The 144,179-nt window shown below is 48.2% G+C and overlaps 1 protein-coding gene across 3 annotated transcripts; it reads right to left on the reverse strand.

Annotated features, from left to right (window-relative positions):
• Positions 1-1,933: 1,933 nt before the first annotated feature.
• Positions 1,934-110,434, reverse strand: LOC146783114 (uncharacterized). Of its 3 annotated transcripts, XM_085637316.1 has the most exons (8): positions 108,253-109,418; positions 107,647-107,868; positions 75,440-75,575; positions 74,571-74,684; positions 73,581-73,694; positions 65,938-66,177; positions 31,311-31,421; positions 1,934-4,142 (listed from the first exon to the last, which is right to left on the reverse strand). In XM_085637316.1, exons 2-8 carry the CDS (start codon positions 107,668-107,670, stop codon positions 3,529-3,531), a joined length of 1,353 nt encoding a protein of 450 aa, XP_085493442.1. In that variant the 5' UTR covers positions 107,671-107,868; positions 108,253-109,418; the 3' UTR covers positions 1,934-3,528. The 3 variants fall into 3 exon arrangements, with proteins under 3 accessions (XP_085493442.1, XP_085493440.1, XP_085493441.1); XM_085637314.1 differs by lacking the exons at positions 107,647-107,868; positions 108,253-109,418 and adding an exon at positions 110,357-110,434; XM_085637315.1 differs by having other exon boundaries at positions 107,647-108,462.
• Between the last annotated feature and the right edge of the window lie 33,745 nt (positions 110,435-144,179).

Consider the following 144,179-nt stretch of genomic DNA (forward strand, 5'->3'; position numbering starts at 1 on the left):
TGTAAAAAAAAAAAAAGTTGAGTAGAAAGGGCCAGCATTGGGATTCACTACTGATGTCCACAATATGTGCATTATTAAATTAATGTTGCGTATTTTGGACATTTCTTATTCCTTACCATGTGCATGTTAGAATAAAGTAATTTTTGCTAATATACGAGACTATGATTAGTTAGGTTTCCTATACTAATGTTTTTTAAAGGGTGCTCCAGAGATCTTATCGTATTCTTATTATTAAATGATCAAACTAATCTTTGGCCTCACTTGGTTTTGGGATGTAAACAGTCCGCTGCTTAGTACATATTAAGTACCAGTAGTGATTTACAAATCACCTTGGAAGGTCTTTACAATTACAAGATTCAAAGTGGCATGCTATTAAAAGGATAGTGGTTTGAAAATTAAACATGTATGTTTTAGAAATAAACCAGCAAATGTACAAAATATTAGCAGAACATGTTAGTGTTTGTAATGGAGTGTCTTCGAAGTGCTCATCTATAAACATTACTTTAGTTACCACGGGCACGTGCCAATCTGCACTTTTTGATGTACCTCATCAAGAAGTAACCAAAGTGTTACGAGAGTGACCGAGGATTGGGGAGAGGAGTAACAGACAGGCTGTGTGTGTGAGAGCAAATGAGGAAAGAAAGAGAACAGCGGGGAGCAACAAACAAGGAACCTCAAAGTATTCACCAAAAAACATCAAAGCGGAAACAGAGAAATGGAAAAGCGGAAATGCCACAGAGACTGTATGCATGAAAACTAGGAAGTACAAATAAGCTACATATGCGTTCACATAAAATAACATAAAAGAAAAAAAACAGGATGTTTGATGCAAAGGTATGGCATGCATCTACTCATAGACTTATACACTAAATCCTTAAGTCCAGTGCAGTCTCTGAAGGCTGATTTTTGTATGTTTAAGATGTGGACGCTTACAAGCTACCTCAGAAACAATGTACATGGGACGTACAGAGCACCGTGGAAACACACGTGCATTCATGACAGATAGCGAGGCAACATAAAGTTTCGGAAAAGCAACAGAGGATCGGAGAGAGGAGGGAGAGTAACAGGCAGGCTAAGTGGCTGATAGCAGTATAAGAAGTTAGTCATATTTTGCCGTATAAATTAAAAAGGAAACTGCCTCTATGTAGCGCGAATGACATTTTTTTAAATAGTTTTGGGGACTTCAAATATGCACGCAGCTAGCAAGAGACTTAAATGAAAAAGGTTGAAATGTGTGCAGAAAAATAAACACAAATGGGAAATGATATGAATGGTTCATGGATGATATATCAAGAAATGTTATTTTTGTGTACGGTCCTCATAGACAGACCAAAAGAGACTTGGTTGAGCTGGAAGGGTTTCATTCTGCAGCACTTAGCACCTAATTCAGGACTGAACTCCAATCAAGAGGGTGTGACACTTACGGAACCTGGAAGGGCACCAGGGACCTAGAAACTAAATCCCAACAAAGGTAAGTCCTCATCTCACTCTTCTACAGCATAATCTCACGTTATTTGAGTTCCACACTTGAGTGGTGGTGTGCTTTGAGAGCAGGTATGGTGTGTGCACATTAAAAACTTCTTACATAAATTAACTACATGTCATGAATGAGCAGGCTTGGTGCGGGAATTTCGTCACTTGATAACAGGAAGCATAATATTGAGTTCTTTCTCTTGAATGCACATGGTATTTTGCATCACATGAGCAAGGGTTATTTTCATGAAGATAAATCTAAGCGTGACTAAATTGTGACAGAGAAGGACCGACACCAACAAGTGAATAAAACAGGTGAAGGCCAGAGAATTGCAAGCATGGTCTGTGGACCCCCTCATCTCTTGGAAACTTTAAAGAGAGAAAAAGAAAATCTTTACAATACAGTTGTCGTCGCCAACTCGCATATCTCTGCATTTCACTAGAAAAAAGGTCACTTGAGGAACATCCATGTTCATTTATTGGGTACTGCAAACGCGATATTATCTGTACAAAGCTGGTGCCATGACTATGTGAAGAGCAGAAACCGCTGGCATACCTTCACAAAGATGAGCTCCATACCTGACAAGCCCAGGGAACAGACACTGGGAAAGAACTGAGGCTTCTATTTTAAAAACAATATTACAAACACTGATCTGCTTAAGCATGCGACTTTATGAAAAGTATGGAAACGAACTCTGATAATGACAATCTGGTTACCAAACCTGGCCAACGTGAAACAAGTTTCGGTTAGCACTGTGGTGCTGTCAGCATACAGCAGGGCACTGCCACCAAATGGACATCAAAGCAAACAGCCAAGCGAAGCCACCTCTGACCTCACGCGGTCAATGAAGCTCATTTTTGTGAATGAAGCTTCTCTCACATTCATTACATTCAAGTCCTGCTCAGGACCAGTGTCTTGCCATTAGGTCCTTTTTGCAAGAAAGCAGTGAAGAGAATGAAACTCCTTTCTGAGACAGGGCCGCTATTGAGAATGTTTTGTAGCGATATTCCCTAAAATTAAAGATAACTGTTCTTAGCATCTGGATTTTGTTGATCTCTTTTTTTTGTTCACACATTGTCACAACTAATATTCACTTTCTTCTGTCACCATTACAAATGGTGCTACAGTCTATGATTGTACTCCACATTTTGTAATTCTTTTTCTCCTCTATCTCCATATAGAGTACTGAGCCCTCAGTAGGAACCGATGCATCTTCTCTAGCTTCAAGATTCACCTCTATGTCGCTACCACGCCTCTTTTTCTCCCTGGTGGGAGATCCCAAGCGATCACAGATTCAGAGTTTTCTGTAGCTGAAGTCGGTTGGTGCCCCCTGGTGCTGGTACCGTGCTTAGAGAGCATCAGCAACATCCCCTTCTAAGTCGCTTTGTGCCCCATTCCTCAGCCCAGAAATTCTCACGCCCAGAACTTAGGTATGAAGCTGACTCTAATCTTCCAAGGCACAGCCTGCCTCTACAATATTTGTAGGTACATGCTATGAACTATTGGGTAAACAGAACCCTGTCAAGGTCGGTTGCTTGTGCTTAGGTATCCGTTCGCCTTCGGATAAACATTCATGTGGAAGATTGGGATTAAAGTGGGGGTGCCATCACCGTCCACACTTGAGTCTTTTATTTTATGTTCGTCCAAATTCATGTTCTGTCATTTCCCTGGTTTGTCAATGATGTTATTTAGCTTTTTTTCTTTGTGGAGAATCCTTGTCTATCCCATTGACTACGAGAAATGAATTTACAAACCTCATGAAGAAGCACTTAATAGTTCGTCTGTAGGGAACACACCAATTGGTATGTTTGGTCTTTTGACGTCGGCAAATATGTCTGTACAACTGACAATTGCACCCCTTTTCTGTAAATTGAGTCCTTGGACTCCACATGTTCTTCTGTTCTTTCGATACAATATTGTGGTGTCCATTGGTTTTTCCATGAGACACGTGGAGCCTGAGGCATTTCTCTTGCTTTGAATCCACCTGGTTAGGGCTTCTTCCTGACCAGCCAGGGTTGCTAAGCTGCGGGTTTTCACCCCATTGGCAAGAAGGTTCATAGCTTGTACTTTGTTGGTGATACCTTCTCTCCTGTGTGTATTCTTTCGTGCCCATTGAGATTGTCCTTTCGATTGAATCTTTTGTGACAGAAGGAGCATGCGTATGGTTTTTCACCACTGTGTGTTCGATGGTGCCTGATAAGATGCGGCATCTGATAGAAGCTCTTCCCACATTCAGTACAGGGATAGGGCCGCACTCCTGAATGTGTTACCATATGCCTGATAAGCTTCCCCTTAAGATCGTAGCTTTTATCGCATTCAGTACATGTGAATATTTTGGGATTCTGCTGCACGTTGGGAAGACCCCTGCTGAGCTGCGCATTGCTCAGACTACTTTCCCATTCATTATTTTTATCTGGTCTACCAGCGCTGGGGCTTCCTTGATGTGAAATGAAAGGGGGTGGATTGTTGAAATCACTTCCACTTTGAGCCGGCTTCTCTCTTGATTTTTGATTGCTTTCTGGCCAGACCTGAACTCTAGACGTCGCTCCTTTGTGCAGACTCTTCAACAGCTTTAATTTGGCCTTTCCTGTCACACCTTCGCTGGCCGCTGTTTTGTCAACGTTATGTATGGAATTTCCAATGTTTTGCATGTTCAGGTTTTCATTACCTATAAAAAGAAAGAACCAGCTTAATATATACTATAAAGTTTTTACTGTGAATACAGTCCTAAACATAGGAGTCACAAGAAATGTTCACCTATAAAGAGCTGTCACCTAAAGATATCAAAGGAAATAACTGTGGGCCAGATGTACGACCATTGATGTTTGCGAGTCGCAAATTGCATTAAATTGCGAGTCGCAATTTGCAAGTCATAAACATCAATGTAGAACAGTGTCAGAGACACTATTAGCGATTCCTAATGGGGTCGCAAATTGCATGCCTCACGCATATTAATGAGGCACTCGCAATTTGCGGCCCCATTAGTAAAGGCTGGCCCTCCCAGGAACGGTGGCCTGCTGGGCTCAGCAGACCTCCATGTCTGGGACTGCTTTAAAGAAAGGAAAACAGGATGCATTTATAAAAAGAAAAATGAAAAATGTTGGTTTCATTTTTTAAGGGCAGGTAGTGGTCCCTGTGACCATCACCTGCCCTTAGAAAATATTTTCCCCTACATTCACAAAGGGGAAGTGTTTGCGAGTGCTTTACCACCCTCTGAGAAGGGTGGTAAACTCCACAATTCCTGTCACAAAACAGTCTTACATAGGGATCAGACTCGCTATTAGGAAGGGGCACCTGTGGAACGCCCCCTCCTAATAGTGAGTCGCTAATCCTATTTAGCGTGTCGCAAATCATTTGCGACTCTCTAAATAGGGTTAGTACATGGCCCATTTGTTTTTTGCATGCGCAAACGGGTTGAAACCCCTTTGCACATGCAAAAACGGGGCCGTACATCTGGCCCTGTGTGTTATCAGTGGAGGCTGGTAACATTTGAAAGTGGTGAGGCGCAAAAGTTGCGGGTAAATGTTGTGCAGCGTGCACGTCTCACTATCATAAGGAGGGTTCGGGGAGGTACTCCCGCTGGGAAAATGTAGAAAAAAGAGTGAGTAAAAGGGAATTTTAAAGCAAGTTTGGGAAAGCCGACAGGTGTAGAGTGCGCAGACATTACCCAAAGGGTTTAACAGCTGCTGGTTGTTATGATCAATAAGAAAGGCACAGAGAGGCGGGAAGAAGTAGGATTCCACCACTGCCTCTTATTAACTTATAAGCAAGATCAATATAAAAAGATGAGTTATAAGTTATACAAATATATATATTCTGTCACTGTGTGCTGCAGCTCAAGCTAGCCTCACTGCACAGCACATATGTGAACTCCCTGCCTGGTCGCAAGAGCACACTAGAGGGCATGATGAAAGGCAAAGCTGCGCTGCGCTGCACAGCACATATGTGAACTCCCTGCCTGGTCGCAAGAGCACACTAGAGGGCATGATGAAAGGCAAAGCTGCGCTGCACAGCACATATGTGAACTCCCTGCCTGGTCGTAGAGCACGCTAGAGGGCATGATGAAAGGCAAAGCTGCGCTGCACAGCACATATGTGAACTCCCTGCCTGGTCGTAGAGCACGCTAGAGGGCATGATGAAAGGCAAAGCTGCGCTGCGCTGCACAGCACATATGTGAACTCCCTGCCTGGTCGTGGAGCACACTAGAGGGCATGATGAAAGGCAAAGCTGCGCTGCACAGCACATATGTGAACTCCCTGCCTGGTCCCAAGAGCACACTAGAGGGCATGATGAAAGGCAAAGCTGCACTGCACAGCACATATGTGAACTCCCTGCCTGGTCGTGGAGCACACTAGAGGGCATGATGAAAGGCAAAGCTGCGCTGCACAGCACATATGTGAACTCCCTGCCTGGTCGCAAGAGCACACTAGGGGGCATGATGAAAGGCAAAGCTGCGCTGCACAGCACATATGTGAACTCCCTGCCTGGTCGTGGAGCACACTAGAGGGCATGATGAAAGGGAAAGCTGCGCTGCACAGCACATATGTGAACTCCCTGCCTGGTCGCAAGAGCACACTAGAGGGCATGATGAAAGGCAAAGCTGCGCTGCACAGCACATATGTGAACTCCCTGCCTGGTCGTAGAGCACACTAGAGGGCATGATGAAAGGCAAAGCTGCGCTGCACAGCACATATGTGAACTCCCTGCCTGGTCGCAAGAGCACACTAGAGGGCATGATGAAAGGAAAAGCTGCGCTGCACAGCACATATGTGCACTCCCTGCCTGGTCGTTGATCACACTAGAGGGCATGATGAAAGGCAAAGCTGCACTGCACAGCACATATGTGAACTCCCTGCCTGGTCGCAAGAGCACACTAGAGGGCATGATGAAAGGCAAAGCTGCGCTGCACAGCACATATGTGAACTCCCTGCCTGGTCGCAAGAGCACACTAGTGGGCATGGTGAAAGGCAAAGCTGCGCTGCACAGCACATATGTGAACTCCCTGCCTGGTCGTAGAGCACACTAGAGGGCATGATGAAAGGCAAAGCTGCGCTGCACAGCACATATGTGAACTCCCTGCCTGGTCGTAGAGCACACTAGAGGGCAGGATAGAAGGCAAAGCTGCGCTGCACAGCACATATGTGAACTCCCTGCCTGGTCGTAGAGCACGCTAGAGGGCAGGATGAAAGGCAAAGCTGCACTGCACAGCACATATGTGAACTCCCTGCCTGGTCGCAAGAGCACACTAGAGGGCATGATGAAAGGCAAAGCTGCGCTGCACAGCACATATGTGAACTCCCTGCCTGGTCACAAGAGCACACTAGAGGGCATGATGAAAGGCAAAGCTGCGCTGCACAGCACATATGTGAACTCCCTGCCTGGTCGTAGAGCACACTAGAGGGCATGATGAAAGGCAAAGCTGCGCTGCACAGCACATATGTGAACCCCTGCCTGGTCGTAGAGCACACTAGAAGGCATGATGAAAGGCAAAGATGCGCTGCACAGCACATATGTGCACACCCTGCCTGGTCGTGGAGCACACTAGAGAGCATGATGAAAGGCAAAGCTGCGCTGCACAGCACATATGTGAACTCCCTGCCTGATCGCAACAGCACACTAGAGGGCATGGTGGAAGGCAAAGCTGCGCTGCACAGCACATATGTGAACTCCCTGCCTGGTCGTAGAGCACACTAGAGGGCAGGATGAAAGGCAAAGATGCGCTGCACAGCACATATGTGAACTCCCTGCCTGGTCGCAAGAGCACACTAGAGGGCATGATGAAAGGCAAAGCTGCGCTGCACAGCACATATGTGAACTCCCTGCCTGGTCGTAGAGCACACTAGAGGGCATGATGAAAGGCAAAGCTGCACTGCACAGCACATATGTGAACTCCCTGCCTGGTCGCAAGAGCACACTAGTGGGCATGATGAAAGGCAAAGCTGCCCTGCACAGCACATATGTGAACTCCCTGGCCTGGTCGTAGAGCACACTAGAGGGCATGATGAAAGGCAAAGCTGCGCTGCACAGCACATATGTGAACTCCCTGCCTGGTCGCAAGAGCACACTAGAGGGCATGATGAAAGGCAAAGCTGCGCTGCACAGCACATATGTGCACTCCCTGCCTGGTCGCAAGAGCACACTAGTGGGCATGATGAAAGGCAAAGGTGCGCTGCACAACACATATGTGAACTCCCTGCCTGGTCGTAGAGCACACTAGAGGGCATGATGAAAGGCAAAGCTGCGCTGCACAGCACATATGTGAACTCCCTGCCTGGTCGTAGAGCACACTAGAGGGCATGATGAAAGGCAAAGCTGCGCTGCACAGCACATATGTGAACTCCCTGCCTGGTCCCAAGAGCACACTAGAGGGCATGATGAAAGGCAAAGCTGCACTGCACAGCACATATGTGAACTCCCTGCCTGGTCGTAGAGCACACTAGAGGGCATGATGAAAGGCAAAGCTGCACTGCACAGCACATATGTGAACTCCCTGCCTGGTCGCAAGAGCACACTAGTGGGCATGATGAAAGGCAAAGCTGTGCTGCACAGCACATATGTGAACTCCCTGGCCTGGTCGTAGAGCACACTAGAGGGCATGATGAAAGGCAAAGCTGCGCTGCACAGCACATATGTGAACTCCCTGCCTGGTCGTAGAGCACACTAGAGGGAATGATGAAAGGCAAAGCTGCGCTGCACAGCACATATGTGAACTCCCTGCACGGTCGCAAGAGCACACTAGAGGGCATGATGAAAGGCAAAGCTGCGCTGCACAGCACATATGTGAACTCCCTGCCTGGTCGCAAGAGCACACTAGTGGGCATGATGAAAGGCAAAGCTGTGCTGCACAGCAAATATGTGAACTCCCTGCCTGGTCGTAGAGCACACTAGTGGGCATGATGAAAGGGAAAGCTGCGCTGCACAGCACATATGTGAACTCCCTGCCTGGTCGCAAGAGCACACTAGAGGGCATGATGAAAGGCAAAGCTGCGCTGCACAGCACATATGTGAACTCCCTGCCTGGTCGTAGAGCACACTAGTGGGCATGATGAAAGGGAAAGCTGCGCTGCACAGCACATATGTGAACTCCCTGCCTGGTCGCAAGAGCACACTAGAGGGCATGATGAAAGGCAAAGCTGCGCTGCACAGCACATATGTGAACTCCCTGCCTGGTCGTAGAGCACACTAGAGGGCATGATGAAAGGCAAAGCTGTGCTGCACAGCACATATGTGAACTCCCTGCCTGGTCGTAGAGCACACTAGTGGGCATGATGAAAGGGAAAGCTGCGCTGCACAGCACATATGTGAACTCCCTGCCTGGTCGCAAGAGCACACTAGAGGGCATGATGAAAGGCAAAGCTGCGCTGCACAGCACATTTGTGAACTTCCTGCCTGGTCGTAGAGCACACTAGTGGGCATGATGAAAGGGAAAGCTGCGCTGCACAGCACATATGTGAACTCCCTGCCTGGTCGCAAGAGCACACTAGAGGGCATGATGAAAGGGAAAGCTGCACTGCACAGCACATATGTGAACTCCCTGCCTGGTCGTAGAGCACACTAGAGGGCATGATGAAAGGCAAAGCTGCGCTGCACAGCACATATGTGAACTCCCTGCCTGGTCGTAGAGCACACTAGAGGGCATGATGAAAGGCAAAGCTGCGCTGCACAGCACATATGTGAACTCCCTGCCTGGTCGCAAGAGCACACTAGAGGGCATGATGAAAGGCAAAGCTGCGCTGCACAGCACATATGTGCACTCCCTGCCTGGTCGCAAGAGCACACTAGAGGGCATGATGAAAGGCAAAGCTGCGCTGCACAGCACATATGTGAACTCCCTGCCTGGTCGTGGAGCACACTAGAGGGCATGATGAAAGGCAAAGCTGCGCTGCACAGCACATATGTGAACTCCCTGCCTGGTCCAAAGAGCACACTAGAGGGCATGATGAAAGGCACAGCTGCGCTGCACAGCACATATGTGAACTCCCTGCCTGGTCGCAAGAGCACACTAGTGGGCATGATGAAAGGCAAAGCTGCGCTGCACAGCACATATGTGAACTCACTGGCCTGGTCGTAGAGCACACTAGTGGGCATGATGAAAGGCAAAGCTGCACTGCACAGCACATATGTGAACTCCCTGCCTGGTCGTAGAGCACACTAGAGGGCATGATGAAAGGCAAAGCTGCGCTGCACAGCACATATGTGAACTCCCTGCCTGGTCACAAGAGCACACTAGAGGGCATGATGAAAGGCAAAGCTGCACTGCACAGCACATATGTGAACTCCCTGCCTGGTCGCAAGAGCACACTAGAGGGCATGATGAAAGGCAAAGCTGCGCTGCACAGCACATATGTGAACTCCCTGCCTGGTCGTGGAGCACACTAGAGGGCATGATGAAAGGCAAAGCTGCGCTGCACAGCACATATGTGAACTCCCTGCCTGGTCGCAAGAGCACACTAGTGGGCATGATGAAAGGCAAAGCTGCGCTGCACAGCACATATGTGCACTCCCTGCCTGGTCGCAAGAGCACACTAGTGGGCATGATGAAAGGCAAAGCTGCGCTGCACAGCACATATGTGCACTCCCTGCCTGGTCGTAGAGCACACTAGAGGGCATGATGAAAGGCAAAGCTGCGCTGCACAGCACATATGTGAACTCCCTGCCTGGTCGTAGAGCACACTAGAGGGCATGATGAAAGGCAAAGCTGCGCTGCACAGCACATACGTGAACTCCCTGCCTGGTCGTAGAGCACGCTAGAGGGCATGATGAAAGGCAAAGCTGCGCTGCACAGCACATATGTGAACTCCCTGCCTGGTCACAAGAGCACACTAGAGGGCAGGATGAAAGGCAAAGCTGCGCTGCACAGCACATATGTGAACTCCCTGCCTGGTCGCAAGAGCACACTAGAGGGCATGATGAAAGGCAAAGCTGCGCTGCACAGCACATATGTGAACTCCCTGCCTGGTCGCAAGAGCACACTAGAGGGCATGATGAAAGGCAAAGCTGCGCTGCACAGCACATATGTGAACTCCCTGCCTGGTCGTAGAGCACACTAGAGGGCATGATGAAAGGGAAAGCTGCGCTGCACAGCACATATGTGAACTCCCTGCCTGGTCGCAAGAGCACACTAGTGGGCATGATGAAAGGGAAAGCTGCGCTGCACAGCACATATGTGAACTCCCTGCCTGGTCACAAGAGCACACTAGAGGGCATGATGAAAGCAAAGCTGCGCTGCACAGCACATATGTGAACTCCCTGCCTGGTCGCAAGAGCACACTAGAGGGCATGATGAAAGGCAAAGCTGCGCTGCACAGCACATATGTGAACTCCCTGCCTGGTCGTGGAGCACGCTAGAGGGCATGATGAAAGGCAAGCTGCGCTGCACAGCACATATGTGAACTCCCTGCCTGGTCGTGGAGCACGCTAGAGGGCATGATGAAAGGCAAGCTGCGCTGCACAGCACATATGTGAACTCCCTGCCTGGTCGTGGAGCACGCTAGAGGGTATGATGAAAGACAAGCTGCGCTGCACAGCACATATGTGAACTCCCTGCCTGGTCGTGGAGCACACTAGAGGGCATGATGGAAGGCAAAGCTGCGCTGCACAGCACATATGTGAACTCCCTGCCTGGTCACAAGAGCACACTAGTGGGCATGATGAAAGGCAAAGCTGCGCTGCACAGCACATATGTGCACTCCCTGCCTGGTCGCAAGAGCACACTAGTGGGCATGATGAAAGGCAAAGCTGCGCTGCACAGCACATATGTGCACTCCTTGCCTGGTCGTAGAGCACACTAGAGGGCATGATGAAAGGCAAAGCTGCGCTGCACAGCACATATGTGAACTCCCTGCCTGGTCGTAGAGCACACTAGAGGGCATGATGAAAGGCAAAGCTGCGCTGCACAGCACATACGTGAACTCCCTGCCTGGTCGTAGAGCACGCTAGAGGGCATGATGAAAGGCAAAGCTGCGCTGCACAGCACATATGTGAACTCCCTGCCTGGTCGCAAGAGCACACTAGTGGGCATGATGAAAGGGAAAGCTGCGCTGCACAGCACATATGTGAACTCCCTGCCTGGTCACAAGAGCACACTAGAGGGCATGATGAAAGCAAAGCTGCGCTGCACAGCACATATGTGAACTCCCTGCCTGGTCGCAAGAGCACACTAGAGGGCATGATGAAAGGCAAAGCTGCGCTGCACAGCACATATGTGAACTCCCTGCCTGGTCATGGAGCACGCTAGAGGGCATGATGAAAGGCAAGCTGCGCTGCACAGCACATATGTGAACTCCCTGCCTGGTCGTGGAGCACGCTAGAGGGCATGATGAAAGGCAAACCTGCGCTGCACAGCACATATGTGAACTCCCTGCCTGGTCGTGGAGCACGCTAGAGGGCATGATGAAAGGCAAGCTGCGCTGCACAGCACATATGTGAACTCCTTGCCTGGTCGTGGAGCACGCTAGAGGGCATGATGAAAGGCAAGCTGCGCTGCACAGCACATATGTGAACTCCCTGCCTGGTCGTGGAGCACACTAGAGGGCATGATGAAAGGCAAAGCTGCGCTGCACAGCACATATGTGAACTCCCTGCCTGGTCGCAAGAGCACACTAGTGGGCATGATGAAAGGCAAAGCTGCGCTGCACAGCACATATGTGCACTCCCTGCCTGGTCGCAAGAGCACACTAGTGGGCATGATGAAAGGCAAAGCTGCGCTGCACAGCACATATGTGCACTCCCTGCCTGGTCGTAGAGTACACTAGAGGGCATGATGAAAGGCAAAGCTGCGCTGCACAGCACATATGTGAACTCCCTGCCTGGTCGTAGAGCACACTAGAGGGCATGATGAAAGGCAAAGCTGCGCTGCACAGCACATACGTGAACTCCCTGCCTGGTCGTAAAGCACGCTAGAGGGCATGATGAAAGGCAAAGCTGCGCTGCACAGCACATATGTGAACTCCCTGCCTGGTCACAAGAGCACACTAGAGGGCAGGATGAAAGGCAAAGCTGCGCTGCACAGCACATATGTGAACTCCCTGCCTGGTCGCAAGAGCACACTAGAGGGCATGATGAAAGGCAAAGCTGCGCTGCACAGCACATATGTGAACTCCCTGCCTGGTCGCAAGAGCACACTAGAGGGCATGATGAAAGGCAAAGCTGCGCTGCACAGCACATATGTGAACTCCCTGCCTGGTCGCAAGAGCACACTAGAGGGCATGATGAAAGGCAAAGCTGCGCTGCACAGCACATATGTGAACTCCCTGCCTGGTCGCAAGAGCACACTAGTGGGCATGATGGAAGGGAAAGCTGCGCTGCACAGCACATATGTGAACTCCCTGCCTGGTCACAAGAGCACACTAGAGGGCATGATGAAAGCAAAGCTGCGCTGCACAGCACATATGTGAACTCCCTGCCTGGTCGCAAGAGCACACTAGAGGGCATGATGAAAGGCAAAGCTGCGCTGTACAGCACATATGTGAACTCCCTGCCTGGTCGTGGAGCACGCTAGAGGGCATGATGAAAGGCAAGCTGCGCTGCACAGCACATATGTGAACTCCCTGCCTGGTCGTGGAGCACGCTAGAGGGCATGATGAAAGGCAAAGCTGCGCTGCACAGCACATATGTGAACTCCCTGCCTGGTCGTGGAGCACACTAGAGGGCATGATGAAAGGCAAGCTGCGCTGCACAGCACATATGTGAACTCCCTGCCTGGTCGTGGAGAACACTAGAGGGCATGATGAAAGGCAAAGCTGCGCTGCACAGCACATATGTGAACTCCCTGCCTGGTCCAAAGAGCACACTAGAGGGCATGATGAAAGGCACAGCTGCGCTGCACAGCACATATGTGAACTCCCTGCCTGGTCGTGGAGCACACTAGAGGGCATGATGAAAGGCAAAGCTGCGCTGCACAGCACATATGTGAACTCCCTGCCTGGTCGCAAGAGCACACTAGTGGGCATGATGAAAGGCAAAGCTGCGCTGCACAGCACATATGTGCACTCCCTGCCTGGTCGTGGAGCACACTAGAGGGCATGATGAAAGGCAAAGCTGCACTGCACAGCACATATGTGAACTCCCTGCCTGGTCCAAAGAGCACACTAGAGGGCATGATGAAAGGCACAGCTGCGCTGCACAGCACATATGTGAACTCCCTGCCTGGTCGTGGAGCACACTAGAGGGCATGATGAAAGGCAAAGCTGCGCTGCACAGCACATATGTGAACTCCCTGCCTGGTCGTGGAGCACACTAGAGGGCATGATGAAAGGCAAAGCTGCGCTGCACAGCACATATGTGAACTCCCTGCCTGGTCGTGGAGCACACTAGAGGGCATGATGAAAGGCAAAGCTGCGCTGCACAGCACATATGTGAACTCCCTGCCTGGTCCAAAGAGCACACTAGAAGGCATGATGAAAGGCACAGCTGCGCTGCACAGCACATATGTGAACTCCCTGCCTGGTCGTGGAGCACACTAGAGGGCATGATGAAAGGCAAAGCTGCGCTGCACAGCACATATGTGAACTCCCTGCCTGGTCGTGGAGCACACTAGAGGGCATGATGAAAGGCAAAGCTGCGCTGCACAGCACATATGTGAACTCCCTGCCTGGTCGTGGAGCACACTAGAGGGCATGATGAAAGGCAAAGCTGCGCTGCACAGCACATATGTGAACTCCCTGCCTGGTCGTAGAGCACGCTAGAGGGCATGATGAAAGGCAAAGCTGCACTGCACAGCACGTATGTGAACTCCCTGCCTGGTCGTAGAGCACACTAGAGGGCATGATGAAAGGGAAAGCTGCGCTGCACAGCACATATGTGAACTCCCTGCCTGGTCGTAGAGCACACTAGAGGGCATGATGAAAGGCAAAGCTGCGCTGCACAGCACATATGTGAACTCCCTGCCTGGTCCAAAGAGCACACTAGAGGGCATGATGAAAGGGAAAGCTGCGCTGCACAGCACATATGTGAACTCCCTGCCTGGTCGCAAGAGCACACTAGAGGGCATGATGAAAGGCAAAGCTGCGCTGCACAGCACATTTGTGAACTTCCTGCCTGGTCGTAGAGCACACTAGTGGGCATGATGAAAGGCAAAGCTGCGCTGCACAGCACATATGTGAACTCCCTGCCTGGTCGTGGAGCACACTAGAGGGCATGATGAAAGGCAAAGCTGCGCTGCACAGCACATATGTGAACTCCCTGCCTGGTCGTAGAGCACGCTAGAGGGCATGATGAAAGGCAAAGCTGCACTGCACAGCACGTATGTGAACTCCCTGCCTGGTCGTAGAGCACACTAGAGGGCATGATGAAAGGCAAAGCTGCACTGCACAGCACGTATGTGAACTCCCTGCCTGGTCCAAAGAGCACACTAGAGGGCATGATGAAAGGCAAAGCTGCGCTGCACAGCACATATGTGCACTCCCTGCCTGGTCACAAGAGCACACTAGTGGGCATGATGAAAGGCAAAGCTGCGCTGCACAGCACATATGTGAACTCCCTGCCTGGTCGTAGAGCACACTAGAGGGCATGATGAAAGGCAAAGCTGCACTGCACAGCACGTATGTGAACTCCCTGCCTGGTCCAAAGAGCACACTAGAGGGCATGATGAAAGGCAAAGCTGCGCTGCACAGCACATATGTGCACTCCCTGCCTGGTCACAAGAGCACACTAGTGGGCATGATGAAAGGCAGCGGGGGCCTCCAGGGCTCTCCTCTCCCACAGATGATTCTGCAGCAGAGCACGCTCCAGAGAAGGCCTCCGAGCTGCCAGCAGGCAGTGCCTGTGCTGTAAATGCCCTGGACAGATGGCTCACATGTTTCCTTGCCTCTGGGAGGGGGTGCAAGAGTCTGCTTTTGGCAAAGCAGTTTTATATTTCAAGCTACGGGCCGTCTGTCAGGCCATAAATACAGGGCTCGCAGGACCGGCTGTGAACTGCTCTGGAAGGACACACCAGGCTCGTGCCTTCGACAGGCGCGCGCGACTTCAGTCCAGTGTGAATTTTACAGATTGTATTTTTCCAGATGTACAAGCAGCAGATCACAACAATCACATAACCTGCACTGTGTTGGCCATACATTTGGTAAAGTTAACAGGTCTTTTCAGCTTTTGGAAATCCCTTAAACGTTATGCATTATTAGCGGGTTAGGGACGAGGGTCCCACATCCGTCCTATGAGGCTGGATCGGAGACTCCACACCAGTCGCTCGTCAGAATTGTAATAACGGCGGCAGAACACTCAGCGCTGGAGATGGTATAACCAGGAATGAATTGAGAAAGCTGTACAGAGGCCCCTCAAAGACCGAAGAGACAAGCGCCTGGTTATTGCTCAGCAAGGGGGCGAGGCGCTGGGTGCCTTCAGAGTAAACTTCCAATCTCGGCAAAGAGTGATCACTGCGGCCGAATGGATGAGTCTTTATTTCAAAGAAGGCGCCGCTCCTTTCCTCTCGGGTCCGGGGCTTCTGCTCTGCAAAGTCCCGACGGTGACTCAACCTGGGCAGGTCTTTTGGAAGGAGGGCTTGGTACCTGGCCCTTGGGTGTGGGCGCCAGCACTGAAGCTGCAGGTCTGGGTGTGGTGCTGGCGTCAGAGCCGGAGGCTTTCAGAGTTAGAGCCTCGACTTTGTCTTGCTTTTTGTCAGAGATGCATGAGGGCCAGGCCCGGTTCTAGCGGGTGGGCTGGGTGGGCCTGGCCCACCCAAACATGAGCCTGGCCCACCCAAACATGAGCCAGGCCCACCCAAACATGAGCCTGGCCCACCCAAACAGGAGCCTGGCCCACCCAAACATGGGCCTGGCCCACCCAAACAGGAGCCTGGCCCACCCAAACATGGGCCTGGCCCACCCAAACAGGAGCCAGTGGGAAGGCAGGCGCGCAGAGCACACGTGGTGTGTGCGCCCGGCCGAGACAGCTTCCCGGGCGCGCACAGACAGTTTTAGAGATTATCGCCGCCGCACCCGAGCACTTCTCAGGTCTTTAAAAGACCATTTACATGTTAATGAGGCTTTGTTTATTCTTTCACCCCCTCATCTCCACATGGCGAAGGCGACAATGTTCTGCTGCGCGGATATTTCTTTTTCTTTGCAGCGCAGGAGAAAAGAAGTTTGTTTATTCCTATTCGCCTTTCCTGACCCCTGCAGCTGCTTATCACGCCAGGCTGTGGCACAAAGTTTGACTCATGGAGTAGGTAAGAGAATGTGTTACTATATGTTTTTCTTTTTAAAATATGCGCAGGCATCAGTAATGCTGACCCCATGGAATACCCTTTAAATCCTAAGGTTGTGTTTCCCCAGACCAAACCCTCTTGAAATATCCGTCCCACCAGTATGGATGACATGTGATTCCTACACCTTGTAATCCTCATTAGCTTATGTGACATTCCCTGTAGACTGATTTACATACTTGTATGATTCATTCTCTTTGTATAATGTGTGTGTGGTGTAAAGTACTGACACACACTACACTGATATGAGTAGCGCTGTACAACAAATGAAATGCATATGAGAGAGGGGCTACGGAGCGATGAGGGGCACTGCTGGAGGGTGACAGTGAGGGTATCCGAGGAGGTGGTCAATAGGGGGGGTCCATGGAGAGATAAGGGGCACTGTTGAAAGGTGGTAGTAAAGGTTATTTACAGACAAAGAGGTTATTGGTGCAGCGCCAAAAAAGACTTTCACATCAGCGCTGAAGCCGGCCCTGTCATGGCCTTTCTGTTTAATTAGCAGTCGGGTCATAAGGGCTACTGTGGAACCTACTTTAAAGTTCCTGCTAATTATAGTTACCGCTATATTCAATGTTTTAACTTTGAAGGTGATTTTACTACTGTTTTTACCGGGAAAAATGAAAGTGGAGCCCGATAATGCCTGATATGGGGCCCAAGGTCAGCTGTGAGATAAGGTGCACTGGAAAGGAGTAGTGGATAATCAAGCCTGTAAGGGAGTACGTTGCAGAGTCCGGGGTCAGGTGGAGGTAGTAATGAAGAGGGATTCTCCCTGAAGGCTCGCACAGAGGGAGCCTGTAAGGGAGTGCGTTGCAGAGTCTGGGGTCAGGTGGAGGTAGTAATGAAGAGGGATTCTCCCTGAAGGCTGGCACAGAGGAAGCCTGCAAGGGAGTGCGTTGTAAGGTCTGGGGTCAGGTGGAGGTAGTAATGAAGAGGCATTCTCCCTGAAGGCTCAAACAGAGGAAGCCTGTAAGGGAGTGCGCTGCAGAGTCCGGGGTCACGTGGAGGTAGTAATGAAGAGGGATTCTCCCTAAAGACTCGCACAGAGGGAGCCTGCAAGGGAGTGCGTTGCAGAGTCCGGGGTCAGGTGGAGGTAGTAATGAAGAGGGATTCTCCCTGAAGGCTCACACATAGGGAGCCTGCAAGGGAGTGCGTTGCAGAGTCCGGGGTCAGATGGAGGTAGTAATGAAGAGGGATTCTCCCTGAAGGCTGGCACAGAGGGAGCCTGCAAGGGAGTGCGTTGCAAAGTCTGTGGTTAGGTGGAGGTAGTAATGAAGAGGGATTCTCCCTGAAGGCTGGCACAGAGGGAGCCTGCAAGGGAGTGCGTTGCAAAGTCTGGGGTCAGGTGGAGGTAGTAATGAAGAGGGATTCTCCCTGAAGGCTCGCACAGAGGAAGCCTGTAAGGGAGTGCGTTGCAGAGTCCGGGGTCAGGTGGAGGTAGTAATGAAGAGGGATTCTCCCTGAAGGCTGGCACAGAGGGAGCCTGCAAGGGAGTGCGTTGCAAAGTCTGGGGTCAGGTGGAGGTAGTAATGAAGAGGGATTCTCCCTGAAGGCTGGCACAGAGGGAGCCTGCAAGGGAGTGCGTTGCAAAGTCTGGGGTCAGGTGGAGGTAGTAATGAAGAGGGATTCTCCCTGAAGGCTCGCACAGAGGAAGCCTGTAAGGGAGTGCGTTGCAGAGTCCGGGGTCAGGTTAAGGTAGTAATGAAGAGGGATTCTCCCTGAAGACTCGCACAGAGGGAGCCTGTGAGGGAGTGCGTTGCAGAGTCCGGGGTCAGGTGGAGGTAGTAATGAAGAGGGATTCTCCCTGAAGGCTCGCACAGAGGGAGCCTGTAAGGGAGTGCATTGCAGAGTCTGGGGTCAGGTGGAGGTAGTAATGAAGAGGGATTCTCCCTGAAGACTCTCACAGAGGGACCCTGTAAGTGAGTGCGTTGCAGAGTCCGGGGTCAGGTGGAGGTAGTAATGAAGAGGGATTCTCCCTGAAGACTCTCACAGAGGGACCCTGTAAGGGAGTGCGTTGCAGAGTCCGGGGTCAGGTGGAGGTAGTAATGAAGAGGGATTCTCCCTGAAGACTCGCACAGAGGGAGCCTGTGAGGGAGTGCGTTGCAGAGTCCGGGGTCAGGTGGAGGTAGTAATGAAGAGGGATTCTCCCTGAAGACTCGCACAGAGGGAGCCTGTGAGGGAGTGCGTTGCAGAGTCCGGGGTCAGGTGGAGGTAGTAATGAAGAGGGATTCTCCCTGAAGGCTCGCACAGAGGGAGCCTGTAAGGGAGTGCGTTGCAGAGTCTGGGGTCAGGTGGAGGTAGTAATGAAGAGGGATTCTCCCTGAAGGCTCACACAGAGAAGGCCTGCAAGGGAGTGCGTTGCAGAGTCTGGGGTCAGGTGGAGGTAGTAATGAAGAGGGATTCTCCCTGAAGGCTGGCACAGGGGAAGCCTGCAAGGGAGTGCGTTGTAAGGTCTGGGGTCAGGTGGAGGTAGTAATGAAGAGGCATTCTCCCTGAAGGCTCAAACAGAGGAAGCCTGTAAGGGAGTGCGCTGCAGAGTCCGGGGTCACGTGGAGGTAGTAATGAAGAGGGATTCTCCCTAAAGACTCGCACAGAGGGAGCTTGCAAGGGAGTGCGTTGCAGAGTCCGGGGTCAGGTGGAGGTAGTAATGAAGAGGGATTCTCCCTGAAGGCTCACACATAGGGAGCCTGCAAGGGAGTGCGTTGCAGAGTCCGGGGTCAGATGGAGGTAGTAATGAAGAGGGATTCTCCCTGAAGACTCGCACAGAGGGAGCCTGTGAGGGAGTGCTTTGCAGAGTCCGGGGTCAGGTGGAGGTAGTAATGAAGAGGGATTCTCCCTGAAGACTCGCACAGAGGGAGCCTGTGAGGGAGTGCGTTGCAGAGTCCGGGGTCAGGTGGAGGTAGTAATGAAGAGGGATTCTCCCTGAAGGCTCGCACAGAGGGAGCCTGTAAGGGAGTGCGTTGCAGAGTCTGGGGTCAGGTGGAGGTAGTAATGAAGAGGGATTCTCCCTGAAGGCTCACACAGAGAAGGCCTGCAAGGGAGTGCGTTGCAGAGTCTGGGGTCAGGTGGAGGTAGTAATGAAGAGGGATTCTCCCTGAAGGCTGGCACAGGGGAAGCCTGCAAGGGAGTGCGTTGTAAGGTCTGGGGTCAGGTGGAGGTAGTAATGAAGAGGCATTCTCCCTGAAGGCTCAAACAGAGGAAGCCTGTAAGGGAGTGCGCTGCAGAGTCCGGGGTCACGTGGAGGTAGTAATGAAGAGGGATTCTCCCTAAAGACTCGCACAGAGGGAGCCTGCAAGGGAGTGCGTTGCAGAGTCCGGGGTCAGGTGGAGGTAGTAATGAAGAGGGATTCTCCCTGAAGGCTCACACATAGGGAGCCTGCAAGGGAGTGCGTTGCAGAGTCCGGGGTCAGATGGAGGTAGTAATGAAGAGGGATTCTCCCTGAAGGCTGGCACAGAGGGAGCCTGCAAGGGAGTGCGTTGCAAAGTCTGGGGTCAGGTCGAGGTAGTAATGAAGAGGGATTCTCCCTGAAGGCTGGAACAGAGGGAGCCTGCAAGGGAGTGCGTTGCAAAGTCTGGGGTCAGGTGGAGGTAGTAATGAAGAGGGATTCTCCCTGAAGGCTCGCACAGAGGAAGCCTGTAAGGGAGTGCGTTGCAGAGTCCGGGGTCAGGTGGAGGTAGTAATGAAGAGGGATTCTCCCTGAAGATTCTCACAGAGGGACCCTGTAAGGGAGTGTGTTGCAGTGTCCCGGGTCAGGTGGAGGTAGTAATGAAGAGGGATTCTCCCTGAAGGCTCGCACAGAGGGAGCCTGAGTAGTGTCACTTGCCTGATACTCCCACCTCAGAAACCTCCTCTTCCCATCAAAGGAACATTACATGGAAAAAAACACTTTTTGAGAGTGATAATATTTAGAAAGAGATTTGGAAAAGAGTGCGTTTTACTGGGATGTGAAAGACTAAGAAGAGATAAAGGAGGGCCCTGAAGCAGACCTGCCCAGACATATATGCGACAAATCGAGCCGGCAGTGGCCCACCCATATACACCCTTGGCCCACCCAAATAAAAATTCCTGGAGCCAGGCCTGATGAGGACACCAGCTCAGGCTTGTGTGTGCCTTGTGCCATGGGAAGACCAGAAGGGTCGGATTCGTCTTGTTAAGCCTCGAAAGAGTCTCGTTCCTCAAAGATATTGAGGGTCTCAGGTGAGGGTTGCAGCTGCATGTGATCTTATGATGCACCCAGAGTGTTTCCGTCTAGTGCCTCAGTGTCTTATAGTGGAAGGTGGCGCAGACGTGGCAGGAGGTGTTGCCATAGGTGTCCGCAGGGAGGGGGGTGGGCGCTTGCACCCCCCTAGATCGTCGGTGCGGGTCGTAGTGCCGTGGTGGAGGTGCCATCCTTTTTGTAATGCTGGCACTATAGCATCCCCGTGACTCACTGGGCTGCTGGAGCGCCAGCTGTGAGAAATGGGATTTCTGGTCGGCTAGGGCTTGCGCCAAAGCCAGGCAGAAACCACCACTCTAGTCAGGGCTGGGGAGTTACACGCCAAAGATAACCCCTGCTCACCCCCTTGGTAGCTTGGCACGAGCAGTCAGGCTTATCCCGGAGGCAATGTGTAAAGCGTTTGCGCGCGCACCCAGCAACAAATACCCTAGGCCCACCACAAAAGCAACTCCACACAAGGTTATATATAAAAATAGCCTTTGTATTATACCAAAACACATTAGATAATATTCACACAATTTACACTGTACGAACTGGCACTGGGCAGAATTTTACAAGGGACTATTTACACGGGACAGGGCCACATGGACCACTGTCAGAATCAGCACAAATCACCAATCATACATGTAGAACATATACTAACTGTAGCACAAATTATCACTGTAGAGCCCAACCAGTAACTACTGGCGCAATAATGATCTCAGCGTCATATCACACTAGCATCAGGTATAAAACCTATCCTGCATCCATCACAGGGGCATAAACACATTATGCAATTTCTCGCAAGTCTAACGCATTAGACCTTACCTCCTAAGTATAACTACACTAGGGGCATACATCACCTAGGGAAGTACAATTTCCCTAACATCAACCTAAACAGGTAAAACAACCTCCTAGGCAGAAATGACCACATTTAGAGGTGTAACACAGGGTGCGCAAAACATACTACACACAGTACATTTCCTAACACCATAAGCATTAATATATGCATCACAATAACACCTCAATCGCATTAGGGTCCAGGTCGCACCAGAACCTAAACATAGCAGCTGCCCACTACTTGCTGGGCAGCTGGGGACAAGAACAGGGCCTAAACGCTGCAGCTGGCACTAAGTGCTGCGCAGCTGGGGGAGGCAAAATAGGACCCGCAAGGCACACATCATGGGGGAATCCCTACGCTGGGGATTCCCTCTCTCTCGCTCTCAGCAGCGCGACGCTGCACAGCCCCAGCTCCTCTCTCTGGGGGAAATTAGAATAAAGCGCTCTCCAGGCGCTATGTTGAGGACCAGCACAAAGTCATTGATAGATCCAGGAACAGAAACAAACGGTCCCACAAAGTCCATCAGGCATCCAGGGGCTGGGCAGGGCCCAGGACAGGCAAGCCTTCCCCTGGGCCCCAGCAGCAGCACGCCCCTGGTTGTTTCAAGTTAAGCACAAGAACATTTTGTAAGGGGTCAAAGCCCCTTTTTATACACATTTTTCTTTTGTGACACAGCACAGGGTGTAGGGCAGAACCAGTTACAACTGGTTCAGGAGCACTTGAGCACTTTGTTTTGCTCAGCCCCTCTCCCTATTCTCAGAACAGGCCAGGGTCATCAGTCGCACCACAGGGGGCGGAGCCAGCATTGTGTGGGGAAAGCCCAGCCCTATTCAGGTCCTAGGTGTACTCCTCCCACTCATCAACCTGCAGAGCTCTCCACCCACCACTGGGGCAGACCCACCCTGACTCCTGGGGCCAGGCACACCAGCCAATCACACGCCAGACAGTCACTGCACATTTATGCCAGTGTCTAGAAGTGGCGCTTCCATACTAGCTACAGTAACGCCGCACACATCATTGCGCAGCATTCACTCTCACGAGTTTGCACATATCAAACTCGACCCTGCACTCCCCACGCATCAGGAACTAGCACGGTCACTCAGATCCCCCATGCATTCCTATGGGAGGGCAGGTCAGTCTCATTCAACCACACAGAGCGCACGCGCTTTCCACTGGGACACAGTGTGAAAGCGCCTAGAGGCCTAAAACCACTAGTACAACACAGGAAAAAGGCTAGGATACTGCAAAAAGTTCTAGGGGTTAACTTGCCAGAAGGGCCAAGTCCAACACCAGCGATGGAACAAGAAAGAATGTCGCCCTTCAGCACCACGGGCCGTAACTAGAGTGTCTAGAACGGGCTCCTGCCGGGCGGTGCAGAGGCGCTGCCAGGTCAATCATGCAGCGCGCTCCGGATCATGGTACAACGTGCACTCAGATAGGAAAGAATGGGTTTTAATGAAACCATTTTTCAGTCCCTCTCTAATCAGTGGAGGACTCGGGATTAAAACAATCAGAGACCCAGTCATATTGAGCTGAGCAGCCAATCAGCAGTCCGTAATCACATACATCGCGCTACGAATCTCTCTAGAACCTGCAATGACATCGGACTGATCCTGGCCGTGGGGTGGGTCTCAACAGCCACCCTGAGCAGCCGTCAATCATTCATAGCTCGAACGCGCTACCCATGAGGCCCTGTTTCTTGTTTCTGGCCTGCCCCCAGAGAGAATGGACCAATCATCTCACGAGGGGCAGGCCTGTCATTGTTGGACAGGCCTCACAGACGGCTCGCTCCCTCCCCGCTCGACAAGGCCCGAACTCCGGCCCACCTGGCATATCCCCGCGACAAGCACCTGTACTCCGTCTCCCGACGGACCCTCTGCCCTCGGACCCCTACTCATCACGGGGTCCAGCCCCACCGGCTTTCCCGGCCGGGTCAAGCCGCCATCTTGGGCCCTGCACCACGCGGCCGCATGGCCTCCCCTCGACCCTAACCCCGGGCCTGGCCGGCCCCGACATCCCGGCACCACTATCCGCCCAGGAGGTGAGCGGACCACTTGGCAGGTCAATGGGAGACCGAAGTGTCAAGGGCTCTCCCCCGCCAGGTGCCGATCGCCCCCAGCTCCCCCAGGCACTGGCTCCACCCCCTGCTGGGTGTCTGGACACCTTCATCCCGGACCCTCCGACCTCCAAGTGCGAGGGTCCGGACATCAAAGGGCACCAGCCCTATAACTGAGGCAGCTCCGGAGCAAGAAGGCAGTTGTATCCTGGAGTCGAGAGACACCGAGTGAACTCAACCCTGACGGTCTACTGGCGCTGCCGTAGCCCGCTCTTGTGAACCATCGTCCTGCCTGCTGGCGCTGCCGCGGCCTTCTGCAACAAGTCATCTTCCTGGGACCTGCTGGCGCTGCCGCGGCCCGTTGTAACGACCATCCTCACCGGGACCTGCTGGCGCTGCCGCGGCCCTTCTGCAACATTCATCTTCCTGGGACCTGCTGGCGCTGCCGCGGCCCGTTGTAACGACCATCCTCACCGGGACCTGCTGGCGCTGCCGCGGCCTTCTGCAAACATTCATCTTCCTGGGACCTGCTGGCGCTGCCGCGGCCCGTTGTATCGACCATCCACACCGGGACCTGCTGGCGCTGCCGCGGCCCATACCACCTAACCACCAAGCTCGAGGAATGTGAGCTCATCATCACCTCAACCGAACTACCTGATTGGTAAATAGACTGTCCCGCTACCCCCTTCCCTACCTTGCGAGACTCTAATCGAGGGGACCCCTGAGTCCAGACCTCCTTGTACCAGTTCACCGTACCTTAAATAAGTGCCTATAAAGATCACTGAACCTTATCCGTGTGTGATATTCGTCTGTGGGGGGGAAGTTACTTGTCTGTATGATCGCTGGAGACGGCTCTCCCCGGAGACCTCTCCTCCTGACCCCGGCCGACCCTCCCGGTCCGTCTACCTTTTCTAACAGTCATCATTTGTTTTTCTTCACTTTTGAATCCCTGCATTTGCCTCTTTTGGCGCTGGCGCACAGTAGACTCCGAGTGCTGTGGTCTGGAGCTCGAGAGGCTGAGTCAGGAACGTCAAGGCAAGGGCTGGTTGTCCGACCCTGCAGCCTGCGTCTGTGTTCTGTTGCGCGTGGGAGTCCTTAGGTGCCAGCAGGTGTACTAAGGTAAGATTGGTGGTCGAAGTGTTCACTTTTCCTGCTCTGCCGCTGTCAGCTGCTCCCATCACTTTCTTCCTCTTATTCCCTCCCTTTCTGTCTCTCTCGCAGCTCTTCATTTGCTGAAAACCGTGCTTCAATAAACGTCTCTTACCCTCTGTTTCCTCTACTTTCCTTCATTCCGTCCCCTGTGAAATGGATCCAAAGATGAAAGAAACACTTTTGCTGGAAATGTCCTCTTTTTATTACATTTTTCTGTTACAAAGTGCAGCCTCGGGAGCAAGAGAAAAATAGGTGCAAAATACGAAAACTAAATAAATCATTACACAGTCACTCTGTAATGATTTATTTAGTTTTTAGGTTTTTTTGTACTTCATGTAAGAAAAACACCCCATAAAAAAGCCCTGTCAGTCAAAGAAATACAGCTCAAGTAATGGTCAAGGAATAGTTTAGACCCGGGCTTTCGGGTTGAACAAAGGGTCAATGAACTTGATGTTTAAGTGCACAAAAGTTGAGAAATAAGTCCTGTGATGTGCAACAGAATAGAACGATTCTACATGAACATCTACACCCACAAACCTACTAATTATAAAACCCTGCTGATGGAAAATATCATACAGAAGAAATAAAAAAGAGAGAGAGGAAAAGGAACACAAGTGCTATAATAAGAATGCACTCATGCACCATCTCCCTTCCTACCACAGCAAAGTCCATGCACTACTACACCGCAAACCACAAACAAACCCAGATACCTAAAGCATGCTAGCTGGCTCTGTAAACAATCAAGAAAATAAATAGGGTGCCAACCACAAGGTGTAGAAGAGAACCATCCAACAACAAAAACAAAAAACAGTAAGAAAGTGTGGAAAACCGCCCTACACGGAACAAACAACATCACAGCTGCCCTTCACCCAAGCCCGAATCATGGGTGTAAAGTGTGGAATAAAAGTCCACACAAACCCAGAAAGGAACAACAAAGTTACACATCCAACTTCGTAGTAAAATGAACAATAATCACTAGAGTACAAGCAACATAAATGCTGCCCTTCACCCAAGCCCAAAGCATGGATGGAAAGTGTGGAATTAAAGTCCACACGAACCCAGAAAAAAAACACCAATCACTTGCACACTGCTATATCCAAACAAGTAGTGATAGAAAACTGCACACACTAGCAAAAACGCACACTCTATGCAAATCTGGCTTTAGCACAGCCCTTCACCCAAACCCGAAGTTGGGGTGGTATGTGTGGAATAATGCTCCACACGAAACATTAAAAAAAAAAAGAATCTTCTAGCAAACATCAGGGGCTACCATAACCCATAACCCTAAAGAAAATAAGTGAGAAACAACACCTCACCAACATCATTTGGCTTCAACCCTGCCCTGAATTACCTCTCTAAAAAGTACAACCTGACACTCATACATCGCAAACATTGAAGTACCACCACACAGTAATATACACCATATGTCACAACAAACACATGCAGGCAACAGCAAATTCCAAAAAAGTGAGGAAATATGTTTACAACACAATACACTTATTTAAGGGTGAATTAATAGTTAAAACTCAAATGAAACAAAGAATGTAGAAACAAAAAGGGATGCGACAGACTTCCGATGGTCCAGAGCTTAAGATTGCAGGTAGATGGCAGCACACAAATTGCCGTCGGGCCGGGTGGCTCCCGGCACGTCCAAGCTGTAGAGCGTCCCGTGGCAGCTCAAGGAGCTACGTAGCAACCAAAACACAGATGAAATTGAGGAGAAAGCTCGTGACGGTAAGAGCGCACGTGCTATGAGTGACACGTGCCCCCTTTTTCAAACCGCACTGCTGCGGTTAAACTGCCATATGGCCAGGAAAGCTGCCAGTGCCAAAACTATATTATAAACAAATATTGTGTCACCCCCAAAAGTCCACGGCAGCAGTAGGAATCTTTGTAGTGGACTGCGTGCAAATTAAGACTCCACAGTGATGCCCCCAACACAAATGTGCTGCTCGTGTTGCAAGCACCAAACAAACCACAGTGAATTACCATAAAGTGATAACACACGCAGAGAAACAGCGCTGACAAAGTCAATACCATGAACATGGAGAGGCAGTGTGCAGTGAGATCTCAAACCAGTGCACACGCATAGAAAGTAGAGAACATGCGGATGAATACCGCCACAGACGACACTGGTAAAATTGCAGCTCTCATATACGGCAAGCCAGATTCTCATTGCAAGCCTCGAGATCGAGATGGCAGGATGTTCACTGTTTAAAGATGTAATATTGAAAACATCTCCAATCAATCAATCAATCAATACATTTGTAGAGCGCGCTACTCACCCGTGAGGGTCTCAAGGCGCTGAAGGGAGGGGGGGTGCCGCTATTGCTCGAATAACCAGGTCTTGAGGTGTTTCCTGAAGGAGAGATGGTCCTGGGTCAGTCGTAGGTGTGCGGGAGTGAGTTCCATGTTTTGGCTGCCAGGTAGGAGAACGATCTTCCTTCGGTTCTGCGAGTCCATGGGACGGTGGCGAGGGCGAGGCTGGCGGAGCGGAGCTGGCGGGTGGGAGTGTAGAACGAGAGGCGGCTGTTGAGGTATTCGGGGCCCATGTCGTGGAGTGCTTTGTGTGCGTGGGTGAGGAGTCTGAACGTGATACTCTTGCTGACTGGGAGCCAGTGAAGGTTTCTCAGGTGGGCGGATATGTGGCTGTGGCGAGGGATGTCGAGGATGCGTCGTGCGGAGGCGTTCTGTATGCGCTGAAGTCGTTTCTGAAGTTTGGCTGTGATTCCTGCGTATAGGGCGTTTCCGTAGTCCAGTCGGCTGGTGACGAGGGCCTGGGTGACGGTCTTTCTGGTTTCGGTGGGGATCCACCGGAAGATTTTTCGGAGCATGCGCAGGGTGTTGAAGCAAGAGGACGAGACGGTGTTGACTTGCTTGGTCATTGTGAGGGAGGAGTCCAGGATGAATCCCAGGTTGCGAGCGTGGTCCGAGGGTGTCGATCGCGGAGCCCAGCGCTGTGGGCCACCAGGAGTCGTTCCAGGAGGATGGGGATTGTCCAAGGATGAGGACCTCCGTCTTGTCTGAGTTCAGCTTCAGGCGACTGAGCTTCATACATTCTGCGACGTCTTTCATTCCTTCCTGGAGGTTGGTTTTGGCGGTGGCTGCGTCTTTGGTGAGGGAGAGTATCAGCTGGGTGTCGTCGGCGTAGGAGATGATGTTGATGTTGTGTTTGCGTGCGATGGCGGCGAGGGGGCTCATGTAGATATTGAAGAGGGTTGGGCTGAGTGAGGAGCCTTGGGGTACGCCGCAGATGATCTCGGTGGCCGCTGAGTGGAAGGGAGGGAGGCGGACTCTCTGGGTTCTGTCGGAGAGGAACGAGGTGATCCAGTCCAGGGCCTTTCCTTGGATCTCAGTGTTGAAGAGGCGGGTTATTAGGGTGCGATGGCATACGGTATCAAAGGCTGCCGAGAGGTCTAGGAGGATGAGAGCGGTTGTTTCTCTGTTGTCCATCAGGGTCCTGATGTCGTCGGTGGCTGCGATGAGGGCGGTCTCGGTGCTGTGGTTGGCTCGAAATCCGGACTGGGACGGGTTGAGCGAGTTGTTTGCCTCGAGGAATGTAGTCAGCTGTTTATTGACGGTCTTCTCGATGACTTTAGCCGGGAAGGGAAGAAGAGAGATGGGGCGGAAGTTCTTGAGGTATTTGGGGTCCGCTGTGGGTTTCTTCAGAAGGGCGTTGATTTCTGCATGCTTCCAGCTCTCAGGGAAGGAGGCTGACGTGAAGGAGTTGTTAATGACGTTCCGGAGGTGGGGTGCGATGATGATGTCGGCTTTGTTGAAGATATGATGGGGGCATGGATCAGAGGGGGAGCCAGAGTGGATGGTGTTCATGACGTGGGTGGTGTCTTCAGTGCTGATGGGGGTCGAGGCGCTGAGGGTGGTGGTGGGGGTCGTTGGTTCGGTGACTGGAGGCGGAGTGTGGGGTCCGAAGCTGTCGTGTATATCTGCAATCTTGCGGTGGAAGAACGTGGCGAGGGAGTTGCAGAGGTCTTGAGACGGTGTGATGTCATTGTTGCTGGCGCTGGGGTTGGAGAGCTCTTTGACGATGCTGAAGAGTTCCTTGCTGTTGTGGGTGTTGTTGCCTAGCCGCTCTTTGAATGATGTCCTTTTGGTGGTGCGGATCAGCTGGTGGCGTTCTTGAGGGCTGTCATGTTTTCTGTAGTCCGTTCGTGGCGCCAGGTTTTTTCGAGGGTTCGAGGGTTGAACCATCCATATGTAGTAAATATCCAAATTGAGATGGAAACACAGCGGGATCTGGCACACCCTGGTTGGGGCCGACCGGTCTCTTGGTCACTGGTGGGGCTCAGGGCTGCCAGAAAGCTGTGAAATACATTATGCTTAAATTCTAAAGGAAGTTCTATATCCTTACACTCTTTCCTCTTCTCTCAGTAGGTTCCTCTGCTTTGTTTCATGTAAATTGAGTTGATTTAAATTTCCTCTTTCCGTTGACTTGCACACATAGATCTTTTCAAAATCGTCGCCAAAATAGGCAGCAGGTATAACAGTATGGATATTTGGTGTTGCACCTACGGCCTAGTTGGGAGGGTGTATGCTCCATATCCTCCCCTGGGAGTTCTCCAGTGACACTGCATGTGTTTCATCAAAGGCCATCGACCAAAGGTCAGTGTGGGAGAATGGGCTGTCGGGTGCTGAAGGTCATTGACCATGAATTGCCCTGGAAAACACAGGAGTTGAAGTGTTAAACAGCCGGGCCCCAAAAGTAGTGCAGATATGCGTTGGTCTTAGAGCTTGTGTTTGAAACGCCGGAATCAGAGGATGGAAGAAAACAATCTGAGGTGAAGCCTGTGTTCACCTTCTATGTGGACTATGGGAGCAGCCACGAATTCGAACAGAAATAAGTTGCAACGTACAAGTCCAAAACCTGATGGAAGGAGTGTGCAGAGCATGTGTATCTACAGCCATACATGATACAGTGTTTTACTCACAAGCGTCAATCAGTCATTGATTTTTTAATTCTTTAGAGGATGGAATTGGGAATGCTTGCTTTTCATTTGCTTTTAAACAATATTCTGTATGTGCTTTTTGTGAATTTCATTTCAGTGTTTTCGTTTTCATACACAAAATTATCTCAATTAACGTTCTTACTACCACTATTCAAAATCACATTTAGCAAAGCAATATGCAACCCTCTGAAAAGGGCCTAACAAGAATGACCACACTGCAGCTCTTCAGCGTCAACCTGTCCGAGGGGTAACCAACACTAAAATCCTTGCCTGCCTTTTACGGTAACCTGTGAGATTCAATGTAACAAAATATCTGCCTGCAACCTTTAACACCATGTGGCGACACTCCACCCTTAAAGGCCTATTAGATTCATCATATGCGTTTCACAATTAATAAGCCAGCCCTACAGCCTCTGTCCTACGTATTCATAGTAAACAAACAAGCCTATAGTCTTGATCGGTGGCTTTTCCCATGACCAGCTCTGTTGAGCTGTTTTGAGTATATATGTTTGCGTTCTGAGAGCTTCCTTTTTCCCGCCTAATAGCCCAGGTAAGAGACATATTACAAGACCCCAGGTGTGCACTTCAATTATTCAATCAATTAATTAATTTTTTGAACAGTTTTATATAGCATGAACTTGACCCATATCGGGTATCAGAGCGCTTTATATAGCACCAATTGCGTTACATGAGGACACATTCATTTTTGTCAGGCTCGGGGAGATTAATAGATTTGCCCAGAATCACAGGATGTTCAGCGTCATTGCCGGGACTCGAACCCAGTACCCCAGATTCGAGGTCGACCGCCCTAGCCGTTAGGCCAACTCCTCTCCTCTCCAATTAATAATTCAAGAAACTTTATTCTGTCTAAAGAATATCAATCAATCAATCAGGGGCTTGTAAAGTGTGACTACTCACCCGTAAGGGTCTAAGGCACTGGGCCAAATAGACCATAAAAGTACAATGAAATACAATACAATGCCGACATATCATAGAGGTTAAAACAAAAAAACACAGTTAAAATTGAAGCAAGTGGCACAGTCAACGCCCAACATCCAGAGTCCACTTCTGGAGCTGTGGAGCCTCAGAAGAAGCTGGTACTGTGCATCAGGTTGAGTGTTTTCATGAGTTTCTGAAGGCAGGGCAGTGTAGCCGTCGGCTGAGCCCATGATAAAATTGACTATGTCAATGCATCTCTGAGGCTGCAGCAGTGAGTTTTGAGTGGTTTGAGTCTGAGATAATGTGGTGTTTGTGTGTAGCACAATGTTGAGGGTGGTGTGCACGGTGAGCCTGACATAGGTTGAGTATGTGTTTTATGTACGTACAGCTCAGTCAGTCAGTGTCTCGGCCACGTAGTGCTTCTGACCACAAGACCTATTCAGTGCACCCCCCCAAACATCAAGTCACAGCAGGTTGGTACAGAATAGCTCACCTCTTGCGCTACTGATGGTTTCCAAAATTTCACAGTCCTGATGGTCCGCTGGGTACGTCTCTGCCTCTTCTTTTATTTGCACTAAGACAACATCTGGAATAACCTCATATCCTGTGAATTAAAATTAAAAACCGAGTTGACTAAATGTAGTATACAACATTCAAACTCAATAGCCCTGATTCACAAACTGGATTTTGTAGCAAGAAAACAGAACTACAGCAGAAGAACCTACTACAGAAAGCAATTCCACACCTGTGGGAGGGACCAGGTGGAGTGGGTGGAAATGGGGAAATATCTACTATTAAATAGAAGGAGCTTAGGGTGGAGAAAGGAGAGGATTACGGAGGGCTAAGGAGGGGGTTTGGAAGACCAGACACCCACCCACAAAAGAGTAAGCCCATTGCCCATTGCCCATTGACAGGGGCAGCCCAGCATAGCGTAGGGGGAGCGGCTCAGATCGAGCGAGGCTCTTCCCAAGGCGGGGGCGGCTAAGCAGTCCTGGTCACGGCTCAAGGAGGGACTATCACAAACTACACTTCTAAAGTCACTACAGCCCAAAAAGAACTCCGTAATGTGAGCGTACTTCAGTTCACAAGCAGCTATGGTCAACCACTGGCACTGCAACACCCTACCTTAAAAAATAATAGAGTCAGGGACTTAAAATAGAACCCCATAGTAAATAATGTTGAAATACAACAATTAATGTCCACTTTTAAAAAATATATATGAATTTAATTTAATGTTAATATACATATGACTATAAAATAAGTATCATGTTATGATAAAATATGCTAATAACTGTTTTATTTAAAAAAGCATAACTGTTAAAAAACAGTTACATACATTTACAATAATTCTATACACAACTTTTTGTGATTTTTGATACATAAATATAAAAAAATTCTTTTATGTGGAATTTTTTGTAATAAAAGGTTAAAACGATAATTGTATTGTAATTTAATATGTTTACATGTATTAGATAATTAATTCAAATTTAAGTTAATAGTGCTATAGCTTTTTTGCATTTTGGTCAACATTTAACATAAATATATAAAATTAATTAACATTAATATGTAACATATGCAAAAATGTTGAATACTATGGTTTTTCCATATAATTTACTCTTGAGAAAACTGTGCCCCGTTGATGGAGTATCCTATATGTGACAAGTTACTAGTAGTATCTTTACACTCGTAAATTGGGCTCAGCTGTCTGTTACAGGAACTGGTCACATTTACGTTTACACTTTGGGGCCGATTCCGATCGAAAGGGCTCCGACCGACGGTTCGGATCATGTCGGCCGGATTCCTTTCCAACCGAGCCATTCCGATGGGCTCGGTCGGAAAGGAATCCGAAACGGATTTACGGATTGGCGACGACAGCTCGGAGAGCCCGTCCGCCATACGGAAATCTCCCAGTACTCCCCCAGCCACCTCTTTGCGACCGAGGGAATACGATGGCAGTTTTTCCCTGCCTTTTCGTGCCGGTTTTTCTGGCACGAAAAGGCAGTCAGAAACTGTCTTTGGGGGCCCCCAGTAGGGCCCCCATGGGTGCGAGGCTGTCAAATGGCAGCCTGGGGGCACCTATGGTGCCCCTCAGTGGATCCCTGCACCCGGTGGCAGGCACCTTGGGGTGCCGCCCACAGGGTGCAGGGATGAACTGCACCCCTGCTTTCAAGGATGCAGGCATGCATTCCGCTCAGAATGCATACCTGCATTGTCTTGTAAACGATTGCGACCGAACCCTGTTCGGTTGCATCGTACTAGCAGTCTGACGGACCTGAGTCTGTCAGACATTGGAATCAGCCCCTAAGTAGCAAATTTGCTTTCAGTAAAGGTGAATAGACAAAAGTAGTAAATTCACTACTAAGGGGCCGATTTCGACCGCATCAAAGCCGTTCCGACCGCATCGAATTGCCCCGTTCAGATTCCTTTCCGACCGACCCATTTTGATGGGGCCGGTTGGAAAGGAATCCGAACCGAATTTTCCAAATGGCCTCCGACGGCCTCGGACAGCCCGTCTGGCATTCGGAAAGCCTCCAGTAATCCCTTGGGAGGCTCTTTGTAACTGAGGAATTACGATGGCAGATTCCAACAGCTTTTATGTGATACCCTTTCGGACACAGAAAGGCTGTGGGAATCTGAATTTGTGGGCCCCCAGCAGGGTCACCATGGGTGCAAGGCCTACTGGTGGTGAACTGCGGGGCACCTATGCCCCCCTGCTGATCTCTGCACCCGGTGGTAGGCACCATGAGGTGCCTGCCACGGGGTGCAGGGATGAACTGCACCTCAGCTCTTTACAATGCATGCACCCATTGTAAAGAATAGGAATGCGACCGAACAGTGTTTGGTCGCATCCTAATTGCTGGGTTGGGACTGAGGACAGGAGGACGTTCGGTCCTGGTTCCCGAAAGATGTCTGACGGACTCAGGTCCGTCTGACATTGTAATCGGGCCCAAAGTGTAAGTGTGAATTTAAATGTGTGGAATAACTCATATGTACATTTACCTTTGTAAATAGGCTCTAAAGTATTTCACCATCACTTTTATAGCAAGACCAGGGCTCTTATTACACATTCTCTTTCTCTCGCAACAAACACTTGAGCACAATTATCACAAATTCGTGAAATGTGTGTTTAGTGCTTGTAAATTAACAGAAAAAGACATGTTCCATCGCAAGACTCTATCAGCCAAACACGCCCCTTTAGTGTCCAACTTCTGTTAGTACCAATCTCCTCCCTTGTCCATGGTGCTGGAGCCAAAGAGACGAGTGTCGTGTCCCTCCTTCTCGTGGGTGTTAGGTTGTGCACTCATGAACGCCCCACTCAGGACACTTTTACACCGGTGGCACCCATGCCAATACTGCAGCAGATGTCGTGTTATGGAAAATGACTCCAGATAAGGGGAAAATAGGGAAAGTGCCTTGCAGTCCCTTCACCCCACACTACCTCAACCAATACCAGAAGAAAACACCAGCAACGCCGATATTTTTCTAGGCACAAAAAGCATGTCAAACTAAGACTTCGCCCTGGTTCACCGCACATGACAGGGAAGAGCACCACATGTCCTCAAAGTATAACTCATGCGAGGACGCAAAATCTGGCATAAACTAGGGATGAGCGTTTGCAAGGTCAAACTTTGAAATGGTGGACAGGCAATGTGACTCCAAAACCTGGCAGGATACGGGACTACCAGTTCCACAGTTGGATACCTGAATCCCAATATATAAGAGAGACAAGGTCCTCGATAGATGGTTTGTTCCATACAGAGGCCCTTAGTCACTCGCACTGGTCCTCAAAATCCACCTGCAAGGAGGATGTTGCGGCTGGCGGTTTTGATGGTCCCGCTGTACCCTCAAACATCTCTTGAAAAGCTCTTAGCAGGTCAAACCAGCAACTCTTAGTCAATGAGGTTACTTCACTGTCAAGGAGCCTTGACATCTTGTCCAGGTGCTAGGAAGTGTCAAAAAATGAGTAAGTCATTTCCCTTGTTACTCCAAGACTATAATGAAATCTTCTCGGAGCAGGACTCTCTCCAGCCATGGCACCAGCAGGTTCCAGTGCAGTCCACTCCCCACTGGGCAGCGGATTCTTCCACTCAGACGGAACCCTTCCTCAGTCTTTCCTGTCCATGAGGGTAGCCAAGCGCCCCAGGAAGAGCATTTCTAGTCCCTAGAGACAAGCTTGGAGCAAGTCCCACCTCAATCCTCACCACAAGCAGGTTCAACCAAGACTTCTTTCGTCTGTGTCTTCACCAGGTCCAGAAATGTTCTGAGGTGCTAGTAGTGGGCAGACAGGTGTATAATGCACACTAGCCAGGGGCTGGCAATACCTCTAACTCAATCGCAAAATAATTCCCACAAGCCAGTCTGCTTCCTTTTTCAGAAGTTCTTATTTGCTTTCCTTCTGCTTATCCCAGAGTGCCCTCCCTTGGGGACTTCTAAGAAGGCAGGACCCTTATTCCAAGGCCCAAAGCTCCTAAACTTCACCAAGAGTCTGCCATAGATAAAGAGGATTAACTCCTTCCAGACTCCTCAGACTGGCTCAGAGAAGAGGTTCCTCCAAGTGTAAACAAGCACACAATAGCTGGCATGGCTCCTGTCATGGTTCCAGCCGGGGGTGTTCCAGGGCAGGAATCCTACTTCCGGTTTTCAGAGCACACACCGCTTTCAGGTCAGTGGTCTAGTGCTCACGAGAACCATGGAAGCACTTCCGGGTGAGGCCGCATTTAACCGCGGCGGCTGCTCCAGTCAGTGCTTCCAGTACTGACGTGTTGCTGCTTGGCTGCCTGCTTCCTCAGATTGCCTCTCCGCCTCCGGACCCCTGGGGAAGAAGAACCACGAACCTCCTATGACCTACAAACATCCTACGCTCCCATCGCAGGTATTTGCCGTGTCACGCAGGAAGCGTGGACACGGGCTAACTTTGCTCCTTCACCGCGCTGGAGCGCCTCTCTTCCGTGACACACGCAGGAAGCGTGGTCACGGGCTTGCTTTGCCCCCTCACCGCGCCGGAGCACTTCCCTTCCGTGACACACGCAGGAAGCGTAGTCACGGGCTTGCTTTGCCCCCCCCTCACCGCGTCGGAGCGCCTCCCTTCCATGACACACGCAGGAAGCGCAGTCACGGGCTTGCTTTGCCCCTCACCGCGCCGGAGCGCTTCCCTTCCGTGACACACGCAGGAAGCGTGGTCACGGGCTTACTTTGCCCCCTCACCGCGCAGGAGCGCATTTGTACATACCTCCGTGACACGCATAGGGAAGCGTGGTCACGTATTTACTCCTTGCCCACTCACTGTGCAGGAGCGCGTTTTTGCTCCATCACATGCTGCCGTATGACGGCCCTTGACCCTCTGCACATAAGACGTCGGGATCAACAAGACAACCCCCTATCTGGAGTAACACAAGGGGACCTACAGCCACCAACTGCCAGGTGACTATAGATTCCTACTACTAGCCCTGTAGTATGGTGTGGTTGTTGCGTCTGTACGTGTGACCCTCGAAAGGAAAGCAGGTGCGCTAATCATTGTTGTTCCTCTGTTTAGCTGGCGATCCCCCAGGGAACATCCCCGGCCTGGTGTGACTCCTCCTCTGATCCTCTTCAACCTCGTCTTTCCCCTGATCCCATTTGGCACCTTTCCCTGGTCTCCTCCGTACCTGGGTCTGATTCTTCACCTTGATCAGGTAGGGAGGGGAACGGTGGAGGTTGCTCACGGCGTCCCTGCGAGATAGCTCCACGAGTACAACAGGTAAGACTTGTGGGGACCTGACAGCTCCCAGTTCAATGTTAGATCTCCGAGCAGTTTTCAGAGTAAACCTCGCCTGGTGTTGTGTGAGACAAAGACAGCCATTCTCTGGTACACCCACTCGGTGCGCGGTGGTCACTTCAGAATGCCAGCTCCTCAGGTGCAGCCAGGTGAGGATGGGTGAGGAATGTCAGCTGGGGGGCTCGGGGGGGGGTCTTCTGCTTTCACAAGTAATGACTAGGAAGGAACATTTCTCTGGAACAGTAACCAGATCTAACCTTGTCGCCTGTCCAGGATAGTCATCCCTCCACTGTTTACTGCCTGATTCCAAACTAGAATGGACTGTTTTCCTACCTGTGATGTCACTTCCTGTATTGAGCATATATACGCTGGCTTTGAAAAGGATGCACCGCAGCACATTAATTCTTTGATTTTTTTTCATCAAGTTCACCACCTATTGCTGCTCTTTTTGTCCCTGATTTTAGCCATTGTTCCTATCAGGCTGTCTTGTGGATTCTGCTATACACCTTTTCACCTCTAGGTGGTTTTGGTTCTTCCCTTCTCAATCTTCGTCCTGCATTCAATTACCATCAAGATTGCGAAGGAAAGTTATTGTCCTTGAGTTTTTATCCACCTTCCTGGGACCCTCTAAAGGACTGTCTTACTCTGTCTTTTCTAGGATGGCTATTGTAAAGCGCAATAAATCATAATATGCAAGACCATACTGTAGTGGCCTTGTCCCATGCGTAGCGGTGACATAGACGTAGCCGAGGAGTGTCTCTTAAAAAAGTTTATTAAGTCCATAAGATGTGTGTTAACAGCCCCACCAGGAGCAGCCTGCTAGCTGCTCCGCCCATCTTCCAACAGTCAGCACTCACACCAGGCACCCAAGCTCCACTCATGTCCACCACAGCAACATTCCACACAGAACACTCACACTGGCTGAGCTGCTCGGAGCAAGGTGAAAGGGGACATTATAACATCACATGAAGATACTACATTATCTTCTCCCTTTTAAATTGAAAAATGAATAAAACCACACCAAAATGAAAACCACTATACACAGCAATGTACAAATGAAGTCAATAGTCCATAACCCTGAGATGAGTGGTAAAAACCACATCACAAGAGGGAACACAGACTAAACCAAGGAGGAAAAAAGAAGGAAAAGATACACACAAACTATCACCATCCTCTTCCCTTAATATTGAACACAAATGAAGTAGAGAATGTACAGCTCACAGACACAAAGTGAGCTCACATCACATGATAAGACATGTGAACACGTGAAAAGAGCAAAAGGAATAATGCACCCCACAACTCTAACACTACGAGTATAATGAACCCCAGAACTCTAACACTATGGGTGGACACCACCCAAGAAAGTACTCCTCATGTAAGGAACCAGACAATACCAACTGTGGGGCAGGGACTGTAACCCAACACACCACCCCTCATGTAAGGGACACATTCGAAAATGGGACTGGGACCCATAATGTAAGCTGTGTAAATGGGACTTAAACCCATTAAGTCATTCCTCTAGGCTGGGTAGAATGACCTAGGGAACCTCCCTCCTGTAAGGGTAAGGCACATTCAAAATACGACAAACAACATGCGTTGTATGGGACTAACGCCCATAACAACAAGTGCAGCACAAGAAGACTACACAACATGACCAAAGTGCACCACAAGGTAAACAAAAAGAGTCCACACGGTGATGCGCGGGGCAACTTACACACAACAACAACACCATAAGCGCAGGGCGACTTACACAAAACCACACATGAGGCGCAGGGCGACTTACACACAAGACACAAACATGTGATGCGCAGGGTGACTTACACACAAGACAGAAATACGTGAGGTGCAGGGCGATTTACACAAAACAACAAGTCAGGCGCGGGTGACTTACACACAACTACAAAACGTGCTGCACATGAAAACTTACACACGTAAAACACATGGCAAAAAACTCAAAGTGAAACATAGCCACAACACAAGGAAGTGGGGAACCACCCAGCAAGACCAGAAACACCCTCATGTAAGGGACGACACACCCATGAAGACAACACACACTAGTGCAGCACAAGGTGACTAAAGCACTAAGACAACGCAAACAGTAGAAATGGGACTAGAACTCACTCTGACTCACACTAACGTCCAAAATGTAAGATGAACCATGTATGTGGGACTAACCCCCACCATAAGAACACCCTCCTGTAAGACCCAACAGATCACACAAAATGAACCACCATAGGCACGTCACGCAGGTAGAATGAGTAATGCACGTCAAAAGCATATTACACTAATAAGACAAGACATGCATTTAAACCCAGTAAAAGAAAGCACTGCCCACAAATACATTAGAACAACGTGAAACGTGACCAGAACGATTCAGGATAACTATGAGGCAAAAACACCAGAAACGTTCAACAAAAGTGTAAATCTCAGAATGTGCTGAATGCAAAGTCACCAGACAACACACATCATAATTGTAGAAACCAGCAGTTAGCATTAGTGACAGAGATGCAAAGCCAAATGCTTCCGGTCAGCGTGTACATCATCCTTACATGTGCAGATGAATTTTCAAAATTTCCAGAACACTTGAGCAGAGTAGACCGGCTTACAGGCAAATCCCAAAAGTCACCAAGGCTCACCTCGACAGGCTGGTTTGAAACAGGCAACAGCATAATTAGGCTGTCCGGAATTCGGTTTAACCCGATTGTCCCCGACAGTACCATACCGGATAAAAATCAGCTGACCCGGTTGAAACCGAGTGTCACTGATTTTTCACATTTGTTGCACTGCTTGGAAACTTGAGGGCGCCAAAGCAGTACAAAACATATTGAGACGGGCTGATACGCTGCGTTTAATGGTGCCAGTCAGAGCTGTAGCAGTGGCACACCTCCCAGTAGGTAGGATTGTGGGGGGCTGAGTCCTCAGAACCCTCCCTCCCCCGAGAACCTGAAGCAGGCACTCTCCTGCTTTGTCGTTTTGACGAGTTCACTGATGTTTCATCAATGCTGGCAGATTCCCCTACATGTTCCTTCCCCATCTCCGTATTTGAGCAGCTGCTTTCATCCAATAACACATTTAAATCAGATTAGTAATCTTTAGAAGAAGTTTTGCCCGGAGGTCACTGTTGTCATTAAGGCTAACACTGTTGCGAACAAACAGAATTTTTAACTTGCCAATTGTCCCCAAATGCTCAAAGAATGTGGCTGATAGAGGCTCTTTCTGTAGCAATAATTGTTTTCTTAAACACGCATTTATATGATGTGACTGAAAAAAGATTTTGCCGTTTTAGTACTTGCTTAACTGCGTAAAGCAGCAAGCAAAGACTGAAAAGTGCACAACCATGTGACTTATGCAAAGAACGCGGCACTGTTGACTCTTTGTTTTTGATCTGATGAAACTGGAAAGAATGACAATGTGTTGAAAACTACAAATTGTAATGCAGCAGATGCTAAATGATGTCATTATGTTTACGGAGCTTTTGTTTAAAACATCAAACACGCACCGGGCCCTATTTCAGAGGTGCACACGAAGGCGGCCCAATCGCTCCCTTGGACAGAAGGAAATATGCCGCCCTTGCTGGTATGCCTTTTTCACAGATCAGTGGCCGCAGAGGGCGAGCGGTAGATAGGAGGGCAAGGTAGGGGTTGAATGGGAGCTAAAAGACATTAAGAACGGTTGAGAGTACTTTAAACGGAATCACTCCAGCCAAGGTAGGGGGCGTTGCTGGGTGTAGGACATTTATGCAAATAGTTCTTTTCACCCCTCTGAAGATTGGCGCCTCGGCACAGCTCGCCCATGCCATGCAAAAAGCCAGTCCTGGGTCCAAGAGTGAAATATTGTTCAGACATGATTTCAGCGCCTATCTTTTCACTTTGTGCGCATTACACGAAGAATGGAAATAGCTTTCACTGATTGGTGTAAATTGTGACAACAGAACAATACTCTGGGAAAGGCGAAAAGACTGTTTTCATACGTTATTCACCTTTGTCACTGAAGAACCACTGGGGTGCCAAAACCAATCTGCTCTGGTGCGCAAACGGTCTTACAACCATTAATAGAGCCAAAAGTTAACTTTATGTGACTGCAGCAGATAATCATACATGCCAACATTTCGGAAGAGCAAAGTGGGAGATTGGAAAAAAAAAAATCGGGAGAATGGGGGCTTGAATCGGGTTACTGTCACGTATGGGCTTTGGAAGCGTGCTGCTGCAGGATCGGACATTTGAAACACAAATGCACCTGCACGTTTTTTTCTTACCTTTCAGAAGCATGGAGCGCAATGGCAGGAAGAGAGGGGGTGATGCAAGTGTTGTGCCCTGGCCTGGCAGGTTGCTGGCAGTGCATACACCCACCCCTGTGTGTGGCAGCCCGGGCTGAGACAGCTCCCCAGACACACACACAGCCGCCCCCCAGTACTTCACAGGTCTTTAACCCCTTCCCTGCTCATGACGGAACCACTCCGTCATGAGCCACGGGTGCCGTGTGCTCATGACGGAGTGGTTCCGTCATGCTGCGGCCGTTGGCGGCCGCTCCGCCCACGCGGCGCTAATTCCCCGCCTGTGCGGGCGATTAGCGCCGTGGGCGGAGTCATGACGGAACCACTCCGTCATGAGCACAGCTCAACCGTGACTCATGACGGAGTGGCTCCGTCATGAGCACGGCGCCACCGTAGTGCCCCCAAACCCCCCCAACGCTGCGGCGGAATTCCTGCCGCAGCCAAGGGGTTAAAAGACCATTCGCTTGTTAATGGGGCTTTGTTGTTTTTTCACCCCTTCTAGAGCCCCTGCATCGCCACTCAGACTATTCCTGGAAGAATTAGCACGTTACACAATACCAAGCCCTGTCTGCTGAAACCCCGAGGAATCGGGTTTTTGCTTGCAGGAATCGGGAGGGTTGGCATGTCTGAATAATACACTTGATAAACGTTGTTTGCAAAAAAGGAAATCCCAGGAATGGATACATGTTTAGTGAATGAGGAACTACGTGAATACTTTCAATGTGAAATATGTTCGTACCAGGGTGATGCAGGATCTGAATGGTAGTGCTACATGTCTATTATTACAGCAAATAAGTAAAAGATGGCATGGGCATTCAGAATACACGCTATTAAAGAGGCCAATAATGGGATGGGCATGCAGGGTGCTTTTTTTATTGTTACCTGGGGGTGATCATTGAAAAGAGAGCAAAGGTTAGATGTGCAAGAAAAAATAATTATTATATAATGCAGTGGAAGTGATTTCTCTGTGGAGAGACCAAGGAATCCATCAGTCTTGCTTCCACACCATTCCTTTCACTTCAAATGTTTTTCCCCATCAGCCATTAAATAATAAAGAACGTGAAGCATAAATCTTTCTAGAATAAGTTACGCATCAATCCCTGCCAGCCCAGCCCTCTATGAAGATGTATTTCTCCTAGAAACTTGAAATGTGGCAGTAGATAAAAGGCCCCTAGTCCCACCTTGGGAGCTAATTTTCAGCCTCTACTTCACAGAGGCCCTGAGATTTAACTTTGCTTTCGTAATACTATTGCCATCACATGTATTAATGCAAATTAGTTTTGAATTAATTCAATTTACTATTTTATAAGACTCCTATAACAAGATAAAACAAGGTCTTTTGTGCTTTAGAAAAGTTCAGAAACTTGGTCTTACACTAGTGGGAAGTTGCCACCACTGAGAAGGCCCAGCCACCTAGCAATTCTATCCTCACCTTTAAGATTTGAAGGATACATTGCGTTTATGACTTGAGAGACCGAGGGTGGTAGTACATGGTTACACACACAAATGTTATGTTGCACGCTGAGGGGAGCGTGCAACATAACATTTAAGGTTTCATGTAGCAAGCATGAGGGTTTGAAAAATACTAGTTGTTTAACAGTGAGCCAGTGTAGTGAAGTTAAGGCAGGAGTTGCATGGTCTGTTCTGGCCGGAACCAAAACCCTTCTGGGCCCAGAGTTTCTGACCAGCTAAAGAGAATGAAGGGAACAATCTGTAAGACTGAGTTACTGAGCACTGCAGGGGCCAAGCCACAAAGAGATAAAAGGGTTCAAGATCTGAACTTTATGATAGGAGAAGGGTAACAAATAAAAACAAGAGCTGATTATTACTTTAATTTGTGTTCTGGCTGTTTTGGCGTTGCCCATCTCAAGTGGCAATGTTGAGAGGGCCCTTTCACATATAAAAGTTTACATGGGCGGAAAGAGCAAACACTCATGACAAAACACTCTCTAAAGACGTATAGTATGGTGTGCTACAATAAGTTTTATTTGTAAAAATGTATTTCGACCACATATACACGGTATGTACACTGTCATTATACCATGCACTATCAGTGCAGAAAGCGAGCAATAATAAAAGCAAAACGTTCCATAAGCACCGGAAAAACACTGTTTCTGATGTTTTTAATGCCGCAAAAATGTGTAACCACTGATAACCACTGTTTTTTAAGGTATTGAAATCACTGGAAAACACTGAAAAAACCCCACCAGAATTTACCAAAAATAGAAACTGAAAACAGGAAAGCCTAAGCATAATCCATAGGCTTGAATGTTGGCTCCTCAACATCCATGAAATTGAAATCAACACAAAGAGTGCCCTTAGTTCGGCCCCCCCACCCCAAAAGGGGAGGGGGGATGTGGCGGGACCGGGGGGCCTTAGTGGAGGCCACCCCCCGGAGCAGAACCGGGGCTGGAAAGGGTAGGGTTAAGGGGAGCGTAGGCAAGGGACTGGCTGGGCAGCAGATTAGGACACTGGGTTCAGCCCAGCCATAAATTTAAGAAAGGAATTTGGCTGGAGGTGGTGGGGTATTTAAGCAGAAGTGCGGGTCGCAACACCCTCTTCCTCCTTGGAATGTTACGGTAGAAGAGAGGTGCTGCTGCTACAGAGTGTGAGGTGAGGGAGGAGGGGGGCGTTCAGGGAACAGTGGCCCTTGGGAGGGATGAGGTGCCGTTGCCCAGGGGAGAGGGTGGGAGAGATGTGTGGGGCAGCTGGCGGGGTATTAATATTACAACTGAAATGGTTAATAAACGGCAAGAACGTTATGGGGCATTAATAAAGTGTTAAAGGAAATCATTACAGGATATTTCTGGGTATTAATGTATTCGTCTAACTCACCTTTCACCAATTATTGGCCGGAGAGCACACAGTGGCTCATCTAGCAAGGTCCCCACCCAAGGGTGTATTTCCTCCTCGAAGCACATTTGTGAAGGATGGGTGTGTTGGTGATAAAGCCACCAAGTGACAAAGGTCTGTAGAGGTCAGCGGGAGCTGCTTAATTGCCGATCTATGGTTGGTGCGGTGTTTAAATGGTGAACAACCTTTACAACGAAACTATTACAACGCACTACACTTACAACGAAATTTTTACAACGCAACATCCACTACAACGCATTCCATTACATAGCATGACACTACAACGCATGTTTAAAAACTACCTTTACAACGCATTCCATTACATCGCATACTACCTTTACAACGCATACCATTACAACGCAATCCAACACTTACCCTACTGTTGCACCCCCTGGAGTTAGAATAGTAATTTTTACCCCTATACTATGCGTTGTAATGGTATGCGTTGTAAAGGTAGTATGCGATGTAATGGAATGCGTTGTAAAGGTAGTTTTTAAACATGCGTTGTAGTGTCATGCTATGTAATGGAATGCGTTGTAGTGGATGTTGCGTTGTAAAAAATGCGTTGTAAGTGCATGCGTTGTAAAAGTGTGCGTTGTAACGACATACATCCGTTTAAATGCACGCAATGACTAGTATTGTCATTGCATAGACCTTCGTAATAAGTACAAAAAATTAAAAGACGGAATGAAATTCAGGTGCGGAGAAGATAGCCGTAGGAGCGGGCAGAATTCGAAAATGAAAGGAAGGCGACGCAAGAGTGACAAGGGTGTTGTTCTGGGGAATAGGCGGTATGGGATAGTTGGGTGAATGGAGCGGGGGCAATCAGTGGAAAGGAAGAGGGGAGGCATTATGGGTTTGGGGAATAGAAAGTCGGAGTACTGCCTGAGAATGTACGAGATGAGGCGTGATGGGGAGGGGGCGCACGATCGGGTCGCTTTGAAGTGTTTGGGATGGGCGTTCTCAAGCAAGTCATGTATGCGCAAATACTGGGAAAGGGCTTAGCGGCAATTTAAGCACCATTCAGAGAGGATGGATGTTTTTACCGGGATGGGCTCGGCCTACTAACATGTAACTAGCTGTAAAGGATGAGAAGCAGTACAGAAGATTTAATGTAGGACGGCCGGAGTGTCGGCACAAATTTGGATAAGTGGGTAATGTGTGAAAGTCACATGGCACGCGAAGGGGTGCAGGAATGTTGGTTGCAGGGGTAACGATTGGGAAGGTAGACTGTCTCGGAGGGCTGGAGGCTCACTGTGGAGGTTGCGAAAGGAGGATCTTAATGTTATTAAGCAGGCAAAAGTAGGCAAGATCGGGATCCCAGGGGGAGGCGACGGGCCTTGTGGGCAAAACTGTCAACTTTGGGCCAATTGGATAAGGTGCGGATTTTGGTGTGGACTGGCATCCGGTGGTCCTGGGCAAGTTGTTCGATATCCGGGGAAACTGACTCTGTCCGGGTGTGACGCAACGGGTAGTCCTGGGGCATTGGGCCTCTGCCACGGAAGTTGCGCGGATCAGAGGTTTTGAGGGCAGGGGCAGCCCAGTTTGATGCTCATGGAGGCCGGGGCGGACCTATGGGAAGGGTCGGCCTCCCGTCATGCTGTGCAGAGCACGAGCACGGTGGCGCCTTGATGGGGGGGGGGCGCAGATGAAGCGCTTTCGGCTTGCAATATAGTGGTTGCAAGTAGGGTGCCGCCGTAATTCAACTGGTGCAAGGAATAATGTTTTTTGCTGCCCAAACTGGTGTTTTGATGCGTCTTTGACACCGGGATACCCATGGCACAGCGCAATAGGGTGCAAGGGGGAGCGAGGATGCAGTGCCATCGGATGGGGGGAGTCGTCGCCTAGTGGCTGGCACAATTTGGGCGACAGGCCGGTGGGACAATGGGGGCAGGGTTGTCGGTGCTCCGCCCTCGGGTTGACGGCCGGGCTAGCTTTGCTTCGCAGGCGGAGTGGATTCGGGGACCCGCTGGTTCCTCAGATGGCGGGTGCAGGACCAGTATTTCTTCCCCGGCCTTGCATCCATCTGATGCTAATTAACTGTGTACAGCTCGTCGCCAGTGGCCACGGGGCCTAGGGTGGCGCTCGGGAGGGCTTGTCTGAGGAGGGATGATAGGTGGGGGGAGGTAGGAGGGGGTTTGCGTGGGTGGCTGGGGAGCGGACGGTCGCTTGGGGGGAGTGGCGGGGGACGAGGCTGTTGCGGCTCCGACCCGAAGGGGAAGAGGATTCAGAGAGCCACTAGTGTCCTTCGATGGAGGTTCGAGGCCCAGTCTGCATACACTCAGCCTTTCATCCTTCTGAGGCCATGTTAGATGGGTTGCACTTCCGGTCAGCTGCGGTGCCTGCGGGCGCTCAGGTGACATGGGTTGGGGGTCGGGCAATGTCTGGGGAGGTGTGTTATGGTGGTGAGAGGTGCAGGAAGGGCCGAGGGTTGTTTGCGCAGGTGGTGCAGAGGGGAAGGTCACCTTCCAAGCGTGGCGAGGGCAGCTGGGATGGTTGGTGGAGAGTATGTACAGTTCCGCTGGTCACATTGCGGACCGTGCATTGGCGCGCAAAGGGGGAATGCATTTCCCCCCTCCCGCTTTCGCCCGGCGGCTTAAGAAATAGGAAATGAATAAATAATTCCAAATGACGCTGCAAAATACACTTAGTGAATTCGCCTACACTTTCGTGATGGGTGCAAGAAATTAAAGGACGTAGTAAAATTCGTGTGGGGGGGTAGCCGTGGGAGCGGACGGAGTTTGAGCGGGAGTTTAATTTATGCGTTTTTATATAGCGCGGACTTTACCCGAAGGTCGGAGTGCTGCGTGGGAGGGTGCGGGATGGGGCGTGATGGGGACACAGGATCGGGGGAAGCAAGAGCAATTCGCCCCCTTTTTCTTTCAGGTGCAGGGGGGTGCCCAGTTGCAAAGGCATAGGTGCCGTTCTAGCACCAGCGTACAGTGACGGTACACTGCAGGTGGAGGGAGCTGAGATGGTTGCAGTGAGTTTGGTAAAAAAAAAATAATAATAATAATAATAATTAAATGGAAATCTAAGCAACAGCCGTTTTCAATTTTATGGATTTAAATATTTGTGCTTCCCAAACTCAAGGCACCAACATGAGACGTCTGGTCGAGTTGCCTGAGCAACGTTAAAGTTTCAGGCCAACGGCAATACAGAGGGGAGTATAAACAAATAAATACGCAAAAGAAAGACATGCGGATGGGCCAAGGTGGCAAGTAAATATAGGTCCTGCATGTCAAAGGATCCACGGGCAGGAGCACGCAATGTAAAGCGGACTGGTACAATACCAAAATAAAATGATTATTGTCGGGATGGGCCACATGTGAATTAAGACCAAGAATTGGGCCTTTTCAGGTTATTGAGCGGGTACCAACAGCCAAAAAGTGGCAAAAGGACCCCCCCCCCCTTTTTGTTTGCTTGGTATAGCTAATTCAGACCGCACAGCATAGCCTTCTCGTTAAGCCATATAAACCAGATCAAATTAGCAGGTGACCCTGAATGGGTGTACATAGCATAGAGGTGGACAGCCATCATTGCCCAGTTAGGCTCCTGGCTGGGTACAAGTAATAACAGGCGGGAGTCCTTGACTAGAATACATCCTCACCCAGAAATATGGGATGCCAGAAGCTCCGGGGGAACTTTGGTGGACATTGGTGCAAAAAGTTATTAAAAAATGTAATGCTTAAGCGGTATATTAAAGTCATTCATAAGAGATTATTAGTAACCATTGCTGTGTTTTTGTTCTACTTCACAGAGTGCAGAGCGGTGTTGGGCGATCAAATACTGTGACCTTTCAAGGGCTACAGACAGAGCTGGCGGCAATTAAGGGGGAATTCAGCATTGTTGCCTTTCAACGGTCATGGGTGCACTGCTTTAAAGATTAAAACGTGCCGCACCTGGTCAACAAATGTTATATTGTGATAATTGACTTCGCAGAGAGGGGTGGGGGAACAGTCAACCAGGTTTGGCAGGCGGGAAGAACAGGGCGTGCCCAGGTAATAAAGAGGGTACACAACGGAACTGAAGAACCACAGGGTTGGGCTGGGAACAAACTGTTAGACCTGTCAGCCCTTTGGGTGGTCCCTCCTCATCATTATTTATTTTGTCCCACTTTTGCCTCAAACCCTGTTTGAATTTTTTCCTTTTTGGGAACCACCAGACTTTTTCGTGTTGCTGCAGATTCAGGGAGCCATTTTAGCTACCCCTGAAACTTCTGTCTGAGGGCCTGGAGCACAAGATGGTGGCCACCTGTGACATCACCAGCATCCACTGGAACCTACCAGCACCTTCCAGAACATTCCAGGAGATTCCAGAGTTCTGTGACAGTTGGAGACCGTTTAGAATGTTGGGAGGATAAGAGAGGCAGTTGGCAGTTGGAGCTGGCAGTTGGCACCTGACTGGTGAAGAGAGAGGAGCACAACAGTGAAGGAGGAAGGAGTGAAGCAGCAGGGGTGGAAACTTGTGCCTGGAGTGGGGTCCATAAACCCACCCTTGATACTTGTCCCTACTGATGGATCCCAGCCTATAGCCCTGTGTGGGAAGAAGACAGAAGAAACTTATCCTAAGGACCTGGACAGCAGGAACAGGCCTTAGAACCAAGAAAACAGCAAGATTCTGACCTGAGAACTGGTTTCCCTGGAGTCCGGCGTCGAGTAGCCTGAAGACCTGGAGCCCGAGGTGGAGAAGCGGCGCTGACTGAAGTAGCAGACGTCGTACCCGGAGCCGCCTGAGGTCGTGAGAGGGCGCCGACGGAGGTCGTGAGGAATACCAGAGGTCGAGGAGGAAGTGAACCGAGGTCGAGCGAGCGGCGTCATCGGAGGAGTGAAGTCCGCCCTCCGGAGTCGTCGGAGACCGAGGTAGAGGTGAACCGGAGGTCGGGAGTGAGGATCGCACTCCGGAGTCGCCCGGAGCCTGTGAGGAGGAGCACCGGAGGTCGGGGGTGAGGATCGCACCCCGGAGTCGCCGGAAGTCGACATCGAGGCCAGGCCGGCCGACGTCATTGGAGCCGAGAGCGCCATCGGACCGGAGCCGCCCGAAGTCGACATCGTGAAGAGACTGCCCGACGCCGTCGAACCGGAGGTCGAGATCGAACCGAGGCCACCGACATCGGACCGGAACCGCCTACCGGCGTCGTCAAAGAACTGACATTGTGCCGAGGCCGCCGAGACCGAACCGGAACCGCCTCACGGCGTCGACACGACTCCAGCGGCGTCGGAACATCAGAAAAAGGGCAGTAAGTGGAGTAGAGGGCGCCTAAGGCCCTGTGGAGACCTGAGAGACTGCTCTAAGGGGCTAGGGAGGTGCTGAAACCAACCTGACTGTGCAAGGGGTGAACTGGGACTAACCTAGAGAGGTTGTGTGGAGAGAGAAAGCCAGGGCACTGGTATTCCCCCCTTTGATCTACCTCAGCTTAGGCCTCAGCCTTGTCCCAGCCAGGGAGTAGCCCCCCCTCAAGCCTTCCACAACCCTACAAGCTGTGCCTGGGCCAAATCTGCCCTTAAGAATTGAAGTGTCATCTGATTACATGAGTGTTGCTGTATACTTTTAATTATTTATTGGGGGTACTGTATTTATTGAATTTTTACCTATTTATTGCTGCACTATATTTATAGGTCCACAGGACTTGATGGTGTACAATATTTATTGGTACAGTATTTATTGCCTCAAAGTATTTAATTGTCTGTATATATTGCACTTGTATTTATGCCCTGTTATTTATGATCACCCCTATTTATTTCATCAAACAGCCAATATTTATTTGACCTGCACTAATTGAAACTTGTATATTGTGATTGACCTATTTATTTTTCCAATCAGCAACTAAGAGAAAAAGATAAAGAAAGAATATTTTCATAATTTTTACGGTGTAGAGTCGTTTTTGGAACGGATGCACGCATGGTTATTGTATGGGTATATTGTATGCTTAGCACTGCGCCTGTTTCCTGACCACTCGAGCCAAGCTACCACAGTGTGTCCGGAAGACCACCACCACCCCTTCTAGTGTGGGAGTGGTTTTCCAACATAAATTGGTGTTCAGTGGTGGGATAGAGCTGTGCCTACGCATACTCAACAATAACTGTGGGTAGTCCATAGGCCTACACCGGGAGTTTTCTCAAGAGCGGCCTTCCTAATTGTGGGTTTTTGTTTTTTCCAAATTTACTCTGGTGGTGGGAGGAGGTATTATTAAAGGTACCCCCCCTGCATTGCTACTGCACAAAACCTGTCCTCTAACCTGAGTGGGCAAGATGGAGTTTGTACTAGAGAATCTAGAAACGTACACTGTGGCCCAACTCAGGGAGTTTTGCCAGCGGGAGGGGGTGTACTGTCCCCCAGGAGCAAAGAAGGGTGCACTCCAAACCAGCTTAAGGGCTTGGGGGGAGGCACGCCGAGAAAGCAAGGCTGAGGAGGAAGACAGGGATGGAGAGCCTGACCCCGAGGGGGCTGAGATGTACCAACCTGAGGTGGGGAACCTGTCAGCAGGGCCCAGGACACTTTCTAGGAAGGGCAGCACTGTCTCTAGCGGGGGCTTATCCAGCGTGGAGTTAGCAGATCGGAGAGAGAAAAGACAGCTCACATGGGATTTAGCAAAGCTGGAGAAGGAGAAGGAGGAACAGAGGTTGGCTCATGAGACGGAGAAAGAGAGGATGGCTCATGAGATAAGACTGAAAGAGATAGAGCTTCAGATCCTAAGAATTGGAGCACCAACTGTTCCTAATGGTGGCAGCCAAATCCAAGAGTCCACCAGGGAACCCAAACCTTACCTGCCAAAGGACATAGTAGCTAGCTATGGGGCGGGTGACGACATCGCCAAGTGGCTAGCAGCCTATGAGGTCTCGTTGAGGGCCCATGGGGTTCCAGTGAAGTACTGGGGAGGGGGATTGTATAAGTACATGCCTCCAGCTGGTAGGGATGCTTTATTGGCCCTCGAAGAGGATGAGCAGACCCACTACCCCACCATGAAACTGGCGCTCATCAGAAAGTTTGGACTAACACCTGAAAAGTACAGACAGAAGTTCAGGGGTAGTCACAAGCTGGGCACACAGAATTGGGTGGACTTCCTGGACTATGCAAAGAAGGCACTGGAAGGTTGGATTCAGGGCAGTGAAGTAAGGAACTACGAGGAGCTGTTTGACCTAGTACTGAAGGAACACCTACTCGAGAAATGTTTCCCTGAACTGCGGCAACACCTGGTGGATAGCAAGCTGACCAGTCCCCGGAAGCTTGCTGAGGAGGCAGACATTTGGGCTAGTACCCGGGTGTCCACAAGGGGGACTGGAGGGGATACTCAAAAGGCCGGACAGGGCGCCCCCCAGAAGAAAGAGGGAGGGGAAAAGAAAAAGGAGTTCTCCAAAGGCCCCCAAAATAACTTCCAAGGGAAGGGAACAGGATTCACCTCTAAGGCTAACCCACCCAGAAACCCTAATCCTGGCCAGAGTCAGCAGCCAAGGGTTGTCCATTGCTACGAGTGCGGTGGCGTTGGACACTATAAAGGAGATCCGAAGTGTCAGAAACGATCACCCCCTCCCACTGGAGGAAAGACCCCCGGAGTAGCTAGTGTAGTGCTCGGGGAGGAGATGCCCTTAACTAAGGGAAGGGAGTGGGCGGGTGTCACTTTAGTGTCCCTGGGAGAACGGGAGATGGTTCCCAAGATCCAGGTGCCCGCAAATACCGCAAAGTATGGGCAGTGGATCACCATCAACGGCCAAAGAGGGGAGGCTCTGAGAGACACAGGAGCCAGTATGACTATGGTGCGTAGCCAACTGGTGTCTCCAGAGCAGGTAATTCCCGATGTACTCCACCCAGCCGCGATGGCTGACGGCAGAACAGGTCACTATCCAGTGGCCGAGGTTCCCTTTGAATGGGGGGGGGTTGCAGGTTCACTTCGAGTTGCCGTAAGCCCTGCCGTGCCAGTCGATTGTCTGCTGGGCAATGACATGGAGCACAACGCTTGGAAGGAGGTGGAATACCGGACTCATACCGAGATGCTGGGTACACCTGACTGGGCCTGTGTTAGCACAAGGTCCGCGACTACCCGAAGAGGGAGTTCATTTCGGCTGGAGCCTGGAACAAAGGCCCAGCCAGCTGCCAGTCAAGGGAAGAACCGAGGACAGGAGGAGCCTGCCTCGGCGTCTCCACCCCGTAGGACGGATAGGCCACCGGAGGTGGTGGACCAGGAGTCTGCGGAGGGGGACGTTACCAACCTGGAGGACCTACCCATCCCGGCCGAGTGGCACGTGGAGGGAGGCCCGTCCAGGGAGGAATTCTGCCAGGGCCAGAGGGAGTGCCCTACCCTTGAGGGGCTGAGGCGACAGGCCGAAGCCCAGGCAGCAGGGAACGTTGAAGGGAACTACAGTGTTTACTGGGAGGATGGCCTCCTCTACAGTGAACCCAAGGCACCCCTACATGGATCGTCACGAGCCTTGGTAGTTCCTCAACGTTATCGAGCCTTCCTTTTAGAGTTGGCTCACGAGATACCATTGGCAGGACACCTGGGGCAAGACAAGACCTTCGCCCGTCTTGTCCCACACTTTTATTGGCCTCAGATGAAAGTGTCGTCCGATACCTACTGCCGGACATGTGTGTCTTGCCAAGCCAGTGGGAAAACAGGGGTGAAGCTGAAAGCTCCCCTGGAACCACTTCCTGTCGTTAGCACCCCCTTTGAAAGGGTGGGCATCGACATTGTGGGTCCATTAGATCCACCGACTACAGCTGGTCACAGGTTTATCCTGGTTCTGGTGGATCATGCCACATGGTACCCAGAGGCGATACCTCTGAGGACCATAACAGCACCTGTTGTGGCTAGGGCCCTGATGGGAATCTTTACCCGAGTGGGTTTTCCCAAGGAAGTTGTGTCCGACAGGGGGACCAACTTCATGTCAGCATATATGCGGGCAATGTGGAAGGAGTGTGGAGTGACATACCGGTTCACCACTCCTTACCACCCCCAGACCAATGGTCTGGTGGAAAGGTTTAACAAAACCTTAAAAGGCATGATCAGAAGTCTGCCTGAAAGCCTGCGGAGGAAATGGGACGTCCTCCTACCCTGCTTACTTTTTTCCTACAGGGAAGTGCCACAGAAGGGAGTGGGCTTCAGCCCCTTCGAGCTTCTGTATGGGCACCCTGTACGTGGACCTCTTAACCTGGTGAGAGACGGATGGGAAAGAACTCCCAGAAAGCTCCCCCAGGATGTGGTGAGCTACATGCTGGCCTTCCGGAGCCAAATGGCTAAGTTGTGGAAGCAAGCTTCTGACAACTTGGAAGCCAGCCAAGCAGTGATGAAGGCGTGGTATGACCACAACGCTCACCCGGTGGAGTTGGAGCCTGGCCAGAAGGTGTGGGTGATCGAACCAGGAGAGCTTAGTGCCCTCCAGGATCGCTGGTCAGGACCCTTTGAGGTGTTGGAGAAGAAGGGTAAGGCTACCTACTTGGTGGACCTGAAGACCCCTCGTCAGCCCCTGCGGGTGCTGCATGCCAACCGCCTCAAACCCCACCACGAGAGGCCCGAAGTCATCTTGATGATGGTGACTGACGGAGGAGAGGACGTGGAAAGCGAGCCTCTCCCTGATCTGTTTGCGTCTCAAGAAAAGGATGGGTCGGTGGAGGGAGTGATACTCTCCCCATCTCTAACTCCTGAACAGCAGGAGGACTGTCGCCAGGTCCTGGGGCAGTACTCTTCGTTGTTCTCCCTTGTCCCGGGTAGGACTCACCTGTGCGTCCATGACGTGGACACAGGAGACAGCCCACCTGTGAAGTCCAAGATCTACCGGATGTCAGACAAGGTGAAGGCCAGCATTCATAGTGAGGTCACTAAGATGCTGGAGCTAGGAGTGATTGAACCTTCTAGCAGCCCCTGGTCCAGTCCGGTGGTGTTAGTACCAAAAGCTGCACCACCGGGTGCCCAACCAGAACTGAGGTTCTGTGTGGACTACCGGGGACTGAATTCAGTGACAAAAACTGATGCTCATCCGATCCCTAGGGCGGATGAATTGATTGACCGGCTGGGAGCTGCCCAATATCTAAGTACCTTTGACCTTACTTCAGGGTACTGGCAGATCTCGTTGACTGATGGAGCAAGGGAAAGGTCAGCCTTCTCCACGCCCAATGGCCACTACCAGTTCTGTGTGATGCCCTTTGGGCTCAAGAACGCACCTGCCACGTTTCAGCGCCTGGTAAACCAGATCCTCACCGGAATGGAGAGTTTCTCTGCTGCTTATCTGGATGACATAGCCGTCTTCAGTAACAGCTGGGAGGATCACTTGCGTCACCTGCAAGCTGTTCTCCAGGCCCTGAGACAAGCTGGATTGACGATCAAGGCCAGCAAGTGCCAGATCGGGCAGGGGTCGGTAGTGTACCTTGGACACTTGGTGGGTAGGGGAACGGTGCAACCCCTCCAGGCGAAGATCGAGGCCATCATGGCCTGGGAACCCCCCAAGACACAGACTGAGGTCCGAGCATTTTTGGGCCTCACGGGATATTACCGCCGCTTCGTGAAGGGGTACGGTACCATCGTAGCCCCCCTCACGGAGCTCACGTCCAAGAAACAACCTCGACGGGTAGTCTGGACGGAGGCTTGTCAGCAAGCCTTTGAGAAATTGAAGAAAGCCATGTGCGAGGCCCCGGTCTTAAGGGCCCCAGACTTTTCCAAGAAGTTCATTGTCCAGACAGATGCATCAGAACATGGCATTGGGGCAGTGTTATCGCAACTCAACGAAGAGGGTCTGGATCAACCCGTGGTCTTCCTATCCAGGAGACTACTTCCCAGGGAACAGAAGTGGAGTGCAATAGAGCGTGAAGCCTTTGCAGTGGTATGGGCTCTGAAGAAGTTGCGGCCATACCTGTTTGGCTCGCACTTCCTAGTTCAGACCGACCACCGACCCCTTCGTTGGCTGATGCAAATGAAGGGGGAGAATCCCAAGTTGTTGAGGTGGTCTATTTCCCTACAGGGGATGGACTTTCAGGTGGAACATCGGCCTGGAGTGGACCACGCCAATGCAGACGGTCTCTCAAGGTATTTCCGCCTTAGTGATGAGAACTCCCAAGGGGTTGGGTAGCTCTCCCCACTTTCAGCTGGGGGGGACGCGTGTTAGACCTGTCAGCCCTTTGGGTGGTCCCTCCTCATCATTATTTATTTTGTCCCACTTTTGCCTCAAACCCTGTTTGAATTTTTTCCTTTTTGGGAACCACCAGACTTTTTCGTGTTGCTGCAGATTCAGGGAGCCATTTTAGCTACCCCTGAAACTTCTGTCTGAGGGCCTGGAGCACAAGATGGTGGCCACCTGTGACATCACCAGCATCCACTGGAACCTACCAGCACCTTCCAGAACATTCCAGGAGATTCCAGAGTTCTGTGACAGTTGGAGACCGTTTAGAATGTTGGGAGGATAAGAGAGGCAGTTGGCAGTTGGAGCTGGCAGTTGGCACCTGACTGGTGAAGAGAGAGGAGCACAACAGTGAAGGAGGAAGGAGTGAAGCAGCAGGGGTGGAAACTTGTGCCTGGAGTGGGGTCCATAAACCCACCCTTGATACTTGTCCCTACTGATGGATCCCAGCCTATAGCCCTGTGTGGGAAGAAGACAGAAGAAACTTATCCTAAGGACCTGGACAGCAGGAACAGGCCTTAGAACCAAGAAAACAGCAAGATTCTGACCTGAGAACTGGTTTCCCTGGAGTCCGGCGTCGAGTAGCCTGAAGACCTGGAGCCCGAGGTAGAGAAGCGGCGCTGACTGAAGTAGCAGACGTCGTACCCGGAGCCGCCTGAGGTCGTGAGAGGGCGCCGACGGAGGTCGTGAGGAATACCAGAGGTCGAGGAGGAAGTGAACCGAGGTCGAGCGAGCGGCGTCATCGGAGGAGTGAAGTCCGCCCTCCGGAGTCGTCGGAGACCGAGGTAGAGGTGAACCGGAGGTCGGGAGTGAGGATCGCACTCCGGAGTCGCCCGGAGCCTGTGAGGAGGAGCACCGGAGGTCGGGGGTGAGGATCGCACCCCGGAGTCGCCGGAAGTCGACATCGAGGCCAGGCCGGCCGACGTCATTGGAGCCGAGAGCGCCATCGGACCGGAGCCGCCCGAAGTCGACATCGTGAAGAGACTGCCCGACGCCGTCGAACCGGAGGTCGAGATCGAACCGAGGCCACCGACATCGGACCGGAACCGCCTACCGGCGTCGTCAAAGAACTGACATTGTGCCGAGGCCGCCGAGACCGAACCGGAACCGCCTCACGGCGTCGACACGACTCCAGCGGCGTCGGAACATCAGAAAAAGGGCAGTAAGTGGAGTAGAGGGCGCCTAAGGCCCTGTGGAGACCTGAGAGACTGCTCTAAGGGGCTAGGGAGGTGCTGAAACCAACCTGACTGTGCAAGGGGTGAACTGGGACTAACCTAGAGAGGTTGTGTGGAGAGAGAAAGCCAGGGCACTGGTATTCCCCCCTTTGATCTACCTCAGCTTAGGCCTCAGCCTTGTCCCAGCCAGGGAGTAGCCCCCCCTCAAGCCTTCCACAACCCTACAAGCTGTGCCTGGGCCAAATCTGCCCTTAAGAATTGAAGTGTCATCTGATTACATGAGTGTTGCTGTATACTTTTAATTATTTATTGGGGGTACTGTATTTATTGAATTTTTACCTATTTATTGCTGCACTATATTTATAGGTCCACAGGACTTGATGGTGTACAATATTTATTGGTACAGTATTTATTGCCTCAAAGTATTTAATTGTCTGTATATATTGCACTTGTATTTATGCCCTGTTATTTATGATCACCCCTATTTATTTCATCAAACAGCTAATATTTATTTGACCTGCACTAATTGAAACTTGTATATTGTGATTGACCTATTTATTTTTCCAATCAGCAACTAAGAGAAAAAGATAAAGAAAGAATATTTTCATAATTTTTACGGTGTAGAGTCGTTTTTGGAACGGATGCACGCATGGTTATTGTATGGGTATATTGTATGCTTAGCACTGCGCCTGTTTCCTGACCACTCGAGCCAAGCTACCACAGTGTGTCCGGAAGACCACCACCACCCCTTCTAGTGTGGGAGTGGTTTTCCAACACAAACGCATACCCGGAAGGAAATGTGTGGACACCGGAAGTGAAAGGTCACCCGGCCGGGTGGGAACCGGCTGGTTATCCGGAAGTGTGTGGGCACCGGAAGGCAAAGGGTCATCCGGTTGGGTTGGAAGCAGACGCTTACCCAAGGAGTGTTTGGGAACCGGTAGTAAAAGGTTACCCGGTCGGGTTGGAAGCAGAAGCTTGCCCGGAGTGAAAGGGAAGGGTTGCGTCCCCAGGTGATAGGTCACCAGGGCAAGGAGAGCTGCACTGAAGGTAAGGCACAGTGCAGCATATATTACACAAAGTGGGTTACTCTGAAATGATTTCCTGGAGGTCCCTGGCAGGGGCTCCATCCCAAGAAGGGAGCTATACAGTGGTTAAAAAAAAAAATAATAATAAAAAAAATAAAAATAAACGTCAGGCCAAATGTTTTTCGGAACATATGGGCAATATTTAATACAAACTGTCGTAGGTGTATTACAAGAATTGGGGCGCAGTTATGGCAGGGAGGGGCCTTCCTGGCAACGAAAGCTCCCAGAAAGGCTTGGCGGTACTTACAAAGCGATCCTACTTAAACTTAGCATCTGCCGAACTAGAACAGGCCACAAACAGGTAACAGTCAGGACCCAGGGGGTACTGGCAAGCTATCGCAATGGCCTTGGGGGTTGAACCGGAAGGAAATAGTCAAGGGCGGAGCCTGTGGCCCGGAAGAAGTTGGGAGGCAGGATGGCACCGGAAGGGTAAGGTCACACGGTCAGGTTGGAAGCAGGCGCTTACCCGGAAGGAAATGCATGGTGGTACCTACCGGAAGTGAAAGGTCACCCGGTCGGGTTGGAAGCAGATGCTTACCCGGAAGCAAATGTGGTTGCACCGGAAGTGAAAAGGTCACCCGGTCCGGTTGGAAGCAGAAGCTTACCCAGAATGGAATGTGTGGGGCACCGGAAGTGAAAGGTCACCCGGTCGGGTTGGAAGCAGACGCTTACCCGGAACGAAACGTGTGGTTGCACCGGAAGTGAAAGGTCACCCGGTGGGGAAGTGAATGATGGCCAGCACTGAATGTAGGGCACAGTGCTTTTGGTTATGGCACAGAGGTCACAGGCTTTCAAATAAATGGAAGTAATGCAGGTGGAAGGATCGCTTGTAAGTTTAAACTGCCAAATAAACTGCGGCCTCAATTCTGCCATAAAGTGAAATTGGTGTGGTCTAAGTTTGTGGGATCCGGGTGGGGCGACCAGGTGAGGGGTGCCTTCGCTATGCTGTGTGCTGTTTGAACGTCGAAGAACACTTCAGCACTGCCACACAGAATCCAGTCACGGAGCTTGCAGGGAGCCAGGAAACAAAAGATGGCGGCACGTAGTGGTGACGCGCGCAGGGTGGCTCCCAGCGCGTTAATGCATCAAAACGTCCAGCAGCAGAGTACCAGACTGCCTAGCAACGAAGACCTCGAGGAAAAGTCTCTGCACGACAGAATAATGCAAGTAAGTGTGTGCACGCTACTTGCGATTCCTGCCTGGATTTAAACTACATCACAGCGGTTTAACGGAAAAGACTTGTGAGAGCCCCGAATGAGAGAGACAAAAAAAATAAAAAACATTTTAAGTAGACTCACCAAATATCCCACTCCAGCAGCAATCACTAGGGTGATGTCTCACAAGCGGGTGAAAGCATGTAAAACATATGCAACAAACATAACAAAGCTGGCACAAGCAAGGTTTCCAAAAATGCAACGATGACGGAGACAATGTCGCAATGTCGGCAGTAAAGCCAGTTGTGTAGACACACATCTCACGAAGCTCGGAGTCTTGCCAAGAGCTCACAACACACTAATAAGGAGTCAATCTGTATTCAGTTGCACAAGATGTAGTACAAAATTGACAATTGCTCTTCCTTCAAATTGCCACACTTTAAATAGTTGAGCATGAAGAAGCGCACAACTCTTGTTTCTTTAAAGTCCAATAGGTGAGATGTTTGTGAGCAGAGCACGCCTTGGCTGGGGTTGTCCGGTGTGAGGGACACTGGTGGGGCTGCGAGGCGTGCTCTTCCAGTTAGTTGGTTCTTGATTTTCTTGTTTCTTTTTTCCAACACTTCCTCCTGGACGTGTACAGGCACTGCCTGTGTGGTCATTCGTGAACCACTGTCTCTCAGAACAGTTCTGTGAGTTGTTTCCACTTGTAGTTTCAGTAGGTACCATCCAACATCTTTGACACTTCATCTTTAACTTCTTAAGAAGAACACATAGAGCGAGAGTTAGTCTCCAAATCCTCGCCAAAATGTATTGGTCTTGTCCCATGCGTAGAGGTGACATAGTAGATGCAGCCGAGGAGTGTTTTTTAAGGAAGTTTATTAAGTCCATAAGATGTGTGTTAACAGCCCCACCAGGAGCAGCCTGCTAGCTGCTCAGCCCATCTTTCAGCTGTCAACACTCACACCAGGCGCCCAAGCTCCACTCATGTCCATCACACCAACATTCCACACAGAACACTCACACTGGCTGAGCTGCTCGGAGCAAGGTGAAAGGGGACATTATAACATAACATCAAGATACTACACATACCCTTGCTACTGTTACCCCCTTTTATCACTTCAAATGTTACTCATGGGAGGTTGTTCAAAGATATTTTTAATTGCAGGATCACAAAAAAACAAGATTAAAGACCAATTAGGAATGCTTTGTGGATGACTTTTTTAAATAGAGTGTGCAATGAGAACAAGAGTACTATAATCACTGCAAACAAAGAGGCTGTCAAGATGGCATCATCTCTATTTGGACTCACAGGGGCTGTCATGATTGGCTACATTGTTCTATACTTTTTCTACAAAGGATCATGGGACTTGTAGTTCATGTAAGTTCTTGTGACTCGCTGCTGTGGACTTTTGGTAAAGGACGAGTAGGATAGTTATCACCTCCGTGTCCTCAATAGAATCGTGAATGTTTTGTCGCAAAAACATTTATCTGCCACTAAGGTTAGGTTTGTATCCACACAGATAAGCTGTCAAAACATGAATATGATTCATTAATGCAACGCCTTTACTAGTAAGCTAAGGCTCTAAAGGAATGCTTTGAGCTGTGAGCATTTGATCTAGTATAAAAACATGTACACATATTTGCAAGGTGTAAGAATCTGAGCCTTTTTATAATGGAAAACAGCCATTACAACGCATGCCATTGCAACGCATGCCATTACAACGCATGCCATTGCAACGCATGCCATTACAACGCATGCCATTGCAACGCAAAAGGTGCGTAGCAGGGGGTAGAAGGTGTTGAATTTAACTCACGCACCTTCCCTACTGTTGCACACACTGGAGTTGGAAGAGTAAATTAAACTATTCCAACTTCCAGGGCACCCCTGACAGCAAGTCGGGGTAAAGATTTGCTTTCAACGGCATGCGGGGTCATGGCATGCGGGGTCATGGCATGCGGGGTCATGGCATGCGTTGTAAGGTAATACAACTATTTATAATGCTCTCAAAATGTTCCCTGATTATACGAAACTACATGCAGAAGTTTGAAGCAGCACGTCTGTTTATGTGCTTTCAAAAGAAAATGTACACAAAAAATGCAATTGAAAAAACGTTGTGATAAACTATTTTGCACCTTAAATGCCACTTTTCTGTAGCATCATTGAGTAAAATGTGTTTGATGCATACTCAATCAATCAGTCAGGTGACTTGTAAAGTGAAACTGCTCAGCCATAAGGGTCTCAAGGCACTGGGGTGGGGGTGCTGATCCCTTGGAAGGCACTGTGGGTCAGTCGACAAGCCAGGTCTTGAGGTCCTTCCTGAACTGAAGCAGTGACGGTGATTGCCTGAGGTGGAGAGGCATGGTGTTCTAGGTCCTTGCTGTGAGGTAGGAGTAGTATTTTTCTACCTGCCGTGGTCTTGTGGATATGTGGGATGGCAGCCAGGGTCAGTTGGGTGGAGCAGAGGTCTCTGGTGGGTGCGTGGAATGCGAAATGGTGGTTGAGCTACACAGGTCCCGGGTTCTGTAGGGCTTTGTAGGCGTGTGTGAGGATCTTGAAGTTGATTCTTTTGTTGACTGGGAGCCAGTGGAGGTCTCTCAGCTGGCCAGTGATGTGGCTGTGGAGGGGGATATAGAGGATGAGTCTAGCGGATGCATTCTGAATGTTTTGCAGTTTCTTGAAGAGTTTCTTTGGTGATGTCAGTGTAGAGTTTGTTGCCATAGTCGAGTCTGCTGCCGATGAGTGCGTGGGTGACCGTCTATTTGGACTCGGTAGGGATCCACTTGAAGGTCTTTTGGAGCAGGTGTAGCGTATGGAAGCAGGATAATGAGACACGTTGATCTGGAAGTTAATGGCGAGCAAGGAGATCAGGGTGATGCCGAGGTTTTGTGCGTGGTCTGTGGGTGCGGGGGGGACCCAAGATCTGCAGGCCACCAGGAGTCATCCCAGGTGTAGGGGGTGGACCCCAGGATGAGGATTTGGATCTTCTCTGAGCTTAGCTTGAGGCAGCTCGCCTTCATCCAGGTGGCGACAGCCTTCATCCCGCTGTGGAAGTTGTTCTTGGCAACTATGGGTTCATTGGTGAGTGAGAGGTTCAGATGGGTGACGTCCGCGTACAAGATGATGTTGAGTCCGTGGTTCCTGATGATGGCTGTGAGCGGGGCCATGTAGATGTTGCAGAGAATGGGGCTCAGGGAGGAGCTCTGTGGTACTGTGCAGCTGATCTCTGTAGATTCAGAGTGGAACAGTGGTAGTCTGACTCTCTGTGTTCGGCCTGTGAGGAAGGAGTGGAGTGGTACCTCAACAACCGCCTGACCTTCTACACTCCCACCCGCCAGCTTCGTTCAACCAGCCACGCCCTCGCCGCCGTTCCACGCATCCGAAGAGCCACCATGGGAGGAAGATCCTTCTCCTACCTGGCAGCCAAGACATGGAACTCCCTCCCCTTCCACCTTCGTCAGACCCAAGAACACCTCTCCTTCAGGAAGCAACTCAAGACCTGGCTGTTCGAGCAGTAGCAGACCCCCCCCCACCACCCCCCCCCCCCCCAAGCGCCTTGAGACCCTCCGGGTGAGTAGCGCGCTATATAAATTTCTTGATTGATTGATTGATTGATTGATCTATTCTAGGGCTTTGTCGTGGTTGCCGGTGACATGGAGTCTTGTGCATAGGGTGCGGTGGGAGATGGTGTCAAAGGCAGCCCGAGAGGTCCAGGAGGATGAGGGCTGCAGTTTTGCCTCGGTCGAGGAGGGTGCGGACATCATCTCTGGCAGCAAGGAGTGCGGTCTCTGTGCTGTGGTTTCTTCTGAAGCCGGATTGGGAGAGGTCCAGGATGTGGTTCGCTTTGATGAACTTGGAAAGTTGGAGGTTGATGGCCTTCTCGATGACCTTGGCTGGAAAAGGGAGCAGAAAGATGGGTCTGAAGTTCTTGAGGTCCTTCGGGTCGGCAGAGGGTTTCTTCAACTAGGGGTTTATCTCTGCGTGTTTCCAGTCGTCCAGGCAGGTGACAGAGATGATGGAGCAGTTAATGGTGCATCACAGTTCGGTGGCGATGGAGGTGCCAGCTTTGCTGAAGATGTGGATGTGCTGCAGGCAGGGGTCTGAGGGTGCTCCGAAGTGGATGCTCTTCTTGATCTTGAGGGTGTTGTCAGCAGTTAGGGGAGACCAGCTGGGCAGGGTCTGCTGTGGTCCGGTGTCATTGGGTGGGTGGTTGCGAGTGGGTGAGAGGGACTTAGGTGTCGAGGCTGTTAAAGCTGTCAAAGACCTCCTTAATCTTGCGGTGGAAGAAGGTGCTGAGGTTGTTGCAGACGTCTTGGGATGGTGGGATGTCTGCTGTCTCTGTGTTGGATTTGGCGAATTCTTTGACCGCGGCAAAAAGTTATTTGCTGTTGAGTGCGTTGGCATTGATGGTTTCCTGTAGGGCAGCTTTCTTTGCTTTTCTACTGAGGTGGTGGTACTCACATTTTAAAAAAGATTAATAATGGGGAATCATTGTGAAACCATTATTGGCAAATTAAAAACAACATGAAAATAAATAAATGAGGACTCTTAAGAAACGACACAAAAGTGCACCTGCATGAATATGTTCTTGCATTCACAAGATTTTACAGAACCAGGCCTGGAAACAGCCATGCACTTAACATAACTGTGTAAATTGTATTTTGGCAAGAGCATATATAGACACACTTTTGCATGTGAAACCCTGTTGAGTGATTACAAATCCACTTTCTATATACCCTCTTTTTTCAGACCCTGGAAAAACTCCTACTCCTGTCTTTGTCAGAATTAAATTTCAAGTCTTTTCCAGTCTGGGAAGAGATGGTAAGAGATGGAGTGTAGCTGGTGAATACACTTAGGGTCTGATTTCGATTTCGTCTGACAGGTTACTCCATTGCAAACGTGGGGGATTTCTCATCCGCCGTATTCCAAGTGCCACTTCTAATACGGCGGACGGGAAACCCGTCACGTTTGTGATGGAGTAACCCGTCCGCCGAACTCTAAATCAGGCTCTTAAACAAGTTAGTTTGTAAGGGTGTGCCTCGCTAAAATCTAAACCCTGATAGTACAAAATCAGAGAAGCTATTATCAGAGCTCTGCTGTACTTTGTCACCTACAGGGATCAGTGGAGTATTTAACAGGACACGTAGATTTCTGAGGCATCACGTCCCTTGTGCAGGTGGATCATTTGTAAAATTCCACGTTTCAGGATGAAGCCTGAAGCCTTAAGAGAAGGCACTTGGCTCATCGGTGCTCCCCTAGAACCTGGGCCCTGAGCTTCTGCTGGAGCAGAGTATTCTGTTGAAAATCTATTGGGTTTTTAAAGCTCTTGTTTGTCTATTTGTCGATTAATAAAATATTAATTTTAACTATTAATTATTTGTTTTGTGTAAATGTTTTAACTAACCAATACGTACTAATGAGAGAAAAACGACACGTGGGAATGCTTTTGCGTTGCTATTTAATAAATGTGCATGTTTTATTAATAACTGTTGCTGAGTGCTGTTTATTTAAAGCACGGGAAAAACGCTTTTTAAATGTTATGTACTAATGCTTTTCTTGTGTTGCAAAGGCTAGATAATTACATACACATAAGGGTATTAGTGGGGTTAACACTGTTTAATCACTATGCTGTGGTAACGTTGTTTTGTCTCTTTTAATTAAGATGGTACATTTTGGCCTGGTGGGAAAATGGCTACCGTTTAAAGCCTGTATTCGAGTGAATTTTGTGATGAGAAGGCCTTGCTGAACATGGTCGAGAGTCATCTGACCACAGTCTTCGCCTGGTTAAAATTTTCCGTGAGGACAGTAGCAGTTCTGGGCAAGCATCCAGATACATCCGAGTAACCTTGGAGGACAAAGGAGCCATAATGAATGAACTCTGAGATCATGATGTTGGTTCCGAGGAAAGATGAACATGAAGAGTTACTTTTTTAATTTCCAGTTCCGTGTTCTGTCTTTTTATTTTTGTGATTTTTCCTGAGCGGAGATTTTCTAAATGTAGCGATGCTACATCCTTTCCTGCTCGCTTTGCTCAGCAGTTCAGCGGATATCGAAAACATTTTATGTTGCCTTCTATTGTTAAACACATTATAAATATTGTTAGCCTAGAGAGGGTTTTTGCCACTTTGCCACTTCTTCCCAAACCTGCGTTGGTGAGGATCTATGCTGTGAGGACGGCGACTTGGGAGACTTTTACTGAGAGACCTGTCCTGACCCATTCTGACATTTAGCTAGAATAGGTAATTATGAGAATAATGATTTACTTTGATTGATTTTCTTTTGACCAATTTTAGATAAAGTACCATAATTTTAAATACAGTGTTGGTGGTTATTTCTTGTCAATTATTGAGTACTCTATTTTGATTATTGTTGTATAGATTGTTTAGATCATGACTCAGGACAGTCACAATTAGGTCTTATCGACCATGTGTGTAGATGCAGGGTGTTTAGAAGGTTTCTTTCCACAGGTTCAGTGCTAATGGAGTAATCTGAGTGTATGTTAGTGAAATGGGCCCAAGCGTATGATGAGTGTATGTGCGTGTATCTGTGAATTTACTCTATCTGTGGAAGTAGGAAGAATTTGTACACCCCAATCTGCACCACTTCCAAGGACAGCCGCAATACCTGTTGCACGGATTCCATAAATGGCTCCGAGTCACACCGGTCCCAGGGCACTGGCCTGACACACGTGTGACATTAAGTATGCTAAGAGGACTGGGGGCGACCAAGTAGGAGACACTGACCCTTACTTCCAAAGCATTGAAAAAGACTTTGTGGAAGCAAATATCACTAAAAACTCTTTTAAAACATGGAAACCGTTAGGTCTATCAAACGCAGATAAGGAACCGAATAGTTTCTGCAAAGTTAAATGTTTATACAAAGGTTTGAAATTCTGCTGTTTAATGTTTACTGAAATGTTGCTTTTTTTATAGTCACCGTGTAACTGAAATGGTGTACGTTTCGCCAGCAGACAGAGGCAGCTGTTTGGGGAGAGCTCATCTCACCACACGACATACACCACACAAAACCACATAAACACACAACTTATACATACATATACAATCCAGAAAGGAGCTTTTGGACCACCCCTTTCAGCCATTGGCTACTCTGGTTTCGCTGTCTTTAGTCATTGGTTGACAGGGTTGCCCATGAGAGTTGGCATCAGCACATCGCGGTTAGCAGCTCACGTCACCTCCAGCGATTTCTTGTACTTTTTTATTTTTTTTTCAGTTTTTCGTACCAACATGGCTACCAGCCATGTTAAAACGATAAAGAACAGAAAGGTAGCATGGTTGTCACTCATCATGAAGTATGTATTAGGATGGCGGTGAGACACACCCAGCAGCCATCTAGAACCCTAGCCAAATGGCTCCCTTGTGCATGTGGGTGTGCATATGCTTCAAGGCGTATGCGCACATACATGTCTCAACGTACTACAGCCGTTTCATTTAGTTTTTTGGTTTGTTACTTTAATGTTCCTGCATGGGTGACAGCCCTGTCGGTACAGAAAACAATACAAAATTAAAAGCAACTGAAAACCAATGCAAACAAGCATTGGTTTGGGAAAGCCATTAGGTCAGCATTCCCCTTCTAAAGGTGAACCTACTGGCTTTGGCAATACTAACAGACAGATATTTTGATTTGTTACTGGCTGCTGCATAACTTGCAGACACACAAGGACCAATCTGAGAAATGTAACAGCTTAAGAACATATTTGCCTACCGTGGTCTGGGCCAGTCCCTCTTTCCGTTTCTCCTGTCGGAATCTGAGCAGTCATGTTCGTAGTGGGCTCGCCTTCACTCCTCAAGCAAAAGTCAGTGTCAAGAAATGAAAATCCTGCTGAGCCAGAAGGAAACTCGACAGGACCAGATGGAAATCCTGCTGAACCAGATGGAAATCCCGCAGGTTCCGCTGAAAAGCCCACTGAGCCGGAAGGAAATCCTGCTGATCCGGGGGGAAATCCTGTTGATTCAGACGGCACAGTGAGGTCCAGACACTGTAAAACGATAAATTCAAGTACACTCTCCCCCCTCAGTCACAGCATTAAAGATCATTGAAACAGAGTGAAAGAGGCCTTTCTCCGAGTCATCTCAACCCACTACCCCATCCACCAGCTGCCACGCGCTCACCAGCATCAACGTAGGACGCAATGCTCCGTCCACTGAGCGTGTCAGGTCCTTTGTGTCGCGCGCTCGCACCTGCAGTCATTCTTTAGGTGCTGATGACCCACAGTGCTAGACTTCAAAGGTTGTGGCTTGAGGAGGTGTCTGAAGCAGTGGAGATTACAGCTCTCATGTGATGAAGGGCTGTGTAGATGCACTCTTCCAGGCCACGGTCAGTGATGTACCCCTCGCCATACTGAACTTAACCAATAGCCTCCTTCCACCCTGTTGCATCTTCCTAAATTCACCTCCCACAAGTCTTTAATCTAGCTCATGATGGGCAGAAGGTCTGGCTACAAACACACCATCATAGTTCACAACACTACCTGACAGCTCCTTGCACAGATCCACTCCTGCTACTGCTGGAGGTGAGCTACCCTTGCATCCTGGAGAATGTATGGGTGGTAAACAAAGAGGAGAATCTGTAATCTCTGCTTCTGCCTATTGAGTTCTCCATCTCGCGGTTTTTATACTCCATGTGGTGCACTCAGAGAGCTATTCTAAAGAAAGCCCCTACAGGAAACTCTTAAATTTACAGCAATTATTAGTTATGCTATGTTATGCACCTTTTAGGACAATGTGGTACGTACACACTCTTTCGCATGTTTACCCCCGACCCAATCTACCGCCGTCAGGTGTTTTATTACTCCTATAATTGTATCTATTTTAAATCGGCATCCCTATTATTCTTTCTATAGTATTTATTAGACAAGAACAAAGTTTTCTAGTGCCAAATAAGGTGTTTTAATTCTTAACGGAACAGTCATTTGTTACAGCACGTGTTATTGCTGCTCACTATGCACTCAATGTAGAAAGGATGTATTTTATGCACATTGCACAATCTCCTGCTGCGGAATACTGAGCAGGCTTGGGGGTGCTAACTTAAGAATGCAGTCACGATTTGTATACTTATAGTGATTTTAGAAGAAAAAGAAAGGGAAACAAAGTATATCATTTTTAAAATGACGTGCTGTATTTCGCTAAAATGTATCGTATTGTTTTATGTGCTTTTATGGCCTGCATGGCCAAAATAAAGATTTTTTTGACTGACTGTAATCTCTGCCCGGAATCCCCCAGCTATTCCTAGTTGTCCACCCTCCTTTTTCTTTACAATTTGGTAGATTAGACCACCAGAGCGGTACCGGTGTTCCACTGAAGGTCAATGCAAATAGCGACCCAACTCTCAGTCTCGAACCCAAAGTGTAAATAAAAAGTCATTACTTGGATCTAACCTGACCTCCTCTCATGCCCTCCACTCACTTGCTCCATTTGTTACCCATATTAATGTAAGACGCGTAAGCACTCATATATTTTCTAGTTCCACGGATACAGGTATTTTTTAAGTGGAGATTCAAAAATTCATTTTGCTGGAAGATATATTTATTTCAGTTAATTAGAAAGATGGGGTTACACCCAACGTGTTTTAACCAACTAGAGATTCTTCAGGACCTTTACATACTTTTCTATCGGATTGTTAATACAATGAAAGGCCACTTTGGTTCATATTGGCACCCTCACCTACAGACCCCGAGGATACCGAGCAACATTCTGCGATGCCATCCTCAACCTCATTGCCACCCTAGCAATCGACTCTCATCACTACGTCCTACTTGGCGACCTCAACTTCCACATTGACAACCCCAATGATGCCAACTCCATTATCCTCTTGCACAACCTGGACAACATCAGCCTCACCTAACTGGTCACTGAACCCATGCACAAAGCAGGACACACATTTGACCCCATTTTTACCTCCAGTGACAGAATCAAATTCAGCCACAACACAGAACTCACCTGGACTGACCACACCATCGTACACTTCACCATCGCTGATGCCCAGTACACCATCAATAAGCATCACCTCACCTCCCACCGAAGGTGGAGCAAGGTCACTGAATCCCAATGGACACAGGCCTTCACCTCCACCCAACCCGAAGCCTCAGCTTCAGTAGACCTTGACCAGGCAGTCCAGAATTCGATGCCTGGACCCCCAACAGTGCCGACAGTCACCCCACTGAAACCTACTAAACACAACAAAACTTTCAAAAATGTCAGCTGGTCCACCCCAGAATTCAGAATCACCATGCGCAACTGCTCCAACTGGAGAAACAATGGCGAGCCACCAAGAACCCGCCAACAGAGCAAATAACAAAACAGCCCTCAACAACTACCACCGACATGTTAAAGAAGCCAAGAAAGCAGCCATCACCATCCGCATCGAATACACGGCCAATGACAAAGAGGAGCTCTTCAAAATAGTTAGAGAATTATCCAACCTGACAGCCCCAGAGAACACATCCACCCATCTCAAGACGTCTGCGACACCCTCCGAGACTACTTCCACAGCAAGATTACATTGCAAACTTACAACCCGCATTTCCTCAATGACCTCAACGAACCAGTGAACACCAGCCAAACCATTGCCACCTGGTCTCCTATCACTGCCCTCACCACCTCAGCCATCATGCCTTCCATCCACTACGGGGCACTCACCAACCCCTACCCCCACCACCTGTACAAACTCGCAATGAACCCTATCAGCACACATCTCACCAGGATCCTCAACACCTCCATCTCCTCAGCCGCCTTCCTGGATAAAATGGAAGCACACAGATGTCAGACACCTCCTAAAAAAGCATCCACTGACCCCAGGGATCTCAAAATGATTGTGTATGTAATCCTATACATCGCCAACACTACCACCACAGGCATCATACTACCTAGAGACCCTCAGGAAGCACAACATACAATGCCACTAGGAGACACAACTGTGACAGGAGGCGCATTGGATGGCAAAGATACAGAGACAACAAAAATATCTATATTATATGCCAATACCGCCCCGACGCCGTTACAGAGAGTAGAACCAACACCTCTCCCCATGATGGGACCCCTTCTACGAGTAGGCCATTCAACGGGAATCTAGAAATAACTGATATGGAAGATATCACCACTCCCATACCCCCCTCTACTACAGCACAAGTGACATCTAGGACTGTACGAAACTTATATCCCCCGAACGTGGTATTAAGATCACAAGACACAGATAGCGCATCTCACATCGCACATAGAGGAGGCGCAGACATCCGAACTAATGACAAAAAGAAAAGGAACTCGGGGGAAAAAAACAGATCTAAAACACTGGGACGCAAACCGCGAATCCCGAAATAAGCGGATGCGTACTCCTAATACTTCACCCCAGACTCAGAGAGAAATCGAAGAGCTACAAACACAAATAAGCAATATGTCACAGGACATTCTAAGCTCACTGCAAGCGATGGAAAAGATACTTGAAATCACTGTAAGCACTCACTCCAAAGTCGAGCACATCCAAAAATTAGTGCATAATTCTCAAAGAAAGAGCAGTGAGACAGCCATGCCATTATCAAATAGGCATAATCGGCCAGACAGGAATCTTAATTACTTATCTGAAGATGAAACCTTATCCTTACTCCGGGCGTTTGAGCCTACAGACCGCAGTAGAGGGGAGGAAATTAGGACAGTCCTGATCGATGCTAATAGAACTTCCAGACATAAGGAAAGGAAACCCAACCTTAACAAATTACAACAAGTCCACCTAACCACCAACTCGCAAGAGCTTAACCCTAGTAGCTCAGGGAAACCACTGATATGCCTACTGCTCAACTGTCGGTCCGCAGTAAAACATGCATCAGACATCGCTGCCCTCATCGTTAGCCAGGAAATTGACCTTACAATCCTAACAGAAACATGGCTATTGGAATCCTCTTCTCCACTCATGGATCTTCTGGTGCCCCCACAGTATAACATTGTGAGATTAGATAGACTAAAAAAGACAGGAGGTGGTGTAGCCTGCATTCATCGATCGGATATAGAGGTCAGTCAAATACAATCCGACCCACTCGAATCCTGTGAATACCTAGGTCTCAATATAAGATCGGCAGACAATCAAAGGTGCAACCTGCATGCGCTTTACCACCCACCAGGAAATAATGCTACTTTCATAGACGAGTTAATGGAGATCATCACAGCTAACTCTAACACTCACTCTAATAACATATTCCTAGGCGATTTTAATTTACACTGGGACGACAATAATGGCAAACAGGTCAACGCACTTAAAGACTTTTTAACTGAGATAAATCTTACCAAGCCTGCATACAACCAACACACTCGAAAGGTGCAACGTTAGACTGGATAATTTCGAGAAACAAGGATACTTCAATCCACTCAATTGTTCCATGCGACTGGTCAGATCATCATGCCATAACCTTCCTGATACCCACCTTGAAAAAGAACAAGACCACGCAGCCTACCAAAACCAAGAAGTGGACTCGGGACACCAAAGACTCTAATATTGAACTACTGAACTACTAGTAGAAAGATGTGAGAAGAACCTAAATCCGCCTAACCACTTGCAGAATGTGAATGATCTAACGGATCACTACACTACGTCAGTAACGAATATAGTCAACTCCACCATGCCACTAAAACTGAAAAGAGTCACAAAGAAGGATAAAAATCCATGGTTTAATGGGACACTGAATGAAGATAGGCGGAAACTAAGACTTGCTGAAAGAAAATGGAGACAGCACCCATCATCCCCCGAGCTGAAATCCCTCAGAAAAATCAGAAACGAGTACAACAAAAAGATCATCAATTCTAAAAAGGAATTTATTAGATCAGAACTGGACAACGTCAAAAACAGACCACGGAAACTATTCGAGATCTTAAAACAACAATCCAATAAGTTGGCCAAATCTGCCCAAGAAACTACTAAAACTCAACTGAGTTGTGAAGAATTCTCAACATTCTTCACCGACAAGGCTAACACGCTTGAAAGAGAGCTCAGGATGGCAGCCGACAACCTTCCCAACCAACCCCCCACACTGAACAATGCCACCACGACAATCGAAAATGAATAGACAAAAAACAAGGCACAATGGGCTACCTTCAAGCTATATGACCAGAATACCATCGCCAAAACGCTCTAGGATATCAAACCTAATAACCACTATAATGACCCACTCCCCTCTAAATGCCTAAAAATCATATTGTCATCCCAATATGGACAAAAATATTAAATGCCTCTCTATCTCAAGGGATCCTTCCAGAATGGCTAAAAACAGGTCAAGTCGTCCCCATCATCAAAAAACCTACAGCGGACCCGGCAGAACCAAATAACTTCCGCCCAGTAACCAATATTCCATTACTTGCCAAATTAATTGAGAAATGTGTGCAAAATCAACTGAGCCATCACATCGCCAATTTCAAGCTGCTGGACGACTGCCAGTCAGGATTCAGAACAGGCCACAGTACGGAAACAGCGATCTTAAATATTGTGGATGATGCGCTACAGGCCCTAGATCACAATAGAACATGTCTACTAATCCCTCTTGACCTGTCGTCAGCTAAATCAGGAAAAATTACTAGCCAGGCTTCATGACATGATGGGATTGTCTGGAAATGTGCTGAAATGGTTTGAATCCCTCCTTCAGAATGGAACGCAAAGATTCCTGGTCATACAGACGATATCCCCAACATGCCCAAATTCAATTGGAGTCCCTCAAGGATCTACACTATCACCATCACTTTTCAACCTGTATGTCGAACTCCTTACAGAAATTCTCAGAGATGCAAGCATATCCTACCACATGTACACAGACGACACGCAGATATACATCAAGATCGCGTCTCTGGAAGACATCAAGTTAATGAATGAGGCTTTAAAAGTATCATTACACTGGTTAACTAGCAATCATCTGAAGCTAAATGCACAAAAACCTGAATTCATTTTAATCTCACCACCAAAGAACCACACAGAAGTGAAGTAATGGACGAAACTGATCACAGCACTAAACTGCACCCCTACTCTAGTGGAGTCCGCGAAAAGGATCATTCCTCAGCCTCACCTTGTTCAACATCTACATGACCGCCCTTGCAGACGTGATTAGGTCCCACAGACTTAACATAATCTCCTACACATATGACACCCAGTTGATCCTGTCGTTCACGGAGGACCCCACGAACACCAAAATCAACTTCTGCAACGCCATGACCAACATAAGCTAATGGATGAGAGACAACTGCCTCCAGCTCAACCCCAACAAAACTGAGGTACTCATCTTAGGGAAGAACACCTCCACATGGGACCACAGCTGGTGGCCTGCAGAACTCGGACCCACACCGACCGACCTTGCACGCAACCTCTGCATCATCCTCGACAGCCAAATGACCATGAAACGACAAAACAACGCAGTCACCTCATCTTGCTTTCACACACTTCACATGCTCCACAGATCGAGCCCTACCAACACCATAAAAACTGTCACTCAGCCCTCATCACCAGACGCCTTGCCGACGGCAATACCCTCTACACCGGCATCTCCACCCAGATCCTCAGAGGACTACAAACCATACAGAATGCTGCAGCCAGACTCATCCTGGAACTCCCCAAATGAACTCGCATCATTCCCTAACTGAGAGACATCCACTGGCTCCCCATCCAGAAGAGATGCCAGTTCAAGATACTCACACACGCCTACAAAGCCCTCCGTGACCTGGGACCTGCCTACCTCAACCTGTGATTGAACTTCTACCAACCATCTAGAAACTTGCACTCCTCCTCACTCGCACACACCCACAGCATCCGTTGCAGCCACAGTGGTGGTCGCTCCTTCTCCTACAATGCTGCCAAGACCTAAAATGACCTCCCCCTTCATCTCCGTACAGCCCCCTCGATGGCAGACTTCAGAAGAGACTCAAGACCTGGATCTTCAACACAGACACAGCACCCCGATACCCTTAGGGGTAACAGGGCTGCGCTTTACAAATCCTGCTTGACTGAATGATTGTTTCTTTCTTCTGGTCCCTTGCTTTCCCTCAGACAGTCGATTACCTGCTTCTTACCTTACTATTCGATGGTGGAACTGAAACTATGCATTGAGTATACCCTCTCCAAGAACATCTCACTGGAATCAAAACTCTGAAACAGGTCCCCACTGAAGTTCAACATAATTCACTCTTAGTGTAAGAACGGATTTAACGCTTCAGACTTGGTTAATGGATTCAGGTATTTCAATCCTTTGTTACAACACCACATTGCCTCCATGCAGTACGACACAGATGGAACAGTACAAAAAGGGGTGCGTGGCAGCCCCTGCGTGTGTCCCTTAGTGTGTATTAACTGTGAAGAGCAGAGAGCGGTCAGACGCTCTTCATCACCTGCGTTGAGACAGTCTTGTATTTCTCTTGCTTCCGCCTCTTGAAGTTTCTTCAGATGCTGCGGATCCTCCCTCTGTATCTTGAGCAACAGATCCGGACTTGTAACCGTATCACCTGTCGCACCAATGCAGAGATCCACGATCAGCCCTCGTTCATTAACCAATCTCATTCTATGACTCTGAACAACATCACTCCCTCCTTCACCTCCCCAACTTATACCAACTCCTGTCCTGTTTAAATATCCCCAAAGAACTGTCAGCAAGAAAAAATAAAACATTCTGTACTGTTTTTACTTCTTTCCAAGATGTATGTGACTGAGGGCATGGGTACTGGAACACATATGTAAAGCAGGAGGCAACGCAGCTGAGGAAGGCAAGAACTTTGGATCATGCAGGACTTAGGGACGCCAGACCAGGACCTACCACAAATCCCCTGAAAATCTAAAGATCCTAAAATGAACATCAGCGAGAAACAGGAGATGTGTCTGTGGTCACAGGGGACGGAGTTGGGTCGGTACGTGTGCCTGTGAGGGTTTTTTGCTCCCATGAGTCCTACTGAAGGTGCTCCTCGATGGATAGACATTGTCAATGCTGCGTCCAGGATTTTGGTCCTGTGCCACCAAGGGATGGGACGAAAGGCTGAACTTTCATGGGGTACACCACCCCAGAGACAGGACAGAACCTTTGTGGACCCTAGGGTTGGATGGAACAGCGTCCTGCAAACTCAAGCTATAAGCGGGTAGACTCCCTGTGCCTACCTGGTCCTGTGCACGGATGGTCTGCGTGGGTATTAGCAAGCAACCAGAAATCCCGGACAGTGAGCAGGAAGGTGGCAAATACTGCTACTACTCTATTAGAGAGCTCTTTCTCCAGCTGCGATGGTAGCCAAGCGGAGTTGTGGGCCACTGTTGCCCATGCATGCATTGCGCAGGGGATGTCCTAGAGGCGTATCTAACTGTCCTCACAGACTCGCATTACACAAAGCACTTACTTGGAGCAGGACCAATGCTGCTGTTCCGTCGCTCGGTATCTGCCAGTTCCGTGATGACCATCTCGTGTTTCCCTTTTGTGCTCAATGAAAAGACAGAGGCAGCGATAAGAGGACCTGTCAATAGGAGTAAAAAATAGGATAATGCATCTCATTCTCAGCCTAGTTGCCAGAGGTTGCCAAGAAGCCAAGCTCACCAAAGTCCAGAACTCCTGTGAGGAAGTAAAGGAAAGGCGCCTCGTCCAGCGCTCTCTCGAACAAAGTGCTTAGCCAAGGAGTCCACACAGGGGAATGAACGCCCACCCACTCCCAGGAACAATGTCACTGCAGGACAAGGGGCACCATTCAGCAGCCATCAGGACCCAGGCTGCAGCGTGGCATTTTCCTGGACAATCCTAGCCACAACTATCTGTTATCACAGACAGACATACACCAATCTCAGCGCAGTGTAACCTGCCCCCCCCCCCCCCCACTAGAAAGATACCATCTGGTCTGTCCTACCTTCACAGACCCACAAAGCCTGCGAGATCCCAGTCTGTACCCTACACAAAAAACATTGAAGCAGGTCACCCCAGCTACATTATATCTGATCCCTCCTTTTACCCTAGGCACAAAACTTTGTGCATCGTCTGGACATGACCCCAACAGAGAAAGACACTACAGAGTCTCCCATGCTAGGACTCCATTCACACTACCAACCACTGCCGCCCTGTAGACATACGATCTTATCTCAACTGCCATGCCTCCCTAGCACCAGGAGCACTGCCACCCCAAGCACTCCAGTGGGTGCCTCCTGACACCAGACTGGTAAATACACCTGACCGGCTCTTTCCCATCACTCCCACAGACACAGGTGGACAGAACGACATTACCGAGCGACACTAGGGTCTGGTGAATCTCCTTCATCACGTTGTTGTACAGCTCCTTCTGCCATTCGTGCAACAGCTTCCACTCCTCGTCAGAGAAATAGGCAGCAACATCACGGAATGTGACCGGTGCCTGGAAGAGCTGAACATAGGAGACATAGAAGACATACTTAGCATTGTCATGGAGTATACCTAGGACCTGGGAGAGCTTGACATAGAAGCCATACTTAGCAATGTCACAGAATAAACCTGGTACCTGTAAGAGCTGAACATAGAAGCCATACTTAGCAATGTCACAGAATATACCTGGTACTTGGAAGAGCTAAACATAGAAGACATAGAAGCCATACTTAGCAATGTCACAGAATATACCTGGTACCTGGAAGAGCTAAACATAGAAGACATAGAAGACATACTTAGCAATGTCACAGAATATACCTGGTACCTGGAAGAGCTAAACATAGAAGACATAGAAGACATACTTAGCAATGTCACATCTAAATCTATAGACTTGAGTCTGCACATTGGGGGGAGCATGCTAGAGAGGAGGAGGCGATGATGGAGACAGTTAGATACCTTTGGGTGTAAACAGGAAGAGCGAGGGGTATGACAATGGGGCTGATAGAGCAGAATTGAGAGTGGGGAGACATCGCAAACACACATAAATAACTCAAGAGAGACAACACCTGAACGGCTGTCAGGGCAGACGCTGGGCTATATTCCAGACAACAGACACACTCCTAGAGGTAAGCATGTGAACACTGACATTGCGCCAGGTTTTTAAAAATCTGAATTGGAATTAGAACCATGAAACCTGCGGGCGCTTTTTAGAGACTACATGGGTTCTTTAGAAATAGCAGGTCTCATTGCACCAATCAATCAATCAATCAGGGAATTGTAAGCGCGCTACTCACCCGTGAGGGTCTCAAGGCGCAGGAGGAGGGGCGAAAGGGGGAAGAGGGCTCAGCAGTTCCGTTCAGCCGAAGAGCCAGGTCTTGAGAGCCTGCACTGCATGCAAAAACACCCTGGCTCAAAGGCCTCACGCCAGGTTTAGCACAGAATAAACACATGTACGCTAATAAATGGGGAATCATGTGTGCACATGGTCATTTCCTGGTTTGTGTGTAATTACGCTTCTGCACACATTTGCACACGCAATTCCCACAAGGTAATAACTGGGGGGTGTCCAATTTGCACTGAATTCATACATTGAGTTTTTACTAAACCAGCAACAAATTAGCGGTGCGCTTGTTTTAGCACTAACTAAATGTACCTATAAGTGACGCAATGTGACACCCTGCTCCTCATTGTACCGTCCTTGGCACCCGGTGTGGTCAGTTTTGGGTGGGATTACGGTGCCTTGATCACCAACAGGGTGCACGACTTTGCTAAAGCTTTGGGGTCCAATCTGCAATGTAACCCAGATAAAACAGAAGTTCTGCTCTTGAGCACGGCCCCTGGTTGGAGGGAAGTCGGCCAAGGGAGGCTCCCCCGCCCCCTCCTCCAGCACCTTTGGCCAGGAGCCTGGGCATGTAATTAGATCAGGGCTCAGGTATCTTGGGTGGTAAAAGAATGTGTATATCTACGTCAGCTGGAGGCTCAGAGGTGTGTCGGTCATGCCTTGGTCACTTCTCGACTGGACTACGCCAATGGGCTTTATCTTGGCCTTGCCGATGATCTCCTCAAGGGCCTGAAGGTGAGCAGAAGATGGTGGCTCACCTACTATTTAAACTCTGGCGGCGTGCCTCTACCTCCCCCTACCTGGCAGAGTTACACTGGATGCCTGTAAGAGAGAATTCTGTTTAAGTCTCTGGTGTTAGCCCATCTGGCTCTTTAGGGTTGGGCCCTCATTCTTTTTAGGAGATGATGTGGCCATATTGTTCGTCAAGAGCTCTTTGCTCTACTGAGGTCCGTTTAATGTTGGTCTCTCGCTTTCAAAGTAGGAGTCTAGTCATATGATATAGGGCTTGAACTTTTTACGCTAGGTCCATCCGTAAGGGGATTAATTTCTATTCGTAGTGACAGGAGGTAGTGGTACGTCAATGATAAAGACGTTACCTCTCTTCTGCTTTGAATGCTCTTAATAGTAGAATTTTAAGATTAAGTGATGCAGTATGTGTGAATTTGCAATGATTTTAAGTAATTATGCAATCAATTATTTAAATTCATTCATTCATTCATTTATTAATTCATTCCGCATGTCCCTATGCTTAAATGGTAGGTGATTCCAGGCCTGCGCCGCCAAAACAGGAAAAGAAGAGACACTTCCCTAGCCCCGCATGAATGAATAAATGAATGAATAAATGAATGAATGAATGAAGTAATGTTGCTGGGGAATGCTGGGTGAGTGAGAGTGTCAGTTGGAGAATGGGCTGAGCAGCAGGAAGGCTGCTCCTGGTGGGGCTCTTCATACGATCTATCTTTAGAAACACCTTTACTAAATCTACCTTGGACTACTGGACTATTTTCAACTACAGCCCTGAACCAGGGCGGCGGGCGGCTGAGCAGGGGCAAGGATGCCTCCTGGACACCCCAGTGAGGTGTCTGGGCACTGGTTCCCCAAACCAGATCTGTGTAGTGTAAATGACTGGCCGCCTTTTCCATAATTGTGATGTGTGCATACACATGCTTGGCAACCATGTGAAGTGTGTGTGCACGTGCTTGGCGATGAGGTGAGGTGCGTGGCTCCTGTTCAGGATCACCCGTGTGTATGTAGCTCCTCACAGGTGCTCTACAGAGCAGGGGTCACTGACCTTTGCTATAGTGAGAGCCTCTTCAGGTGGATGAAAAACACCCTGAGCTATTGCCTGATACGTGTAGTGATTAGATGCTCGTGGGTAAAGGGCACACAGTGTGCACTCTGCCGCTGGAGAGCCCCAGTGCAGCCGCGTTGCCCACGCAGCGTGGATGGCACCAAAGATGCGCAGTGAAAGCTTGTGGTAGGAATAGATGAGGCTTTACTGAAGCTTCCACACACCAGCCTCCAGCAGTGCAACTGCCAGACCACCAACCACACTCTTTGGAACCCCCTAGAACTCAGAACCAAACTTAAGCATAAACTCAACAGCATCCCTAGCATTACAAGATGTAAAAGAACATTCAACACCTCACCTTCTATGTACACTACTACAGACCTTCCATCTTTATATAAAAACAAAACAAAACAAAAAAACATGCAGGTTACAATAGACTCCCATAACTTAATACATTATAACCTTTTCAAATCTCTATTTCTCTTCTGAATATGTCCCCTAGGTAATGACCGGTTGTTAGAAATGGGTTTTCTAGCTGGCAAGAGTATGCAGGCTTCATCCACCACTCTGGTCAGGATAAAGAGATTACGCATCTAAAACAACCCTTTCTCGCCCCCTTGGCAGCTTGGCACAGGCAATGAGGCTTATCTCAGAGGCAGTGTGTAAAGCTTTTGCATATAACAAAAAGTAATACAGTGAAAACACTATAAAAGGACACCACACCAGTTTTAGAAACATTTCCAATATTTATCTGTGTAAAACAAGACCAAAATGATAAAAAGCCAACATACAGTGATCAAAATACGAATAATGCAAAAATACGCTTTAAATACAGTTCCTTGAAGTCGATAGCTCTGTCCGGGGCTATTACGGTGTCATGAACAAACAAATCCAACAGTTCTGGCCGGTCACGGCGTTGTGGGCCAGCTACAGTGTCGGGAAACCCCATAAAACAGTACTTTTGGAGATGCAGGACGTCGGACCTTGAGGTCAGCTCCGGAGGAGCGGTATCGGCAAGCATAAGTTCCAGAAGTCGGTGCACGAGTCGTCAGGCCCTTCAAGTCACACACATTGCAGGTCGAACTCTGTGAGTTTAACATTAGGAGAGCTTGCAGGCGTCTGAGCTGCAGTGTGAAGCAGAGCGGTGCGACGTGCGGTGCCCTCAAGTAGCGGTGCAGGCAGCGGCTCAGTGACTGTTGTCCAGCAGCATCAGAGAGACCAGGGCTGCGATGCGCAGCGGGGCGGTGCTCATTTCGGTGCTGACTGGTCATGTGCAAGCAGCAGCCGCCTCGTCGTTAAAGAAAGCACTGTCATCGATAGACCCAAGGCTGCGGTGCAAAACAGGGCAATGAGAGGCCCACAGGTTGCGGTATAATGGCGTAAATCAGTTTGGTAGTTTTTGAAATATTAAAGAAAATTCAAATTTGTATATTTAGTGATGCGGATGATCCTCGACCCCTCCCGATCTCATGCTGAGATCTGATTGGCTGCCAAAACGTCAAACCAGGAAGTGTTGGCAGCCATCTTGTGACTCAGCTAAAACCGAGTCACAGAACAAAAGTTTTACAAAAAGAAAAGGGAGCTGGGTAGAAACACCCTGACCCCTTAGGGATCTTGAAGGGGTCCAACGGGGACCAAGCAATGCCCACAAAGCATTTATTGAAAATTTTGGCTGAGTCAGTCTAGGTCTGCGGATCTCACCGAAAATTTTTAAAAAACAGAAGTTGGGTCTCCTATGCTTTTGTAATCTTGAGACCCGGGTGGGCCAGTTCATGGGGGCATGTACAATATATTTAGGTGGGGGGCACACAGGGCCCCCCTCCTAGGGCTCATAAAGCCTCGGGGACCGCCACCTCAACGGGGCATTGTTTATAATTTATGTGGGGATTGCCTGCTCGGCAACCACTGTGCCCTGTGTCCTGCCACCTCCCCATAGCAAATATTGAATTGATGTGGCGGCATGCGCCCCCTCCCAGAGCCCCTGGGAATGCTGCCTTCACAGGGCTAAATATGACATTAATGCCATATTTAGCCACGTGGTTCCCCGCAGCCCCAGGGACCGCCACCTCCCCAGGGCTAAAATGAAATTAATGCAGGGGGCCCCTGGGGCAGCCCGACAGCCCCGGGGACCGCCACCTCCCCGAGGCTTTTGTAAAATGGAATGTGAGGGGCCGTGCGCCCTCCCCCCACAGCACCAGGGACCACCATTTCCCTGGGGAAAAATTGAAGAAAGGAGGGGGCCACGCAGCCCCCCCCTACTGTAGCCATTCATGGATCTGGGGACCGCCACCCCCCCAGGGCCAGCTCCTGCTTTGTCCTGGGGTGCACACCACACAGTGGGATTGCTGAGAGGTTTTTGGAGGCCACGTTCCCTTTCTCCACCACTCTGTAAACACGTCTCCTGGTGCACTACTAGTTGGGGAATTAAGTCCCCTTGGCTCTTAAGGGTCCTTGGGGGCCAGCAACCTCTTCTGTTACCTCCAGTAAGTCCCACACAGTGCCAATGCTGGGTGGACTTCGTAGACCACACGCCCTTTCTCTACCACTGTGCAAACAAGCCTCCTCCCGCACTACTGGTTGGAGGATGAAATCCCCTTGGCTCTAGAGTGTCTTTGGGGGTCAACAAGCCATCCTCTTACCTGCAGTAATTCATACAAAGGGGAATTGCTGAAAGGTCTTCGGCAGCCACGCCCCCTTTCTTCATCACTCTACAAACGCACCTCTTGGCACTGGTTGGGGGATGAAGCCCTCTTGAATGCTATTGGTTCTTGGGGGCCCAGAAGCCCTCCTCTTACCTCCAGTAAGTCTGACACAGCAGGATTCCTGAGAGCTGGTTGGAGGCCCCACCCCCTTTCTCCACCACTCAACAAATGTTACTACTAGTTAAAAAAAACATAGAAATTCACTGAAAAAAACAAAGGTTACAGGGATGTTATGGTTAGGCTCAGATTTCACTCGTACAAAACCAGTGAAATTTAGCAGTTATAGTTACCTGAGTTAACTACAACTTACGTCCCAGCAATGCACTGCTTATGACCTCACATATTACATCACTCATGGCATGGTCACTGACAACACTGATGATATCACTGATGACATTATCAACAGAACCACTCACGCACCCACCCATACTCCCATACAACCTATTGTATACCCACTCCCACACAACCACTCACATACCAATTCATAGACCCATACCAGCAATCACACATCCACTCACTCCTCCATAGAGGAACTCACACACCCACTCACTCACTTGCAGTACCACTCACACAACCATTTGCTCACCCATACAACCACTCATACAGCCAGTCACTCACCTGTGCAGCCACTCACATAGCCACAAACTCACCCATACAGCTACTCACACACCCACTTATTTACCTGAACAGTCACTCACACACGCAATCACTCACCCATACAGCCTCTCAACACAGACACTGACTCACCCATGCAAGCACTCTCTCACACACTCACAAACCCACTCACCCACTTACATACACATTCACACATCCATACAAGCACTCACACATCTGCTCACTCACCCATACAGCCATTCACAAAGACACTTACTCTCCATTACAGCCGCTCACGCACCAACTGACTTAACCAAACACCCACTCAAACAGCCACTCACTCACCTATGCAGACACTTAGACACAGTCACTCACTCATACAGCCTTTCTTACACCCACTCACTCACCCATACAGTCACTACACACCCACTTACCCACCCATAGTGCTAATCACACCACCACTCACCCATACGGCCACTGACACAACCATTCACTCACTGATAACACTACTCACACAGCATCTCACTAACCTACACAGCTACTCACAAAACAACTTATACACCCATACAGCCACTCACACACACATACACGCAAGGCTAAATACAGTTACACAGCCACTCACTTAATATATGTTAGAAGTAGTATCACTCAGTAGTAGTGGACCAAGTATACTAATTTAATTTTTGTAGTTGGTTAGTATATATGTTTAACACCCATAAACTCTTAAAAACACTTACTTGATGGTGTCATCAGTGATTTCATTTTAGATGTCATCAATGATGTCATTCAGTGATATCACTGACCATGTCATGAGTGATGTAATATGTGAGGTTATAAGCAGTGCATTGCGGGGGTGTAAGTTGTAGTTAGCTTAGATAACTATAACTGCTGAATTTCTATGGTTTTGTATGAGTGAAATCTGAGCCTAACTATAATGTCCCTGTACCCTTTGTGTTTCTTTAGTAAATTTCTAGGATTTTTTTAACTAGAAGTTGCATTTGCAGAGTGGTAGAGAAAGGGGGCGGACTCTGACCAGCTCTAGGAATTCTGCTGTGTTGGACGAACTGGAGGCAACAGGAGGGCTTCTTGGCCCCCAAGGACCCTCAACATCCAAGAGGACTTCATCCCCCAACCAGTAGTGCGCCAGTCAGCGCATTTGCAGAATGGTGGAGAAAGGGGGCAGGGCCTCCAACCATCTCTCAACAATCGTGCTGTGTGGGACTTATTGGAGGTAACAGGAGGGGTTCTTGGCCCCAAAGACCCTCAGCTGCGCTGCCCCACTCCCCAGGCAAATTTCGGCCCTTGGGACCCCACCCTCGGGGCCTGGAATTGATTTTTTTTAAACCGCGGCCCTCATCCTTGGGCCGAATTCGGGCCAGTGAACCTCATCCCCCGAGGCGTTCTCAAATGGTGGAGGGGGGCCATGCCGCCCCCCTCCACAGGTCGATTTCGGCCCCAGAGACCCCATCCCCCAGGGCCCGGCAATGTCTACTGGAAGGCTTAATACCCCTCGGTCGCTGCAGGCTACCCGCCTCCTGCGGGAGGCAGCATTATTTTAGACATAGGAAGCTGCTGTAAAGGCTGCTCCCTGTCTCTAAAAGCAATTCCGCTCCACTTCCAGCAAGCAAGAGCATTTTTAATGATCTCGCATGCTGGAAGCAGGGAAGGCTCCTGCTATATTCCAGGGTGCCCAACCACAGGACATTGCTGTTTGCTGTGGCTTGGCAGGAGCTTTACCACTGCTGCCAAGCCACAGCAAACAACGTCCTGTGGCTGGGCACCCTGGGACATAGCAGGAGCCGTCTAGGGCCATCTATGGCTCCAGGAAGAGGGCTGTGCGTCCCCCCTCTTTCTTGTGCGTACGGCCTACCCCAGAGAGGTGGCGGTCCCCAGGGCTGAGAACGGCCCAGCAGGATTTTATTTATTTAAAGAATTTTATATAGCGCTGGCTAGACCCGTAGGTATCAGATCGCTTTACATGAGGATCGTTGCGTTACAAGTTACAAATTACATCCGTTACCAGAGCATAGTAAAACACAGGCAAAAAACAATGCTACAGTAATTCATGGGAGGGAGGGGGAGGAAAGAGACACAGCGGGGAAATGGGGAGAACTGTGCCCAATGTCCGGCTGGGTAGGTGACGGCTGAGGGGGTGAACCAGGGACGATCTCCTCTATAGCTGTCTAGAAGCTCCACCGGATATCAGCCATGTTGCTCAGGATGAAACCCCCCCCTGCCAATTATTTAAAAAGAAGATGGCCCTGGGAAAGTGGGGCTCTCTGGGGCCCAGGAACTTCCTAAGACCCCCAATACAAATACATTATGGCCCCTGGGAGGCGGTGGACCCCAGGGCCGGGGGGGTCAAAGAGGTCCCCCGATAATAATACATAAGCCCCCCTTCCGATTTCTTTTTGAAATATGGCCCCATGACGGTGGTGATCCCAAAGGTCTGGAGAGGGTCAGAGAGCCCCCCCGTTTTAAAATGCATAAGCCACAGAGAGGTGGTGGTCCCTGGGACATTAATAAAATCCAGGAGGGTGGGCCCATGCGCCCCCCTGCATTATTAGCAACATGTCCCTGGGACCTGGCCACCTGGGGGCCGTTTACTAACTGGAGTCCGTACTTCATTCTTTTACAAAATAGTGGGTTTTGTTCACCCTGCAGGGTCCCAGTGGGACCCCCTCACCCCCCCCACCCAAGAAGCCTGGGGGTTAGGGAATTACTACCCTGATACCTTTTCACTTTTTTAGAATATAATCAGGACTCGACTCAAGCCAAGTGTAGGAAAGTGCTCTTTTTTGCATGGTTACCTCCCACTTTTTGTCTGACATCTGATGTAGCCTGACTTGATGTGCCCTGGGTCCTTGCCAATCATGTTCCCAAGGCCTGTGTTCTTTCCAAAGACTATACCTTTGTATCCACAATTGCCACACCCCTGGCCATATGTAAGCCCCTTGTAAAAGGTACCATGGGTACAAAGGGCACGGTGACCAGAAAAGGTCTCTAAGGGCTGCAGCAATTATTGAGCCGCCCTTAGAGACCCTGCACCTTAACACCCACACACTGCCATTGCAGGCTGTGTGTTTTGGTGCAGATAAAGTGAAGAGACGACATGGCCGCATCTCTGTGTGCCATGCCTGCAATCTACTGCCTAAGGCCTAGGTAAGTCACACCTCTAGCAGGGTGCCCTAGCCCTTAGGTGAGGGTACAGCGGCATGAGCTCTGTACCCCTACAGTGTCTAAGCCCATTCTTAGACATTGTAAGTGTAGTAAAGCCATAAAAAGTATATGGTTTGGGAGTTGGTCACTACAAACTCCACAGCCCCATAATGGCTTCACTAAAAACTGGGAACTTTGGTAGCAAACCTCTTAGCACATTAAACCCACACTGATGCCAGTGTAGGACTGAATGTAAAATGCACTCAGAGGGCATCTTAGAGATATCCCCTGAAAATCGACCAGCCCTGGTGTGGTTCCTGAATGAATGCCCACCATTTGCCACCACCAGACATGTTTCTGGACCCCTGAATAGAGAGCCTCCGCTCTCTGGGTCCAGAAACAAAGCCCATCCTGGGCAGAGGTGTCATGCTTCCTCCCTTCAGGATGGGCTGGGTCCAGGAAAGGGGAAGCTTCAAAGACCTGCCACCTTTGGAAGCTGACCCAGCCTTTTGCTGCCCCCAGCAACTGGCTCCCACCGGTTCTGACCCTCAATTTGGGCGGGAGAATCGGCAGGAAAACCAAACTAGGAAGAGATATGCGCCTGTGAGACCGGCCTCACGGCGTATGCCCTCCCGATCATCCCGCCAACCTGCAACCACCCCAAGACACGGCATCTCCGACTCCGGCCGCCCCAGCCACACAGACCCGAGAGCCGGCCAGAGTCCCTGACAGACTCGACACCCTACCACGCATGCCCGACCGAGGGAGCGGGAACCCCCGAGCCAGACCAAGAGGCGCCAGCCCAGTCGCACCTCGGATCACCTTCCCCCGGGAGGGCTCGATCGGCCACCAGGCCCCTGGGGAGCAGGCGCCTCGCCTGCCGAGCGTCTTGGGACCCTCCCAGACCCACCTGAAAAGACCAAAGAACGAGCGGCAGGAAATCCCGCCGAACCCCCTCAGTCACCAAAGACCCCTCTCTGTGAGGACTCCGGACTTCAAAGGGCAGGGGGAGTATAACAGGGGGTGCCGGAGGGACGAATGGCAGAGAAGACCTGGAACCATCGAAGCCTGCTGACGCTGTCGCGGCTCCCGAATACCGAACCACCTAGGCCTGCTGAGTGACTCGCGGCCCCCAGCCATTGAACCATCTGAGCCCTGCAGACGAGATCGCGGCTCCCGAACTCCGAACCACCTGGGCCTGCTGAGTGACTCGCGGCCCACAGCCATTGAACCATCTGAGCCCTGCTGACGAGATCGCGGCTCCCGAACTCCGAACCACCTGGGCTTGCTGAGTGACTCGCGGCCCCCAGCCATTGAACCATCTGAGCCCTGCTGACGAGATCACGGCTCCCGAACTCTGACTACCTGTGCCTGCTGAGTGACTCGCGGCGCTCCCCTCGAGTCCGAATTGGCAAGAGATCGCCCAGAGAAACAACACATTCCAGCTCGAGGATTGTGAGCTATCCGCAGGATACTTGGCAGAGACACTACCTTCAAAGACTGTCCCGCTACCCCCATTCCCCTACCACCGATTTGTAGTATCTTGTGCCGCTGATGTACTACTTACTCCTTGGATCATAAAGATCCCTTGAAACCTTCGATAAAAGAACCTATCGTCCTACAAAGAATACGTGTGGTGTCCTTCTGTTCGTAGTGTGAGTTCAGGGTGTGCGCGCCTGGCTCGGCCTACTGGGGAGAGGTGGGTCACCGGGGTGGGCAAGACGTGTACCGAACCCCCCTCCGGCGGACGCCTTTCCAACATTTGGTGGCAGACGACGGGATACGAGCCGACACCGAAAGAGAGCGTGCAAAGAACGACTGACGCACTACCAAACAGAGATGGAAGGAGAAACCTCCCTGGGTGCCGCAGGTACCGAGATGAGCTCACCGTTCCGAGAGGATCAATTGGACTATTATACGCATAGAAAGTTAAAACAATTTTGCAAAGACCTTGGAATCGCTACCACCGGATTAAGCACAAAGGAAGACTTCCAGAAAGTATTGAAGACCTGGGTCGAGACGGGGGCGCCCCCGACCCAAACGGAAGGAGACTCCGCCCATGAACCACGTAGCCTCCCGGTGAGAAACAACGGGCCAGAGGGGAACTTGTCCCCCGAGGAACTAGCAGACCGAGAGAGAAACCGCAACCACGAACTTGAACTGGCCAAGCTGAAAATCGAGGGAGAAATAAAACTGGCCGAGAAAAAGTTAGCCGTCAAACAATTACGGCTACAGGGGGAACTCGAGGAGAAGAGACGCCAAAGAGAGCACGACGAAAAGAAACTCCAGCTGGAACATGAACGCAGCCTGAAAGAGATCGAGTTGAGGGCTAAAAGCGAAGAATGACGACCTTCCGGGAATCTACCATCCGCTCCCACCGTGGAAGCCAAAGTCCACATCCCCAAGGATGTGGTAAAGGAGTATTACAAAAACGACGATATCCAGCAGTGGTTTAAGGCCTACGAGGTCGCCATGACCTCTCACCGAGTCCCGCAGAAGGATTGGGGGGCTGGCCTGTGGGGCCGGTTCTTAAGCGAAGGAAGAGATACCCTGCTGGATCTGCCCTCCACGGTCATGAACTCCTACAGCCACATGAAGGAAGCCCTTGTGGGCCGGTATGGACTCACCCCCGAGATGTACCGGCAACGGTTCCGAGATTGCAAAAAAATACCGGGCACCACATGGGTAGAATACGTGAACTTTTACAGCCGGGCCTTGGACGGGTGGATCAAGGGCAGCAAGGTCTCCACCTTCGAAGAACTGTTCGATCTGATCGCCTGGGAACATTTAGCGGCCAATTGCTTTGTAGAACTGCGCCAACATCTCTTGGACAGTAAACTCACCGACCCTCGGAAGCTGGCCGCCGAGGCTGACCGTTGGGTGAACACCCGGGCCACCCGAGGCCCCGTGGGAGACTACGGTCGCCACAGTCAAGGACCCCCCCGCCAGAGGGGCGGAGGAAACCACGGCCGACCGAGAGACTTCCCAGGGGGGCCCCCGCACAGCCCTCCCAGCAGTCCACCAGCGGCAGGTCCAGCTCCGTCCCCAGCCAGCACCGGGGCCCCGGGGCGGCTAGGGCCTCGAACCAGGATCACCTGCTTCCGCTGCCAACAGCCCGAACACTACGCCAATGACCCTCAGTGTCCCCAGTATCAACGAACCACAACGACCAACCCCCCGGCCCGGCAGATGGCCTCCGTGGCCCTAGGGGAAGAGATAGAGGACTCTGAAGAGTGGGAACCAGCTGCCATGGCCCTGGTCTCCCTTGGTGATCGAGAGATGGTCCCCGGGACACCCTTGCCCGCCAACACGAAGAAGTACCGACAGCAGGTGACCATCAACGGCCACCGAGTCGAGGGCCTCCGCGATACCGGAGCAAGTGTCACCGCGGTCCACCGCAACCTAATCTCCGAAGACCAGATCCTACCTGGGGCCCTCTGTCCGGTCATATCCTCCGACAATTCCGAGAGCCTCTGCCAGATGGCTCTGGTGCCTTTCGAGTGGGGAGGAGTCTCCGGAGAATTGAAGGTAGCTGTCCGAACATCACAGCCCGTAGACTGCCTCCTGGGCAACGACCTTGAGAGTTCCCCGTGGGGGCAAGTGGAACGAAGAGCCCATCTCGGGATGATGGGCCTACCCGAATGGGTCTGAGCCACCACGCGCTCCATGACCGCGCGACTGCCTCCCTCCGAGGGCGGTGAGGCCCTCCCACCGAACACTGTCCCCGAGAACCAGGACACCCTACCGGGAACGGACAACCCTTCGGAGGGAGAAGAAGACCCTACCCCAGGAGAAGGGCCGGAACCTTCCGCCCCTGAAGCACTGTCTGAGCTCGGAGAACTGCCCGAGATGGCCCAGTGGCGCTGTGAGGGAGGGCCCTCCCGTGAAGAGTTCTGCCAGGAACAGGCCACCTGCCCTTCCCTCGTGGGACTCCGACAACAAGCAGAAGCCCAGACCGCCGGTGACCAGACCGGGACCCACTGGGTCTATTGGGACAATGGCCTCCTCTACAGCGAACAAAAGTCAGCCGAGCTAGGCGCAGCCCGAGTACTGGTGGTACCCCTGCGCTTCAGAAGCCTCCTCCTGGGCCTGGCCCACGATGTACCGTTGGCAGGACACTTAGGCCAAGACAAAACATACCAGCGATTGGTTACACACTTCTATTGGCCCAAGATGCGAGCAAATGTAGAAGTCCACTGTAAATCCTGCCTCACGTGCCAGGGCAGTGGGAAAAGTGGCGGAAAGCGCAAAGCTCCCTTACAACCGTTCCCCGTTGTGAGTACCCCGTTTGAGCGGGTCGGCATCGACATCGTGGGACCCCTGGATCCGAAGACCGCCCAGGGCCACAGATTCATCCTCGTCCTGGTGGACCATGCCACCCGCTACCCCGAGGCCATTCCCCTCCGCACCGTGACGGCTCCCGTGGTGGGCCGGGCTCTCATGGGGATCTTCTCCCGTGTCGGATTCCCTCGCGAGGTTGTGAGTGATCGCGGCACTAACTTCATATCCCGCTACATGAAGTCCCTGTGGCAGCAGTGCAGAGTAACATATAAGTTCACGACCCCCTACCACCCCCAGGGCAACGGCCTGGTGGAACGCTTCAACCGCACCCTGAAGGGGATGATCCTGGGCCTCGAGGAGCCCCTGCGCCGGAGATGGGACGTCCTCCTCCCTTGCCTCCTGTTCGCGTACCGGGAAGTTCCCCAAAAGTCCCTGAGGTTCAGCCCATTCGAACTACTATACGGACACCCCGTCCGGGGGCCCCTGAGCCTGGTCAAAGAGGGCTGGGAGACAAGCCCCCGGGGGACCCCCCCTGATGTGTTCCGCTACGTCCTGGCCCTCCGCAACCAGACCCGGAAGTTCAGAGAGCTCGCTGAGGCTAACCTCGAGGCCAGCCAAGAAGAGATGAAGCGCTGGTATGACCAGAACGCAACTCTGGTCGAGTTCCAGCCGGGCCAGCAGGTTTGGGTCATGGCCCCGGTGAAGCCCTGCGCCCTACAGGACAAATGGACTGGCCCCTTCAAGGTGATCGAGCGGAAGAGTCAGGTCACGTACCTGATCGATGTACAGTCCCCACGGAACCCCCTCCGGGTTCTCTATGTGAACCGTCTCAAGCCCCACTTTGTGAGAACGGAGTTGAGTTTGCTACTGGCCACCGATGATGGGGCGGAAGAAGACACTGAACCTCTACCCGACCCCCTGTGCGCGAAAGAACTGGATGGTTCCGTGGAGGGAGTGAAGCTGTCCACCACCCTCACTCCCCAACAGACCGACGACTGTCGCCAGCTGCTCAGACAATTCGCAGACCTCTTCTCCCTCATCCCAAGGGTCACCGACTGGTGTGTCCACGACGTAGACACCGGCGACAGCCCACCTGTGAGACACCGAGCCTACCGGGTGCCTGACCGGGTCCGCACCTGTATCAAGACCGAAGTACAGAAGATGTTAACCCTTGGAGTGATCGAACCCTCCTATAGCCCCTGGGCCAGCCCGGTAGTCCTGGTCCCGAAAGCGGCCGCCCCTGGGGTCGCCCCCGAACTAAGATTCTGTGTGGACTACCGGGGGCTCAATGCGGTCACCCGGGCGGACGCTCACCCTATTCCCCGTGCCGACGAGCTCATCGACCGCCTTGGGGCCGCACGGTTCCTCAGCACCTTCGACCTAACCTGCGGTTACTGGCAGATTGCGCTCACGGAGGGAGCAAAAGAACGCTCCGCCTTCTCCACACCCGATGGACACTACCGCTTCAGGGTCATGCCGTTCGGGATGAAAAATGCCCCGGCCACTTTCCAGCGGTTGGTAAACAAGGTACTGGCCGGACTCGAGGAGTTCAGCGCAGCGTACCTTGACGACATAGCCGTATTCAGCTCTCAATGGCACGAGCATCTCCAGCACCTCCGACAAGTACTGATGGCCCTGCGCCAAGCCGGCCTAACAGTGAAGGCCAGCAAATGCCAGCTCGGACAAGGCTCCGTGGTCTACCTGGGGAATCAGGTGGGCAGCGGGCAGGTCGCCCCCCTCCAACCAAAGATCGACGCCATCAAGTCCTGGGAGCCCCCCACCACTCAGACGGAAGTCCGGGCCTTCCTGGGCCTCACAGGATACTACCGGCGGTTCATTAAAAACTATGGTAGCCTCGCGGGGCCTCTCACAGAGTTGACCTCCAAAAAGCTCCCGAAGAAGGTGCAGTGGACCCCCCCGTGCCAGCAGGCGTTCGACGCCTTGAAAACCGCCATGTGCACCGCCCCAGTACTCAAGGCCCCCGACTACTCTCAAGAGTTTGTGGTCCAGACCGACGCATCTGAACACGGCATCGGAGCCGTCCTCTCGCAGTTCAACGACAAGGGCATAGATCAGCCCATAGCCTTCATCAGCCGAAGGCTGCTGCCTCGAGAACAACGTTGGAGTACCATAGAACGCGAGACCTTCGCCGTAGTCTGGGCCCTCAAGAAACTACGGCCCTATCTGTTCGGAACCCACTTCAGAGTGCAGACGGACCACCGGCCCTTGCGGTGGCTGATGCAGATGAGGGGAGAGAACCGCAAGCTATTACGATGGTCAATCTCCCTCCAAGGGATGGACTTCACTGTCGAGCATCGCCCCGGGACGGATCATGCCAACGCCGACGGCCTGTCCCGGTTCTTCCGCTTCGGCGAGGAGAACCCCCCAGTGGATGGGTAGTTCTCCGCACCTTTCAGCTGGGGGGGACGCGTGTGAGACCGGCCTCACGGCGTATGCCCTCCCGATCATCCCGCCAACCTGCAACCACCCCAAGACACGGCATCTCCGACTCCGGCCGCCCCAGCCACACAGACCCGAGGGCCGGCCAGAGTCCCTGACAGACTCGACACCCTACCACGCATGCCCGACCGAGGGAGCGGGAACCCCCGAGCCAGACCAAGAGGCGCCAGCCCAGTCGCACCTCTGATCACCTTCCCCCGGGAGGGCTCGATCGGCCACCAGGCCCCTGGGGAGCAGGCGCCTCGCCTGCCGAGCGTCTGGGGACCCTCCCAGACCCACCTGAAAAGACCAAAGAACGAGCGGCAGGAAATCCCGCCGAACCCCCTCAGTCACCAAAGACCCCTCTCTGCGAGGACTCCGGACTTCAAAGGGCAGGGGGAGTATAACAGGGGGTGCCGGAGGGACGAATGGCAGAGAAGACCTGGAACCATCAAAGCCTGCTGACGCTGTCGCGGCTCCCGAATACCGAACCACCTCGGCCTGCTGAGTGACTCGCGGCCCCCAGCCATTGAACCATCTGAGCCCTGCAGACGAGATCGCGGCTCCCGAACTCCGAACCACCTGGGCCTGCTGAGTGACTCGCGGCCCACAGCCATTGAACCATCTGAGCCCTGCTGACGAGATCGCGGCTCCCGAACTCCGAACCACCTGGGCCTGCTGAGTGACTCGCGGCCCCCAGCCATTGAACCATCTGAGCCCTGCTGACAAGATCGCGGCTCCCGAACTCCGACTACCTGTGCCTGCTGAGTGACTCGCGGCGCTCCCCTCGAGTCCGAATTGGCAAGAGATCGCCCAGCTCGAGGATTGTGAGCTATCCGCAGGATACTTGGCAGAGACACTACCTTCAAAGACTGTCCCGCTACCCCCATTCCCCTACCACCGATTTGTAGTATCTTGTGCCGCTGATGTACTACTTACTCCTTGGATCATAAAGATCCCTTGAAACCTTCGATAAAAGAACCTATCGTCCTACAAAGAATACGTGTGGTGTCCTTCTGTTCGTAGTGTGAGTTCAGGGTGTGCGCGCCTGGCTCGGCCTACTGGGGAGAGGTGGGTCACCGGGGTGGGCAAGACGTGTACCGAACCCCCCTCCGGCGGACGCCTTTCCAACAGCGCCCACCTTTGCCAACCCCACCCCTCAGGTGGGTGAGGCGAGGTGAAGCACAGCACACATCTCAGTCCCCTTCATCTTCAAGATGAGGGGATTCTGCAAATTAGGGAGGATGGTATAATAGGGGGTGTTCCCACCCCAAGGAAGGGACCCATTGGTCCCAACCTGCACACCCCATTAACACCCCTAAATCTAGTATTTAGGGGTAACCCTGAACCTTGCCTCTACAGATTCAAGGAAGAAAGTAGAAGGACCGAAGGGCCGTGCTGACCCAGGAAGGAGAAGAGGACACCAACTGCCTTGATCCCAGTCTTACCAGCATGTGCCATCTACAACCGGCCTACAGCGAGAACCCTAGTCCAGTAACCCCCATAGCCCGGAGGACCTGACCTGCGACCTTCCCACAGACTCTGTCTACTGTGAGCACCAGAGTTGCTCAAAAACAAGACTCACCTCCAAAATCCGGGTTCTGTTCCTAGAGATCCTGACCTGGGATCTGATGATCTCCGACCTCCATCAGGACTCCTGACGATGCCTGCAGCCTCAACCTGAAGGGTACCCCCGACGGCGGCCTGAGCTGGTAAGGAAACCCTGAGGCCAGAAGACACCCCTGCACCCAATGCCCCACGGCCTTCGGTGGCCCAACCGTCGGTGTCCAGGCATCCCCCCAGATCCCAACTTACCTCGCCAGCCGGTGGTCGCCTTCAGGAAGTCTCCCTACCCGAGCCTGCAGCATCTTTCCACAACCGAAGGTCTACATTGGAAGGTACAGGGACCTCCAAGTCTGTTTTGCACCCTGCACTCGACCTCCCCAGTGCTGCTGGTGGTGGCCTTTGGCCCCTGCAGTGCAGACCTTAACCCCAGGAGCTTGCTTTCCACAACTGAGTAGCCTGCTCGTCAGTAGTCCCTAACCAAACTCCCTCTTAGTCCCCTTTGCTAACAGTGGGCCACTGCTTTCTGCACCCAGCCACCCCAGTGCCACTGGTGGTGCAACTCGAGTGCCCATCTAGACCTTAGGGAACCTTGGTCCTAACCCCCAAAACTCACCATTGTAAGTTGTGTACTTACCTTCAATACAGCTAAGACTTTTTCCCCATAGGAACCCATGATTTGGGGCCTAAACAATGTCTAAGCGTTGAACTGTGTTGTATGAAAAAAAGAGAATTCTATTGCAAAGTATACAAAGTCGTAATTACCTTGTATGTAGAGATTCTAGGGTGTTTTATCTGAGCATACCACCCCAAGTACTCAAAGTAATCCAAAAGTAACCCAAAAGTAATCTGAAAGTACTTACTGTATGATTCCAACTGCATTTTGAAAGTGATACCAACCTGTAAAGAACTGAAATGTCGAGCACAACTGCATTCCCTTAAGCAGTCCTGCTTCTAAAAGTTTATTTTACTCACCTGTGCCAAGTCCTGCTTGGTTCTAAAATAAAACATAAGTATATATTTATTTTATACTTATCTCATTGGTCTGGAATCTGTCTCTGAGTGTGTGTAATCAGTCCTTGATTTAGTGAATACAATAAATGCTTAACACACTCTCTGGATAAGCCTAACTGCTCACCCACACTACCACAAAGAGAGCTGTTAGTATTTACTTAATTTAGCCTCTGCTATACCTCTGGGGACTCCATGGACTCTGTGCCCACTATACCTTACAGAGCCAGCTTCCTACACCAAGACCCAAGACGGCTGCCAACAGATCTCAACTGAAGTGTTGGCAGCCAATCAGATCTCAACCCGAGATCGGAAGGGGTGGCAGATCCTCTGCGGCCCTATATATACAAATTGGGATTTTCCTTAATATTTCAAAAGCTACTGAACGGATGTACGTCCAATTTACCAAAAGGTCGCTTTCTGGACCAACAGGTAACTTTCTGCCCAATTTGGTTTAATTCCGTTCAGCAGTTCGGGCTGTAGTCGTGTCTAAAATCTCTATGGGAATTAACATACGTTTTGGGACCCCCCTTTTTCTCTGCCCCCGCTTGACGGATTACCACGACATTTTCAAGACAGCAGCTGGAGTGAGCTAGTTTTGAAAATTTTGCAAAGATTCATCAAACGACGCAAAGTTATTCGGTCTTCCAATGGAAATTACATCCTAACTATACCTACCTACTGGGGACTGCCAGTAGGTAATATGTATATGTGTGTGTGTATATATATATATATATATATATTACCTACTGGCGGTCGCCAGTAGGTAGTTATAGTTAGGACCACGTTTCCATAGGAAAACCTCAACATTCTATTTTGAATAACTTTGGCGCCGGTCGACGAATCCTCGCGAATTTCTCAAAATAGGTGGGGCGCTACGCTCCGCTCCTACCCTGAAAGTCTCGGGGGGATCCGTCAAGCGGGGGCTGAGATAAAAGGGGGGTCCCAAAACGCGTTTTTCCCATGCATTTTTCCATAGGACCTTTAGAACGAGCTACAGCCCGAACGGCTGAACAGAATTACTCAAAATTTGGCAGAGAGGTAGTCCCTAGGTCAAGGAAGTGCCTTTTGTAGGTTTGGTGTAAATCTGTTCAGTAGATTCTGAGAAAATAGCCTTTAAATCAATATATATATCTGAGCCCGCTTACGGTACGCTTACCGTACGCTTACGGTAAGCGTACGGTGGCGTGCGCGAGCGCGATTCTGATTGGCTCTTAGATCTTAGTAAACATTCGAATCGGTCGAAACCAGGAAGCGGCGGCCGCCATTTTGTGTATTTCACTCTGAAAAAAAAGAGTGAAAACAAGGAAAGGGGGCAATGAGGAGAGTTACAGACCCCCTAACATTTGTAAGGGGGTCAAAGAAGGACAGAAAAGTACAAAAAAAACATTTATTGATTTTAAAAAAAATCACGGGGTACGCGTACGGTAAGCTTACGGTAAGCGTACGGTAAAAAAAATAAAAATAAATAAATGAAAAGCAGATTTAAGAGTTTAGATATTAGGGAGCTCTAAAAAGAGCTGTTGTGTTTATGAAGTCATTTTTTTAGTGGTACCTACAAGTAAGTACCGATGCAGAGTCTAAGGTTCAAGAGGAAGACTCTGTTCCCTTCATCATTGAAGTGCACACCATCTCCTCTATAAATGTCTTGCATGTCATAACGCAAGTTGTTGTGGTAAATGGCACCCATACCATAGTCACGGAGGAAAGCAGAAACAGATTTGTTGACGTGCTTTCTTGCTTTGTCAATCTGTGGACAGAAATGATTGGACCAGTTCCATTTTTGCCTTTGGCATATGTTGGAAAACACAAAGGCAGTTTTAGGGAAAAGTGTAAACAGTTGTGCAAAGGTGTCCTTCATAAGCATTTCCAGACCTACCCCAGTCAAAGTGCCTAGGTCATTGCCACCACAGTGCACTATTATGAGGTCAGGGTGTTGGATTTGAATGAAGGATTTCACCAATGGCATCAATTGGTGCCACTTTAACCCTCTCTGACCAATCCATTTAATGTCTACATTTGGCAAAGCAAGGTCTCTCACCATACCTGTTTTCTCTGCAAACTTTTCACTCCAGAAGACATAGCTGTGCCCTACAATCCACACTGTGAACATCTTCAAAGGAGAACTGGATGCACTCAGGAGGTGTCTTTCAGTAGAATGGCAATATGAAAAGAAAGACAGTTTGGAAATGGAGGCATACATATTTTTTTCAAAACAAAAAGAACTGATTGGCTGTTTCATACCATTCTAGAATAAAAACTAGGCTGTATGTGTAAATTAATAGAAGCATGTTTTGTATTGGTAAAAAAAAATGTGTAACCAAAGAACAGTACTATGGATTTGCTGTTAGGTTTGAAAAGTCAAGCACTCTTGCTCTGTGGAATTGAAACATTGTTTGGCGAACTTCTGACCTAACTCAACACAGCAGTGTTCCATGAGCTGTTGCTATGGTAGCAGGCAGAAGTCAAGTTGGGGGAAGGGTACTAGGCAGAAGTCAAGTTGGGGGAAGGGTACTTCTGGAAAAGGGTTGGTTTTCAACCAATAGAAATGTGTGATTACATTTGAAAAAAAGGGGGAAGCACTGAGATTTGAAACTTACAAGTATATGTGTGGAAAAATAGAGGGAAAGTTTGCCATTATCTGGTTCTGCTGAGAGGAGAGAGGTGAACACAACAGAGATCCTGGCTCTGATAATCTGCTGTTTGAGTGTCACATTTCTTTCACAACTAGCTAATTTTAAAGGTGAGTTTACAGTTTGAGAGGGGATGTATGTGGTAACTTAAGAAATGAATAATAGAAATGGAAATTGTTTTTGTTGTAGTTACAAATGGTGGTTTCATAATGTGTCAGTCTGTAAAAGTGATTTTCACTTGCGCCGAAAAAAAAAAGAGCAGTAAGTGTGCTTTCAAATTGGCAAAGAAATTTCGTTTTGGGACTAATGTGAAAACATGACTCTGTGTGCAGAGAGGAATTATAGGCAGAGATTTATTGCGTCTTGCTCTGGTGATTTCACAGTTGCATTAGATGGAAAGGGGGAGCGAATTTTTGGGGGAAGAAGCAGAGTCTTAGCACACACCCATGTGCTTGCCATGTATAGTCATGCACAGTATTTACAAGCGAGTGGGGTTTTCAGGTTTCAGTCTGTAATGCAAATACATTCAGCATCACTAAGGCTGGTTGCCCTTGCTGTAGTGTAGCAGTCTGGACATGGGCTTTTTAAAAAATCTGAAAAGTGGTTTCATAATGTGACAGTTTGTAAAAGTGATTTTCACTTGCCCAAAAAAAAGAGCAGTTAGTGTGCATTCAAATTGGCATAGAAATTTCGTTTTGTGACTATTGTGAAAAGAAATGTAGTAATATATTTAAATACAATAAAGGAATTGTTACAGAGAATCGGTGAGATCTGTACAAATAAAAATTTCGAATTTTATTGGATTACCATTGGAAATTTAATCAAAAAAGAATTTTAAAAATACTATTTGGTCTAAAGGAAATGAAATCAGATGTATTTTGGAGTTATTTGAGATATAATATTGTGATTATACTTCTGAAACAAACATATCAGACGGTATTTTAAAGAAATAAGTATTGGTATTAGATGATATTTTTTTAGAATATTATGCATTTCTATAATGTTAAGTTTAAGTAAAAAAAGAATCAGGGCTTTTTTAATACAATCTTTGTGATTGTTATTTTTTTTTGCCCGCTGTAAAATGATGAATGCAATTGCTTTCACAATTTATAGTGAAATGCAATATATTCTGAAAACAGCAAAAATAAGGCAAAAATATTTTATGGAAAAAAATGTAAATATGTGTACTGTATTATAAAATGTTTTAAAAATATTAATACTTTTTTCTTTTTTTCCAGATAGATATAGAAAATTTTCGAAAACTACAAACATTTTTAAAACTATTTTAAAAAAAAACAAATGAATAAATATTTTTTCAGTGAGTATGGTAAGTCAATAATAATAATTGTAGTCTCTCAAGGACCTTGTAATGTGTTTATTGATTTTTAGTGTTTTTTTAAAAAAAAAAAAAAAAAGTACGCGCACCGTACGCGTACGGTAAAAAAAAATAAAAAAAAGTTTTTAAAAACATATGTAAAAAAAAGATGAAAGATAAGGTTGGCTCTTAAAAGAACCGTTGTGTTCATGCAGGGACAGAGGAAAGGAAGCATGGGAAAATTATTCAAAGCGACAAATGTGTTGATCTATTTTGTTGTTCACTAGGGAAACACTGGTCTCCCTATAGCAAATTAGATCTTGACAAAATGTGCATCGAATATCAACCTTCCGAAATCGAGGGTTGATTTCCAGAGGGCCAGCAAAAGGAGATTCTCCCCCCACAGATGAAGGGCTCACCTGACCTGCAGAAGAAGGAGTCAGCCCTGCAGATGATGGTTCAGGCTGAGCTGCTGTGGATGTACTGGCTTGTCTTTCTGAAGAGTTACCTCCAAAAAGATGACCATGTGTCCTTCTGTGTACATCCTGGAGGTGTCTCTTCATGGTGTGATTCCCAAAGGAATACTTCCTGTTAGGATTACCTCTAGAAAGTACACGCTTACACAGCTTACAAGTCACTAAGGGTGCATTTACCTTTTGCTGGCCTTCAGGAAAAGTAAAATAATCCCATACATAAGAGGGCTTTTGTTTCCTCGATCTCTGCCTCAAGACAGTGCTGCTAGTGCTAGCCTCACTCTCAGAAGAGCTCTGCTGTTCTGCCATCGTATCCCAAAGACAAACCAGCTCCTTCTCCCAAGGGATCACAAGCAGAAATGAGGGGAATGGGTGTGGTGTAGGAGAGTTCTAGAACTGAAAGTAGTTTCAACCAATCAAAAGTTGTGTTTCATGATCACATGACCTACCGTACGCTTACGGTACGCTTACGGTACGCTTACGGCAAAAGTGCGCATGCGCGTAAAAAAGACACGCGCTTGCGCGCATGCGCATAACAGTCACTCCCGGCACTTCCGCGTAACGTGCGCGTGTAGCGTACACGCATACGCGTCCCACGCGGAGTACGCGCGGCTACGCAAATTGCGTAACTATACGCAAGCAGCGTAGGAAAATTACGGACGTTGCGTAAACCGTACGCTTACCGTGAGCTTACGGTACGCGTACTAAAAAAATTAAAAAAAAATAGAAAAAAAGTACTGCAAATAAATTTTACATGTTTATTTTAAAAAATATATAAAAAAAAACATATTAAAGAATTTTAAAAATTTAATCATAGTCTTTATAAAAGGTAAGAAAATTAAAATAAAAATATGTTAGAAAAAATAGAAGAAAAAAAAAATTAGCATTTAAAAAACCTTGCAAATTCACTGAAAAAACCATGGGTTTCACACACGTTATAGTTAGGAATTAGCATTTAAAAAACCTTGCAAATTCACTGAAAAAACCATGGGTTTCACACACGTTATAGTTAGGAATTAGCATTTAAAAAACCTTAGAAATTCAGTGAAAAAACCATAGGTTTCACACACGTTATAGTTAGGAATTAGCATTTAAAAAACCTTAGAAATTCAGTGAAAAAACCATAGGTTTCACACATGTTATAGTTAGCTGGACATTTTACTCGTAAAAAACCAATGAAATTCCCCCGTTATAGTTAGTTCAGCTAACTATAACTCGCGCGCCCGCAATGAACTGCTGATGACGTCACATATTACATCACTCATGACATGGTCAGTGACATCACTCATGACATCACTGATGACATCTCAAATGACATCACTGATGACCTCACTGATGACATCATCCTTGTGATAGAGTGGCAGACCTCCTCTTCCCCTAATAAAACCTTTGATACACACATTCAAAAATAGAGACTAAAATTTACAAAACAATGGACATACCAATAACAGTTACAACAACCTCTTCAGTAATTCTAAGATCCACATACACATCCACTCATTCACCAACAGTCCAATACAGTCACTCATACATGTACTCACTTATCATATGTACTCATACACCTATACATCCTGTTACACAACGCCACTCATCCATAGAGTTACTCACACACATAGTCACTCATGCTAACAAAGAATCAAACATACATTTACTTGCATATACAGTTATACACACACCACCACACTTACTTCTACGGAAACTTACACATACTTAGTCTTTTAAACAATCACTTATAGAAACACATACTTATTCATACAAGAACTCTTTCAATCTCTCACTCTCACATATACTCACATATATACACCAATAGTCACATATACTAGTTTAAAACATATGTAGTTACTCATAAAGACACTATTGAGACAGTCATTCACTCAATAACACATCCATGCACACACTCATCCACCCATACAGTCCTGCACACATGCTGTGTTCAACACATACAAACAGTGAGTCACTCATTCATACACCTATGCACTACGTAATACCCCCCACCGAACCATGCAGACACTCAGACTGATACTCAAAAAACCAACTAATAACCTATATAGACACCCATGTAGCTACTCACCAACCCATGCAGCCACTTATACACAAAGTGAGAGACTGATACAGATATATACATATTTAAACATTACTCACTAAAACATGTATTCACTATGATACACTTAATCAGTCAGTTAAACAATCAATTTTTCAAAAACAAATCATCCATTTAGACACTTATATACCCATTTATTCTTCCATCGACCTTGAGATATACATATATAAAACATATTTAATTTTCAGAAAAACACACATTCACTGGATGATGTCATCAGTGATGTCATTTGAGATGTCATCAGTGATGTCATGAGTGATGTCACTGACCATGTCATGAGTGATGTAATATGTGACGTCATCAGCAGTTCATTGCGGGCGCGCGAGTTATAGTTAGCTGAACTAACTATAACGGGGGAATTTCATTGGTTTTTTACGAGTAAAATGTCCAGCTAACTATAACATGTGTGAAACCTATGGTTTTTTCACTGAATTTCTAAGGTTTTTTAAATGCTAATTCCTAACTATAACGTGTGTGAAACCTATGGTTTTTTCACTGAATATATATATATATATGAACATTTATAGAAATTAAAAAAGAAAAATGTTAACCTTACAAAATGTTTTTAGGAGTACTGTGGTACCACAGCGCTCTCGATATTTAAAAAAAATATATATGTAGGAACTTACAAAAATTTTGATATAACTATTATCACTTTACTAAAGTGATAATAGTTAGGACAAAAGTATCACACCTAATACTTACCTACATCGAAAGGTGTAACGCAGAGCACGGGCAAAGTGTACCTAAAACAACATAGCTGCCTTTAACTTTTCTAAAGCCAATGATCAGACAATTAGCTAATAACTTGAAATCACTATGTACTGTGGTATATTTTGCAAAATACCCGCATATTTTGCTAAAATAATGCAACAACAGATTTTACTAACTTGAAATACCTTAACACTTATAAATCACTTACACTACTTACCTAAACTACGCAAAATAGTCTTGCGGACACTATGACATGTAATCCTGCCACATGGTAACAAAATGCACTGATGGTTTTCTTGGAACATAAAATACAAAACTGTATGTGAAATACACCGCAGTTAAGCATGTTTTTGGACCCCTTTTTTTTCTTTGGACTCACCTTTTTTCTTTGGACCCCCTTAACTAAACCCGGCAAAACTTTCACTCCTTTCACAATGCAACATGTGGAACAAGTATGCTAAATTTGGCAGAGATTCGGACAATCGCTCCAAAATTATTAAGGGGGAAAATATTTTAAAATCCATAAGTCGATAATATCTACACATTTATAAAAAAAAAAGGTACCCTATTACAACTGAAATAAAGTGGTAATAGGTTGTTAATAACAATAAAACTGAATACTTAATTATATGTAACACCCTAGGCCATAATTCAGCAAAACGCTGACCGCACAATAATGGAAATTTGTGATAAAAACTATATGGCTCATTTTTACTTTTAGTAAACACAGCCAATAACCAATCACACACCCAGCTGTGAGCCCCATGTAACATGGCGTACCGTGAACTTAGCACTGTACACAATAGCACAATATATAACTATGTTTTATTTAATGTATATTTTAACATTACTTATACTATTAAACAACCAGAAAATGTACATTTACATATTATAATATATTTTGCAGATGTAAAATTTAAATTTTTTCACACACTTTAATCTTATGTTTTCTTAAATCTACACACTCCACTTTATGCCACTGTACTGTATCACAATCCACTTTACGGCACTCCGTTGTGCGCTGTTTAAAGAATGGTAATCCACTTCATGACACTCCAGTATGCACCACTATATAGTACGCTAATCTAGTGTACATCAGTCCACTCTACTCCACCGAACTACACTGTACGCCACTATAGTCTACAACACTACTCTACACTATTATACTGTTCATCACTGTATTCTATTACAATTATGTGTATGACAGTTTCTGGACACTCCTACACTATACTGATCACAACTATTCTCTATTCACTGTATGCAACTCTAGTTTGCGCTATTCCACTATATGCTATTCAACTACATGCTATTACACTTTACAAGACTATATTCTATGCCATGACACTAAACGACACTTCACTGTATATTACTAGACTCTAGGCTTCGATAACTAACCCTATTCAATTGTACAACACTCTACTGTACAGTACTCCAGTATATGTCATTTCAATATACATTTGAAGATTTCATGCCACTAAACTGAATGTTATTACACTGAAGACTACTCAATACCATGCTTCTCTATTGTATGGCACTACACTTTATACTACTCCAGTATATGCCATAGCAGTGTACCCTATTGCACTGTATCCCACTGTGGTGTATGCTATTCCGCTCTGCACCACTGCACTGTACAGCATTCCCATATACGCCACTGCACTGTATGGAATTTTGATTTACAACACTACACTGTACCGCACTCAACTTTACGTAAGCCCAGTGTACATCACGAAACTGTAGGCCACCCAACTGTATGGAACTCCACTGTACGCTATTCCACTTCACCCCACTCCACTGTTACTGTATTCACTGTATGCCACTTGACTGTACACTATTTCTGTAAACGATATTTCAATATATTCTCCTACACTGTACAGCACTCCCATCTCAAGCGCTCCACTGCACACCAGTTCAGTGGACGGAAATACAATCTACAATATTTGCAAAATGTAACTCTACTTTTCTACACTCCACTGTATGTTATCCCACTCTATACCACTGTAGTGTACACCACTACACACTATACCACTCCAATATACTTCACCGTATTGTATCCTTATCCACTCCACTCTATGCCATTCCACTATACTTCACTCCAGGATACCTGATTCCACTTTACTCCACTCCACTATACCACAATATACTGCAGTAAAGTAGACTTTACAGCACTCTCCTCCAACTTATTGTATTACACTCCACTTAATAGCACTCCACTCCGCAAAACTAAATGGGACGAATATTGACAATTTGTTACTACCATTAGATAAACCATTGAAATTCACACAAAAAACAAAAGTTAAAGAAAAGTTATAGCTATGAAAACTGTACCTCTGTTTGATATGCAAACCCAACTTAAATTCATGAGCATTAGACATTCTAAAGTTATAGTTATATTTTTAATTTATCATTTATGCTGCACCTTCAAATTAATATAAGTGATACATTCATACTTAGACACCACCTTAAAATTCCTTGGCATTGAACTGCCGGATCCTGGAGGATGGGGTCCCCGGGGCCAAAATCATCCCAGGAGGCGGGCCACGCAGCCCCCTCCCCCAATTTAATTAATGAATACACCCCTCGGAACCTGGCCAACCCAGGGGGGGTGATTAAAATACAAGCTTGAGAAACAGCATTTGTTATTTTGTTTTGCCATGGATATCCGGATTCGCAAACAAAATTACAAAAAAAAGTATTCTGGCCCCGGCTGGGTCTCTGTGGAACCTCACCACCAGGTCTAGGAGGTCAGGGTACTCCTACCATACCCCCTTCTGTTTTTTTAAAACTTTTATTTTGGGACTTGGCTGAGTCTGAGTCCCAAGATGGCTGCCAACACTTCCTGGATGAAGTATTGGCAGCCAATCAGATCTCACCATTAGTTCTGTTGGATCCGTCGACCCTCCAAGTCCCTAGATATCTATAAATCTTTTTCTTTAATAACTCCAAAATGACTGTGCAGATTTACACCATATTACAAAAAGGGCTCTTTCTGAACCAAGCGCTACCTTTCTCCTAAATTTGTTGTAATTCCATTCAGCGCTTAGGGCTGTAGTCATGTTCAAAGTCTCTGTGGGAAATTGCATGGGGAAAACACATTTTGGACCCCCCCCCTTTTTCTTAGCCCCCGCTTGACGAATCTCCCAAAAACTTCCTAGACAGCAGCTGAAGTGATTGTCATACTAGTATTGAAGATTTTGTGAATATTCATCAAACAGCACCAAAAGTATTAGCAAAACAAAAAATGCTTTGTCTATGGAAACTAGGTCCTAATTATAACAACCTACTGGGAACTGCAGTATGTAATAGATCACTCAGTGGCAGTCACCAGTGTATAGTTAGGACCTAATTACCATAGGAAATTGATTTTTTTGGTTTTCGGTTTTCTTATAACTTTGGCACTAATTGAAAGATTGTCACAAAACTTTCCAACAAAAAAATGTCATCCACCTCAGCTCCTTCCTTGAACATTTTGGGATGATCCATCAAGCGGGGCCAATATAAACAGATGGTTCCAAAACGTAATTTCTACTAGCAATTTCTCTAGGGGTTTTGGAATAAAGCTAAAAACAAAGCAGCTAAACAAAATTACCCCAAACTTGCCAAAAAGATAGATCTTTTCGTAGGAACCATGTTTTTTGTGATATGGTGCAAATCTGTTTTCTATTTTTTCAGGAATAAAGGTTTAAAATGTATAGATATATGGACAGTTTGGTTCGTGCGACACTCACATGAGTCCCGCGGGCAGGCAACTTCACATTATAGTACGATCTAATTGGACGAGAGTGTTTTTTTCCTGCTGGGCACCTCACAGAACCTCGCGCTCTGATTGGCTGCACGCAACATGAAGAGAAATGTTGTGGTCACCATTACAGGACAAGGGCACTGAGTCCGAAAATGTTACAAAACAATTCAATCAATTTTTTTAAAATGAAGTATAAGGCGGCAGGATAGAGCTACCGACCCCGGGACCGAGTGGATTAGTCCCAGGGGATCGAGCATGCAGGGGGATGGCCACTGACGGGGATTGGGCATAGGGCCTGGCTGCAAGGTAGTCCCTGCAGCCAACCCCACTTCAACCACGGTTGAAGGCCGTCCACAGCAGGGGTTGTCTGCTAGGCCCTACACCTAACCCCACAAACAGATTTTTATATCTTAAACATTGGCAAACATGGCTTTGACGTACATCGATATCTGCGAGACAGACTTTGCCCCTAGATATACAAGAAGCCTCCTTCTTTTTGGACTGTCCTTTTTTGAGGCAAATTGCTGGTAAGTCTCACCTTGTGGTCTGGGTCTCAAGACCAGAGGGCACTTAAGTAAAGTTTCTTTGAAAAACAAGTTTAGATCGTGGTCATTGACTTTTGTGTTTTCTTCCGTCCAGAGGAATTGCTTTTTTCGACTGCTAATGTCTTTTGAGTTAGATTGGGATCTTCGTATTTCTGAATGACTTACGCTTTGGAAAGGGACATGGTCTCACATTATGGTTAAAATTACGTAGTTGTGTAGTCACATTTCAGTGGATAAATCTGAAACCAGTGGTCTTGTACTAAGAAAGAGTCACAGAGTTTTATACTTATTTTTAAGTGGGTATTTCCTAAGTTTTCGTCTAAGTTTGAACAGGTAAATAAGGAGAGATGGAACATTTTATCAGGTTCAATAGAGAATCTTTGACGATGTTGTTGATAATAAATGTTGTAGTTTACTGTTTTTTGTCCATGTGTTTTTGTTTCTGGAGTATGTACAACATTTTTACATTATGATATTAATTAGTTGAGGTTCATTGTATAGTACTTGTGCATACATTGTTAGATGTCATATTTTATTTTAAAAAGTTTTAATGTTTGATTATATGTAATTTGTCGTGTATATGTATTGTAATGTTTTAACACTATTTATATGCTACTGTAAATGTATGTATTAATTTATCTGTGATGTGTTTGTAATATGTTAGTTTGTGTTATATGTCTCTTTCAGCCCTGAAGAAGTCCCTCTAAGGTGGGACGAAACGTGTTGGCTGTATTTGTGTGCTTATTATAGGAAACGGCTAATCAAAGAAAAAGTCTATGAATATAAGAATCAAGATATTGCTTCATTTTTTTATTTCTTTCTCCCTGATATATTGGTTTCTGTTTCTATGGACTGTTAGACATACAGTGAAATATAACTTTAGGAATGTAACCTATGAGTTTGATTGATTAATTAATTAACTAAGACAGTGCTCATTCAACCTTTATTTGTATGGATCTAAATATTGGGGTGTTTATTACGGTTGACCCTTGGAGTGAGCACATCGTTACTAGGAACTTCACAGTGTGTGGTGGTAAATACCACAACCGTTTTTCTTTTGGATTTGTACTAACCTCACATTGCGCTTGCCCAAAGGATGTGAGCAGAGGGGGGTTGGAATAGTTACATGAGGTAATAAACTATTACTTTATGTTAGGATAACTTTAGAAATTCACTGTAAAAAACAAAGGTTAGGTGAAAATGTCAGTTTAAATGTAACATTTTAAATTAAAAAACTGACATTCATCAGTCGTACTTAAATGAACTGCACTGCTTATACCTTCACATATTACATCACTCATGACATGTTCTATGACATCACTAATGACGTTTGAAGTGACATCATTGATAACATCATTGATAACATCTGAAAAGAGATCATTGATGGCAACACTGCTTAGCGAGTTCGCAAGTTTTAGTAAAAGGGGAATGTCAGTGTTATTTTAGTTCACTGTTATGTCTAAACTGACATTTTCACCTGACTATTTTGTCACTTTAACCTTTGTTTTTTTCAGTGAATATATGTATACATATAAACATAAATTATTTTGTTTAACGTTATTTCCTACAAGGTGTTCTTTTAAACCCCTTAAACATTGTTTTCTATGAGAGTGCATTTGAGTACCTTTGAGTGGCCACGTCCAGTACTAGACTTACTCCGAGGCTCCGTTGGATTTCATTAACTACGGTTTTGGGACCTTTTTGGCTGCAGTAAGTAAGAAGTGTAGTTTGTGAATAGCAATGATTGTATTTCCCTGTGCGTGGACGTTTGTATTTGCACGTTCTTCCCTAGATCCCTCCTTAGCTCTTCCTAAACCCTTTCTTCCTCCTCCCCGATCCCCTCCCAAATAGCAGGAAATATTCCCCACTTTCCAGCCGCTCTCCCATGTTCCTCCCACATTACTACTAAAACATACATCTGTGTGTGCGGAGAATCCTGGAACCGCTGCGATAGCCACACGGAAACGACAGAGACGTGGAGGTCTCCTCAGCTAAGTTTGTGGATAGCATATTGTAGTACTATTGTAGCAACACTAAAATGACGACAAAGTGTCGCTTATGAATTGGTCTCATAGTGCTTAAAAAGTAGGATACTCATGAACGTTGACCACCCCTCCCCCAACCAGGCCCTTCACATGCAGGGAGGTGGTTATCTCAGGATCATGACCCCAAGACAGACCCCACTCACCTGTTCGGTGTGTGGTTGGGCCATAACGCTCTTGTGTTCAGTGCACAGCACGGGAGAGGAGTGAACAAAGGAGGTGGCGAGACTGCTGAGGGGACAGCTCCCCCCTCTACTGCTTCCACAGGATAACCTGCACACACACAGCTCCCTTACCGCTCCAACAGGGTGGCCTGCCCCCTCACACAATCATACACAGCCCTCGCTCTACCACTTCCACAGGATAACCTGAACCCACAGCTCCCTCACAGCTCCCACAGAGTAACCTTCACCCACTCACACATTCATACACTGCTCTCTCACTCTACTGCTTCCACAGGATAACCCGCACCCACAGCTCCCTCACTGCTCCCACAGAGTGACCTTCACCCACTCACACATTCATACACAGCTTTCTCACTCTACCGCTTCCATAGGATAACCTGCACACACAGCTCCCTTACTGCTCCAACAGGGTGGCCTTCCCCCTCACACAATCATACACAGCCCTCACTCTACCGCTTCCACAGGATAACGTGAACCCACAGCTCCCTCACAGCTCCCACATGGTGACCTTCACCGACTCACACATTCATACACAACTCTCTCACTCTACCGCTTCCACAGGATAACCTGCACCCACAGCTCCCTCACCGCTCCTACAGCGTGACCTTCACCCACTCACACATTCATACACAGCTTTCTCACTCTTCCGCTTCCACAGGATAACCTGCACCCACAGTTCACTCACCGCTCCCACAGCATGACCTTCACCCACTCACACATTCATACACAGCTTTCTCAATTTACCGCTTCCACAGGATAACCTGCACACACAGCTCCCTTACCGCTCCAACAGGGTGGCCTGCCCCCTCTCACACAATCATACACAGCCCTCACTCTACCGCTTCCACAGGATAACCTGAACCCACAGCTCCCTCACCACTCCCACAGCGTGACCTTCACCCACTCACACATTCATACACAGCTCTCACTCTACCGCTTCCACAGGATAACCTGCACCCACAGCTCCGTCACCGCTCCCACAGCGTGACCTTCACCCACTCACACATTCATACACAGCTTTCTCACTCTACCGCTACCACAGAATAACCTGAACCCACAGCTCCCTCACCGCTCCTACTGCGTGACCTTCACCCACTCACACATTCATACACAGCTTTCTCACTCTACCGCTTCCACAGGATAACCTGCACCCACAGCTCCCTCACCGCTCCTACAGCGTGACCTTCACCCACTCACACATTCATACACAGCTTTCTCACTCTACCGCTTCCACAGGATAACCTGCACACACAAAGCTCCCTCACAGCTCCCACAGGGTGACCTGCCCCCACTTACACACTCATACACAGCTCCCTTGTATACAGCTCCCCCAGGGTGACCTGTCGTCACACAAAGATACACACAGATCCCCCCTATTGCTCCCACAGGATAACCTGCACACACACAGCTCCCTCACCGCTCCCACACGGTGGCCTGCCCCCTCTGACCCCGCCACACACAGCTCCCTGACACTTGGCCTCTGTAGGGAGACACTACTCCTCCTGTCCTCACACACAGCTCCCTCACCGCTCCCACAGGGTGACCCGTCCACACTCAGCTCCCTGACACTTGGGTTCTGTAGGGACACACTACTCCTGTCCTCACACACAGCTCCCTCACTGCCCCCACTGATCCCTCCACACACAGCCCCCTGACACTGAGCCTCTGTAGGGAGGAGACACTGCTCCTGTCCTCACACACAGCTCCCTCACAGCCCCCTGACACTGAGCCTCTGTAGGGAGGAGACACTGCTCCTGTCCTCACACACAGCTCCCTCACAGCCCCCTGACACTGAGCCTCTGTAGGGACTAACACACTGCTCCTGTCCTCGCACACAGCTCCCTCACAGCCCCCTGACACTAAGCCTCTGTAGGGAGACACTGCTCCTGTCCTCACACACAGCTCCCTCACAGCCCCCTGACACTGAGCCTCTGTAGGGACTGACACACTGCTCCTGTCCTCACACACAGCTCCCTCACAGCCCCTTGACACTGAGCCTCTGTAGGGAGATACTGCTCCTGTCCTCACACACAGCTCCCTCACAGCCCCCTGACACTGAGCCTCTGTAGGGAGACACTGCTCCTGTCCTCACACACAGCTCCCTCACAGCTCCCTGACACTGAGCCTCTGTAGGGAGGAGACACTGCTCCTGTCCTCACACACAGCTCCCTCACAGCCCCCTGACACTAAGCCTCTGTAGGGAGACACTGCTCCTGTCCTCACACACAGCTCCCTCACAGCCCCCTGACACTGAGCCTCTGTAGGGACTGACACACTGCTCCTGTCCTCACACACAGCTCCCTCACAGCCCCTTGACACTGAGCCTCTGTAGGGAGACACTGCTCCTGTCCTCACACACAGCTCCCTCACAGCCCCCTGACACTGAGCCTCTGTAGGGACTGACACACTGCTCCTGTCCTCACACACAGCTCCCTCACAGCGACCCTGACACTAAGCCTCTGTAGGGAGGAGACACTGCTCCTGTCCTCACACACAGCTCCCTCACAGCCCCCTGACACTGAGCCTCTGTAGGGAGGAGACACTGCTCCTGTCCTCACACACAGCTCCCTCACAACCCCCTGACACTGAGCCTCTGTAGGGAGACACTGCTCCTGTCCTCACACACAGCTCCCTCACAGCCCCCTGACACTGAGCCTCTGTAGGGACTGACCCACTGCTCCCATCTGCACAGCGCCTCTCTGTGCCGTCCCTCCGGGTGTTGACGAAGCTCACACATGCACACACAGTGCTCCCAACACCCACGCTCACCAGAGAGACACTGCTCTTCCACGCTCCTTGTGGGGAAGCTTTGAGCGACAAGCACAACATGTGGAGACACTTCACACACTCACTCCCTCTCATTAGAGGCGCATGCGCTGTGGAGGGACGCCGCTGATTCCGATCCACACAGACACTCCCTCTCTCGCTGTCTGTCTCTTCGCCCCTCCATCATTCTCTCTGTCTCTCCCTCTCCTGTACAGCGAGGAAAGACGTCACATGAGAGAAGGCTGAGCTCCTGCGGCCGCGTGAAGTCCCGCACGTGTAGCGCTTAGGAAGGAAGGCGCTATCCTGAGACACGAGGCCCTAGTCTAGGGCCCCAAGACTGTGTGGGTCTAGGAGGACACGCATCTGCAGTGCAGTCTCTCTGGCATTCCTATCGGGCAGCGATGTACTGGCGTTGCAAATGGTGCAATGACGTCATGTAGCACTATAACATCACCACTGGGACGAGGCGCTAGTGCAGCGTGACGCAGGCGGTGCTTTCAGCAGTGCTGCAGCCCTGTCTGTGCTCCCTGACTGCGGACCTGTCTGTGCTCCCTGACTGCGGACTGTGCTCCCTGACTGCGGGCCTGTCTGTGCTCCCTGACTGCGGGCCTGTCTGTGCTCCCTGACTGCGGGCCTGTCTGTGCTCCCTGACTGCGGACCTGCCTGTGCTCCCTGACTGCGGGCCTGTCTGTGCTCCCTGACTGTGGGCCAGTCTGTGCTCCCTGACTGCGGGCCTGTCTGTGCTCCCTGACTGCGGGCCTGTCTGTGCTCCCTGACTGCGGACTGTGCTCCCTGACTGCGGACCTGCCTGTGCTCCCTGACTGCGGGCCTGCCTGTGCTCCCTGACTGTGGGCCAGTCTGTGCTCCCTGACTGCGGGCCTGTCTGTGCTCCCTGACTGCGGGCCTGTCTGTGCTCCCTGACTGCGGACTGTGCTCCCTGACTGCGGGCCTGTCTGTGCTCCCTGACTGCGGACCTGTCTGTGCTCCCTGACTGCGGACCTGTCTGTGCTCCCTGACTGCGGGCCAGTCTGTGCTCCCTGACTACGGACCTGTCTGTGCTCCCTGACTGCAGACCTGACTGTGCTCTCTGACTGCGGGCCTGTCTGTGCTCCCTGACTGCGGACCTGAGTGTTCTCCCTGACTGCAGACCTGACTGTGCTCCCTGACTGCTGGCCTGTCTGCGGACCTGACTGTGCTCCCTGACTGCGGGCCTGTCTGTGCTCCCTGACTGCGGGCCTGTCTGTGCTCCCTGACTGCGGACCTGTCTGTGCTCCCTGACTGCGGACCTGACTGTGCTCCCTGACTGCGGGCCTGTCTGTGCTCCCTGACTGCGGACCTGTCTGTGCTCCCTGACTGCGGACCTGACTGTGCTCCCTGACTGCAGACCTGCCCTTGTGACCAGAGACAGGTACTCCCCACCAAACAAGCGTTACAGAACAGATGTTACGGAACCACCAGCGCTTTAAATGGGAAAAAATAGTGCAGATACTCATTTAAATGTGGCGAGTGGGCGGGGCTAGGTCGGGGCTAAAGGCAAGACATGCGAAGCTTGTTAGCTCTAGTTATTAACACCTGATACAAACCTGACTTAAATCTGAGATAAGTGGGTGTATATAAGGGAGACTAGTCCAGAGCCCCCTCAGAACAGCCACAGAAGCCATGGAGATAGTCATCCTGCAGCTCGGACGCCCACCAATGCTGCAGCAACAACAACAACCACCACCAATGCCACCACCACCCATGCAGCGACGAAGAAGACAGCGCTCACTGCGCAGACGTATCTACCTCACAGACTTAAGGCCAGAGGAAGTCATAGCCCTCTACAGGCTCAAAAGGACATCCATCCAGCACATCCTGACCCTGATTGCCCACAGGCTGACGACACCAACACCGGGGAAAACCAACATCCCTCCGCAGACAAAACTGCTCGCTGTGCTGCACTTCTTGGCCTCTGGGACGTTCCAACCAAGAACAGCCAGAGTCGGTGGCGTATCACAGGCAGCCTTCTCAGCCTTCCTCCCCGCTGTCTTGGATGCCATACTCAGCCTGATTCCGCAGCACCTACACTTCCCCAACACTGAGCAGGATCAGATTGCCATCAAGCAAGGATTCTATGCCATCGCTGGCATACCGCAGGTGATCGGTGCAATTGACTGCACACATGTACCATTTGTGCCCCCTGCAGACAGCGCTCACATATACCGCAACAGGAAGCACACTTATTCAATGAATGTGCAGGCAATAGTGGATCACCGCGGACTGTTCACAAATGTCGTTGCCAAATTTCCAGGGAGTGTGGACGATTCATTCATCTTCCGCCACTGCATCATAAACCAGCGCTTCCAGAATCGAACATATGGAAATTCATTGCTTGTCGGTAAGTACCAACTGAACACACCACACGCCCAAACTCCACAATCATGTTGTCCCTTCAAGAGGGAGGATTCATATACGTTACCTAGGTACCGATGGGGGGTGGGCTGCTAAAGGCATTGGTACAGCACTTGGTGTCACATGCTGATGTATTGTGTCCGAGGATGAGGTCTCCAGGCTCCTCTGTGTAGAGTTCCCCCCAGCTCTTGAACATCCATTTTGCAAAATAAAGTTATCCTCACTGGTATCCCAGGCTGGGGTGTGGGCGTATGGTTGAGGAAGATGATAATGTTGGTGTCCTTTTTGCTGGTGACCCATTATGGTTGACTCAATGTCGCACATGTACTCCCCCATGTCTCATCAGTGTGTAAATTCAGAGCTTTGTCGTGACCAAGGTTGTATCAATGCACGGTGAATGTTGGAGTTGCGTAGTGGGGTAAATGTGTATGCGCTGGTGGAGAAATCTGTTTTGAAATCACTACCTCGCGCCATTGGTGTTGACTTCAGTGTTGTGGGTGCTGCTGTTGATGGTGGTGTGTACCATCTCCTCTCTGACTCAGCTACACATATTTTACAGTGTCCCATTTGTGATATGGTGTGTATTGTGGTTTCCCGAGGAGTAAGTGGATGTGTTTGTGGTCACTACATGTGTGTTGAATTTGTTGTGTTAAGTGCAAAAATATTACAAATGCCAAGACGTGTGCAAAGGTGTGCCCTGCCATGTGTATAAGTGTGGTGAAGTGTTTGGACAGTCTGATGTTAACAAATAACTCACAGAATGTAATTGATTTTGAGTAGTTGTGGTATGTGATTTTGAGGCTCTGTTCGTGACTGAGGACGTAGTCCAGGAAGTTGACGTCATGGCATGTTGATACTGTGTGCAAACCGTCACTGCCCTCAGTGGGCCCTGCAGGCGAGGGGGCTGCTGTCTGTTGCTTTGTGTTAGCTCTGGATATTCAATTGCATGTGTTGTGTGGTGTCACAGGTCTGGCGTCAGATCTGAATGTGAGCTCTGTCAGGCGTGGCCAATGTCATTTGAACGTTCACATTGCGATGAGTGCGGATTAGTGCCATCACAAGATGGTAGGAGAGCCAGGGTGCCTGCTGGTGTTTGTGTCATTCGTGCAGATATGCGCAGCTCTGATTCACACTTTTGTACAGTTGTATTGACACAGATGCAACCGCGCTGCACACACTACCAAAATGGCTGTTTGGAGGATCAACACTGAGGCAATGTACTCAGCATTTATGCCGCTAAATAGCCAGAAGCAACATATGGCCAACCTCAACTAAAACATGCAAAAAACACAATACACAAAACTGTCAACACTGCCAACACAGTATGCATAATGAATCACGGACACATCTCCCTTTTATATGTTACAGGTGATCAAGGATATGCTCTCTGCCCGTGGATGATGACACCCATACGAAACCCCACCACCGAGGCACAGAGGCAGTACAATGCTGCACAAAGACGCACACGTTGCATCGTGAAGCGCACATTTGGCTTGCTGAAGTCACGTTTCCGTTGCTTAGATATCACAGGTGGCAAACTGCTGTACAGCCCAGAAATGGTGAATAATATCATGCTAGCATGTTGTGTATTGCACAACATTTGTGTCCGCACAAATGCCCCCTGGATCCAAGTGCCTTCAGCACCGGACGATGATGATGAAGATCTGCGAGGTGGACCCCACCCCAGAGGCACGGCGGCAGGAATTGCCCGAAGGGACCGGATAATAAACAATTACTTCACTTGAGCACATCACATTGTGAATGACGAAAACAAAGACATGTATATGGAAAATTACCTCAAGAACTGTTTGTGACAATAAACAAACTCAACACACATACCCTGTCTGCAAGTTACTCTCCTGCATAAGTAGATCACTATGAAATGTTACCATTGCACAATAATTGCAATTAAGATCACAAAAGTCAAATCATGGTGTGTATGTCTCCTCAGTTTAGAGAAGCTATAGTGTCAATTGTGCACAACTTCACTTCCAATGTGTATATTGTGGCATCCAATTCCTCAATCAGTGTGTCATATTGTAAGAAAATAATGATTTACAGGGTGTATTTGTTTTAAAATCTGGAAATGTATGAGGGCATATGTGGGAAGTTATGAATATGAATGTTTAGTCTGTGTGAAATTATCCTTTTAAGGTTGTGAAATGGTGTTAAAACATGAAAACTGGATGTGCAATGGGGATCAATTATGAACAATGGGTGTGAGTTGGGGGTCAAATATGAAAACAGGGTGTGCAATGGGGATCAAATATGAAAAATGGGTGTGCAATTCGGCAAATCCGAAAAATTAGTGTGAAATGGGGGTTAAAAAGAGTGAAAAATGGGTGTGCAATGGGGGTCAATTATGAAAAATGGGTGTGAGGTGGGGGTCAAATATGAAAACAGGGTGTGCAATGGGGATCAAATATGAAAAATGGGTGTGCAATGGGGGCAAAGCCAAAAAATAGGTGTGAAATGGGGGTTAAAAAGTGAAAAATGGGTGTGCAATGGGGGACAAATTAGAAGAATAGGTGTGAAACGGGGGTTAAATTAGAAGAATGGGGGTTAAAAAGTGAAAAATGGGGGACAAATTTGAAAAAAAATCTCACCTCGCAGCCAAGACTTTGAATGAGACACCAGCAGACCTCACATGCGCACCGTCCCTGAACAGTTTCGTGAAGCACATCAAGACCTGTCTCTTTGTCGAACAAATAGGCGTATCGGTGGTATGACCCGACAGACCTGAATAACTATCAGCCCATCTCCCTCCTCCTGTTCGCGGACTAAGTCACCGAGAGACATAAACACCCAGCTGACTGCCACCATTGAAGAGCACTCCATCATGGACCCCTCCCATTCTGGGTTTGGCAGCAAGCACTGTGTGAGACTTTGGCCTGGTGTATGCTGTCCACTGGTTATAGTGGGCGCCCTGCACCAGTCCAAACGACCCTTATGGTGAATGGTTAAAGACAACCTTTATTGAAAGCTATCCTCGTGGTAGCTATGGAGAGCAGCCTTCAGGCTAAGTCTTGAAGAAATGTAAAGCAGCTTGTTTTACCAGTCTATAATCTCTTGAATGGCTAAATGAAAGACAACCACACCATATATATATATATAAAATATATGTATTTATTTCTAAACACACCCTCCTGGTCTCTTTATGAGACTAGAGGTCAAAACACATAGGTTACACTTCAAATATGACAGTAAAACAGCACAAATACACGTCAAGCCCTAGGGGCGAGCCAAACCATATACTAAAAAAGTGGTATAAGAACCACGACTTAACTAGACACAAGGCCTAGAGCCTGTAGAATCACTGGGACCCCAAGGAACCACCCAAGGTAGTGACACAGGGGACCCACGGGGGCCGTGTGCAGTGTGTGAACACAACCGCGAGCTCCCGTTAGCTTCTATGGGGAAAGTCGCGGTTGGATTTTTAAAGATTAGGGACACTTAGAAATGAGTCAGGACCAAACCCTTTGGGACTTAGGAAGTTCTAGGGCCAACACCACCGGGAGCACCGGAGTACTCGTGTCACCTCACCCAGGGAAGCCGGGTGCATGGGTGTCAAATGGTGTCGGGTCGGGTCGTCGATTTCAATGGGAGCTGGCAAAGAAGTGCTGCTGCCGGGAAGATGCGAAGTGTCTGAGGAGAACCAAGCCTCGATCGAAGTCGAGCAGAGGGTACAGAGTCTGGGTCACTTGCCAGTGACCAGGAAGCCGATAGGCGGATGCCCACCGATGTCGGGTGATTTCAGGTGAAGGAGGTGAAGCTTGACTCTTCAGCCACGAGGACCAGGAGGCGTCAAGGACGACCAGGAGCTGGATTCGAGTTGTACCACGAAGGATGTCGAGTGCTGTAGCGTCGGTGCCCGGATTGGACACAACAAGCCTTGACAACAGCAACCCACGCAGAAAGAAGATGCTTTGGTGCAGACCAGCAAGGTCATTTTTTTTTTCTTTTTTTTTTTAGTCCTCATTCTGCCAATACTCTTGTTAGGGTGTACTCTGATCCATCAGGTCTTACCCAGGGCGGGGCTTGTCCGGTGACCCATAAGACAGGCTGGTGTAGTACCCATAAGTAGTTAGGTGTGTCCACTTCCATCTCCTTACTGCTGTGAAACCGCCCAAAGGAGAGACCATAGCTGACAGCAAGATTGGCTTAATCATAGGACTCACATTGTCTTTTCTCTCCACTTTACCAACGGAGCCCAAATTTTCTTTTCACTTGTGGTATCGCAAGCCATATCCGACTCACTAGTAAATATAACATTTCTAAGGCACTCGGAAAAACAAGGGGGACTTTCTGATTTCTAGAGTCTACAAATCTCCCGTCTTGCCAATAGGGTAACATAAAACACACGTTTTTTGTTACTCACTGAGAGCTGGATATCTGCTTCGGAGTTTAATCCAAAAAGACGAGGATTTACTGTGGTCGGTGTCCCTGTTGTATCGCCTATAAAATCACAAACAGAATTCCAATATGATACAATTCTAGGACAAAGCATAAATAAATGGATATCGTCCGCCGCCATCAGTTTACATCTTGGACAGGTATATATACTGTTAGTTATCTTAGACAGCTTAGCGGGTGACGAGTACACTCTATAAGTGATAAACAGATGGTTACGTTTAAGTGATGCTGGCTTGACCGCGGATCGTAAAATGCCATATGATTCACGCCACATTTGCTGCACATTGCTCTCCCCAAACTCTGGACCCCATAATTTCATAATGTCACTTTCAAATTCTGTGTCTGCTTCCAAGAAAGCCCAATACCAGAATGTCATTTCTTTTTTCCACTGGTCGGTTCTAAGCACCTGGCTAAATTTGGTCTCCTCTTCCTCCACCCAGTCTTGTGTCACCCACCAAGAACGCAATTGGTAGTATTTAAACCTGGTTTGCCGACCATTAGACAAGTTGTTCAAAGCTTCCCAACTTATCAAATTAACACCCTCCTTGAGATCCGCCCAATAGAGAATACCCCCGAATTTCAGGGGCAGGCTAAGTTGATCGCTGAGACACTCGGGGGAACCTGGGGAATCCCCCATGGGGGCATAAGATGAGCAGTGTGCGACTCTCAGGGTTTTCCTCACATACATCCGGGTATTCAGTGCAGCCTTCAGCACCTCAGTCGGACCTTCTTAAAAAACTTGGGGGCGTATTAACAAGGGCCAGCAATAATCATCGCTGGCCCCACATAGCGGTAGAAATATTATCACCGGCTATCGCTGAAAATTGATAACGCTATATTAACAATACATAGCAATATAGCTATAATATTTCAGTGATAGCGGTGTTTACCATGGAACATCGCTGGTTTTTCAGCGATGTTCCATTGAAAACAGCGATTACCTGATATGACCCTGTGGTCGTATCAGCATAATCCACCTACCATTATTAGTATGCCTTAGTCTGGAATTTAACAGACGTTAAATTCCAGCGTTAAGGCCGAGTTAGCACGTTTTTTTTATCGCTGCACCTCCAAGTTAATATCACGAAGCTGCCTTCGCGATATTTTCATGTGTTGTTTTCACAGCCACGCCTTCTTTGCATCTCATTAGCGATGCGAGGCTGTGAAAAAACGGACTACATCAAAGAAACACGCGCTAGCGTGTCCTTGATGATATTGCGATATAACTATCGCCGCTTATCGCCCGAAAATGGACGCTAAAGCGGCGATAATTATATCGCCAGCCCTAGCTAATATGCCCCACGGAGTCTCCGCATTTAAAAAGAAAGTGCCGATGTCCTTGCGTAATATCGTCCAGCAAGGCCTCGAAGAATGAGCCGATAGCTGACTTATTTACCTTGTTCGCCAACATACGCACATTTTTAAAGTGGAATGCGTAGCAGTATGTAAGCAGATCTGGAAGTGCCAACCCTCCCAGCTCGAGTCTTCTCCTCAATTTCTTCTAGGATATCCTAGGCCCTTTTGATGACCAAATGAATCTTACTATTTTGCCCTGGAGTTTGGCTATGTATTCGTTCTTAAATGTTACTGAGATGGAGTTGAAGAGGAAAGTGACTTTCGGGAGAATAATCATTTTTATTAGATTGACCCTACCATAGATATTTAGGGGGAGGTTCGCCCATTTTACCATTAATCCTTTCACATCCTGGCTAATTTTATTCCAGTTGGTTTTTACGATGTCTTCTAACTTCCGTGTGATTAAAACTCGTAGGTATCTTATTTGTGTTTTTACCCCCTGACTATGTAGGTCCTGATTCCACTCCATAATCTCAGTTTTATCAACATTTACTTTATACACAGAGATCTGGCCAAATGCTTCTGCCTTGCTCATCAAATTAGGGATTGCTTCTAATGGGTTACTTGTGAATAACATCATATCATCGGCATATAACGCCAATTTGACTTCAAGGTTGTTCGATCTAGAAGGTAGGATAGTGGTATCTGTTCTTATCAGGTTCGCCAATGGCTCTATTTAAATATTAAAAAGAAGCGAGGAAAGAGGACAGCCCTGTCTTGTTCCCCTAAATATTTCAGAACAATCGGACAATTACTCATTCACCAATACCCTGGCTCTCGGCACATAATATACATTTTGCACTGCCGTGACCATATTCTGAGGGAATCCGAAATTCCGTAAGGACTCCATAAATACTTCCAATGTACCTGGTCAAAAGCTTTGGCCGCATCGACCGCCACTATAGTGAGAGGGATATTCCGTGTCACAGCGATATCTACCACCCCTATCAACTGAAAGGTTAATTCGTTGAGTTGCCTCCCCGGTATAAAACCTCTTTGATTAGGGTGAATAAATTGTTTTATTATCTTAGCTATCCGAGTAGCGATAATTCTGGAGAAAATCTTGTAGTCTGTGTTTAATAGGGAGATCGGTCTGTAAGAGTCAACTCTCTGTGGGTCTTTGTTGGGTTTTAAAATTAGAGTAACTGTAGCCTCTGACCAGGACCTCGGAGCAGGTCCCCCCCCCCCATATACATTTCATTAAACAAGAATTTAAGTACTGAAATCAAGGCATCACGGATACATAGATAGACCTCCACAGGGAGACCATCTGGCCCCGCAGCTTTCCCCTTTATCATTTTCTTGAACTGAGTTTTGATCTCCCCGTCCCCTGTCTCTCCTTCTAACATTTTCTTTTGTTTATTGGTCAGCCGCGGGAGAGCTGTTAAACCTAACCACTCAGTGATAGCTTCCTTGTCTGGGTGAATGTCTTCCTTATACAAGTCTCTCATAAAGCCGCAAGCCTCTCGACATATATCGGCATTAATATGTAATGCTTCCCCAGTGGTCCTACTGGTTAGTTCTTGGATTGCATTTCTGGTTCTGTCAGCCTTAGCCTTCCAAGCTAATAGGGCGCTACACTTCTCTCCGTAGGCGAAATTTTGGAGCTTACTTGTTTTCCATCTATCCAGAACTTTCTTATCAATCCGCCCTTGGAAGGCTGCCTGTAACCCCTCTAACTCCTTACTCAGAACCTGCACTCTATCTGTGTCTTCCATCGAGGCCCTCTGGAGTTCCCTTTCCTTTACCTTGATCTCTTCGATTTTATCCTCGTCCTCTGGTTTTTCAACCCATTTCTTGCCTGCGCTTATAGATCTCAAGATCCCCCTCAAGTAAGCCTTATAGGTGTCCCAGACTATTTGATTTATCGCCGAGCCATTGTTTGTTTGAAAAAAATACCTTGATTTGTCTCTTAAATCTTGAACCACCTCCTTGTCCAATAGTATGGTCCTTTCCAATGTCCATCTTCTCTGCCCAACCTTTTGCTGCACCATCATGGACAGAAGGACTGCCGAATGATCTGATACTATTGCGGGAATGTGCGTTACCCCTGTCACTTCTCCACATATATTTTGATCAACAAAAAAAGAATCAATACGGGAGTGGTGTCTATTTCTTTTACTATAAAAAGTCAACTCTCTAGCTTCCTTCATCTTAAAACGCCAGATATCTTTTAAGCGGAACGCCCGCATTATGCTTTTCAATCTAGAGAATGATCTTGGTGGGTTGGTATACTTGACTTTTGAGGTCCTGTCGAGCCCTTTGTCCATGGCTAGGTTAAAGTCACCTCCCGGCACAACAGGTGCAGTCGTTTCTAATAGACGGGTTTCCAGTTTTACTAATGCTTCTGGATTATCAATGTTTGGCCCATCGTACACTGCACAGATCCGGGGGCTATTTTGTATTATAAGAGTTGCCACTAACCATCTACCTGAGCAATCCGTATCATATTTTATTTATCCTATTTCGTTATTGCTCTTAATTAGTATGGCAGCTCCTCTCGTGCTCCCCCTCTGGTCTGAGCTTACTACTTCTTGAACCCGTCTGCATTTTTTAAAACATTGCCTACATTCACTTCTTTCTAAGTGCGTTTCCTGTAGTAATATGATTTGGGCTGGGCTTTAAGAGTTTCCAAGACCCGGGCCACTTTCCTCTTCCACTTTTCCACTTTCGGGTGCCAGAAAAAAAATTGATTTGATCTTGTGTCTTGTAACTGATAATCATAGAAATCGATCCAATGCCCGTAGGCCATTTTCCTGATATTTAAATTTAAAAAAACATCAGTTTGATTATGTTTTAAGATTCTGCAAAGGCCCGTGCATGATAATTAAAGAGGACTTTTTATATAACAAGCATTTGCAATACAATAGATCTCGCATTTGCGAGAGTTATAGTTATTGGTGTGAATGACAATGTCTTCTACCCATGAGTTTTGGTTTGGAGTGATGTGGGTGTATGTGTATTGGAGTGGAATTATGTGGGTTGTATTACAATTGTTTGTTGTGGAATTGTGCGGGGTGGAATGTTGTGTTGTGGAGTATATTTGGGTAGTGGATTTATGTGGCATGGTGAGTAGGGCTGAGAGCTGCAGAGAATGCTGCCATAAAATTCAAGCAGCTATGGGCTTCTGAAGCTGGAAACGCACCCATGAAAACTTGACCTAAAAACTACAGAAAGACAACATCTGGAAAAGGGCAAATAATATCACAGAATGCAAGATGAGCTCAAACAGTGACTTGATTGTGGGCATGGATTACTTTAAGGGTGTTTACAGTCACACTTGAGAAATCAAACCTCGTTTTGCATGTAAAATTAGAACACAAATAAAGGGCCCGTCTCATGCTCTGTCTGTCCCCTTGGGAGGGGGGCAGTGCCAGGCGAAGGGTTGTGGAACGTGCGGCATTATTTCAAGACATCACATGGGCTTCTTGTCTTCCTGTTTTGTAATCATAATGTTGATAATCTGGTGCTTTCATATGTGATTATGTTGTCAGCGAGCCTAGTAAATCCATAGAGTCTCTTGCAGCCCTTGCTGTCTGAAACAATTTCTGTAGTGTTTCAGTCAGGACTTAAGAGTTCAGGAATGTTGCTCCAGGCTGTGTCAGTTCTGCTCTCTCTACCAGATAGTAACACATACATATACTCCAGGAAAGATATTTTAAGCACTCCATCTTAGGTTAAACCCACAAAGGGATCCTGCACTTTCTCACAAGAGCTGGCAAATGGCCTCTGAAGGATTAAGTGAGCAGCCCCAGCCCACAGCCTGCACCAGTTTGAAATTTCCACTGCCTGCTGCTGAGAAATGGGGAGAAGCTGGAGAGGCAGCGACTGTAATATGGAAATGAAAGATGAGCCGCGTTTGGAGGTTACCCCAGGAGTGCGGGCTCTCGGAGGTGCGTGTCATCACGGATGAACAGTTTTCATGCATGTGTTGCACACTGACAACCATCGCAGATGCAGGCTCATGCTTTTATAGTAATCCAGTGATGGTGTGTGTCTGTGCCAGTGATCTCCAGTGGCCATAACATTATTGTACAAGTGAAAATGATTGCAATAGAAGGTGTGATGGAGCAGCTAAAACAAAATTTTGCATACCACCTCTATTTTTTGCATGAAATGAATTACATGACTATATTAAACATTAACTCGTACTAACTAGTGTGAAATGGCATGACTAATCAACCTTTGCACCTTGATAAACACGAGATTCACGTGGGACTAAAATGCTAATTGCATGGCAAACAATTAAAAGATTAACTGTGGTTCGCAAACTAACTGTAGAACGTGGTAAAATAGAGAATTGCATGATTTATGTTGCTTTTGTGATGGTTTGTGCTTTCAGCAGAGAAGAATGGGGAGTATTAGTGCTTTAAATGTTGCTATACGCTAGAAAATACTAATATACATTGGGGTTAGTGTTGATTTAAACATTAGAATCTTCATTTCTATATTTTAATTACTGTTATGTTTGTTTTTGCTTAACTTGGCAATCGGGCCTACTAGGCGGCAGTACTTAAGATGGAGTTCTGAAGATGCCACCGTAATGTGAGCGCGATGCATCCTGCGCAGAATCGGATGGCTCTGGAGATCTCCAAGCGACCTCCAACACGAACCAGAGTGTTCCTTGTCAAGGATAGGAACATGGAGGACTGCCAAAACAAAGAATGGTGCAAACGATCGAGGGGACAATGAAGGACCTGTACAAGAAGGCTTGCATGTTGTTACTTCGGAACTTTTTGCCTGTGAATTACCAAAAAGAATACAATTGAGAAATATCATGCCCGGTCTCATGGGAAACAGGCAAACCTGGGAACATTCGGGAGACTTGCAAGTGGATATTGGTTTAGCCAATCAGAACACTTTCTACCCCTAAATTGTTGCACATTGACCTAAAAGTAAGGAGGAAAAAGGTATAAACGTCCATGATCTGGCAGAGGGGGGGTTCGTTTGTTAGAATGACCATCTTTGGCATTGGGACTGCGTCGAACTGAAGGAGATTTCCTGGTTTACCTGGGTTTTCTTAGAATGCAAGAGAATGATTCTATCTGAAGGGTTTTGATTATTGCTGTGGGTTGACGGATTCTTCTGAAGATTGTCGCAGAGACTGGAATAATACTCTGTGTGGTCGGAAGGTCGCCAAATGTTAAAAATGCGGTAAATATAAATGTTATGTAGAATTTTATGCTAAAGATCAAAAGATTGGAGGTCTCTTAAATAGATGAATTATTTGAACTGTAACCCTGCACATGCTAATGCAGAGTGAACTAAATTAGATAAACGAAAATTGGATTAATAATAATGAGTTTGCTATTCTTTAATAAGGTATTGAAAGTTAACCGAATGTTTCCGAAGCTTTAATTGTGTTTTAGCTGGTTCTAAATCACCATCAACCAGTCCAACTAATTGGTCCATCGACCAAGTGGTGGAGTGCCTTGATGTCAAAGTTAGGATTCTATAGGTGCTAATGTACATAATGTATATAATGTAAAGGAATTATTCTCGATAGATAACAAGGTACCTCCACATGTCCAGCGCTTCTTTTTCTCCTGTGCGCAGACTAGAGTGAGACGTACCAGTGTTGGTGTTATGGGCCCCACCAATGAATGAGTGTATGAATGAGTTAGTGCGGTGATGAGTCTGTGACATAGGGGAATATGTAAATGTGCCCTTTTCCACTGGAGCAGTTTTCTGGAAGCAGAGTGATGGTTATTTTTGGCTAGTTTGGTGATCATTGTTTTATGTTTGTGTTGAGTCGTGTTGCATTTTATGGTGTCAAATTGTTTGGAAGACTTCCGGGAAGTAGGAAGTTGGTTGCCCTGTATGTAGACGGTGAAATGTGTGGCAAGATAAGTCGCACAACGCATTGTCTGGTTTCAAGTGGATAACATCGTCGTGTGTTATCGGTAGGGACATTTTCCGAATGAATGTGTGTGGGTGAAATATCAACAGGTTCTCTCGCGATCTCTGGCCTTAATTCTCAGGAGCATTGTAGTCTCCACATCTGTTTTGATGAGGAGCTAATGTTCCTCTGCAAAAGTATAACTTGGAGAGCGAGGAATTTGCATGAGAAACTGGAAGAGACAGCGAGTGAAATGGGTATTGACTTTGAGAAAATAAGATCATTACAGAAATCATATAGGGTAGATTTTTCTGAAAAGGATATTGAAAATCTGAATACTACGGGGAGATTGACTCAAATTAAAGAACTGATTGCCTTGTTAAGGAAATGGGATGATGTAGATAGGTGGAAAAGTAGATGGTTCCGAAAGAGAGAGGATACGACAGATAAGGCTTTTTCGGCATTTCTGGTAAGAGAAAAGGAGACAGTGGTAACTGAATGTCCCATGAGGGAGATCCCAGGAGGGGGTTATGTACATGTTCCCTGGACTACGCAGGATATTTTGTCATTTACCAATGATTTTCCGAGGTTAAGAGAAAAACCAGTTGAATAGTACCAACAGGTAGAAAGATTTGTTAAACTGTCGAAAGTGTTGTAGACAGATCTGAATGGTCTTTTTGATATAATTGTAACTGCAGATTTATGGGCAGAATGTAAAATTACAATAGGTTGGCCAACTCAAGAGTACCCTAGGGTTCCTAAGACGGGAGCCCCTGATCCGGAGGCAATGAGGAAATATGAACAGGTAATTAGCTTTTTGATTGTGCCGCCAAAAGAAATTGACTGGGTAAAAATTGACACAACTCACCAAGAGGTTAAAGAATCTGTTCATGCTTACTATGAAAGGTTACTGTTAGCCTTTAAGCAATACAATGGAGATGAGAAATTAAGTGTGAAAGACTTAAGTCATTTTGTATATCGATTTGTCTATGGTTTAAGACCTGAGGTAAGCTAAATGATCAAACAACATACAGTGGATTGGCAGAATAAAAAAATAGATGAAGTGTTACGACATGCAAAATATTATAGTGATGAAATCGAAGCTAAACAACGTAAACTGAAAGAGAAGGCAATGTGGGCACAAGTTAAGGTAGCGGAGAGACAACAAGCCCAGCTGATTGAGCAAGCTAATGGCATGGGCCAAGCAAAACAAAAACCTAATATTGGAAAGGAAAGGGACAAGTCAGCCTAGAGGAAGCTAAAAAGAATTGGCCATGTCATAATTGCGGAAAATTAGGGCATTGGAAATCTGAGTGTAAATTGCCCCCGAGTGCTAAAGGTGATAATGCATCATTGAATCCACAGGTGCAGAATGAGGTGAGTTGCCAACCGCAGCGACAGCAGCAGGTTGTTGCCCAACAGTGTCAGGTGCCAAAGCCACCTTTCCCACAGAGCATAAACCATCAGAGATACAGTAATGAGACAGGATTCTACACCGAGGAGCAGGTAACGAAGCTACCGCGCGCTAGTGCTGTTTCGCAGTATTGGCTGCAACGCGAGGAGAGTGAGTCAGAAGAGAGTTATTGACGGTGCCTAGGAGAGGAAGAGGAGTGCGTACTTGGCGCAACTCTAGAGGTAGACCAGACAGGACCCTTTGTGGATGGAAAGGTAAATGATGAAAATATTACTTTCCTAGTGGATACTGATGCTACTTGTTCAACTGTTAGATCAGCTGACGTTAAAAATCTTCCTCTCTCTGGTGACACAATCCAAGTAGTTGGAGTTTCAAATAGACAGATAAAAACTTAGCTTACTGATCCTGTTAAAGTTAAAATAGGGAAATTCACCGACATGCATCGATTTGTCGTGTGTGACACTAGCCCCGTGAATTTGTTAGGGAGGGATTTGCTGTGCAAAATGAATTGCACTATCTTCTGTACCCCTGATGGCATAGCTTTTGAAACTCCTGATGAGGATGTACTGTATAGAATGACAATGGCAAACTTAGAACCTGAAACTACTGAGGCATTTGTTGTATTTGATCCGGAGGAATTGACTCAGGAGTTGAGGAAAACAGTAAAACCCGAAGTATGGGATTTCACAGGAGAAGATATGGGACTGATGAAAAGAGTAGATCCTGTGAAAATAACTGTAAAAGAAGGAGTAAACTACCCGAATATTCGTCAGTATAAACTGACACCAGAAATAATTGCAGGACTAACACTTGTAATAGACAAGTTGATTGAACAAGGAATTTTGAGAGAAATAATGAGTAGTCCATGTAATTCTCCGATCATGGGTTTAAAGAAGCCAAATGGGACTTTCAGGATAGTGCAAGATTTGAGAAAAGTGAATAAAATCGTTGTTTCATGCTGTCCCATTGTACCGAACCCTTCGGTAATCCTATATCAGATTCCTCATGATGCGGAATGGTACACAGTCATTGACTTGTGTCATGCTTTCTTTTCTTTCCCATTGCACCCTGATAGCCAACAATTTTTTGCGTTACGGTCAGGCGAGCATATTTTGGCGTGGTGCCGTATCCCTCAGGGGTATACAGAAAGTCCATCGATATTTAATCAGATTCTAAAGAAATGCTTGAATGATTTGAAAATGCCCGAAAGTTCAGTACTCGTGCAATACATCGATGACCTATTGGTGGCATCGACGACGCGAGAGGCATATGTGGTGGACACAGTTGCACTGTTGAATCATTTGGCAGATGGAGGACTCAAAGTATCCCCATCAAAATTACAATTTTGTAAGTAGAAAGTACAATACCTAGGTCATAAGATTGAAAAAGGCCTGAGGAAAGTGACTGCCGACAGGATGAGAATAATAAAAGGAATGAGAGCACCAATGACTCAGAGAGAAGTGAGAATGTTTCTTCGGATGGTGGGATATTGTCGCCAGTGGATCAGCAACTTTTCGCTGATTGCAAAACCCTTGGTACGCTTGACAAAAAGTGATGTGAAAGATCCCCTTGAGCTGAATAAAGAAGAGACGAAGGCTTTTAACCCCTTCCCTTCTCATGACGGAACCACTCCGTCATGAGCCACGGTCGTGCTGTGCTCATGACGGAGTGGTTCCGTCATGCTGCGGCCGTTGGCGGCCGCTCCGCCCACGCGGCGCCTTTTCCCCGCCTGTGCGGGCGTGTAACGTAAGTGGGCGGCGCCGTGACGGAACCACTCCGTCATGAGCACAGCTCGCCCGTGACTCATGACGGCGTGGTTCCGTCATGAGCACAGCGGCGCCGCGCTCTCCGAAAAAAAAACCAGCGCCGCGGCGGAATTCGCGCCGCGGCGAAGGGGTTAAACAACTGAGAGACAGTTTGTGTGAAGCACCGGCTCTTGGAATGCCTGATTACGAAAAGGAATTCGAGCTCTATTGCAGTGAGAGAGGTGAATGTGCACTTTCTGTGTTGGTACAAAGGCATGGAAGATTAAGACGACCGGTCGCATACTTTTCGGCTGTACTAGATCCCGTAGCCGTAGCTTTGCCTGGTTGGTTGAAAGCAGTGGCTGCCACATGTAAGAGTTTGGAACAGAGTGACGGAATCATAATGGGATATCCTGTGAGAGTGTATGTTCCCCATGATGTTGCGATCCTTGTGACAAGAAGCAGAACTCAATTTTTGAAGCATAGTCGTCTAACTAAATATGAAAAGGTCATTCTGGGTGCTACAAATGTGAGCCTTGTGAGGTGTCTTAATGTAAATCCATCGACATTGTTACCTGATGCTGTGAATGTGGAAGTGAAGGATGATGTGGATCATGACTGTTTGGAAGTGCTTGATTTTTGCACTAAGCCGCGTCCGGACATAAAATATGTGCCTCTGAAAGAAAGTGACTATGTGATGTTTGTGGATGGTTCATGTCTGAGAACTGGAGAGGGAATTTTGAGTGCTGCATATGCTGTATGTACTGTAGCGGCTGTGTTGGAAGCATCTTGCCTGAAAGGAGTAAAATCCGCTCAAGTTGCTGAATTGTTTGCACTGATCCGAGCATGCACGTTGGGAAAGAACCTACGAGTCACTGTGGTTACTGATAGTCAGTATGGGTTTGGAGTGGTGCATGAATTTGGCCAGATCTGGTCCCAAAGAGGTTTCCTGGCGTCGAGTGGAACTCCAATCAGAAATGCTGAAGTGGTTGGAAAATTGCTTGAGGCGATACAGCTGCCTAAGTAAATCGCAGTTATAAAATGTGTGACACATTCAAGGGGCACAAACTACATGTCAGCGGGCAATGAATTTGCGAATGACATAGCGCAGTATTGTGCGCGGAATCAAAGTTCCCTAAACCGGAATCGGGAAAAGGAAATGAACTCATGTCCCTCGCTTTTTACTAACACTGTGAGTACATGGGATGAGGTCGGGCAGTTCCAGGAAGAGGAAGGAGAAGAGGAAAAGAAACAGTGGATAAAATCGGGATGTGCACTACGCGAGGTAGACAGAGTTTGGGTTTATCGTAATGGAAGACCAGTAATGCCTGATAGCATGATCTCTACCATGGCACGGATGTACCATGGGCAGGCTCACATAGGTAGGGATGCCATGATTAGACTTTTCAAACAGAACTGGTATAATGCCAAGTTCTGGCACGTAGCTGAAAGCCTTTGTCAAAGATGCCTTATATGTCAGCAATACAATCCAGGAAGAAAAACGGTGGTGAGTTTGGGAACAATAGGACGGGAGGGAGGTCCTTTCTCCAGAATGCAGATTGATTTCATTGAAATGCCCCCGTTAATCAGCTAAGATATGTCTTAGTAATCGTCTGTCTGTTTTCACGTTGGGTGGAAGCTTACCTGACCAGAAGGAGCGATGGAGTTACTGTAATGAAACTTTTTATTGAGGGAGTTCATTCCTAGATTTGGTTTCCCAGTAACGATTGAATCAGATAGAGGAAATCATTTCCAAAATGAAATTATAAAATTGATTTGTGAAGCATTGAATGTACAACAGAAACTACATTGTGCCTATCGCCCAGAGGCTTCTGGAGTAGTGGAACAAATAAATGGCACCATTAAAAACAAACTGGGGAAAATGTGTTTGGCCACAGGTCTAAAATGGCCAGATGTCTTGCCTCTTGTGCTCATGACTATTAGGTTGATTCCTGATAGGAGCACCGGTCTGAGCCCCCACGAAATTATTATGGGTAGAGCAATGAGACATGTTTTCATTCCTGTCAACAAACTACTGCCTATATCTGATGACTTTGTTTTGGATTATTGCAAGGGGTTGGCTGATACTGTTCATTCTGTGTTTCATCAGGTTGGACCAGATGCAACCACCCTTGAAAAGAAGCCAGCTCATGATTTGAGTCCTGGAGACTGGGTACAAATCAAAGTACATAGAAGGAGAAATTGTCTGGTCCCATGCTGGGGGAAACCACGTCAAGTGATTCTGACCACGACGACTGCTGTGAAGTGTGCCAAGGTAAAGAATTGGATTCATGCTAGTCACACTCTTCGAGTCCCTGGTCCTATAAATAGACCTGAAGTATTTGGAAGAGTCTGATACCAGTTCTGAGTCAGAATCAGAAGAAACAAGAACAAGACAAACCCCAAGAACGGGAGAAGCAGATTCGAGCCAAGTTGCGGAGCAGAAGAATATACCACTAAGGAGATGACTGGAAATTTCCGATACTAGCTCCGAATCAGAGACTGAACAGGTGGGAATACAAGAAAGGATAAAAGAAAATATTGAAGAAACTGAACAAGAAATTTTTGATAAAGAAGCACCAAGTACAAGCACAAGAGAAATTCCACCTGAAATCATAGAAATAGAAGGTGAGGAATTAGATACAGAGAGTGAGGGTAAGATTATTGCGGAAGACCCCAGAGGAGGTGTAGGGATGACACACATCCAGGTAGAAGAAGGGACAGTTAGTCAGCAGGAAGATTACGTGGAAGAAACACGAGGAGGGATAAACGTAGATAGTGAACCTGAGGTCCTGAGAACAAAATCCAAAGAAAGTAAAAGCCGGACTGATGCGGAATCTGAAGAGAGTGAAGAAGAAAGTCAAGGAGGAAGAACTTTGAGGAAAAGAGCTTGGAAAACAGAGCGAGGAGGGAAGGGGAAAAAGTTGAAGAGGCCACCGAGAGAAGAAATTTGGCCTAATAAACTTAAAAGATTGACATACTGACTAACAAGAATAAAATCTTCTAATGCTGAACAAGTGAATGAAGTGTCTAGTCAAGAGAAATCAGAAGACACTGATCAGGCACACTTTAAAGGAGCAAAGAGGATAAAGAAACCAAACCAGAAGTACAAGTCACCCGAGTGGACGTATGTGGCACTTCCTGGTATACAAGAGGAAGCAGTTAGCCAAGAAAGTCTAGGAGTGACTGTGCAGGAAGTGGTTGAAGAAGAAGAAGATTCGGAAATCCTGAGAGTTATCTTATCTGATATCATAGAAGAGACGGATGATCAGGAAGTTCTGAACCAAGATTGTGAAAACAGAGACAAAGACGAACCATGCACGGATTGAAATGACAAAGAAAGACGCAATGAATTAAAATGCCGGACAAGACACGTGACTGAAAGAACCAAGTAGGCAATCAAAGCTTCAGGTTTAGACGAAAATAAATTGTGAATGAAAAGAGGCTTAGTCAAAAGACACTGATCATTTCCGGAATGGCAAACACAGAAGGTAGAAAAGCTACTTGTGGGTTTCTCAGAAGATGGTGTAAAATGTGTTTTTGTTGTACAGGATTACTAATGCTTGTATGGATCATATTAGCAATAACCGTTTCATTTAGAGTAACCTTTGAAGAGGTAGAAAACCACACCGAGAACAGGACTAATAGAGGAGAGATTGTTGATACTCATGTTACTAAACTGGTGGATAGAACAGCTTTTCATAAGGATAAGTCTATAAATGATTTCTCTAATAATGTTTTTTCAAAGTTGCTGTAGGAATATGTAAAGACTATGGAAGTTAGAAATTGCTATGTGTGTATGCAGTTACCTGCATCTGGGTCAGAAGGTGTCACCTATCATCACCTTCCTTTGACATATGGGATAACTTGTAGTGTGTTACCAAGTGTGTTCTATAGAACATGGAAATTAGAATACTATTATACTGATGTAGATAATGTTTTCTCACAGATACCTGTAGTCCCCAAACTAAACAAGGTGATTCCTGGTAGAATTTTAGGTGACTTTTTCTTAGAAACAAGAGAATTAACTTTAGAAGAAGTGTTTAAGAATAATCTTACTTGTAGTCTGAGAAAAGAAGAAAAAACATTCCTGAACATGGTAGAGGAGAGAAGGATTAAGATGCAAAGAAAAGTGTCTGGGGGAAAGATGGAAACAACATTTTGGGATGCTGAAAAGGAAAACCATTTAAAGGGAGAAACAAATCCTGCAATGGCTTTAGATTGGCCTCAGAGAGGGAAATTGTGCATCAGTAGAGATAACACTGCTTATGATAACTATTTTGTAGGTGCAAGTGAATGCCATGATTTATATAAAATCATGGGAGGATGGGGATTTAAAGGAGGAAATGATCCGGTATTCCCTGGAATATATTACATCTGTGGGAACAGGGCTTATGATAGGTTACCGGACCACTGGTATGGTACATGCTACCTAGGCCTGGTCTTCCCAAAAATATTTCATGTGGGAAGGAAAGATGACGGTTTGCAGGAAATAGGTAGACAACTAACACGTAGAAGGAGGGAGAGTTGGTCAGAAATTATAGGGGATATTTTTGGAGCACTGATACCAGCCGTTGGAATATCTCTGAATGCACATAAAATTAGAAAATTGTCTACAGTTGTGGATTGCTTATCGACAAGCACAGCTGGAGGGTTCTTAATGTTGACCACTGAAATGGTTGCCATGAGAGCTATGACTATGCAAAATAGACTTGCCCTTGATATTATATTGGCCAAAAAGTGAGGAGTCTGTGAAATGCTGAAGGTACAACAGTGCTGTACGAAAGTCAAAATTTAAAGAAATACATTAAGGGGCAGATTTACAAGCCCCTTGCATCACTTTTGCACCGTTGTTGCGTCACTTTTGTGACGGAGCGGCAGCGTAAAAGTTGCGGCCCATTTACACCGTGACGCATATAGGGAGAGGCGTCACGTTGTGAAGCCCTGCGCCACATTAAACCTGCGTCAGGTTTAATGTATGCAGGGTGGGCGTTCCGTCGCAGGAAGCCCCGTAAAAGTGACGCATTGAAATCTACAAGATTTCACGGAGTCACTTTTACGTCCATGCTGCGTCAAAACCCTGCGCCTGCTTGAAGCAGGCGTAAGGAGTGACACAGCATGTTAGGCATAGGGCGCCCCTGAGCATTGCTGGAGTTGCGTCGTGCTTGCGACACGGCTCCAGCAATGCGTGACTTTTCCGTGAACAGATGCGTCAGAATTTCTGACGCATCTGTCAATCCTTGCGCCATGGTGCGCCGTATTGTAAATACGGCGCATCCATGGTGACGCAAGGATTTGGCATGTTGGCGCAGGGAAAGTGACGCATCCCTACAGATGCGTCACTTTCTTGTAAATCTGCCCCTAAGAATATAACTGATTTGCATAAAGAAATTGTTCCACTGGAGGTTGAAAGTGTTTGGGAGAAACTTGGTAAAATATTTTCTACTATAAAGAGTTTATTAACAAATTAGGTAGTTCATTTGTGGGTAAAATACTAATACCAGTGACGTGTGAAAATGCTGATACTGATATTAAGACTAGGGTATGTATGTATAAAAAGAAGAAAGTTACAAAATAAAATAAAAAGAGAGATTGAGAAAAGAAAGGAGAAGGAAATAAGAGAAAGAGAAATAGGAGATATAGTAATAGAAGAATGGAAAGAAAACATGTACAAGAAAACAAGAGAAGATGAGGCGGGAAATACTATGATGTAACGTAACAAATGCAAGGGAACTGAGTAATCTTTTCCGTAGAAAAATTGACATTTTATTGTGATTTGTGGTGATGTTAAAAATCACCAAATGGGGCATTGATTGAGCAGGTAAAACAAAATTTTGCATACCACCTCTATTTTTTGCATGAAATGAATTACATGACTATATTAAACATTAACTCGTACTAACTAGTGTGAAATGGCATGACTAATCAACCTTTGCACCTTGATAAACACGAGATTCACGTGGGACTAAAATGCTAATTGCATGGCAAACAATTAAAAGATTAACTGTGGTTCGCAAACTAACTGTAGAACGTGGTAAAATAGAGAATTGCATGATTTATGTTGCTTTTGTGATGGTTTGTGCTTTCAGCAGAGAAGAATGGGGAGTATTAGTGCTTTAAATGTTGCTATACGCTAGAAAATACTAATATACATTGGGGTTAGTGTTGATTTAAACATTAGAATCTTCATTTCTATATTTTAATTACTGTTATGTTTGTTTTTGCTTAACTTGGCAATCGGGCCTACTAGGCGGCAGTACTTAAGATGGAGTTCTGAAGATGCCACCGTAATGTGAGCGCGATGCATACTGCGCAGAATCGGATGGCTCTGGAGATCTCCAAGCGACCTCCAACACGAACCAGAGTGTTCCTTGTCAAGGATAGGAACATGGAGGACTGCCAAAACAAAGAATGGTGCAAACGATCGAGGGGACAATGAAGGACCTGTACAAGAAGGCTTGCATGTTGTTACTTCGGAACTTTTTGCCTGTGAATTACCAAAAAGAATACAATTGAGAAATGTCATGCCCGGTCTCATGGGAAACAGGCAAACCTGGGAACATTCGGGAGACTTGCAAGTGGATATTGGTTTAGCCAATCAGAACACTTTCTACCCCTAAATTGTTGCACATTGACCTAAAAGTAAGGAGGAAAAAGGTATAAAAGTCCATGATCTGGCAGAGGGGGGGTTCGTTTGTTAGCCATCTTTGGCGTTGGGACTGCGTCGAACTGAAGGAGATGTCCTGGTTTACCTGGGTTTTCTTTGAATGCAAGAGAATGATTCTATCTGAAGGGTTTTGATTATTGCTGTGGGTTGACTTGTTCTTCTGGAGATTGTCGCAGAGACTGGAATAATACTCTGTGTGGTCGGAATGTCGCCAAATGTTAAAAATGCGGTAAATATAAATGTTATGTAAAATTTTATGCTAAAGATCAAAAGATTGGAGGTCTCTTAAATAGAGGAACTATTTGAACTATAACCCTGAACATGCTAATGCAGAGTGAACTAAATTAGATAAACTAAAATTGGATTAATAATAATGAGTTTGCGATTCTTTAATAAGGTATTGAAAGTTAACCGAATGTTTCCGAAGCTTTAATTGTGTTTTAGCTGGTTCTAAATCACCATCAACCAGTCCAACTAATTGGTCCATCGACCAAGTGGTTGAGTGCCTTGATGTGAAAGTTAGGATTCTATAGGTGCTAATGTACATAATGTATATAATGTAAAGGAATTATTCCCGATAGATAACAAGGTACCTCCACATGTCCAGCGCTTCTTTTTCTCCTGTGCGCAGACTAGAGTGAGACGTATGAGTGTTGGTGTTATGGGCCCCACCAATGAATGAGTGTATGAATGAGTTAGTGTGGTGACGAGTCTGTGATATAGGGGGAATATGTAAATGTGCCCTTTTCCGCTGAAGCAGGTGTAACTATGTCCTTTGTGCTAGCCACTGCGTCACTGCATAGTTTGATGCAAGAATGACTGTAATACTAGTAGGAGTTACTTTTTCGGCACCACATCCTCACCCGGAAACACGCTTTGCCGGGAGAATGCCTTTATACAGTGTTGTGCATTGTTGGAGGAATCACCCCTTTAATATGATGCAGTAACACCATATGAGGTGTCGTCAAAGAAAAACTGCACCCGTAGAGACAGCGTTTGAGCAGATACAGCTTGCACCAAGGGACAACATGCCCAGGTAATGCAAAGCGCTGCTACGGGGACCAGGAGAGACATTCAGAATGGCTATCACTGTGGGATGAAGAGCAGTGTCCCTGAAGCGGACGTCGCACTGAATGCTGTGTGAAATGCTCTTTGTTCTGAGTTTCGGTATTTCAACATTCCTGATACGGAGGGGAGACTCCCAATTGAATGAATCATGGCGTCCAGCAGAACAGGAGCCAAGGCAGGAAACAATTACAAAAAAAGAGTTCTCCCAAACAGCAGATAAACAATAAAAGCGTAAGGAAACTGTACTTGGCCTGGGCTCCTCAGCTAAGAACAGAAGTAACGTATGGGCTGCGAGAACCAGTTAGGAGGCAGCAAAGAAGAGGGACAGTGCAGTGAACCTATGCTAAGCAGCAAACGAGATTAAAGTCCTTTTAGTGAATGCAGCAGGTCTTGCATACAGCGCATGCTCGCAGCCTAGGCTCGACCTAAAAATTGCCATATTCCTTTTTACCGTGGCTTTTCTGCCTTTGTTTGGTTTAACTAATATTCGCCGACAGTTAAGGCAGCTTTAGAATACTTTATTAAGTGCTTTTCTGTTTACTGTTTAAAGTACATTCATATCAGACAAAAAAATACAGAGTTTTGGTGATTTTCTTCATTTTCTTCATTTTCATACCAGCCTGGACATTAAAATTCCACTTATGCTGGTAAAATTACTAGACAGGTGTCAACTGTAGCCAAATCCAATGTTGTCGACCTTGGGCCATTTTATTTCACCTCGCCTGCTCGGAACAAATGCAGTGTTTTTACTTTTCAATGTTAAGGTCTACAAGCTTTAACACTTTAACATACTCAATTTACCAAACATTTCTCTAAAAAAGAGTCAAATGAGAAAAACTAAAAGATGTTTTATGAAAGGTCATGATCGGGGAATATGGGCTACTTTTTTGGGAGTGCTCAGGAAGAATTGTGATCCCAATCCGATCCTGCCGGCCGCTCCTGTTTTTCCCCCAAACTGACCTTTCCGTTTAAAGATTTTCAAAGCGCTGCTGGTCCAAAGATCTGCCCTCCAGTGCTTCTCGTCACAATTTAAATCGAAAACTTCCTAATCTTCCATTGTACAGGCCCCGATTGCACAGATTGTTCGTTGCTCGACTTCGCTACTAATATTTGCAACCAAGGGCAGTAGAGAAACCTGTTTGGTGAACGTGCACTCTACAAATTCTCAATAACATAACATAACAAAAGCCACCGCCGCACGCCCCGCGCCTCTTGAACTTAAGACTGCTCGCTGGATGTATGAGATTTTCACCATTCAAGACAAAAAAGGGGCCATTTGCTGTTGTTTTAAGAGTCTGCAAAAGGCAGAGATGTGATACGAAATAGGACTTTAAACAAAGTTGTTTGTATTCATTTGTAAGATGACTTTTCTGCGTTTGTTTACTTCAATTATTAGTCAGCGATTGTAGGAAGGTGGATATCTGACTATGGTTACCCCCAAATTTTTGCCTAGTGTCTAGCTGGTTTTTCGACTTAGTTGGCCTGAGATCCTGCTATTCAGGATCTCAGCCTGGCTGTTCTCTCTTTAAAATGGACTCCATGTACCCTAGGTACATACCCAATTGGTTGGATCACCCTGTCAGCCCCTGTACCGGTGTACACTAGGTACCCAGGGCATTGGTGTACCCAAGGCCTGCCAGGGGCTGAAGCATGTATTATGCCACCCCAGGCTTGGCCTAACAATCTGACACAACTGGCTGATCCCTCAGCTGGGGTAAGTTGGTGTAATCACCTCTTACTTACGTGTAGTATACCTATACCTAACCTTAAATGGGACACCTGGTAACCAATAAGTCACTCCTATGGCAGGCCTTAACAATCCTGAAGGCAGAGTGCTTGATTCCATGTGAGATGGTGCTCTGGCATGAGCTGAGCCTGTCTGCAGTGGTCGGAACAACTTCCTTCTACTGTTTCCAGATATCGTCATACCATATACTCTTAAGTGCATTATGAACCTCGCGGTTAAATGCTATCTTTGGTTTGGCTTTATCAAAACATGTCGAGTAAGGTGTCATACGAATTGGAATACTAACCCCTCGCCAATTCTGGCGACGGGGTTAGCATTCCACCTTTCTAGAGGGACACGACATGTACAGTACCTGAAACCCGGGTAAAATCAGACATAGCCTCAGCTCCACAAAATGGATGCTGCCACCACAGACACAAGTCTGCCCTCCTGCTGCTGGGAGTCCTTCCAGCTTGGGAGGTGTGGACAAAGGGTTTCCTGCCAGGGGAGGTGCATGCACCACCCCAGACAGGATTTTGTGTATTGGTCAGGTAGGGCTTGAAAGAAACCAGACATGCCTGTGGCTCACAAGGAGCCTCGGTGCATATGCCAGTTCAAACCGGTCCTGGGGCACACCAGTCCCGGGCCTGGGGCGAGCTGGACAAAGGATTGGGGGTGTAACCACTCCCCTTCCTGGTCCCACCCATAGGGAGGGACCTAGCAGGTAGTCCGGCCCCTAGAATCCGCTTAAAGGTAGGAGCTGTGTCCTAAGACTTCAGACATCCTGGAATCAACTTAACACTAAGAAGAAGACGGGAACTTCGACGCTCTGCTGCACAGAGGACTGAAGCCAATCTCCCCTGTGGTCCGGGAGTGACCACCTTGCTAACGCAAGCACCATCCAGCGAATCAACGTCTGCTTTGCTGCCGCCTCCCGCCGGAGCCCGAGCCCAGAGACTGACAAGACCTGAACCTCCAGACCTCTCACCGCCCGATCCACAGTCCCTGAAAAGAGGAGACCCGTGGAGGCACCGAGACACGTGGAGCCAGCCATCTTGGAACGACTACGACAAGCTGACAAGTGCAACAACCGAGGCTCCCTCCAAGTTGTGCTTTGGGATCTAAGAAGCCCAACACCCGAGCAGCATCTGCACCAAAGGTGAGCCCTCCAGAATCTCCACGATCTGCGTGGGGCCCTTCTGCATTTTGCCACTCGACGCGCCTAACCGGTTGCTGGCCCGCTGGCTAGTAGCCATCTTGGCGACGAACTTCAAGAAATACACTGCTGGTCTGGTTGCTCCAGACTGGCCCTTGCTCCCCTCCAAAGGAGCAGTCCTTCTGACCTTGCTGGTCAGAACCATCAGCTTATTTAATCTCCTACAACAATTGCTTTTGCCAAGGCTTGTTTGCTTCGATCAAGTCGCCGACACCGCCGACAGCGAGAACCTGCGTGGGACAGCTCGTGAACCGACTCCTGGATGTCGTCGACCTCCAGGGACCACGTGGCTGCAGAGACAAGCTACACCTTTCTTCCTGTTTGCACCCGACATCGCCTGGTACCCACCTGGTGCCACGCTGGTCACTGGCTAGTGACTGTGAACACTGTCCCCTCTGCTTACAGGTCTTCAACATCTCCGATCCACTCTTGGATCCACTGCATCTCTCCCGGACCGACCGCCTGCAGCATCTTTGTCTTCAGGCTCCACGGAACAGATAGAAGAAACCCGACGCACTTCGAGGCCTATGCACCCGCTTCCTGTGGGTGAGGTAAAGCTGGCACACCTGTGCCCCAGTGTAGTAATACATCTCTAGTGCCTGTGTTCCAAATCTTGAGTTCCTAGTCCATCCGGAAGATCCTCTTTGCAGTAACTTTGTACTTTTTACGCACCCATTGAAACCTATGGGAGCACGCGTGTGACTATTTGCTCTGCACACGCCACCCGTGGACCTCCTGGTCACTAACTGACGTTAGCTCCTTGTAGGCCCAGCGATTCTAGAGGCCCTAGGCCTTTTCCCTTTTCTGTTTGTGGTACTTATACCACTATTTTAGTATATGGTTTGAGTAACCACCAGGGCCTATCCATATAAAGTGCAACTTCTGTGTATTCTACTGTAATCTTGTTTGACGATTTGTGCTCCTGTGCTAATAAAGAGACTAGGGGTGACTTTGAGAAATAAATACATATATATTTTGAATATATATCTGTGTGGTGTCCTTTCATTGGTATAAAAGGGGGTTGCATTTGGTAAAACAGCTGGCTTAACACGCTTCACGAGTTTAGCCTCAAAGACTGCTTAGCCTACGCTACCACTATGGCAGCTAGTCCGAAAAGGTTGACTTACAACCACACCATAAGGGTTGCTTGGCATGGTACAAGGTGATCACTTTAACTAGTGAGCATCATATACCAGGCCAACTTCTCACATTGGTGAGCAGCGGTTGGATTTGAGCTTGCTGTGTTTTACCATTGTAATCTCTTGGTTACCAATTGAAAGATCACATAGGTACCTGTAGGTACATATAAAACAAGATTAGATATGCTTAAGTTCTACTGAACTTAGTTGTTGTAGAGCAAAGGGAGTAGCACACCCTGACTACAACTACTAGATAGGTTTAGTAGGTAAACCCAAGTGTAGGTAGATTGCAACACATCCACCCACACTTAAGAGCAATGGCCGGGGCAGAGGGGTCCACTGTACCCATCTCTGTTGAGAGTGACCCCCAGAGGGCACCATCCAGCTTTGCTACCCTTAACCAGAATGAGCTCAGGCATTTGGCAACTCTTAGAGGCCTTAAACAGCCCAAGAACCCTACCTCTGCTGAGCTCAGAGAACTCTTACAGAATGATGAGAATCAGAGAGAACTCAAGAAAGCTTCCCAGTTAGCCCCCTTAGGGTCAGGAACAGGAGGCCCCCCTTCTGAAGATGCTACAGAGGTACCCAGTTCCAATAGCCATCCCTTAGATGAGAATCATACTACAGGGGAGGAAAGTGGTGAGGATACAGAAAGTAGTGAGGATGAAGGGAGAACTAGCCCAGTGCCAAGTGTTATACTTGGCCCAGCTAAACTAAGGCTACTGGGGATTGACAGTGGGTTTACCCCATTGGATCTCCCCAGTGGACTTAACACAGGGCTTGGGAGACAAAGGAATCGCTCAGGTGACTCCAATGCTTCTCATGGCTCTAGAGGCTCTCAAGGTCACTCCAGGAAAAGGATGACCACCCCTCAGAGGAGGGAACACGAGGCCAGAATGCAGGAAGCCCAGCTGAGGATCAGGAAGCAGGAGCTAGAAGTAGCCCTGATGGAAGAAAAACTGAGGAAGGCTAGGCAACCTAGAGAGAGTGGGTCTATACCCACTGGTGGCAGCATTGTCCCTAAGGACAAAGATAGGGTCTTTGATAATAGGAACCTGTCTAAGGTTGTGCCCCCCTACAAAAGTGGGGATGACATCCACAAATGGATAACTGCTCTTGAGAGAGCCTGCAAAGTACAGCAGGTTCCTGAAGACCAGTGGGCAGCAATCCTCTGGCTCTCCTTTGAAGGAAGAGGCAGAGACAGACTCCTCACTGTTAGAGAAGAGGATGTCAGAAACTACAGAGTCCTGAAGAGTGTTCTGGTTGATGGGTTAGGCTTAACCACTGAACAGTACAGGTTAATGTTCAGAGACACCCAAAAGACACAGACTCAGGACTGGTCTGAATATGTTGAATGTGCCACTAAGGCTTTGGAGGGTTGGTTGCTGGGAAGTAAGGTATCTGATTATACAGGATTGTACAATTTGATGATGAGAGAACAGATTTTAAGTAACTGTCAAAACCAGCTCCTCCATCAACACCTGGTAGACTCAGATTTGACCTCTCCCCAAGAATTGGGAAAGAGGGCAGATAAATGGGTCAGGACCAGGATCAGGCCTAAGAATCAGGGTGGTGACCAAAAGAAAGATACCACCAAACCTCAAGAGAAGGGAGGGGATAAGGCAAAAGAGAAATCTTCCTCAGGGCCCCAAAACTCCACACAGGGTGGTGGGTCCCAAGCTCCCTCCTCTACCACAGGTAAAAAGCCTTACTGCCATGAGTGTAAAACTCCTGGGCATTGGAAAACTGACAGCAGTTGGCCAAGGGCTACAAACAAAACTGTTCCTCCAATTACTCCTGTCACACCACCTATTACTGTCAGCAGTAATCCCCCAGGTGGTGGGAGTGCCCCCAAAAATTTGGGTGGGTTTACTTGGGGATCACAGGGGGACCCTGGCTTAGCCAATTCCCCTGCAGCAGATACTCTTGTCTGTGATGGTGGCATGGGGTTTGCCAACTTCACTGCCTGTCCCAACACTTTGGGTAGGTACAGACAGGAGCCCTACATCAATGGTACAAAAGCTGAGGCCTACAGAGACACTGGAGCTAGCATCACAATGGTGGCCCATTGGCTAGTTCCCTCTGAGCAGCTTTTGCCTGGTTTCTCCTACCAGGTGACCAACATTGATGGCAAACAGAACAGTCATCCCATGGCAGAGGTATGTCTCAGCTGGGGAGGTGTCACTGGCCCTAAAAGGGTGGCAGTGTCCCCAACCTTGCCTGTAGACTGCTTACTGGGGAATGACTTAGAACTCTCAGCTTGGGCTGGAGTTGAACAAGACACCCATTCTAAAATGGTAGGCCTTTCACAAAAGGGTAGTGGGGTTGTGCCATTCACAACCCCTGTCCAAATAGATTTCCTCCCTGGAAAGGTTGGAAGGGCAGTGGTAGCCACAGCCCAGGCACAGACAGACTTCCCTGTAGAGACTGGCAGAGCTGTGACAGTCACAGCTGAAACACAAACTGAGTGCCCCCCTGAAAAGGTTGGCAAGGCTGTAATGGTCTCAGCCTATACTCAGACTGACATAGGTGTAGTGAAGCCTGAAACTATGGATCACTCCACACAAACAGAGAGTAGTGGGGAGGGAGAAAAGTCTCCCTCTCCCCAGACATTAGGAAAAAGTCAGCCTCCTCAGGGAGCTGACCTCACCCCTTGTGAAGGAACTGCCCCAGAGGTAGCCAGGCCTGGCCTGGCCGAGCCTCTGATGTCAGTGGCCCCTTCCAAGGTGGGACCCAGTCTGGTGCAGGTAGCCTGCCTCTCTCTACCCTGCCTCAGTCAGCCCAGGGCTGCAGAGGTCAGGGAGGCCAGTGGACCCCAAGAGGGCCCCTGTCCACAAGAACCCCCCAATCAAAAGAATGAGGATTGCCTGGCTAGTAGCCCTAGCCAGGTGATGGGTAAAAACATTCCTGAGGGATCCCCTTTACAGGTAGTTAGGGACCTCCCCCAGAGGGATTCTGTTGGGCACAGGCAAACCTGGGACCTTAGGGCCCCAAACCTGACCTGTCCCTCCAGTAAGCCCACAAAAGGGACCCAGCCTCCAGCTTTAGGTAGCCAGAGGCTGACCCTGAGAGCACAGTGCAACTCAGTTAAGGAAAGAAAGGCATCCATGGTGGAGGGGGATTGGAGGAAGCTGAGGCCTCACTTTGAGGACACTCACTTCAGTACTCCATCTCAACACCAGCCTTTTACTTTGCCAAGACACACCAAAGGTAGAGATTCCCTATGGTGGAGACCCTCTGATACCCTTAGGGTGAGGGATTGCTTAGTGGACCATGAGACAGGGGGTAACCATGCCAGTGCTGGTTCCTCCTTATATGGCCACTTGGGCAATATAGGCTTACCTGGTCAAGGCCAGCCTTATCTCCTTTCGTTTGGGGGGGGGGGTTGTGTAGGAAGGTGGATATCTGACTATGGTTACCCCCAAATTTTTGCCTAGTGTCTAGCTGGTTTTTCGACTTAGTTGGCCTGAGATCCTGCTATTCAGGATCTCAGCCTGGCTGTTCTCTCTTTAAAATGGACTCCATGTACCCTAGGTACATACCCAATTGGTTGGATCACCCTGTCAGCCCCTGTACCAGTGTACACTAGGTACCCAGGGCATTGGTGTACCCAAGGCCTGCCAGGGGCTGAAGCATGTATTATGCCACCCCAGGCTTGGCCTAACAATCTGACACAACTGGCTGATCCCTCAGCTGGGGTAAGTTGGTGTAATCACCTCTTACTTAGGTGTAGTATACCTATACCTAACCTTAAATGGGACACCTGGTAACCTATAAGTCACTCCTATGGCAGGCCTTAACAATCCTGAAGGCAGAGTGCTTGGTTCCATGTGAGATGGTGCTCTGGCATGAGCTGAGCCTGTCTGCAGTGGTCGGAACAACTTCCTTCTACTGTTTCCAGATATCGTCATACCATATACTCTTAAGTGCATTATGAACCTCGCGGTTAAATGCTATCTTTGGTTTGGCTTTATCAAAACATGTCGAGTAAGGTGTCATACGAATTGGAATACTAACCCCTCGCCAATTCTGGCGACGGGGTTAGCATTCCACCCTTCTAGAGGGACACGACATGTACAGTACCTGAAACCCGGGTAAAATCAGACATAGCCTCAGCTCCACAAAATGGATGCTGCCACCACAGACACAAGTCTGCCCTCCTGCTGCTGGGAGTCCTTCCAGCTTGGGAGGTGTGGACAAAGGGTTTCCTGCCAGGGGAGGTGCATGCACCACCCCAGACAGGATTTTGTGTATTGGTCAGGTAGGGCTTGAAAGAAACCAGACATGCCTGTGGCTCACAAGGAGCCTCGGTGCATATGCCAGTTCAAACCGGTCCTGGGGCACACCAGTCCCGGGCCTGGGGCGAGCTGGACAAAGGATTGGGGGTGTAACCACCCCCCTTCCTGGTCCCACCCATAGGGAGGGACCTAGCAGGTAGTCCGGCCCCTAGAATCCGCTTAAAGGTAGGAGCTGTGTCCTAAGACTTCAGACATCCTGGAATCAACTTAACACTAAGAAGAAGACGGGAACTTCGACGCTCTGCTGCACAGAGGACTGAAGCCAATCTCCCCTGTGGTCAGGGAGTGACCACCTTGCTAACGCAAGCACCATCCAGCGAATCAACGTCTGCTTTGCCGCCGCCTCCCGCCGGAGCCCGAGCCCAGAGACTGACAAGACCTGGACCTCCAGACCTCTTACCGCCCGATCCACAGTCCCTGAAAAGAGGAGACCCGTGGAGGCACCGAGACATGTGG

The sequence above is a fragment of the Triturus cristatus genome, chromosome 12 (assembly GCF_964204655.1).
Source record: "Triturus cristatus chromosome 12, aTriCri1.1, whole genome shotgun sequence".
Taxonomy (NCBI): domain Eukaryota; kingdom Metazoa; phylum Chordata; class Amphibia; order Caudata; family Salamandridae; genus Triturus; species Triturus cristatus.

What these genes read in the sequence shown, in the direction of transcription:
- LOC146783114 (XM_085637314.1), bottom strand. Translation starts at nt 110,422, where the DNA reads ATGTGTGAGCTTCGTCAACACCCGGAGGGACGGCACAGAGAGGCGCTG. An exon ending in CCAGACCCTAGTGTCGCTCG is followed by an intron (nt 74,685 to 75,439) that starts GTAATGTCGTTC and finishes TCCTATTGACAG; the next exon opens with GTCCTCTTATCGCTGCCTCT. An exon ending in CAGCATTGGTCCTGCTCCAA is followed by an intron (nt 73,695 to 74,570) that starts GTAAGTGCTTTG and finishes TTGGTGCGACAG; the next exon opens with GTGATACGGTTACAAGTCCG.